The sequence below is a fragment of the Pantherophis guttatus genome, chromosome 1, assembly GCF_059756535.1.
Source record: "Pantherophis guttatus breed Tessera chromosome 1, ASM5975653v1, whole genome shotgun sequence".
In the NCBI taxonomy this organism is placed as follows: domain Eukaryota; kingdom Metazoa; phylum Chordata; class Lepidosauria; order Squamata; family Colubridae; genus Pantherophis; species Pantherophis guttatus.
Window position 1 is genome coordinate 277,540 of NC_142063.1, and position 133,724 is coordinate 411,263.

At 55.4% G+C, this 133,724-nt stretch overlaps 5 protein-coding genes and 1 long non-coding RNA gene across 9 annotated transcripts; 3 read left to right on the forward strand and 3 right to left on the reverse strand.

Annotated features, from left to right (window-relative positions):
* Nucleotides 1-4,404: 4,404 nt before the first annotated feature.
* On the reverse strand, nucleotides 4,405-8,078 carry GADD45B (growth arrest and DNA damage inducible beta). The gene is made up of 4 exons (XM_034425859.2): nucleotides 5,905-8,078; nucleotides 5,710-5,811; nucleotides 5,343-5,562; nucleotides 4,405-5,219 (listed from the first exon to the last, which is right to left on the reverse strand). Exons 1-4 carry the CDS (start codon nucleotides 5,946-5,948, stop codon nucleotides 5,106-5,108), a joined length of 480 nt encoding a protein of 159 aa, XP_034281750.1. The 5' UTR covers nucleotides 5,949-8,078; the 3' UTR covers nucleotides 4,405-5,105.
* Nucleotides 8,079-14,910: 6,832 nt separating this feature from the next.
* On the reverse strand, nucleotides 14,911-18,852 carry LOC117670562 (zona pellucida sperm-binding protein 4-like). The gene is made up of 8 exons (XM_087883439.1): nucleotides 18,721-18,852; nucleotides 18,370-18,591; nucleotides 17,543-17,643; nucleotides 16,978-17,105; nucleotides 16,690-16,879; nucleotides 16,051-16,198; nucleotides 15,353-15,707; nucleotides 14,911-15,092 (listed from the first exon to the last, which is right to left on the reverse strand). Exons 1-8 carry the CDS (start codon nucleotides 18,850-18,852, stop codon nucleotides 14,938-14,940), a joined length of 1,431 nt encoding a protein of 476 aa, XP_087739565.1. The 3' UTR covers nucleotides 14,911-14,937.
* Nucleotides 18,853-22,504: 3,652 nt separating this feature from the next.
* On the forward strand, nucleotides 22,505-49,368 carry MAP1S (microtubule associated protein 1S). Of its 2 annotated transcripts, none has more exons than XM_034425860.3 (7): nucleotides 22,505-22,725; nucleotides 32,468-32,569; nucleotides 40,879-40,961; nucleotides 41,613-41,753; nucleotides 42,740-45,917; nucleotides 46,439-46,653; nucleotides 47,786-49,368. In XM_034425860.3, exons 1-7 carry the CDS (start codon nucleotides 22,542-22,544, stop codon nucleotides 47,939-47,941), a joined length of 4,059 nt encoding a protein of 1,352 aa, XP_034281751.2. In that variant the 5' UTR covers nucleotides 22,505-22,541; the 3' UTR covers nucleotides 47,942-49,368. The 2 variants fall into 2 exon arrangements, with proteins under 2 accessions (XP_034281751.2, XP_034281752.2); XM_034425861.3 differs by lacking the exon at nucleotides 22,505-22,725 and adding an exon at nucleotides 31,778-32,016.
* Nucleotides 49,369-49,997: 629 nt separating this feature from the next.
* On the forward strand, nucleotides 49,998-84,147 carry FCHO1 (FCH and mu domain containing endocytic adaptor 1). 2 transcript variants are annotated; one of them, XM_087892970.1, is made up of 29 exons: nucleotides 49,998-50,127; nucleotides 57,001-57,056; nucleotides 57,826-57,894; nucleotides 62,053-62,144; nucleotides 65,280-65,354; nucleotides 65,590-65,731; nucleotides 65,957-66,109; nucleotides 66,290-66,394; nucleotides 66,829-66,927; nucleotides 67,385-67,481; nucleotides 67,859-67,906; nucleotides 68,209-68,281; nucleotides 69,178-69,202; nucleotides 69,378-69,432; nucleotides 69,725-69,909; nucleotides 70,050-70,074; nucleotides 70,424-70,498; nucleotides 70,600-70,651; nucleotides 71,023-71,114; nucleotides 74,927-75,538; nucleotides 76,349-76,461; nucleotides 76,860-76,974; nucleotides 77,087-77,198; nucleotides 77,541-77,696; nucleotides 78,134-78,266; nucleotides 79,100-79,299; nucleotides 80,178-80,242; nucleotides 80,334-80,498; nucleotides 83,799-84,147. In XM_087892970.1, exons 3-29 carry the CDS (start codon nucleotides 57,868-57,870, stop codon nucleotides 83,819-83,821), a joined length of 3,114 nt encoding a protein of 1,037 aa, XP_087749096.1. In that variant the 5' UTR covers nucleotides 49,998-50,127; nucleotides 57,001-57,056; nucleotides 57,826-57,867; the 3' UTR covers nucleotides 83,822-84,147. The 2 variants fall into 2 exon arrangements, with proteins under 2 accessions (XP_087749096.1, XP_087749091.1); XM_087892965.1 differs by lacking the exon at nucleotides 49,998-50,127 and adding an exon at nucleotides 50,790-50,868.
* A 1,868-nt stretch (nucleotides 84,148-86,015) lies between these two features.
* LOC132709019 (uncharacterized) lies at nucleotides 86,016-89,563 on the reverse strand. The gene is made up of 2 exons (XR_009620081.2): nucleotides 89,081-89,563; nucleotides 86,016-86,495 (listed from the first exon to the last, which is right to left on the reverse strand). It is a non-coding gene; the product is annotated as an uncharacterized LOC132709019 (long non-coding RNA).
* B3GNT3 (UDP-GlcNAc:betaGal beta-1,3-N-acetylglucosaminyltransferase 3) lies at nucleotides 88,520-99,903 on the forward strand. Of its 2 annotated transcripts, none has more exons than XM_087892981.1 (2): nucleotides 88,520-88,695; nucleotides 96,415-99,903. In XM_087892981.1, the coding sequence occupies exon 2, from the start codon at nucleotides 96,421-96,423 to the stop codon at nucleotides 97,552-97,554; it is 1,134 nt and encodes a 377-aa protein (XP_087749107.1). In that variant the 5' UTR covers nucleotides 88,520-88,695; nucleotides 96,415-96,420; the 3' UTR covers nucleotides 97,555-99,903. The 2 variants fall into 2 exon arrangements, with proteins under 2 accessions (XP_087749107.1, XP_034281754.2); XM_034425863.2 differs by lacking the exon at nucleotides 88,520-88,695 and adding an exon at nucleotides 89,864-89,924.
* Nucleotides 99,904-133,724: the final 33,821 nt, after the last annotated feature.

Here is a 133,724-nt window from a genome sequence, read left to right on the forward strand (position 1 = left end):
AAGAGCAGGGGCTGTCCTGGCCAAAGCAGAAAGAGGCGGCCCGGGCAGGAACGCCAAAGCCCCGGTGGCCCAGGGACACGGCGCCTCCTCCCCAAGGGGCTCCCCCGGTGCGCGGGACGGTTGCCCTCCAACAAGCGCGACAGACGCCTCTTTGGGCCGTTGCGCGTAAGACCGGACCTTTTGTTAAGCCTGTTGTGCAAGCGGAGTTCGAGTCCCGAGTTTCACCCCTCCGCGGCCCAGGCCAGGGGCTTCCAGCAGCCCGGGCGGGGCAGGGCGGGAGTGGCGTTTGCCTCTCAGCGCAGCGGGGCCAGACGAGGCCCGCGCCCTTCGCCTTCCCTCGGCTGGCCTGCAGCCCTTGGGCGGGCAGCGCCAAACCCTCTCCTAGAAGATGCGCCGGGGTGGGGGTGGGTGGGGGGCCAGCGCAGCCTTGTTCGAGCGAAGCGATGCTTCCGGCCGCCGCTCTTGCGTCGCCGCTTGTTTCTGGTTTCGCAAGGAATTCAACACGCACTACGAAGGAGGCCATGTGTGAATTGCTGAGGCTCTAAGGCGGCGGCTGAGAGGCAATTGGCTGTCGAGGTGAAGGCTCCGGCCTAGAACCCACAGACGGCGAATTCTGGTCCTGCATGAAGCACGAAGACGGCCGGGCAACCTTGGGCCAGTCCCTCTCTCTCAGCCCCGGGAAGGAGGCGATGGCGATCTGCTTCTGAAAAGAATTGCCAAAACTGGCAGGCTAGTTTGCGGCCCAGCCGTTCCCAGGCAACCACTCCTTGCCAAAGAGGGGTGAGGGTCTTTTCCGGAGGCCAGAGCAGCAGCCAGAATGCAGCAGCTTGGGCAACAGGAAGGGCTGTGTGACTCTCCCGCTCAGAAGGGCCCTGGCAACCCCCCAAGGCCATCCTGGGCCCTCCAGAGCCCCCCGAACTCCTGCCTAACCCCCATGAGCCACACTGGCTGGCACCCAAACCGCTGCAAAGCCAACCCGTGTGTGTGTGTGTGTGTGTGTGTGTGTGTGTGTGTGTGTGTGTGTGTGTGTGTGTTTTGCGGGTGGGGGATGGAAGGCCCTCTGCTCGGTTCCAGAAAAGGCAACAAACATCTTTATGTCCACAAGAACAAATCAGGGTAACAACAACAACACTTAAACTGCTTCGCAGGCCCACAGGATGTCGGTCACTCCCTCAGCAAAGGGAGACGGTGGCACCTGCTGCTTTTGGGAGCCGAAGGGCTGAGCCAGCCGCCAATTACTAACTTCCTTCAGCAAAACAGGTGAGAGAACCGGGCGGCGGCCACTGGGACTCATGCTTCACCCAGCCCTTCATGGAAGGCCACACGGCAGGGGCCACTCTTAGCAAAGTGGCATCCAGGAGAGCTGAGGCTCAGGGAGAGCGAGGGGCTGATTTGTACCAGGAGACCAAAGGGGCACAGCCAGGTCCCAAAGCTGTAATCCTGGAGGGGGCCTGGGAGGGAAAGAGCATCTGTTCCAGGTATCAAATCCTCCAGCTGAGACAATTAAAGAAAAAGGATTTGTTTTATGCTCCAAGTGGCTCCATTTAGGAGAAAAGTCTTTTTAAAAAGATTCCACCCCTTCCCCAGCAACAGAGAAGTGTGAAACCATTGGCCAAGTGAAGCATCACCTGCGGGAGAATCCTGTGACTAGATTCTGGGCCAGAATCATGATCTCCTGGGGCTTGTCTTCCAGCAGGTGGAAATCAGGATAGACTGGACCTGGTGGTACCATTTTACCCTCCAGTTTAAGGGGCTTTGGGTAGCCTCTCAAAAAGCAGCCTCTGCCAGACCACTGTGGCTTCCTTGGCTCCATCTTGGCTTTTGCACTCAGCTCCTCCTAGCCTCCCCCCCCAGTCTCTCAGGGAAAGTGGGGCTATTCCCCACATCTGGAGGAGGGGGATGCCAGAGGAGTCCTTGTAGATGGCCTAAGGAGGGTCTCTGCTCAGGGAACAGGCCAGCAATCTGCCCAAAGTTGACCTGGCTAGGGTGTGCTTGAGGCCCAGGGCTGATGCTGAGCCTTTCCAGGGAGGGAGGCAGAGCTGGCTGCAGAAGGAGGAAGGGCAACTGAGCCTTGCTCTCTAGGATGATGGGTATGGAATAACAGAATAATAGAGTTGGAACGGACCTTGGAGGTCTTCTATCTAGCCCATCCCCCTCCTCCTCAAACAGGAAACCCTATACCTGTGATAGCGAACCTAGGGCACGCGTGCCTGAATTGGCACATGGAGCCATGTAAACCTGGCATGCGTGGCATCACCCGTTCCTCTTCCAGGTTTCTGCCGTTCATGTGCACGTGACAATCAGCTAGCCTTTGTGCATACAGCAGTGCTGGAAACCGGAAGAGCTGGTCTTTCATTTCTGGCGTGAGCATGCGCACCGGCCAGCTGATCGGTGCGTGCACATGCGTCCGGGAACCAGAAGTATCCTATGCGGTGCACGCATGCCCCCTGGGCAGCTCCTCTTCCTGGTCGCAGCTCTGACGAGTGTGCATGTGAAGTGCCTCTTTTTCAGTACTTGGTGCCCCGCGCACAGGTGCATGCTCCCTTTTCAGCACTCCGTGCCGAAAAGGTTCACCATCCCTGCCTTATACCATTTCAGACAAGTGGTTGTCCTCTTCTTAAAAGCCTCCAGTGATGGAGAACCCACAACTTCTGGAGGCAACTTCTCTCCCACTGGTTAATCGCTCCCACTGTTAAAAAAATTCTCCTTAATCCCAGGTTGCTTCTCTCCTTGATTAGTTTCCATCTGTTGCTTGTCTTGCCTTCAGGTGCTTTGGAGAGTAGGTGGACCCCCCTCTTCTTTGTGGCAGCCCCTCAAATGTTGGAAGACTGCTATCATGTCACCTTCCTTAAACTAGCCACGCCCAGTTCCTCTAACCGGTCATGTTTTAGCCTTCAGTCCCCTAATCACCTTTGGCTGCTCTTCTCTGCACTCTTTCCAAAGTCTCAACAACTTTTTAAAACTGGATGCTGTATTCCAAGGTTGGACTTACCAGGGCATGGAGTCCACTTGGATGCCCCTCCCCCTCAAAAGGGACCCTCAGCCTTCCCCTCTATGGTGGCAGGCTCTCCCCTTTCCCCGCTGTGCCCCACATCTGATGAGGCTTTTCACTGAGGCATCCTCTGCTTGCAAGCAGACCCTCCCCCAGACCACTGCTGGGGGGAGTTGGTCACAAATAAGGAGGGGGGGCACAAGGCAACTATTTAAAAAACTCCCTCTCACAGGATGCTGTTGCTTGGGCAAAGTTCCTGCTCCGCAGAGCTCAGCTGGAGAAAGGCCAGCATGGACCTCAAGAGAGCACCTGGCCACAGACCGGCTCATTTCTGCCTCACTGAGCCTTTTGCCCCCCGGAAATTGGGGGGGGGGAACTTTGAGGGATCCTCAGCTCGGAGGAGCCCATGTGCCACGTGGCCCCACTGCATCTGGGGAGAATGTTCCCTCCACTTCAGGTAATAAGGAATTATGCATTTTACTGTTGTGAGCCGCCCTGAGTCCTTGGAGATAGGGCGGCATATAAATTGCATAAAATAAATAATAAATAAATAATCCCTTTGCCTGGGGTTGGGTGTCTTTTGGGAGAAGGCCTGGCCCAGCATCTGGCAACCTACCCAGCACACAGCCGGTTTTCTGGGAATCTGCACTTAAGAAACAGATTTGTGGCGGAATCACATTCCTGAGCAAGCCGGTCCCAGTTCCCAGCAGGGAAACTGCAGCCTGAGCCCCCCCTCCCCCCGCTGTTCCGGGAAGTGGGAGCACAGGGCAGGGCTGGCTGAAGGGGGGAGGCGTGGGAAGGAAGCTCCCCCCCAAACCTTGCAGAAGACAATTGCAGCAAGGCCCCCCACACACACCGGAGGCCATCCTTCAAGTCTTTGGGGCTTGGCAAGGAAAGGCTGGTGGGGACCATGCCAGCTCTGCTCTGTGGCAAGGGCAGCTGCCTGGCACTGCCGTGCTTGGCTTGCCGTTGGCTCCTCTGCCTCAGATCCAAGCGAAGGAATAAGTCTAGGAACATTTTGGAACATGCTTTTTTTTTTCCCCAAGAGGTGAAACTGCAAGAGGTCTGTTGCAATCTGGAACCTGCTCCAACCAACATCTGTTCTCACACACACACACACACACACACATACTTTCTGCTGAATGAGGCCCCGGACTAAGCAGTAAAATAAAGAGAATTTTTTCCCCAGAAGAGTGTTTGGGGCCTCCTTTGGGCCAAGATGCTCCAAGGGGAGCAGAATTAAGTGCACCCCCAAGTAGAGCAGGGAAATCCCCCCCCCAATGCCACAAGGCAACTCCAGCTGCAGATATTGGCACAACAGCTGGGCCAGATCCTGCACAAAAGGCACACCTTGACCCTTCCCCACCCCCCTTGAAGGCAAGACCAGCCCCCAAGAAATATTTGCTCATGTGTTACTTTCATAACATAACACCTGTTTATTATCCTTTTAATCAGAGAATAAATTTGCATTTGGCTCCTGCATCTCCTTTCATCTTCAGAGAAAAGTCGAAAACAAACATGCAAATCTTCCAAGATAAATAAAAACCCTCAGTATCAGGAACTTTTTAAAAAGTAGAACAATCCTCTGCAGCTGATGGTTGGAGCTCCATCCTCTTCGGACAAGCTGGCAATCCGGAGGGCTTTGGGCTGCCTCGCTATAATTCCTCGGGGGGAGTCCTGGGAGAGGAGCACGCAGGACCCCTTCCCCCCCCCCCAAGGCGGAACTTCCTCCGGGCGGCTTGGCTTTCCAGCTGATCCCGGCGTTTCTCCTGGGCAGGCAGCCCCCTTGGCACTCGTGGCAAGCCAGGCAGCAGGAACAGCGCCTCCACCCACGGGGAGCCTGGCGCCCACGCGTCCCCACAGCCGTCATCCCGCCGCCGCCGCCGCCTCCTCTTCCTCCTCCGGAGCAGACAGCTGATGGAGCAGCAAGCAGCGCAGTTCTCCTCCTCGGGACCAAGTCAGACCTCCTGCTGGCTCTGCTCCGCTCTCCCGCGTGACTCACCCTCCGCTGGCCTGCCGACAGTCAGGCGCTCGTGTGATTTGTACAGAAACAACATTCTTCCCTTCGGACTGTTGCACACGCGACGCTCCGCATCAGACACCGGCCAGGGCCTCAGCGCGCCTGCAGAGCCACGTAGGGCACCCACTGGTCGTTGCACCGGCTCTCCTGGCAGAATCTGGCCACCTCCGCCAAGCCCTGGCTGCCCCACGAGTCCGTATGCGGGGTCTGCGGGAGGAAGCCAAAGCCGCCCCTCAGTTCCAGGCCAGGGAGAGCCGCCCCGGAGTGTCTCCTCACAGCGAGAGCCGCGCAGTCGCCGCCGCCGCCGCCTCCCTCCGCCGCCCGGCTCACCGTCACCAGCAGGCAGTGCAGGTCCCGCGGCTCCGCGCCGCCGCCGCCGTCGTCCGGGGGGTTCTCGCCCAGCACGGCCGCCAAGCGCTCCAGGCCGGAGGCGCGCAGGATGTGGATGTCGTTGGCGCAGCAGAAGGCCTGGATGAGCGTGAAGTGGATTTGCAGCGCGATGTCCGCCTCGTCCGCCGCCAGCAGGCAAAGCACCACGCTGTCCGGGTCGCTGCGGGGAAGGGCGGCGGGGTCAGCGGCTCCCGGGCAGCCGAATCTCCCGGCGACGGGCAGCTGTGCCGGCGGCCCCGGGCCCGGCGGTCCCCCCTCCCTTCTCCCTCCCCCCGGCCGCGCTCCCGGCGGACGGAGAGGCACTCACGCGTTCATGAGCTTGGCGGCCTCGTAGACGCCCACCGTCAGGCAGCCCTGCCGCTGCGCCGCCACCAAGAGCCGCTCCAGCGCCGCGCCGACCGAGCTCATCCTTGAAAGCAAGCCAGGCGGGGGTCAGAGGCGCCCCGGGAGCCTTCGCCCACGCCGCCCCTCTCCCCCCCCGCGCCCCGGGGGCCGGACTCACCTCCCGGCCGCGTGGTCACCAGGCAGCAGCTCCTCCAGCGTCATGGCGAGGGCGGCTCCGATCCAGCCGCGGTCCGGAGCGGGAACCCGGCCAATAATCCAAAGGCTGGGAAGCGGAAGCAACCGCCGACCCAGACGGCGACTCCACGGCGGCGGCGACCGAAACTATGCGGGCCCCCGCGGTTGACAGCGACTGATATACCTTATCCGAGGGGCGGGTTCACTCCGTCCGTTCCCGCCAGCGATTGGCCTGCCAGGAACCCGCGAGCTTTGCCATTGGTCCGCTAAGGAATCCCACGGGGAAAGGCGAGCGTTTGCCTTTGGGGAGGAGAAGCGGCGGAGTTTCGGCTGAGTCTTCCCAGCAGCGGCATTTCCTGGCCGGGGAGCGCGGGGGTGGGGGCTGGTTTTGTAGAACTCGTGGAGTTCCTCGGAAGCGACGGCGAGGAAGGAGCGCAGCTCACCCTCCCCTCCCCCCCGCTCCCCGGGCGATCGAGTCTCTAGGCGGCTCTTCGTGGGGCTGCGAGTCAGCCAGGGGGATTTTACACTGGGGGGCGGCAGGACCCGGGTGATAAACCGCTAGAAACCCCCGGGGATCCCGTTCTTGGTAGGAGGGAAAAGCCTGCGCGGGGCGGGGCGGAGGGTTAAGGGAGATGCACGTGCAGACTCGGGCAAGCGGGGCTGGGGGGTGCTTCTCCTTACAGACCCCCCCTTCTTCGGCCTTTCTCCACTTTTGTCCGCCCGGTCCCCCTCCCACCCCCCGCAGAAATGTCCAGCTCGGCGAATCAGCCTCCCGCCCGCAGTGGGTGAGAGGTCGCGGCGGCCGGGCGACCCCGTTGCAGGGAAGCCGGTCACACGACGCGCGTTGCATCACCGCTTTCTTCGGTCTTGTGACTGCGCGCAGCCGGCAGGAAGGGAGAGCCGTTTCTTCCCAGCGCATCGCCTCCGGGCCTGGATGTCCCGACCTCCCGGCTGAGCCACGCTTGGAGACTCCGGCTCGCGCATAGAGGACATCCACTGAGTCACCGTGCCTGGAGCGCTGCGCATCGGCGGCCCGGCCTTTTCCCAGGGGGATCTGAGGGGGAGAAGCTGGAGAGAAGCCCTTAAAACCCACCCGAGCATTTGCAGACGGAGGGTGCACCGCAACTTGTGCTGGAAAACCAGGTGCAGAGAGGCCGGTGCTGCAGCCAGAGTGCCAGGAGACACCTCCCCCTCCCCCCCCCCGGCTCGGAACTTCACCGAGAAAGTGCCTGGTGAATTGAACCCCCCCCCCGCGCTTCCTTCAGCCCCACCTGGAGTTTGAAACCCCTCAGGGCTCTTGGGTGAAGTTTTCAGGGGGAGGGCTGAGAAAAGGTCACCAGAAACAGCTGTGGGTGGTACCTGCTGTTGTTGTGGCTCTTGCGCCTTTCCCAGCCTCTGGGTAGGCAAAAACAGCTCCTCCCTGCTGCAAACTTCTCTGCCCCCGAGTTGGCACAGGCCTTGGCCCCCTTTCATTGGGGCCCCCTCTCAAGAGAGCAAATTCACTTGGGGCAGTTTGCCTCCTTTGCTGACCTGGGTGATCAATGAGCCAAAAACCTGGCATTTCAGTGCCCCCCAACGCCTTTGCTTTCACACAGACTGGGTCAGTCAGGTGGCAGTGCCCACTTGTCCAGAGCCTTGGGGAGCCCGTTGCTCTGCTCCCCCCTTCCTATTAGCAGAGAGGAAGCAAAGGGGGGGGGAGGCTGTTGCCTTTGTCTTCTGGCTGCTCCTTGGCACAGCTCACCTCCCTTGAGCCCGTTGCAGTGTTTGCCTTGGGCCGTTGTTTGTGTGGGGGTTTTGGAGGCAGCTGCCCCAATTCCACAGAAATGGGACAAGGGAGCCAGAGCCGTCTGGGGAGAAAGCAGGCCAGCCAGATTCTGAAAGGTTGTTTACGTTCACAGTTGAGGAACAACGCAAAGAGAAGTTGGCTGCTGCCGCCTGCAGCCCAGATCTGAACTGCACCAGAGCGCTGGGGGTTTCCAAAGAAAACCGCTACGAAATGTCAAAGGAAACTCTGCATCACATGATGCTCTTGTGATTCCTACAAGCCCAGCTGATGCCCCTGAGCCCCTCCCCACCTCGCGCTTGGAGCTGAGACCCACACAGGTCTACTGCAATAAAGCACAACAGAGAATCCAGCATTCTGTTGGAAAACTAAATGAAGCAACCCTCCTGGGTACTTGCCTTACTCCTAGGAAAACCAGGTCTTCCCCCTGCCTGCTGCCAAATCTCTCCCCACCCCCCACACACCCAGTGTTGTGGCCCCCTCCAGCCTTCCCCCCCAGGGACCCCTGCTCTTGCGACTGCATCTGCCCTAGGAGAAAGAGCCGCTGAAAAGGAGCAACAGCAGGATTTCTCCACCACTGTCTGAAGGGTTGGGGGGGGTCCTCTTCAGCAGAACAAACCCACTGGCTCTCCTGACTCCACCTGTAGCCTCTTCCTCTGGAGAGCAAGACTGGGGGGGGCAGGGGAGGGAGAGGGGAGCACTAGCTGTCACCTGAGCAGCACAGGACAAAAGGCCTCCCCCCTCGGTCTCCAGCTGAGGGCTGAGGACCACAAGTCACAAGGGGCAGTTCCTCCTCTTGCTCTCCCTTGCCATTTGGGCAGCCCCTAATAACAGTTCCTGAATGGGCTGGCTGTGGAGGAAGGGGTGGAGGGTCACCTCTTCCTGGCTCAAACTATCCCTCTCCAGATCCTGAGTGAAAACAGACCATCCTCCAGGGGTCTTATCAATGAGTTTTCTGCTGAAATATCTTAAAAATATACAGATGTCATTTTTTTATGTGGAAGGACCAGTTTACCTTCATTTCTGGTCATGTGTGAGGACTTTGAACTCTACTAAAAAGAGGAGAGTAGCTGTGGCATCCAACTAGGCTGACCTTCAAGGTGGCACTTCACCTCCACGGCTGAGGAGCCCAGGGCCAGGACACCCAGCCAGGCCCCTGGCATGCCCCCTTGTTCTGAACTGGCCCCGGGCCCCTCGGAGCTCCTCAGGCCAGGGAGATGCAAAACAGCAGCTTTTCAAGTGGGGCCCTTCCTCTTTGAGGTCCTCCATTTGGGCAGGACCATCCTGAGAACAAATGGGCTTCCTTTGTCTCCGGCTCTGATTCACGTGGCATTTCCAGTGGGCTGAAGTCCCCACCCCCGAGGTCCCCGAGGAGTGGAGAATGAGGGTGCCAAGATGCCAGGTTGTGTCTGGTGCCAGCCCAGAAGGTTATCTTGGCTGTTGGCTGCAGCATTGCCCCCAGGGGAAAAGGGCAGAGTGAATCAAAGGCCACGGCCAGACCATCCCGCCCCGCCACCCAAAATTGGAGACAATCGGAGAGGGAGAAAAAGGGACGGTTCGGTTGCCATGGCAACCCCCCCCCTCCCCAAGCCCCGGAGCAAAGCCTCTCCAGCGAGGGGAGCAAAGCCTGCTGACTTCGACGCCTTCCGTGTCCGAGACTTTCGCGGCTGTGCAACGCCCTGTTCTTTCAGTTTTCCAATAGCTATAATGCCACTCCCTGCCTCTGGGCGGCAGTGCCAAAACCAGCTGTAGCTCTTCTGTCCGCTACTCTATCATTCTGGGGTGCTTGGCTTTCCTAGGCTTGAGGGACGGAGGAAGCTAAACTACGTTTCCCAGACTTCCATGGGACAGTCACAAGGGCGCTTCCTTCTCGCCCGCCCCACCTCGCTTGTTTTCCTTGGCCCGCCGGCCTGAAGTCGAGGGCTTGTGCGCGTGCGCTTGTAGGCTCGGGCAGTGTCATAAGCCGCCCTGGCTCTTTTTCGTTTCCCCCCCTCCCGTATTCCCCCCTCCCTCTCTTGTTGAAGCTTGGCCTAAGCGGGAGGCGGGGTGGGGGGGCTGCTTTCCGCTTAGGATGCTGACTTCACAGCTGCCCCCCCCCCCGAGCCATCTCCCTTTCATCTTCCGCGCGGGTGTGAGGCTTTGTAAGCCTAAAGCTGCAAGGGGGAAGGTGGGGGGGGGGGGCGGTATCCTACAAATCTTGGGTGCGGAGCGGCCATCGAGGGCAGCCTGTCTCTGCGCGTGGGTCCCGCGGCCTCACCCCGCTCACAGCCGCAGCTGCCCCCCTGCAGTCAGCCTGGCGGCTTCCGATAGGCGCTGGCCCCCCTCCTTGGAAAATTGGGGGGGGGGGGCTGGCCCCGGAGGGGAGAGGGCTGCCAGCGCGCGGGTTGGCGGCTTCAGCACCACGGCCAGCGCCCGTCCTCCTGGCGCGCGCCTCTCCTTCGGGCTCCGGAGGGGCAGCGCGGGGGGAGGGCGCAGGCAGGGCGGCCATCGGGGGCGCGCGAGGGAAGGGCCGGAGGGCTGCCCACGGAGCGTGGTTCGCGGGAGTGACCGGAAACGCCATGCGAAGATGGAAAGGGTTTTCCAGCCGCCTTTAACGCCGAACAGTTAACGGGCGGGGGGGGGGGGGCGCCGTCGCTTTCCCAGAACGGCCGCCCCACGCGCTTCGCTGGCGCCGGGAAGGCTCCGCTCGGTGGGTGGGCCCGTACCTGGAGGGCTTTCAACCCTTTGGGCGACGGAGCCGGCCTCTCGGGCTAGTTCGGGACCGCGAAAGTCGGCTGTGGCCCCTGCCCTTCGGAAGGACCCCTTCCCACTCCTCCAATGGACAGAGAGCCCCGGCGCTGCAGGCCTCTCGGAAAGCTGGCTCTCTTCTGGGGGGGGGAGCTGAAGAGAGCCCCAGGAGGACGGCTCTGTGCCTTTCGCTTCTGGTCGCCATTTTATTGATGTAGTTGCTGTGCATACCAGGCCTTGTTTCCCTTTTTCTTTTCTGTTGTTCATTCTTCTCTCATTCAGTTGGGTACATACAGCCACTTCAACCTGTTTCCTCTGCTGTGGAAGTGTGAATCATAAGATCAATTAATGCCAGAATAAAAACAGTTGGAATATGTGAACTGACCAAGGAGAGATCCAATCTAAAAATAAGGAGAAATTTTCTGATCCTGAGAACAATCAACCAATGGAACAGAAGTTACCTTCAGAAGTTGTGGGGGCTTCATCACTGGAAGCTTTCAAGAAGAGACTGGGCTGCCCTGTCAGAAACGGTGTAGGCAGGGTCTCCTGCTTGGGTGGGTGGGGGTTGGACTAGACCTACAAGGTCCCTTCCAGCTCTGTTAATCTGTAATCTCTGGTGAAGGAGCCTGCAGTCCAAGGAAGCCAGTTCTTGCCATTACGACATTCTTCTTGGCATCTTTCAATAAAATATTTCCCAATTTAAACTGCTTCTTGTCTGGCTCCTGGAACAAGTTGGAATAACTTTCAACTTTCTGGAGAAGTTACCTTCCCTCCTTGTAGTTTAAAGTACAACCAGTCCCCCTACTACCACCAATAGCCTCCCACCGGCCAGTACGCTCTCAGCCAAACAGTGTCGACTGGCGGCCCCTAGGGGGAGAGCCTTCTCTGTGGGGGCACCTACCATCTGGAATGAGCTCCCCCCAGAGATACGGAGGATCCCGGATCTGCGCTCCTTCCGCCGTGCTGTGAAGACCTTTTTATTCCATCAGGCGGGCTTGGCCTAATTTCTTCCCTTTTTAAATATGTAAATTTTAATCTGTTTTTAAATTATTGGGGAGTTTTAATCTGTCTGGGCCAAAATGATTTAATTTGATTTTATCTGGTTTTTAAATTTTTTGTATTTATGTATTTTATTGTTGGCTGTTCACCGCCCTGAGTCCTTCGGGAGTAGGGCGGTATATAAATCAAATAAACCTAAACCTAAACCTAAGAATTCCTTGTCTACGAGATTCTCTTTCGAGGCCTTCAGCTGCCCCACCTGGTTGTTCTCTGCATACGTTCAGGGGGTCCCTGTATCTGTTCCAGCTCAGAGCCCTGCAAAGCCCCAAGGTGGCTGCTCTTCATCAGCAATGACTGCCCCCACAAAGACACCCTGGTTGATCCTTGGGTGGGGATCCACTTCAGCAGTGGTGGGATTCAAATAATTTAACAACCGGTTCTCTGCCCTAACGACTGGCTGGGTAGGCATGGCCGGATGGGCATGCGACTGGGTGGCCACTTGCCTCAAAGGCAGAGGTGGGATTCAGCTGGTTCTGACCAGTTCAGGCTAATCCCACCACTGGTTGGCCCTGCCCCCAGCCTTTTTTCGGCCCTTTTTGAAGTCCACAAGTCTTAAAGTTGCCAAGGTTGGATACCCCTGAGCTACATGGTCTGATAGATCAGTGTTTTTCAGATTTGGCAATTTTGAAGATGTGTAGAATTCAACTTCCAGAATGCTGTCCGGGCAATTCTGGAAGTCCAAATTTTTTAGGATTACAAGTTTGAAAAACCCTGTCAAAAATGGGCAAATTAAGATCCTTTTTAGGGATTACATATTACAGATTATCCTGAGCAGCATATCTATGAAGGAAGACACTAATAGAAACATGCTTTATGCATAAAAATATAGAAAGGCATCTAAGGTTCACTAATCTCTCCACCTTTATGGACCATAATTTATGAGAAAAAGTTCGCAATGATCTCAACAGAAGTTTTCCTCAGCTCTGCTTTGCCTGAATATGCAATATCTATGCTCTGTCATTGAGCTGTGATCATTCTGGCCCTAAAAATAGACACAAAGTTCTCTCAATCACAAGAATTGTCCTCCATTCTCTTAATTTATAGTATGGGACCCTAAAAATAGACACAAAGTTCTCCCAATCATTAAACTGTCCTGTCTTTATTTATATTCTGGAATAGTCAGATAATGAGGAAAAGCTGAACAGGAGATATACATGGACAGACATTATTGATCCGATTGATACTTAAGATTCTTTCCCTACCCCACCCCATTACTGATGTACTGATATGAGGAAAAGGTCCAGGTGGGTGGAAGGATTTTTGATTTTTGACCCTCTTTCAAGCTTATTTTCTTAGAATCGGTTCTAAAACTGGACATAAAGTTTATTAGTACATAAATTGTAATTGGAGCAAAGAAGGAAGCAGAGGACTTTAGGAAGACAACATTATGGCAATTCAAGTTTTTGAGGAAGTTTTGTTTTCCTTATTTTCATATCTTGGCTTTAAATCAACCCAGACATTACATTTGTTCAACGTAATCTTATACAATTCCCGCCCCCAAGTTTTGCTATAGTCCAGGTGTTACTGTGCTTAGTAGTGCAATTTAATACTATTTCATACAGTTGTATAATAATCCAAATTCAGAAGGGGAAATATGCTTTGGGGTGAGACTCATGTTGTGTTTGTCAGCAAATGTTTAACAGATTTGTGCAGTGGGGCCCCAACTGGGCAAAATTTTAACCACCGGTTTGCCTAACCCAGTCCAAACCGGCTGAATCCCACCTCTGCACTTTTGTGACCCCAGGGCTTTTGGGATAAGAGACCGACAAGCTTTTTATCACCTTCAAGAAGTGGCTTTACTGGCTCACAGGGAGTTTCTCCAGTGCCTGGGCCTGGACCCTCTTCCGGCAGCATTTCTGCAGCAGCCGAAGTGCCAGCTGTGCTGCAGCAGGGCCCGTTATGCAACCCAGCAGGTTTCTCAAGGCTGCAGTCCGAGCAACGTGCAAAAGGAGCGGACGCTTATAGCTGATGCTCTCAGCTGGAAGGAAGGTCACTGCAGGTTTGTAACATGGTTCTGGGTGTTTGTGTGTGTGTGGTGTGAACACAGCCAATTGGGTTACCTCTGCTCTGGGGAAGAGGGAGACGGCCTTTCAGGCTGCCATCGCAAAGAAGCCCCCATGGCTCCCCTGGGAAGCAGCCCCCTCCCCTGCCTTTGTATAGGCCCTCTACGCCTCCTGCAGCACCCAAGAGGCCGTTTACAGGAGACGGGAGACAAAAGGAGACCACAGGGAGACTGGGCACAAAATGCAGGAGGCGGCCAAAGAGAAGCTCCACAGGCCCAGAGGGAGGTGGAGGGCCGGTTCAGGCATCAGGCTGTCTTGAGCTGCTCCTCTGCCCTTGGCCTGGCGTGCCAGGGAGCTCTCAAGCCACAGACTCACAGGTGCAGTTGTGAGGGCACCTTTGCTTGCTCTTCCCACTGCCTCTAGCTCTTCCCCTGTCCCTGGATTGCCACATTTGCAGGCGGAGCCGCTCTCTGCCCCATCCAGCTTCGCTTTTGCGAGGAGGCGGGCCTTGCCTGGGCACAGGGCCCGGGATGGCAGCCCCCCCCTTCAGGGGTAGCGCCTGAGGCAGGAGAGAAAGGAATGAGTGGAGCTCCCTGTGGAGGAACAAGCAGGCTTTCCAGGGCTGCAAAGGCTCCGTTACAGATGCACCCAGCAGGAGGTGCGGCACCTGCTGCCCCAGAGGGAACCAAACGAGCCAGCCGGAGACCCAGCCCCTCTCCCAGGCAGAGAGCCACCCTGGCCACATCACAAGGCCAGCCTCAGGCTCCCAAGAGTCAATTTATTTCTTTTTTTTTTTTATTGCAAAAGTTTTACAATTACATTTTCACCCCTTTCCCCCCCCGCCTCCCCCCCAAACTTCCCAACCTCCCTAACCCTCCCTAACCCTCCCCTCCCCCCAGACTTCCCTATAATATATTCATACTCATAAAAAACCCTTAATATAACACTTATATGTAAACTTGAACCCCTCCCTCCCCTATGTAATTTTTCTCTTTACCTCATTACATTAAAATATTTCCACTACATTACATTATTTTCAAATAAAAGCTATTTGATACTTTCTAGTTTGATATTTGTTCTGAACATATTCTATCCACCTTTTCCATTCCCACTCATAAGTCTCTTGTGAACAGTCTTTTAAATATGCTGAAATCTTCGCCATCTCTGCAAAACTGGCCATCTTCAAAGTCCATTCCTCGATAGTGGGCAAAGCTTCATTCTTCCAATATTTACCTATCAACAATCTTGCTGCTTTTATCATATACAATATCAATTTTGTTTCACCCAATGTAAAACCCTTAACTATACCCAATAAAAACAGTTGTGGAGAAAATTGAATTTTTTTCTTCAAAACATTCTGCATGACCCACCAAATTTTTATCCAAAAAGCCTTAACTTTCCTACAGGTCCACCAAACATGATAATATGTAATTTATTTCTTCTTTTAGGCGTGGGAAGGTACTGGCCCCTGCTGCCTCTCTCCTCTCCGCCTTCGGAGCAGCAGCAGCAATCCGAGGCCCAGCACCACGGCCAGCCCTGCCACCAGACAGAGCCCATCCTCCCATCGCAGGAAGCCCTCCGGGGCAAGCGCTCCGGACCCTACAGGGGAAAGAGAGTGCCGGCGGGGGGGTCTCAGCTAGCCGCAGGTGTGATGGGGGGGGGTCTTCACTCTGGGCAGTCTCACCTTCAAGGCGCAATCTGCAGCTAGGAGGAACTCAGGGCTGCTGCTGAAGGTCACCGGCCAGCAGCCCCCACATTCGAGGGTGGGAGGACATTGCCCAGGGCCCCCCCTCATGGTGCCCCATGTGGGGACATGTTCAGGAGACCATGTGACGCAGCCAAACACGCAGACCCCCCACCCCAAGGGGCTGTTCGGGGGAAGGTGACACCCCCAAGGCCTCTCCCCTTAGTACCTTCCAGCCGGGAGGCCTGCATGGGCTGGCTGAAGAAGTCCACAGGCCCAGCGGAAGCCAGCATCAGCGCCTGGCCTGCCTGCGAAGGAGCTCCTCCCCAGGCATCTCTCTGGCCTGGGGCAGAGAGGAAGGGCTGTGTTTGTGAGCACCACAGTGTGCTCCCCATAGCCCCCCACCCACCTGAGAAGGACCCTCTGCAGCCAACCAACTCACGTCTGCCCTGCAGGCCAGCCTCACAGCGGGTGCCGCATGGCTCCTGGGCGGAGGGCACGCAGGCTGAGGCGCTGCAGTGGAAGTAAATCTGTGGGGAAGGGGGCAGAGGTCAGGAGCAGTGGGAGGACGTTGCCCCACAAGCAAGGGCCACAGGTCAAGTGCTGGGGAAAAATGGTCCCCCGAAAGTCTGATCTCCCTCCCTTCAGGCAAAGGGGTTTATGGCTCCAGGAGGGAGACAGTGCCTCTGAGAATGTACAGAAAACCTCTTCCCTTCGCTCAGCGGCACTGAGTCCAGGATGGGCTGCTCAGAATCAGAACTCAGGACAGGAGGAGATCTCTCCTGCTCTGCTCTTGCCTTCCTGTGAGCAAAGGGATCGGGACCCTGCCGGGCTGCCACCCCCCCCCCCGCTCTGGACAGGCCCCAACCCTACCGGGCCGCTGAGCATCTGCCAAGTGTCTGTGTCCACAAAGGTGAAGGTCCTGACCACGAAACGCTGATGGTGAGAGGGAAAGGGCAGCCCCGAATCCCACTGGATGGGCACCAGCTGGGCCTGGTAGTTGTGTCCTTGGTAGGGGCACCTGGAGGGCAGAGGGGGCAGCCCTGTGTCACTGGCAGCTCATGCATAACTGGCCTCTGCCTCTAGGAGAGAACCGGGCTTTGAGTTATGACGGCTGCAGAGGGAGACCGGGCGGAGGTGCAGGGCTGGTGCCTCAGGCCAGGGAGGGGTGTGGGCTCCTGCCCACCACAAAACGCTTGGCAACCGGCCAATCCTGGCTCTGCGGGAAGCTGGGTTTCTAAACCAGGGGAAATTGGGAGCTCCGATTCCACCCCGTTAGGAAAGTCGCTTTGATCGTGAGACAGAGCCCCCCCCCATAAAAATGTAGAGAAATAAAGTCCTGGGCCCCACAGAATCGAGGGGGCTGGGCTGCATGGCAGTTCTCCCTGGTCAAGCTCTGGCCAGAGACTGGCGGAAGCAGCCAAGCCACCCCTGGGCACCAGGCAAACCTGTTAGTCAAGGCATGTCCCCCCCCGAGGCCTGCCCCCCTCCCCTCAGTCCCAAGTCACAGACCCATTCTGCAGGAGGGGCCAATGAGGTGCCCGGAGGGGGCTGGCGCTTGGGGTAGCCCAACAGTCATGGAGGAGCAGAAGGAGTGCCGGATCCCTCCTCCCGAGGAGGCGGACTTCCAGGGGAATGGGCTCATGCAGAAGCTTCACCACCGGGTAGTCCAGAGGGCTGTAGTAGGAGGAGTAGGTCTCGTCTGCAGAGAAAGGAGGCCCCTGAGATGGGGCTGCCCCAGAGGGACAGCAGCAGGCAGACCCCCCCTCTTGGGTGGGCTTGGGGGCTGACCCCACCTACCTCCAGCGATCCGCATGTCTAGAGCGAGGGGCCCCTGCTGGGCAATGGCGGCTGGGGGAGGAGGGGTGGCCACCAGGACACTCACCGGGAGGGGCTCCTGGGCGGAGTAGCTGCAGCGGATGGTCAGCCTGCAAGAGAGCCAGGGCTGTGTGTGCTTCTCCGGCTGGGGCTTGTGGTCACTGCTGCCTGGTCCCCTTAGGGGCACCAGTGAATCAGGGAGGCAGAAGGCACCTTGAGGTCATCAAGGCCCACCCTCACTCAGTGCAAGAAGGGGCCTGGGAAGACGCAGCAAGCAGAAGCAGCAGGAGGCCCAGGGCTGCCAAGCCCCCTGGCTGAAGCCTGGGTCTGCCTTCCGGGGAGGGGGCCGAGAGCCAGTCCAGTTCAAGGGCTCTGAGGGCCAGAGGGCAGGCAGGGGCCTCCGGAGAACAGAGGCTTGCTCCCCCTCTCTCTTGTGGGGACTTTCCCCGTCTCATCCTAGGGCTGGGATCCTGTCCCTGGCTCTCCGGCTCCTACCCTTCCTTTCCATCCCCAACCCCCTGCTGCCCAAGGACCTCCCAGCGGCCACCTGAAGAAGTCGCTGTCCCGGGTGATGGCGCCTGAAGAGGCCCGGAGGGTCCATCTCTCTGCCGAGAGCTCGTTCTCGTAAATCTGGTGGCCTCCGGCCTCCTGGCACAGAAAGAGCTGCCTGAGGGGATCCCTTTCTTCCCTCTTTAGCTTTTCCCTCCCTCCCTCCCTCCCTCCCTCCCTCTCCTTCCTTCTTTCTTCCCACCTTCCAGGGGTGAAATCCAGCAGGTTCTGGAGAACATTTTGAGCTGTCTGGAGAACCAGCAAATACCGCCTCTGGCTGGCCCCAGTGGGGTGGGAATGGAGATTTTGCAGTATCCTTCCCCTGCCCCGCCCACCAAGCCCCACCCACAGAACCGGTAGTAAAAAATTTTGGATTTCACCCCGCTCCCTCCCTCCCTCCTCTCTTTCTAGCAGAGCCTGTCTTGGAGCGAGGGGTCTTTCTCCAGAGCGGGCTCCTCTGCTTTGGTCCCTCAATGGGGCCAGTTTCTTCCACACCAGAGAACTGGGGAGCTTCAGGCAGACATTTGCACGTGTGGAAAATGGCCAAGCGTTTCTATAGCGTCTGAGCAAAGTTATTGGGGTGGGAGGTTCTCTGGCCGGCTAGAAAGCCAATCTAAGTACAATCCTTCTTCTTCTCTCTTTGACGCCGGCCATTGTAACGCTCACAGAGAAACTGGGCCTCAGCCCCCACGGAGAAGCTGCGAGAGCCCGGGGGCCCAGCCCCTTTCAGCCCCGGGAGCGGACTTGGTGACCTCCATCCAGTCAGCTTCTCCCAGGCCCGCCCACCTCACAGGGTTGTTGTTGTATCGCACCCTCCCCTCTGACCTTCAAGATCGTCCCACACGCAGAAAGAGGAAAGTTGAACACAACAAAGACTTTGTTCCTGGAACGGGGGCCACAGGCCCTCCCCCGAAGGCTCAGCAGGTGCAGGGAATCCAAGCTCAGGGCCGGCACAGCGGCGTCTCTCGAGACGGCCAGGGAGAAGGAGCCCTCTGGGGTGCAGCGAGCCGTCACTGTGCAGGAAAGGAGAGTGGGGGTGGGGGGCGTCTGTTGGGTCAAAGTTCAGGTGCCCCCTTTCCTCCCACCCCTGGCGCAGAAGGGCCTTGGGCAGGACAGGGGTCTGGCTGCAAGATCTCCTTCCTTAGGTGGGGGCAGGAGGATGGCTATCCAACTGACTATCATCGCCCAGCCCAGCCAGCTGGAGAAAGCCAGCTTCATGGTCCTGATATGGGTCTGCCCCGCTCGTCCCCTTTGTCTCTCTTGGCAGGGCTTCTGTGTTCCCTGGACCCTTTTCCCAATCCCGGACATGGGGGGGGCAGCAGAAGATGACTTCCCAGGAGGGTAGCAGCATTCCCACCCCCAGTGTGGAGAAAGGAGCCCCCCGAGCCCCTCCTCTACCTCCACAAGGACGGTCCATTCACCTCTGCTTTCCGTTTGCCAGCCGCCCTTCGGGGGCCCTCAGAATGGCTCAGGGACCCATGTAAACCCAGAAAACTGGGGCTGCCAACCCCCAGCCAGAGTCCCCTTTTCTTGGATCAGCCGTTTGGGGCAGCCGAGCCCACCGGGTGGGTCCAAAGGCACCAGATGGAAGAACCGGCAGAAACAGCTGAGCAGAAGGGTGCCCTAAGTTTCTCCAGATGAGACTTAGGGGTCCGTAAAGGGACTTGGGGGCACAGAAGGGAGGTGATTGGCTGCCTCTTGAGGGTCTGCTGCAGCTGCTGCCCCTCCAAGGGGGGGTGTCCCAGGATCTTCCAGGAGCCCCTCCCTGGCCTGGGGCCACGGTGATGCCCCCTCCCTCCGACCCCTGGGATCTGCCAGCTCACCTGTCTTGCCGTAGTAGCAGGGGGTCACCCTGTCCTGGGGATCGAAGCAGCAGCCCCAGTGGGAGCACTGGCCGTGGCTGAGCCAATGGGAGCTGCAGGGAAGTCGGTCCGCCAGCTGCACCGCTGAGCACCGGCTGGGGCTGGGGGGATCCAGGACTGGGGGTGGGGGAGAGGGCAGCCATGGGGCACCCGCAGCAGACTCACAACTGCTCAGGAGGACCCCACGGGCATCTCCCCTTGTCCTGCAGTAGCATCAGGAAGCTCTCATTTGGGGGCCACAGGGACCGGGGCCATCTCTCTGCAGAGGCAGTTGGCCCAGGAAGGCTGTGGGAATCCAAAGCCCCCCCCCTTTGGCACCCCACATCTGATGGTGCCAGTGGGCCTTTTGTAGCCTCTCCTTCTCCAGCAGACTCCAGAGCCCACCCTAATGGCTGCACCCCTTTGAGGAGGCTGTGCTGCTTGGGGTCCCCCTCCCAACTTCCCTGGGCCGCTGCATTGAGAAGTGCTCCTCGGGGTATTCTGCCGGGGGCTCCCCCAGAACCCTTCCTGCAAGGGGCTCCCTTGCTCAAAGCCAAAGAGGGTCCCTGGTTGAAGGGAACATAGAAGCTGGGGGCTGAGAGGCCCCACAGCGCTGCTCCATGGGCCCCGGGACAGAGAACCCACAGCGGAGACCGGCCGGGCCAGCAACCATCACATGTTGTTCTCTTGGGAGCCTCTTGGGAGCTGCCTCGTTTGTGCAAATGGCCCTCCCTGGAGACACCCTGAGCCAGCACCCTCATTTCCCTTGCTGGGGGTGAATTTGGGGCTCCCCTGTGGGGCAGCCGTGGGATCTTGGAAGTGGCTGATCTCCCCAGCCCTCCTTTGCTCCCGGCTGTCTCAGGACCTACCATCGGGCAGCACCACTGCAGCCTGAGGCTCCAACCCCATCCCAGCGGGGGCCACCTTGGCAGTAGCAGCCATCAGAAGCACTAGGAGCGTGAGGTAAGCCATGCCAGCTGGCATCTACCTGGCAGGAGGCAGGCAGGGGTCTGGGCCTCCTCCAGTTGCCAGGGCCAGGGTGGGCTTCTCCCACATCAACAGGCCCCCTTTGTGACCTCATCTCCCCCTCCTGGCCTGCAGCAGCTTTGGGCACAAGGGCAGCTGGACAGGAAGCCCCCCCAGGCCTGGCTGTGGCGGGGGAGGCGGATGATACTGGCAGGAATAGCTAACACCCTAGAAGATAGGCTCAAGATCTAGATGGATCTTGACAGACTTGAACATTGGGCCCTATCCAACAAAGTGAAATTTAATGTAGAGAAAAGTCTTACACTTAGATAAGAAAAACCAAAAGCACAGCTATAAACTGGGGGAAACCAGGCTTAATAGCAGTGACTGTGAGAGGGATCTGGGAGTCTTAGTGGACAACCAGCTAAATAGGAGCCAGCCGTGTGCAGCGGCAGCCAGAAAAGCCAAGGCAATCCTAAACTGCATTAACAGAGGGATACAATCAAGATCAAGGGAGGTACTAATACCACTCTATAAAAGCCTTAGTAAGGCCACACCTAGAGCACTGCATCCAGTTTTGGTCACCACACTATAAAAAAGATGTGGGGACTCTGGAAAGAGTGCAGAGAAGAGCAACCAGGATGATGAGGGGACTGGAGACTAAAACATATGAAGAACGGTTGCAGGAACTGGACCTGGCTAGTCTAGTGAAGAGAAGGACCAGGGGAGACAGGAGAGCAGTCTTCCAATATTTGAGAGGCTGCTACAGAGAGGAGGAAGGGGGCCAAGCTGTTTTCCAAAGAACCTGAAGGCCAGACAAGGACTAATGGATGGAAACTGACCTAGAAATGGGGAGGAACTTTCTGACAGTGAGAACAATTAACCCATGGAACAGCTTGCAACAGACATGCTCTAGGAACCCAGGCGACAGGGGCAGCGTCTGGAAAGCCCCATCTGTTTTCCCTGCCAGCCTCTTTTCCCAACCCTGGGAAACACCCCCCCCCATTGTTTAGAAGTGGGGAGAAGACCCCAGGCCTCTTCAGGCTGGCTGCCCTCAGAAAACCAGGCCCCCCACCCTGCCTTGCATGGGGCTCCCCAAGGCAGAAGCAGCCTCTCCTTGCCAGAACAGCTTCACGTGAAGGCAGTCTGCACAAACACCCTCTGGCTCCAATAGAGGAGAATCTTTGTGGCTCAGGGTTGAGCTGAGGGGTCCCTGGTGGTCTCTCCTCATGGTGGTTTTCTTGCAGACGTTTCATTGCCCAAACTAGGTAATGTCATCAGTGCTAGAAGGGACGGTTTTTTTTGTTTAGGTAAACCCACTCCTTACTAGCACTGAAGTTACCTAGTTTGAGTGATGAAACTGCAAGAAAACTTCACCTGCTCAAATATCACCAAAGACACCCCCTCCCCCTCCCCACCCCCGGACTTTCTGCCTCCCTCCCTCCCTCCCCACTGCTCAGGGGCAATCTTCATGCAAAACCAGACTATTAAAAATATCAGCAGAAAAAAATCAGAATATGCAAAAGCTGCCAGTTAAGTTTAAATTTGACGCCCCCAAAGGACACTCTGCACATGGCCAAGAACAACCTTTCTGCGAACGGTGTTTCCAGAGGACGCTTTCTTTTAAAAACCCCTTAGTTGTTCTGGGGAAAACACTCTGTGCGTGCTCGGAGGGAAGGCTCTCCCCAGCCCGGCCGGAGATTGAGAGGAGGGGTCTCTCCCTCAGGTCACAAGCAAACTTTCGGCCCAGGGGAGCCAAGGCGGGGCAGGGAGGTTTATTCCCCCAGCCTCAGGCAACCCTCCTGCAGGCCCCACGGGGAAACTCTGCACATGCACGGAGGGCGCCCTCGGGTTCGGATCCTCTTCGGGAGGCTGCTGTTGCTCCAGATGCGCGCCTTCTTTCAGACTCCGCAGCAAACCCTCAGGAACATCAACGCTTCCGTCCTTTTGCGCATTTCCTCCCGTCCCACTGGGTCTGGGCGGCATCAGCCCAGCACTCTGCCCACGCTCAGAGGCGCCCTTTCCTCCTCCGGAGCCTTCCCCGGCGCCCCCCCCCCGTGGCCACGCCCAGCCGCCCCTCTCGCTCGCTGACTGGCGGGCTGCAGCGCAGGGGGCGGGGCCCGCGCGAGGGCGCTGGCGGGGCCCGGCGGGTGGGCGTGGCCAACGGAGGCCTCGGAGGCGCCAACCAAGATGGCGGCGGCTGTGGCGGCCGGAGGAGCCGGAGGCGGCGTCCGGGGCAGCCTCTCCATGGCCCCCCTCGCGGCTGCTGCCCCTTCGCCGCCTCCCTCGGAGCGCTTCTCGCTGGTGGTGGTCTTCGGCGCCGGGGGCGGCCGGCCGGGGCTGCGCAGGGCGGTGCTGGCGGCCGTCAGAGCCGGTGAGGGGGCGCCGGAAGTGGGGGGAGGGGCGCGGGCGGGGGGCTTCGGAGTCGGGGCGCCCTTCCGCCGCCGCCTCCCTCCCCCCCAACGCCCCGCCAGGGAGGCCGGCGGAGAAGCGGCGGAGGGGAGGGGAGGGGAGCAGCGGGACCCCCGGCCTCCTTGCAGGGGGAGGGGCAGAGGCCGGCCGGAGCGGAGCGGCCCGGGTGGGGGGGGCTGATGGGCGGGGCAGCGGGGGAGGCTCCTTCCTGGGCGGCCAGGGGTTGGGGCTTCTCGGGGGGGGGAGGTGGGCATCCCCCCCCCGGAGGGCCTGGCGGACAAAGGGCCGAGCCTCCCTTCCGCCCTTGGGGCTGCTGGGGAGGCCCTTCGGCTTCGTCCAAGGCGGGCTCTGCAGGGGCTGGGGAAGGAGGGGGGGCGGCGGGTCTTCCTTGCAAGGGCTGCGGAGGGGGCTCCCAGGGGAGGGGAGGGGAGGGGAGGGGAGGGGGCTGCCTCCTCCCCTTGGAGGGGCTCTGGGTCATCTGCGGTTAGGGTGGGGGGGGGCGGTGGGCATCCCTTCTGCCCCTCCCCCTCTCCTGGGCCTGCCCCCCCCCAGGTGTGGCTTTCAGGAGGGGGCCGCATGGAGGAGAAGCTGCAGCAGCGTCTTCGAGGGCAACCGAGGCTGGGAAATTTCCAGATGTTGTGTTGCTTTTCTGGCATTTTTTTGTCCAGCTGGTCTGGATTTATGTTCCAGGCATTTTCATGAAAGCCTTTTGGTTTTGTTCACCACTTGGAGACCCTGAGAATTGGGTGCCTTTCACAGGTTTAAATAATAAACAGAAAAGAGCGCCGATTCCCTTAACTTCCCCCCAGGATTTGGGTTCTGTCTCCCCGATACTCCCCTATAGTTTGGCTGGAGGCAGAGCCCAGCCAGCATCTCCTGGGATAGAAGGAGCCCTTTTGAGGGTGCAAAGGATGCTGGAGGGCTTGAGGACGGAGGAGAGGCCGGGCTGGGCTTCCTGCAAGGAAACCAGCTGGACACAGAGAATAAAGAGCAGTTGGTGGAAGGAAGTTGAGGTCAGAACCGCCTTTGCCATTCCTGGCCCCGCTGCGTGATCTCATCTCTGTGTGATCTGTGGGTGTCACAACGCCCGGGTGCCCTGGAGGGGCAGAATGGAAAGGCTTGAGCTCCCTTGTGGCCTCCAAGCACCCCGTTTCCCTTTGAAAGGCCGCAGGAGTTGTCTTTCTCGGGCATTTGGGGTGCTGGAAAAGCAGCTGCTTTCTCTATTATTATTTCTTTTTTAAAGAAGAGCAAATCTTTGCAACCAGCATTTTTTGGGTGGGAAAAGGAGAGAGCATGTGTTGCTCAGGACTTCTCAAAGAGAAGGTCCTCTGGGGAATACGGGGCTCCCCCCACTCCAATTCCCAGCTCTTCTGTGTGTTGGGGGAGGCTGCTTCAGCTCTTGGGGCTGTCTTTGCCATTTGTTGGCTTTCCCAGTTGGTGGCAGCCCCACCGGTCCTCTCTGCTGCAATAGCGGTTGGGGAAGTGAGGTGGGGAAGAGGGCAGCACCAGGGCCTTGGCCTTTGTTGGGATGGTGACTTGTCCTTGAAGCAGTGGGTCTACTTGGACCTTGTCCTGGCCTCCTGCTGGGGCCGCATAAAGAATCCCTTTCCTCCAGGTGTCCCAGCCCAGCAGCAGAAATAGGGGGACGATCCCAGCCAAGCAAAACCAAAATTAGCGGCCGGGCGGTTCTTGGAGGAGAGCCTGGCAACACCTTTCCTTCTGGGATTGTTTTCAAGGCAGCAAATTGCTCCCAATTGCTGCTTCCCCGCCCCGAGGGGAGGGAGGTTCCCCCAAGCTGGAAGTCTGCTTTTGTTTTCCCAGTGCACCTGAGTCACCTTGGCAGGGTGCGAGCAGGCCAGGAGCCAGGGCCAGGTGCGCACCTGTTGGGATGCGCCTCTTCTGTGGAGGGGATGGGAGCCTTGCTCTCGCCTCTTGCCAGGAAGATGCCGCCGGTTGTGGCTTCAGCTTTTCGTTTGGATTTGGAGGGGCTTTTCATTTGCTGAAGAAACAGGAGACTTTCTCACAGGTGGAAGACATGTGGCCTGTTTGCTTTGCACAGGGTGGACTTTGTGCAGGTCCCCTGCAACTATTGTTAGAACCACCAATCCCTTGAGCCTTTTCTGAAAAGAAGAGCTCCCGAGGGCAGACAGTGGGAGGGTGGGTGGGTGAAGTAGAGGGGTGGGCCAGTGGAAGCCCCTTGCGAAAGGGAAGAATCCCTGACTGAGGAGGCCGGCATTCCTCTCCCTTGAAAGGCATCTGAAGCCGGGGTGGCTAGAAGGCTGCCGGGTTTGGGTTCCGGTCTTTAAGGCAACAGCTGCTCTTTGATCTCCATCCTGGGCAGCTGCTCATGCTGCCTTGGCGGCTGGGCCTCTCGCTCTGCTCCTAATCCCAAAGGCCTGTCTCTGTCCGGCTGCTTTCTGGTTGGTTTTATTGATGCTGGCATCAATCTCTGCGGGAATAGAAGTGGTTAAACTGCCTGCTGGATGCCTCAGGGGAGCCTCCTCTCTCTTCGTTCAGGGATGCTCTTAAGGCCCTGACTGAGCTCCCAGGTACCATTCCTGCTCTTTCCTCCCTTTAGCTGAGCCAGGGCGGCTTCTTGAAGGGAGGGGAGGGTCCCAAAGCTGGTGGGGCCTCTTGTAGTGGGGTGGATCGGGCAGGGAGATCCTCTTGAAGGGCTCCTCTCTGGCAGCTGCCCCAAGCAGGTTCCTTGGGGGCTGCATTTCCTTCCCAAAAGCAGCGGACATGGGGCTCCTTGTGGGAAACAGGCAGCCTGGTTGATGGTATCGGTCTCAGCTTGGAGGCCAGCATTGGGTGGGCATGTCAGCCACCTCTTGGCCTGTTACTCTGAATGCCTTTGGGCTCACCACCTTCATGCCCTGAACCAGCCACTGTGGGACTGGCCCCGTAGTGGAGGAGAAGGCCCAGAGCCTCTTGACGGGTAGGATGTATTCTGATGAATGGGGGCAGGCAAAAGACCTCAAGGCAAGGAACATTCTTTGGGCTTGGATAAGGAGGCCAAGCTCCCATGTGGAAAGTCCTTGGAAAGTAAGGCTGACTTGCCTTCTAGAGACGGAAGGGTCGGATTCTGCTCTCTTTGTGGAAGGCAGGGAAAGCGGCAGCTTCAGAGAGGGAGCGAGCATCATTGGCTCTGCCAAATACAGAGGACGGAGGCTCTGGTCACCCACAGAGAAGTACACGAGGATGGCCCTCACTGGACCCCACGCAGGCCGAGCAGAAGAGAAGGGATGCCCTCGGGAAAGGCCATTGTGGTTTGCGGGTGCTTGTTCCCGGGTGCCAGCAGCTGGATTCCTCCGCAGGCTGCCTGGAGCTCAGCAAGGAGATGATTCTGCACGGAAGCATGGGTTATATTTAGTAATCCTTGCTGGAGGAAATGAGGAAGGTAGGACTGCCTTGAAACTCAGGCTAGAAACCGGGAGACGGTGTTCTACTCCCACCTGAGGCACAAAGCTAGCTCGGTGATCTTGGGCCAGACAATCTCTCTCAGCTCCAGGAAGGAAGCAATGGCAGAGCCCTTCCAAAATCTTACCGAGAATACTGCCGGGACTAATCCAGGCAGTTGCCAGGAGACAAGACTGACTGGAAAGGGCAAAACGCACAAGCAGACAAGAACCCACCATGACAGTCCCAGGGAAGGAAGGGATCCAGTGCCCGAGCTGGTGAAGGTTGCTGTCCCCCATGGCAGCCGGGAGGCCTCAGCATAGTCCTTGAATGCTTCCCTCCCAGTTTCTGGAGCTCCTGGTGGGTGCTTTCAGCTGGAGCCTTTCAAGCCACGGTCTTGGTGGGCCAGCTCTCTTAAGCCGGGATACTGCCTTGAGCAGCGGGCATTGTGTAATTTGGAGATACAGAGCTAAGCTGCTCTATTCCTTCTCTTCAAGCTTGTTTTAGGAATTTCTCTCCAAGTCTTTTTTTTTTAGGACTTCTTTTGACTTGGGTTTATCGCTGAAATCCTCTCACAGTTCCCTTAAAGGAGGTGAAAAGCAGTCAGCCCTCTCCTCTCTGTCCCTGGGCAACCGTTGCTTCTGCCTATCCTGTGTTCAAGCCTTTGTTCCACGTTCCAGATTAATGTATAATCTGATCAAGAGAAGTCTTGGCAACCTAGCCAGGAAAGCTCAGATGACACACAAAGAACAGTGGGCCCATCCTCCCCAGCTCCTAAGGGTGCCCCCAAATACACAAGGACAGCATGGCTCATCATCAAAGAGTCGTGGTGGTGCAGTGGTTAGAGTGCAATACTGCAAGCTACTTCTGCTGACTGCCGGCTGCCTGCAATTTCAGCAGTTCAAATCTCACCAGGCTCAAGGTTGAGTCATCCTTCTGAGATCGATAAAATGAGGACCCAGATTGTTGGCAATAGGCTGACTCTCTGAACTGCTCAGAGAGGGGTGGAAAGCACTGTGAAGCGGTATATAAGTCTAAGTGCTATTGCTATCATTCAATTGAAAGGGTAGCAGGGACCCCAACATAGAGAAAGAAGTTGCAAAAAAGCTTGGACATCTCATGGGGGTGGGGGAATGTTCTCTCAACTACCCACTGCAATCCCTCCAGAAAACCAAAGAACTAAAAATAGAAGAAGAAATGATGGCTGCATTCGATGTCACAGCACTCTTTACGTCTCTAGATCCAGACGTACCACCACACCACACCCATGAGGTGAGCAAGTGTGTTAAGGCCGAAATCATGGCCCCCATCGGCCTCCCAGCCTCTACGTTTCCTATAAGCGCGCCCACAAATCGGAGGGACGCCCCTGGGGTTGCCACTCTCGGGACTCACAGCTGCGTCTGTAACGCATCACCTGGCAACCATAGCGTTCAAAAGCATGGGCCTGGGGTGTAGACCACACCTTTGTCATAACAAGAAAGACAGGGAGGACCCATCTAACAGTCAACAACCTCTTCAAAGGAATAAAATTGACAGGGGAAGAAGAAAGCGAGACGCTGCCTTCCTGGATATCCTTACCTGTAGAGGGAATAACAGCAAACTAAAAACCCAAGTTTATTGAAAAACAACCCACAAGTGCTCCATTGTCAAAGTAACAACTGAACTTCCCAGAGCACAAATGCACCACAGCAATCCAGAACACCAGAGAAAGGAAAGCACCTGAGACCAGGTCTATGACAATTTGCCATGGCCAACTCACCGCGGGACAATTCACTGCGGGACAAGAATTACGCTAATGTCAAAGAAATGGTGGAATAGAATAATTAAAGGATGCAAAAGGAGGGACAGAATGAAATGTGAATGGCAAAAGTTAAAATAATTTTTATTTATTTTAAATAATTAAATAGAATTGTTCAATTGTCCCGTAGCAACTGTGTCCTGCAGCAAGTTGGCCATGGCAAGTTGTCCCATTCTCTCCTAGACCAGCTAAATAAAAAAAACGCCGGGGAATTTCTGAAAGCTTGGCATTCAGACAAATTAGCCATCAACAAACACACAGAGATAAGTCATGCTTACAGACCTTTGACAAGAGAAAATAAAAAAAGCTAAGAAGGAAACAAAAAGACAAGAACCTGTCCTCTCCCACATTCAGAGAAGCAGGGATTTCCACCAGACAAACAAGCAGAAAACAATGACATAATCCAGGAGCTAAGATTCACAATGAGCCCAGATTCTTTCCTTAAAAGGCGACAAAACACTGGAACTTTCCTTCACCTCAGATTGGTAAACAAGTTTTCCAAATGCCTGGCTGTTACACATGAGGTTTGGCTTAAGAGGCAGAAGCTAGGGATAATGACTTGGAACAACAGAGCTCCTTTAAGTACTACCCCAGTTCCAGGTGGTATTTACCTTGGGTTAAGTGCAGAGTACAGGAAAAGCTAAGCGATAAATGGACTTGTTTCGTACGATGTATTCTGACAGCTTTGTTGAGAGGCAGGAGGCCGTGTGGTATTGCGGCAACATCATCCTGTTGTGTTGTCAACCTGCAGCTTTCTAAATATTCTATGACCTACATGCAAACGTCGTTTTCTTTGCTTTGTGGATTAGGAGTTCGGCTGGGTTTAAAGATAGTTATGTTAGCACTAGAATGGACAGCTCGTTTTTAGCCTCTCCTAAGTCCAGTTTCTAATAATGCCATAAACTGAGCTGAAGCTAAATCTCCCCTGTATTTTGTTTTGTTTTTGTTTGCTGCGTAGGCAGGACCCAGATCCTTTGTAGGCCCTGCTTTTCTAGGTAGGCTGCTGCTTGGTGGAGGCTGGCAGAATTGCGGGATCTTCTCAAACATCCCACTGGGAAAGAGGTCCCAGAAAGTGCTGCCTGGCACTTCCAGACTCTGCTGAACGATCGGGATCTTTGGCTGGGCTTCTGGCTGGGCTGTGGTCACGGTAGCCACCGGATATCAAGAGGGCTCTTCCTTTGTCCGGCTTGGCTATGTTTGACCACCCCAGGTCGGTCCCCTGCCAGGATCTGGCCCTGACGGTGCCAAATAAGTAGTTTCATTCTACCTCAGATCCAGGTGATGGTGCTTGGGGGGACCAGTCCTGTCCAGAAGTGGTCTTGACATGACTAATGTATTTAAAGGCTAGCCGTCTCAGGTTCTTGCCAGAATAAAAAAACAGGGAGTGAATTCATTAGATAAAAAATAAAAACTGGCTTTAGGTGTGCCTGAGGCTCTTTGTCCTTCCTTGACCACCCCAAGCCTTGGGGTTGAGGTGGCCTGAGGAGCTGATTCCTCTCCCAGCATGCGCCCTTGAATAAAGCTGCTCAGGCCACCTCAGCCCCAAGGCTTGGGGTGGTCAAGGAAGGACAAAGAGCCTCAGGCACACCTAAAGCCAGTTTTTATTTTTTATCTAATGAATTCACTCCCTGTTTTTTTATTCTGGCAAGCACCTGAGACAGCTGGCCTTCCCGGTGTTCCCAAAGCAGGGCTAGAGACGCAGGGAGGGGGCAGCCAGTGGTCATCCTGGCAACCTCCAGCATCTCCTCCCAGGCTTGGCTCGCCTCTGAGACAGGATTCGCCCCTTTGTCCTCTTCCGCTGGAATGACGTGGCTGGACTTGGGGGCTTCCGCTCCGATGGACACTTGGGGCAGTCCTGTCAGTGTTTCCACCCGCAGAGCTGCAGTGCAGAATCGGGTCATGTGTTCTGCAGCACTAAGATTAGTCCCCCCCCCCCGCCCGATCAGAGCCTGCAGCGAGTGGCTCCAGAACTGGCTGGGGGCTTCGCAGGGTCTGCGTTGCAATTTGGGGACGTCGGCTGCTTTTTCTGCACAGCTTCGCTTTTGAGAGGAGCTGATGTGCAGAGCAGAAAGGCTGGGCCTGCCGCCTCCCCCCCCCCCCCCGCCCCCAGCGTGTGGAGCCTTTGCGGACAGACCTTCCATGCGCAGGGTGAGGGGGGTTTCTTGGGGGCCTAGGCAGCAGCATGCACAATGCTCTGAAGTCCACACGCCCCGCCTGACCTTGCCAGAAATGTTCAAAAGCTGACACATAGTTGAAAAGACTCATTTTGAATTGGAAAATTTAAAAAGCTTTAAAGAGACTTAGAATTCCCCCCATTGGAATTAGAAAAAAAATATCTGGCTTTCCTTTTATCTCACTGTTTTTTTCAAATTCTGAGAGGTGATACTTTTCCTGTTGGACTGCAGCCCACACAGACTTTCTGGCCTCTCTGCAACTTCACACGGAGGCAGCCAGTGAAGAAAAAAATGAAGAGCGGCTGCTGTGTTGGAGCAGGCTTTCCCCCTCGGAGAGGAGGAGGAGAAATAGTTCCCTTTTTCTGCTCTGCTTCCTCCGTCCTGACTCCCAACAGGAAGCCACAGTCAGAAACCAGTTCCGGGCATCTTATGCTGGTCTGAGAACAGAGGTTGGAGCCCGTCTGGGATTTTGCCTCTGCACTTCCTCCATTCAAAAGAGGCCAAAGAAGCCTCAAGCCCCCGATCATAGTGGCAGCCTCAGCAATATTGCAAGTAGCTACAGCCGTGGTGGGAAGGCCACAGGCAGCATCTCCCCTTCCCCTCCCCAGCTTTTAAATCAACCCCACCTAGAAGGTGAGAAGGCCCTTTGCTGGGCAGCGGAGGGATGTCTGCTCCTCTTAGGAACCCTTTGCTTTTCATTGCAAGCGACACGGAACAATATTGAGATGGTTTCATCTGGAAGGAACCCCAGAGGCCTTCTAGTCCAACCCAAGGCAGGAGCCGTACGCCATCCCAGTCAAATGGTTCTCTGCTCTGAGGGCTCCTTGGTGCTCACTAAGCTTGCTTGTTTTCTTGCAGATGCTTCATTACCCAAACTAGGTTAACGTCATTGGTTGTCCCGGGAGCCAATGTGGGGTCTCAGCTCTTGAGTTTTTGGACTTCATTCCAGAGCAGATGTCCAAATTTGCCCCAAAGTGTGGCTGTAGGGTAGCCTGTAGGACGGAGGAGGAGAAGCCCCCGAGGATGCCCACGTGCTGGAGTTGCAAAGACTGTTAATTCTGGAGATCTGAATTTGTTTGCTTTTTTTTTTTTTTAATTTGGTCTTCCAAGTCACGCTAGATTTGAAGTAATCGTAGCCATCATCTTTAGTTGTTTAAAAGAATTGCAAATATCCTATTTTTTAGTTTTCATTCTTTTTTTTTTGTGAAACATCAAAAAAGATACTCTAGTGTCTATGCAGCAAAAAAACCTGCATATGTTATGGTGGTTAAACAGAATAAGCAAGAAAAAAAATAGCTCTCTAGTGTCATTATAAGATTCCAGTCCTGAAACTCACCATTATATCTGGCCTAAATCGACCCCATTGCTCTCTACTTATTTTAGAATGTAAAGCAGCAGTGGTAATGAACACATCTGATATCCTTTCCTTAGCTCCAAAAGAGCCATCACTTATATAAACTCATCCCATCGGCCAAAGCCCTTCGTAGCATCGCGGGTTCCGTGCTGCTTTGTCCTCTTCAACGGCTCCCCCGTTTCTCTGTGTTAACACGCTCAGAGGTGAAGCCAAAAGGGGACCAAACCACAGGAGACGAGAGAACCTTCCGGTCTCTTGCAATTCCAGCACGTGGGAAAAAGTCCTTGACTTACAGCCGTTCGTCTAGTGACTGTTCTCAGTTACAACAGCACTGAAGGAATTGACTTACGACTGCTTTTCACACAGCCAGCCGTTGCAGCTTGGCAACTGGCATGTATTTATGACGGATGCTGTGTCCCGGGATCATTGAGTCGAGGACTGCCTGTGTTTCCTGGTCTCGGTTCCATAGAAAACGGGATCCTTGGTATCTGCTCCAATGCAGCAACTCTTCCACTCCCAGAGTTCCAGGTGCCTCCGAAGGGGCCGTGGAGGCGCGTGGAGGGCCTTGTACGGTCAGTGCAGGTTTCGGTCGGACAGGCCGCCAAGTGGCCCAGAAACAGCCGGAGACACGGCTTGCTCCTTGGTCTGATGTGCTGGGCTTAGCATCCTGCCTGCCTGCCGGTCTTTGGGGTTCCTCTGATCCCTTCAGCTAACCTCATTTCTCTGGAATTGGGGATCGGGGGTTACAAAATACCTGACCCCCTAAGGCCCCCATTGGCTGCCTCCATCATTTCAGGGTGAGCTTGTGGGGAAGGGGAGCACAGTCCCAGCCGGAGGGGCCTGGGGGGCGGGCGCCTGCCTTGGGACTGCAGCAATCTCCACAGACGCCCTCTTGGTCCCCAGGTTGGAGCACCAGGTGGGGAATGCTTCGTGTGCTCCAGGGTGATTCTTACACAGCTCTCTCATTTCTTTCTGGCAGGGATCCGTTCTTGGGATATCGACCTGACCGCCTGCAACCTTGATCAGCAGCTCAAGCTCTTCGTCTCCCGCCACTCTGCGACTTTTTCAGATATAGTGAAAGGTAAGGAAATGGCTGAGCAGCTGCTCCCCCTCGGGGCTTCCTACCAAGCAGCCTCCAGGGCCCTGCCAGAGGTCGCCTTGACCGGGGAATTCAGAATAACAGAGTTGGAAGGGACCTTGGAGGTCTTCTAGTCCAACTCCCTGCTTAGGCAGGAGTCCTTATTCCATCCCCGAAAAATGGATGCCCAGTCTCTGCATAAAACATATAAAGAACAGTTGCAGGAACTGGGTATGTCTAGTCTGATGAAAAGAAGGAGTGACATGATAGCAGGGTTCCGATATCTCAGGGGCTGCCCCAAAGAAGAGGGAGTCAAGCTATTCTCCAAAGCACCTCAGGGCAGGATAAGAAGCAATGGGTGGAAACTAATCCAGGAGAGAAGCAACCTAGAATTAAGGAGAAATTTCCTGACAGAACAATTAATCAGTGGAACAACTTTCCTCCAGAAGTTGTGAATGCTCCAACACTGGAAGTTTTTAAGAAGATATTGGATAACCATTTGTCTGAAGTGATGTAGGGTATCCTGCATAAGCAGGAGGTTGGACTAGAAGACCTCTAAGGTCCCTTCCAACTGTTGTTCTAAAAGCCTCCAGGGATGGAGCGCACACAACTTCTGGAGGGAAGCCGTTCCACCAGTTAATCGTTCTTGCTGTCAGGAAATTTCTCCTTAGTTCTAGGTTGCTTCTCCTTGATTAGTTCCCATCCATTGTTTCTTGTCCTGCCCTCTTCTGCCTTGATACTGGCATGGGCAGATGGGGGGAGTGGCACTGGTGCAAGCTGGGTATGGGGCAGGGCTTGAAAACCTTCGCCTGGACTATGCCTGGGGCCTCGTCTGTCCTTTCCGCCCTGGCATTGCCGCCCCCCCCCCATGGCCCTCTCAATCATGTCTTTTTGAGTTTGGGTGTGTCCGAGCCAGCTGTCCGACATGGTGTCCATCAAGGCGGGCAGAGATAGAAGGGAATGTGCTGTAGCTGTTTCTCTAGAGAGTCTTTGTCTATGTTTTCATCTCTTTTAAAAATAAATGTTGAAAAATTTAAAAATAATCAAAGATACTAAAGTTGACATTCAGAAGAAAATTCAGAGAAAACAAATGGAAGAAGGAGATAGAAAGGCAAGGAAAGAAATAAAAGATTAAAGGAAAGAGTAATAGTTAAGGAGGTGACTTCCTCCTTAACACAATTCCTTCCTCACAATAATTCATCACAGGCAAACTTAATATTTCTCCTCCCCCCCCCTTTATAAGGTGGTCTGCATATATTTCTTTTTTCCTTAGAGCCCACCCCTCGTCCATTTGCAAAGCCAAGCATCAATAATAGCGGGTTGCTAGCAAAAAAACCTGTAAAGGCCAGAAGCCTTGAGTTAGGTCTTGTTTTAACCCTGTTAATTTGATTTCTCCCCAAAGCTTTTACCAAAAGCCTTTAAGGGTCCAAATTTTTCTGGCCCCTTTGTCTATTTTTTTTTTTCTTTCTTAAATTCTTTCTTAGTATTTTTTTCTCTTTGTTTCTGTTTCTTAAAGTTATAGTTAACTTTATTTTTGTTCGAGACCAGAGGGAAACTCACCAGGGGGCTTTTCAAACTTCACCTTTTGAAAATCTCTAATATCCTTAATATAGTTAAATAGGGGAATTCCAGAAGTGATTAGAAAGTGTGGTTAGTGAACTCGGGGTCCTTTAAAAGACTCCGCCAGAATTGAGAGTATGAAGATTCCCTTCATTTCTCCATGCTCAGATCTGTGGGAAACCACCATCCTGCTGCCTCATTGTGAGGAACTGCCTTTGGGCACATAAGTGGTCGACCTCCTGTCCTCTCTTCACCCAGAGAAGTCCTGCAGGACAGGGCGACTCTCTGGCCCTTTGGTGCTTGCTGTGCGCGTCTCCGCTTGATTGAAGATGGGCCTGGAAGCACCCAATGCTGCTTGTATCGCTGTGTTAGGAACACAGAGTGTCTATCTGTACTTGTGAAATCTTTCTTTTTTTTTTATTGCAAACGTTTTACAATTACATTTTCACCCCTTTTTCCCCCCCCACCTCCCCCCCAGACTTCCCAACCTCCCTAACCCTCCCCTCCCCCCAGACTTCCCTATAATATACTCATACTCATAAAAAACCCTTAATATAACACTTATATGTAAACTTGAACCCCTCCCTCCCCTGTATAATTTTTCTCTTTACCTCATTACATTAAAATATTTCTAATACATTATTTTCAAATAAAAGCTATTTGATACTTTCTAGTTTGATATTTGTTCTCAACATATTCTATCCACCTTTTCCATTCCCATTCATAAGTCTCTTGTGAACAATCTTTTAAATATGCTGAAATCTTCGCCATCTCTGCAAAACTGGCCATCTTCAAAGTCCATTCCTCGATAGTGGGCAAAGCTTCATTCTTCCAGTATTTACCTATCAACAATCTTGCCGCTGTTATCATATACAATATCAATTTTGTTTCACCCAATGTAAAACCCTTAACTATACCCAATAAAAACAGTTGTGGAGAAAATTGAATTTTTTTCTTCAAAACATTCTGCATGACCCACCAAATTTTTATCCAAAAAGCCTTAACTTTCCTACAGGTCCACCAAACATGATAATACGTAGCATCCAAACATTCACATCTCCAACATTTTGGCTGAACATTAGGGTACATACATGACAACTTTTTGGGATCTAAATGCCATCTATAAAACATTTTATAGAAATTTTCCCTCAGGTTCTGCGACTGTGTAAATTTAACATTCTGAACCCAAATTTTTTCCCATGTTTCCAACATCACTGGTTCTTCAAAATTTTGTGCCCACAACTAATTCAGTTTCTGAGTCCCTTTCTAGCAAAACATTATAAAGCCTTTTAATATGCATTGGACCTTTCTCTCTTATATGTCTAACCAATTCTTCCTCGTGCAACATAATACCACTTTTTTGGTCCTCTTTCCATCTCAATTGTAATTGATTATATTGTAACCAAGTTAAATTAATCCCTTCGTCCAACAGTGTCTGCAATGTCTTCAGCTGCCATCTGCCCGCATCTGTAAAAAGAACCTCTTTGTATAAACCGCCCCCGAGTGACATTATATTTGTATTCCACAAAGTATGACCAAGATCCAGCCATAGCGGTATTTTATAATCCCATTTGAGTCGGTGCTTCTTCCAAACTCTCATCAAAGAGTCTCTAAGTATATGACTTTTAAATACTTTATCAACTTTGTCATCATAAAATAAGTAAGCATGCCATCCAAATTCAAGATCAAAACTTTCTGCATTCAATATTCCAGCCTTTTTACTTCCAAACCAATCACTTGTTAAAGTTAAAGCTGCTGCATCATAATATAACTGTAGGTTTGGAAGTTTAAGACCTCCTCTTTCTGGAACATCTTGCATAATTTTCAATTTCACTCTCGGCTTTTTCTCGTTCCAAACAAACTTATTGAGTCCAGTTTGCCAAACTTTCAATTGTTTATCGCTTTTAAGCACCGGAATCATTTGAAACAAAAAAAAGAAATCTTGGCAAAATATTCATCTTAACTGCCGCTATTCTTCCAAGTAAAGACAGCTGCAGTTTTTTCCAAGTCTCCATGTCTTTCTGCACCTCTCGCCACAACACCTCATAGTTATTTTGAAACAATTTCATGTTTGATTCTGCAACCTGAACTCCTAGATATTTTACCTTAGGTACAGTCTCAAAACCTGCCCTTCTTTCAAGCTCATGTTTGCGATCTTGTGTCATGTTTTTAGCTATCATTTTGGTCTTTTTTGGAGTCAGTCTAAAACCTGAAACTTTACCATAGTCTTGTATAATGTCCTTCATCAGGATTATTGATTCCATTGGTTGTGATAGGGTAACAACCAGATCATCTGCAAATGCCTTTATTCTGTAATCCTCTTGCCTAATCATTATACCTTTCAAGATATTAGAGTCCCGTATTGTGTTTAGCAAGACTTCTAGTGTTAGAATAAATAAAAGTGGGGACAACGGACATCCCTGTCTTGTTCCTTTTTCAATTTTGAACTCTGTTGTCAAACTTCCATTAATAATGATCTGTGCCTTTTGCTCTTGATAAATTGCCGAAATCGCCTGTATAAATTGATCCCCAAAATCCATCTTTTTAAAAGTCTTTAATAGAAAATTCCAATCCACTCTATCAAAGGCCTTCTCTGCATCCAGAAAGACCAGCACTGCAGGAATCTGTTTATTCTTCTCAAGATATTCCAATAAATCTATTACTTGCCTTACATTATCCTTCATGTGTCTGCCCTCGATAAATCCCGCTTGATCATCATGAATCACCTTTTGGATTACTGGCATCAACCTGTTGGCTAATACTTTCGCATAGATTTTATAATCTGTATTCAAAAGAGATATTGGTCTATAATTCTCTGGTTTTTTAGGACCGACTTGTTCTTTTGGTATCAAGGATATATAAGCAGTTGTCCATGATGGGGGTATTTTACCCCCTTGTTGAATATTACAAAATAAATCTCTTGAGTTGTCCCACCATTTCAGCTTGCAAAGTTTTATAATACACTGCGGTCAAACCATCCGTGCCAGGAGCTTTGGCTATTTTTAACTGTTTAATTGCTACTATTATCTCCTCCTCTGTTATAGGATAATTCATTCTTTCCTTTTGTTGATCAGTAATTTTTGTAACTCTTTTATCATTTAAATATTTTTCTATAAGTCCATTCTGCACCTCCTCTTTGGCATATAGTTTGGTATAATAGTCCACAAAAGCTTCTTTAATTAATTTTTGTTGAAAAATTTCTTTCCCTCCAATATCAATACTATCAATAGTCCGTATACTTTGTTTTTTCCTCAATGTCTAAGCCAACCATCTGCCCGGTTTATTAGCGTTACAAAATGTGTTATGCTTCGCATATTGTAAGTTTGTTGCAACTTGTTCCGCCATAAGCATTTGAAATTGGTCTTTCAAAAGTTTTATAGCACTACGTATTCTTTCATCTGTTGGATTTTTAATAAGTAACTGTTCTTTATTCTTTATTTCTATTTCCAGTTCAGATCTTTTTTTTTGTCGGAACAATCTATGTTTAGAGTTCATGTAGATAAGTACCCCTCTCATATAAGCTTTACTTGCGTCCCACACAATTTCGATTGGGGTACCTTTATTCAAATTTATTTCAAAAAATTCTTTCAAATGCTTTTTAAGTTCTGTTGTATTTTTTTCATATCTAAACAAATTCTCATTTAATCTCCAAGAACGTCTCTCAACCTTATCCATCTCAATTTCTATCCATACTGGGCTATGGTCAGTCAAAGTTCTTGGAAAAATCTTTGTTCTTTTTGTCTTAACAAGTAAGTCATCTGTCAACAAAATGAAGTCAATCCTAGAGAAGTGAAATCTTTCAATGGTTCCCTCTGCCTGCCTCTCTTTGGGGCTGCCTCTTCTCTCCCTCCCTTCCTTCCTTCTAGCGAAGGATCCGGTTCCATCTCGGCCCAACCTGCCTCTCAAGGGGGCTGCGGAGAGGAAGGAGGGAGGGAGAGGGTGAAGGAAGGGCTCCCTTCCTCCTCCTCCTCGGAACAACTGGCCCAGTTGTCCTGCGTTGGGGGTGGTCTGGTGGGGGTCCCATGGGTCAAAGGAAGAACAGCATTCGGTGTTGTGTACCTGCTGTGCAGCTGTGGCTTGGATGGCGTTGCCTGCTCACCTTCCACACTGATAACTTTTGTGGGTTTGGACTGTTTTGGTTCTTGTTTAACAAGTTAGCTTTTTGCATCGTAGCTCTGAACCTCTTCTCCCCACCCCAAATTCCGCCTAGGGTGCCCCTCTCTTCCCTTCCCGTCAGCCGATCTCTGAGTGCAGGGAGGAGGGCTTTCTACGTCAGCTGGCTTCGTTTAGCCTCCCACGTTACTTGGGGAGAGCCCTGGCTTGTCTCCCCGGCAGGGCACCTGATCAGCAGAAAGGGGTCTGGAGTGGGTCCCATCTGTTCTCTGGACCCTCTTTATTTTGGGCAGGCAGCCAGGGTGGTGCTGGTGGAAGTGCCCGTCAGCTCTTCTCCCCTATCTTACCTGGGCCTGTGCCTCGCCGAGCAGCCAGGTCACTTCCTCCCGGAGGCCGAGCACCCTTCCCAGAGCCCGGGATCTTGGCAGGGGCAACCAGGGTGGGGCGCCTGGGGCAGTGCATTGGGGTTGTGGGCCAGCCAGTGTGGCTGTCCTGTCCCTGCCATTGGCCCGTGGGTTGGTCCCATGACTTTGCCCTTTCACGGGTTGGGTCATGTTTGGGCCCTCCTGGGTCCGGCATCTCGAAGGCCTTCCTTGAGATGGGGTCCCCCTCTCCTGCCCCCTCCCCTGTCTCGGATCTGCTGCTTTCTGGAGGAGCAGCTGCCCGTCTGGAAGGGAGGAAACCTTGGCCGCTGGGGGTCTGCTGTAGCCAGAAGGCCAGCGCAGCCCCTGGCGGCCTCCGTGTGATGGGGGGGGGGGTCCTTTCCTTGGCTGTAGTGCTGGTAGCGCCTGCTTTCTCTGAATAGTCCACCCAGCCCCTGTGGCCCAGACTAGCCTGGGCAGAGGGCGCTGACCGCAGACTAGCCTCTGCTAGCAGAATGCTCGCTCTAGTGCAGGCCCCACTCTGCTGGATGGCTGCTTTTTCATTCACGGCCTTGAAATCGTGGCCTTGCCTGGCTTTGGCCTGGCAGTGGCCACGTGCTCAAAAGAGCAACTGAAGAATAGCTTCCTTGACTTAACCTCAGGCCCCCCCAGGGCATGGCTGGATTTTGCCCCAGAAAGCAAACTTTTCTTTAACGGAGAAACAAAACTGCTCTGTTGAGAGCTTTCAGCCATACCCTGGTCAGCTGCTTACATAGAACAGCCAGCTGTTCTTTCTGGGACCCCCCTCCCTTCCTTCCTTTCTTTCTTTCTTTCTTTCTTTCTTTCTTTCTTTCTTTCTTTCTTTCTTTCTTTCTTTCTTTCTTTCTTTCTTTCTTTCTTTCTTTCTTTCTTTCTTTCCTTCCTCCCTCCCTCCCTCCCTCCCTCCCTCCCTCCCTCCCTCCCTCCCTCCAATACTCTGTTCTGAGTCTTTTGCTGATCAATTTCACTGGATAAGCTTGAATTCAAGTAATGGAATAATACTTACTTTCATAAATGTTTAGCATGTTCTTCTAGTTAACCAAACTGTGTTTTCAGACTTTCTGTCCTAGGAATATGCTCTGAATATCAGCAGAGTGTGTGATGAGCCAAGCAGTTGAAATTAAATGTTCCATCTGGGTTTGAAACAGACCAGCTTGGCCATTCCAGAAGGGTTGTGAACTTAATAATGGAATAGTTGTTTTGAGCTCCACAGACTCACAGAGTGACTGAAATGGTTCCCCCCCCCCCAAAAAAAAACTTTCAATGGTTGCATCAGAGACTAATGTGGAATGCTTTTTCCCCCCGCCTCCCCCTTCCACTTGGAGCTTTATCTGGGAGGTGCCGGTCTCCTTTTGGGTCAGGGGCTTAGAGTCAGTCACTCCCTCAGACAGTTAAGTACAAACATTCCTTGTTTAGTGGCCACATTTGGGGCTGGTCACTGCTCTGGTGCCCCTTGTTGGCAGATTCTCAGGGTGCATCAGACTGGCTGCTGCTGCTTGGAGGTCAGATGCTGGGTGAACCTCTTTGAGCTGAATGTCAGGGTTCCAAGTAACACCCCCAACAAAGAATAAAAGAGCCTCCCCCCCCCGTCTCTCTCCAAGCTGCTTTGCAGTTTCCCAGCCATCCCTTTTCCGTCTCCTTGCAGGCTGGGGGCTTCCTGTCCCTCTGGAACTTGACTCTGTGCTCCGTACCCTGACTTTTTTTTTTTTTTAAATTTGATTTATATGCCGCCTTTCGCCGGAGACTCAGGGCGGCTTACAGTGCGTTAAGCAATAGCCTTCATACTATACTATACCCAGTTTGTGGGGGCAATAAGCTGACTTTGTATAAATATATGTATATTTATACAAAGTCAGCTTATTGCCCCCACAAACTGGGTCCTCAATTTACCTACCTTAGAAAGGATGGAAGGCTGAGTCAACCTTGACCCTGGCGAGATTCGATCTTACTTTAATTGCAGACAGCTGGTGTTAAATTACAGTGCTTTAGTCTGCAGAGCTATCCAGGCTCCTGAGGCTTTCTGGGGTTCCTCCTCGCCAGCTGCCCAGGCGGCCTCTCCCTCTCAGGATGGCTCATCCAACCAGGAATAAATCTCTCTAGTGCTTGCCCGGCTGCCGGTCTTCTTGCTTTTGGATGTGGGGGGGACGGACGGGGACTCTCCTGGGCCAGGGGAAGGCTGGGGTTCTGCCTCGTGTCCTCCCAGCCTTTCAAGCCCCTGCCTTCTGTCCTCCTCCACAGGCCAGCGTGCCCTCCACCATCGTGGCGATGTGCTGGAAACCTTAGTGTTGCTGAACCCTTCAGACAAATCCATCTGTGACGAGGTGAGCAGCAGGCCGAAGTCTTCCTGGGGCAGAACTCAGGCCGGACCCAGAGCTGCCGCTTCTTTGCGGTGGTCCCCGTCTTGGCAGAGGGTTGGAGACGGAGGGCAGGGCGTGAAAGGAGGTCTGAGCAATTCAGGAGGGCTCCGTGGCTGCCAAAGGAGAAGCAGGGAAGCTCCCCAGAAGGGGCTTTGGGGAGGACCACCCGCATGGCCCCCCCTTGGGCCATTTCCCCATGCCCTCATCTTGGACAAAAGCTGCTCTCTCTCTCTCTCTCTCTGCCCAGGCAGTTGGTGCCTCTAGCCTGGCAGAGGGGGGATGAGAAGGATGGGGCCCACCCTCCCCACAGCCTGGCCCCTCTAGGTGTGAGGAGGAGCCTTGCAACTCCCCCCCCCTCCCGGCAAGGCTGGCATCCCCCACCACTATGGACGGAGCGCTTGCCCGAGGCACCCCATTCAGCCCAGACCACTGAATTGGGGCAGTAAATTAAGTGGCCAAAGCCAAACTCTGCCAAGGTTGCCCTGGGGCCTCTTTTTGATGAGCGGCTGCCAGGAAGAGCCAGGCTGCTCTGGTTGAGGCCTGGTGCTTCAGGGCTATGGAGGGAGGGGGCTTCTCCACTTGCCCCATTTCCCCTTCCTTTCTCTCCCTCTGCAGCTCCGTAACCTGATCACTGACCCTTCGCGCCACAAGCTGCTGATCTTTGCCGGGCCCTGCATTGAGGAGACGGGAGAGCTGGTGCTGCAGATGGGCTCCTTCTCCTTGCGAGACTTCATCCAGGTCTTTGCGGACAAAGAGGTGAGGCTTGGCCTCACCTGGTCGCTGAACGGGGCAGCCAGGAGGGCAGGGAGGGGTTTGGCTGGTTCCCGATCAGGATGCCAGAAAGTGGGGCTGGTAGGGAAGGCATACTGGGCCAGGGAAGGCAGCGGCTGACGGGCGCTCTGCTGCTCAGCGCCTCAATATTTTATCTCTTGGATGAAAATGCCAAAGCAAAGCAAACGGAACCTGCAGATGGCAGCAAGGGCCTGGGGCAGCTAGGAGACCAAAGGCAGAGTTTAAAATGAAGGTGGGCCAAAACTAAAAGAATAAACGTTGGCAAAAACAAACATGCAGTTCTTAGTTTAGAGAGCAGAAATCCGATTCGGAAGTGCAGGGTGGGGCCCAGGTGCCTGGCCGGGTCACAGGACTTGTGGAAAGATGGGAATGCCCGCTGACTGCAGGCTCGCTCTCAGCTGCTTCTGCAAAGACACACGGCCCACAATCGACTTTTGCTAGCAGCAAAAATGAAGCTTCCGAATAACGGGAAGTGAGGCTTCCAGCTGACAACCCTTAAGGATCACACAGTCCCAGCTTTTAAAGACGTTTTGAACAAGCTGGGAAGCATTTAGAAATGGGCAACACGGAAGATGGTGAATATTGAGGCGAAGCCCCCTGAAGACCGATGTTTAGCCTCGAGAAGAGAAAATGGGGGGTGGGGGTGTATCGCCTCCACCCTCTTCCGTCCCCAGGCGGCCTGATACCACGAGGTCCCCAAGCGCCCGCCCCAGACCACTGCCCTGTGTCCCAAAGCAGAACAGAGCACCCCAAAGTGTGTGTAGGTTTGAAGTGGGGGGGAAGGGGGGAGAATCAGGCTCCAGTGGCCCCTGAGCTGTAAATGCAACCTTTGGTTTCCCTTGTGTGAGGAAGGGGCTCCCCACGAAGTAGGCACTGTTCAGAGAGAGGCCTCTTTGGGGAGGGGGTTTAAACTCCCTTCTCCCCTGACTCCCCCCCTCCTCCTCTTCCAGGTTGGGGAGCTGCTCAGCTCAGCCGACCCCTCTGCTAAAGCCAGCTTGACCGTGATCTGCCCAGACTTCGGGGAATGGAAGGACCCTCGCCTCAGCCAGCACAACCTCTTGGACTTCATAGACCTGCACTTCAACCCTGGCTGCGTGCTGCCCCAGATGGAAGGCTTGCAGGAGTTCATGGAGTACCTATCGGAGTCCCTGGAGCCCCTGTCCCCCTTTGACCTCCTGGAGCCCCCTAGCACGGTCGGCTTCCTGAAGCTCTCCAAGCCCTGCTGCTATATCTTCCCTGGGGGGCGAGGTGACTCAGCCTTCTTCGCAGTCAACGGCTTCAACCTCCTAGTGAATGGGGGGTCCAACCCTCGGTCCTCCTTCTGGAAACTGGTGCGCCACCTGGACCGTATCGACTCCATCTTGGTGACCCACGTGGGGACCGACAGTCTGCCTGGAGTGAACAGCCTGCTCCAGCGGAAGCTGGCCGAAATGGAGGAGGACCCTTCCTCCCAGTGTCCCCAGGTGGACGACTGGGTGAAGAACCTCATCTCGCCAGAGCTGGGGGTGGTCTTCCTCAACGCCTCGGAGAAGCTGAAGGACATCGAAGGGGATTCCGGCGTCTTGAAGAGCTGCGACGAGGCCAGTCTGACTCTGCAGTACCTGCACAAACTGGGCATTCGGCCCAAGCCGCTTTCCAGGGAAGCCGCTCCCAGGACGGAGCCCACCATCCTCTTTCAGAAGATGGGTGTAGGGCGCCTGGAGATGTATGTGCTGCACCCGGTGAAGGGCAGCCGGGAGCTGGAGTTCCTGATGCAGCAGTGGCATGGGAATGGACACCCCAAGGGGCTGGAGCTGCCCCTGCAGTGCGTGACCTCCATCTGCGCGCTCCTTATCTGGCACCCGGTGAGCCCCACCGAAAAAATCGTCCGGGTCTTGTTCCCAGGCTGCACTCCCCAGGCCAGGATCTTAGAAGGGCTGGAGAAGGTCAAGCATTTGGAGTTCCTCAAGCACCCTGTGGTCACTCAGAAGGACATGGACTCTTTCTCCATCTCCCAAGCCAAGCACAAGAGGGCAGAGAGTCAGGAGAGTCTCAAGTCCAGCTCTCGGCTCAGCCTGACCGAATCCAAGGAGAAGAAGGAGACAAAGCTGACCGGTGCCAGGGACCGGCCCAGGGCGCCTAGCGAGGCCTCCAAGGGCAGTGTTGAGGAGGAAAAGGCCAGGGGGGCCCAGCTGAAGACGGAGCCCTCGGTGGAGAAGAGCAGGCAGGATGCGAGGCCCAAGCAGCAGAAGGAGAAGCCGGGGGCCAAGAAAGAGGGGAAGAAGGCGCTGCCGAAGGAAGAGGCTCCTCAGGAGAAGGAGGTGGCCAGGAAAGAGGGGAGGCTGCCCAGGAGGGAGCCAGCCAAGAGAGAGGAGACCAAGAAGGAGGGGAAGCTGGAGGACAAGGCAGCCAAACTGCCCACAAGAGAGCTGCGGAGGATGCCAAGTGCAGAGGTGAAAAGGCCGGCCACCAAAGCGGGCACTTTCAAAAAGATGATTCCTGCTCCGAAAAAGGAGCTGGAGAGGCCAAAGAGCAAGTTGCTGAAGGAGACCCCCGGGAAGCCCCCGAGTGGCACCAAAGGCGGCCTCTCGGAGGGGTCTAAGCCCTCATCCTCAGAGAAGGACACGCAGGAGAAGCTGCGCAGGGGCTCCCGCCAGGCGGGGATGGCAGAGCAGGTGCCGGGTCAGCCCGGCGCCCTGGGCAACAGCCAGCTGAGGCCTTCCCCGTTAGGCAGCGTGGACTGCCAAGGGAACGGCCCGGAGCCCGCCCAAAACGGCCTGGGCACAGAGGGGGGCCCAGAGAGCCCTCAGCCTTTCCGGCATCTGGAAGCCGGCTCGCCTTTGAAATGGATTGGGCCCCCCTCCCCACTGGTCAAGACTCCCAAGAGCGACCAGAGCATCAACCTGGAACTGTCCCCCACTGACCTTCAGCCCCGGCTCAACCACTGCCCGGACATGGAGGATGCTGGCGGCAGCTCTGAAGAAAAGACCCTGGAGATGATGTCCCCGGCCAGCGCGGGGCGCACCCCTTCCCACCACTCCCCCATGGAGGACATGGCCATGGAGGAGGAGCCCGTGGCCCTCGGCAATCCCTGGAGGCCCGATGGCACCATCCCTGGTCCCCGAGCCTCGCACGACAACTCTAGCTCTTCCCAGGAGAAGCCCTCCAGCTGCCTCTCCCCGAGCCTCTTTCGGGACGACCTCCACGATGTGTCCCCCACGCTCACTACACCCTCGCTGCCAGCCGAAGTGGGCTCCCCCCACTCCACCGAGGTAGACGAATCGCTCTCGATCTCCTTTGAGCAGCTCCTGCCGCCTGTGAGTGAGTTCCCCCAGGAGGAAGGAGAGGGCATGCAGGCTGGGGGGCTCACCCCAGACCCCGAGCCCACATTAGGGAAGAGCGGGATGTCCTTGCCCATCCTCTCCTGTCACCCCCAGCGCCTGGATGGCCGGGTCCTGCCCAGATCCGGCCGGCGGTCGGATTCCCCCCACGACGTGGATCTCTGCCTGGTGTCCCCTTGTGAGTTTGAGCACCCCAAGTCGGACAGGTCCCCCTCGGCCAACTTCAGCCCCCGGGACATGTCCAACAGCAGTGACTTCTCCCAGGAACTGGCTAAGCCCCCATCGCACAGGAAGGGCCCCCGAGCCCGCCGGTCCCACCCTCTGCTAGACGAGACCCCGCCGACGTCCTTCAGCGAATCTCTCCCCACCCTCTCCGACTCAGACGCCCCACCTGCCATGGAAGAATGCCTTTCTCTCACGGCCGACGGCGGACTGGATTCGGACGATGACCCAGAGAGCCTAGCCCAGGCCCGTGACCCGCTCCCGGCTGTCCTGAAAGACCCCTGCCCTCTCCCTGCCCAGCCGGGCATCTGCATGGTGGATCCCGAGAGAGAAGGGGCCGCCAAAGCCAAGCGAGCCTCATCGCGGGGGGGTTCGGCCCCTCCCAAAGCAGATGCCCTCAAAGCCGCTGCTCCCAATGCCCGGGCGAAGCCTTCCTCAGCCAGCGTGGGGGAGAGAGCCCGGCTGCCGGCCCCCGGCAGAAGCGACCCCCCAAACTCTCGTGCTAGCGGGGACAACCGGTTGGCCTTCACCCAACGGAACGCAAATGCCTGGCCTCTCCCGGGGGGAGGAAGAGCCACCCCAGCAGGTAAGTGTTGCCCTTCCCGACTCAGAGTAGGTGCCCGAAGCCAGCCCTGCCAGGCAGGCCAGCCAGGAATCTGGGCTCTGCGGGGCTCAGGCTGCTTTTCTGCCGAGAGCCCCTCTGAGAACTGAGTTGTGCCCTGCCCTTTTAGGAGAATTAGGAGGCGCCTGAGCTGTTCTGGCCTCTTCCCGCTGGCCTTGGCCTTAGGCTCCCCTCCTCGCTTAGGACCTGGAGCTGGAGCCAGCAGTCTTGGCCAGGGCCATTTCTCTAGACTTTGGCCTTCCTTTTGGTCTTCACGACCGGTCAGCTGAGGCCGGGCATTGCTTGCTTGCTTGCCTGCTGTGAAAGCCAGTTTTGGGGTTTATCCTTACAGCTGCTCAGAGGGGAGGTGGGCTAAGGAGGTCAATGGCCCAAAGTGGGGGGGGGTCCCAGGTGGGGGGTCTGAGGCTCAGCTGGAGGCATTTTGTGGCATCCCTGGCGCTTGGGCCTCTGCTCCCCGTCCGCCTCTTGCTCTTCTTCCTCTGCAGGGGCCCGTCCCGGCCTGCCACGCTGCCCAGTCTACCTGGAGCTGGCCTACCTGCCAGGCTCGGCCAGCGCCCAGAAGGTGGACGAGGACTTTTTCCGCTGCGTCCGCTCCCAGTGCTACGTCATCAGCGGGGAGGACCACCTGAAGGAGAGCGTCCTGCGGGGCATCCTGGACGCCCTGCTCTCGGGGAAGCAGCACTGGGCCCACGACACCCAGGTAGTGCCCGGGAGGGAGCTTCTTCTCTGCCACCTGCACGGGGCCTCAGCTGGCACACCTGCTGCCAAGGGATTGTGAGGGGCGCAGGCTGAGGAAAACTATCTAATCAGGAGGGTCCGTTCCCACAGCTGGGAGGAGGGGGGGCTGAGGTCAGGCCTGAGCCGTTTCCTCCTCTTTTTAATCCCTTGCCCTGGTCCTGCCTCTGGGGCAAGAGGAAGAAGCCCGCTGTCTCGCTCTCCTGTGGGGCAACCCTCCGGATATCAGAAGGGGCTGGCCTTTCCCTCTTCTACAGGCTGAAGGTCCCAAGTCTTTCTCCCTCCCCAGGCCCTCCACCCCAATGGCCGTCCTTGGCACCTGGTCCCCCCCCCCGGCCCCTCTTTCCTCTGAGTGGGGTTCTCAGAAGGGAACAAGGACGTCAAATGGGGGTCTGACCGAGGCAGCCCAGGGCCCGGACTGGCTTCTCCTCTTAATGGACCTTTGGGGTCCAGCTGGTGGTCACCCAAGAGACCCGGATCCCTTCCCCCTATCCAAAGTCGGAGCTGCACGTTTCCCTGCCCCCCTCATTCCCGTTGAATTCCTACCCTGGGGTGGTGGGGGGGAGGCAGTCCAATATTTGATCGCTGGGATTTAGAAGACCCACCCCCAAACTCCAGAAGACTCTGATCTCATAGAAGACAGAATAATTTGTCTCCTCCCCAGTGGGAAACCCGAGACGGTCGGTCGGTCGGTCGGTCGGAGGCCAGAGGGGAGGGCTCTGGTGACAAAGGAGGAGAGCTGGGCTGGAAGGGGGGAGGATGAAGTGACTGGTCCCTGCCCTCCATTCCGAGGCTTTCTAGCCACCTGGGGTCAGATTAGGAGGCAGCTGACCGCTGAGCTGTGTTCCTCCATTTCTGCCCAAGGTGAGCGTTGTTAAAGGGAACCCATACAGAGAGGAGGGGTGCTCTGCAGGGGACTCTAGCAGTTCGGAAGAGGAGGAGGGGGCGTCCAGACTTTCCCGCTGGGTCTCCCAGTGGCCAGGATGGGCCCCCTTCGCGTCAGAGCGCCTTAAATGGAGGGGGGGGCGCAGGGCGACCAGGGCCTGGGCCCTCAAGGGGTGGAAAGTAAAGCCTCTTCCTGTCTCCCCCCTGCTCAGGTGACCCTCATCCCGACCTTTGACTCGCTGGTCATGCACGAGTGGTACATGGAGACGCTGGAGCGGCGGCAGGAGCTGGGCGTGACTGTCCTGGGCAGTAACAGCACCGTGGCCATGCAGGACGAGACCTTCCCTGCCTGCAAAGTGGAGTTCTGAGCAGGACCGGAACTGAGGCGGGGGGGGGGGGTCTCCTGCTCCCTCCACCTTGATGGGCCAGTTGGTGCGGGAAGAGGCGCCCCCTTCCAAAGCTGTGCTTCATTCCAAAAGAGCCCTCTGCCTTCTGGGGCTTGTGGGTGGGGAGGGGGGGCACCAGAGGCGCTTTGCGTGCCCCTTGGAGAATTGCATCCCGCCTCCCCATTTGTCTGGTTTGTTTGCATGTTCACCACCACAGCTTCTCCCCAGCCCAGGGAGGGAGGGATGTGGGGGGGAACAAGAGAGGCCGGGCTGTGACTCCCCCCTCCCCCCGTGGCGTGGTTGGGGGGCTGCTTCTCCTCTCTCCCCACCCCCACCCCCTTTGATGTGGGACTAGGTGCCTCCCCGCCTGGAGCAGCCCTTCCTTTGTCTCTGGGAAGAGTCCAGTTGTTCAGGCGGCCGGACAGCACAGGGTCCAGTGAGAGTATCTTGTGCTGGCCCTTCCTCCCCCCTCCCCCCCCCCCCCCGCTGGCTCTGCCTCCCTCCGCCCACAGAGAGCTGTGGGGTGGCAGGTGATCCTTTTGGGCCTCCCCTGAGGAGAAGCGAGTGCGATTTTGGGGGTCTCCGGCCCTCCTGAAGCTTGCAGAGGAGCGGCTTTGCGTCTGGCTCTTTCCTGGGGAGGCTGGGTGTGTGTGTGTCAAACAGTCCCAGTTCACCCCCCCTCCCCCCCCTTCAGCCTCCCACTCCAGACCTCTTCTACCTCTTTATGTTCAAAACCTTGGAGGGTTGGGCAGTTTTTCTGGAGGCTTCAGCCACAAAGGCCCAAATCCAGCACATGGCGCCTCCTCCGGGGCCTTTGTGCAGCTCTGGAAAGACCCCCCCTCCTTTTAACGTTTGAAGGAAAGTTGGGGGAAATAAGCCCCTTGCAATGTGACACTAAATCTTTCGTTTTCTAAGGAAGGAAATGTGGTTTTTTTAATGCGTTTTTATATTTTTTTTCTAAAAAAAACCCCACCCAAACTTACCATATGGAAGGTTTATAATTTATAGGATGGTCCCCTGTGTGGGAGGTTGGGTGGGCCTGCCCTTTTGCTTGTCCTCTCCCCCACCCCCATATTTCCTCCTGCCTCTGGGGTCAGCCCTGTCTTTTGTATCAGCATGATGTGTGTCTAGAAGTATTTGGGGGTGGGGGTGGGGAACGTTTTCACCACTTTTGTATGGAAGCCTGGCAGAGGAGGGCGGGGGAAGGGGAGGGCTGGCTGGCCACCTGGGGGTCCCCCTCTCCCTGGCCTCAGCCGACCTCTCCTCTCCCAGCTGTAGGGAAAAAAGGATGTGGTTGTTGTAGCCATTACACAGTTAACCCCGTGATACACAAATGTTATGTTTGTACACACACAAATGCACACCTGTGTTGAACTCTATTAAACCATTAAAAGAAGTACATAGCTCAACATGTCTCTCGTGAATCTCCGGGCCTCTTCAGGCGCTGCCAAGCCATCAGGGCCCACGGCTTCTCTGCAGGGAAGGGAAGTCTGGGCTCGCGGCCCTCCTGTGGGGTCCAGCACCTGCACCCCCTGAGCCTTCACTTTGGACCCGGCAGGTGGCTGTAAATGGCTTGGAATGCGGCCCCCTCACCGAAGGCATGGCTGGCCGGGTGACACGGGGGGCGTTTGGGATCCTGCCCGAGGGATCTGGGGAAGGAGCTCCCTTCCTGCCCTGCAGGGGTGCAGACAGGTCACTGTGGGGAGGGGGGCTGTACATGTGGGTGGCCCTGCGGAGGTCAAGCTTCGGTGTGGGCCACCAGCAGAGCACCCAGAGATGGAGGGAAGCTGTGTGCAGCCTGGTGGAGTTGTGGGGGGGGGAACTGGAGGCCTGGCAGTGGGTGGGGGTCGGGGGCTCCCATTGGGACTTCCAGCTGAGACTGGCCTCATTTTCAAGGGGTGGAGGTCGCCTTCTCTTCCCCCCCCCATCCCTGCTGGAGACGCTGCCTTGTTCCGGCCTGCACCCCCTCCCCAAATCAGCTGGCTCCGTTGCCATTGGTTGCACAACGGGGAGGATGGAGGGATGGAGTAGACGTGTTGTCATGGCAACTGCCTGGAAAAGATACGGTTTGGGAAGCATCTCTGGTGCACTAAACCAAGGCCTATGGGACCCCCGGGGGAGGGGCTGCATCGGAGTGGCGGTTTGGGAGGACTCGGATGTCCCGTAAGGTGAGGGAGCAACGGGAACGGCGGCCCGGATGGGGAGGGGGGACCAGGGGGGCCCGGTGGATGGAGCAAGCCCCCCCCCCATGAGCCCCGGCCTGTTTCTCTCCCGGGACCCGCCGCAAACCGATGCCGGGTGGGTGGCGCGAGGAGACTCCCGGCATCCCGCGGGTGGGGCCAGCCAGGACGATCGCTGGGGTCCCCACGGAGGAGCCCCTCGGCAGGGGCGGCGTCCGGGCTCCCCTATCCCGACCCCCGCCGAGGGCGGCCCCGTCCCGTCTCGGGACAAGAGGGGCCGGAGGCGGGCGCGATGCTCGCGGGGGTCTCGGGCGGGCCGCCGGGATAGATTCGCCGGAGAGCCGCTCCGCCCGGCCCGACCTCGGGGCTTTCCGGAGCCGCGCCTTCAGGGAACGGGCCAGGCCGGGCAGGCTCTCGGGGGGCAGCGCCCCTTCCCTCCTCTAGGGAGGAGCCGCCGGGAGGGGCGCCCCATCCGTGCCGGCTCGGCGCCCGCGAGAATGGCGCTGCGCAGCGGCTGCCCGGGGAAACGCGGACGCTGCCGCTTTAAACATGCAAATGAGCCCGGGGGAGGGAGAAGAGCCGGAGCTCGGCGGCGCGCGCGGCAGCCAATCCGGGTCGAGCCTCCCTTCCGCGTAGGCCCCGCCCCGCGCCCGCCCCTCCTCGGCGGGGGGGGGTCCTTGGGCGGCGGAGGCGGGCGAGGCAGGTGCGCGATGCGAAGGAGCGCGGAAGGTCAGTGCGCCCCCCCCACGGCCCCCCCTCGCGCCCGGCCTCTCCCGGACAGAGGGGGAGGGGGATCCTGCGGCCCCCACAGGTGGGGGGGGAGGAAGCAAGGTGGGGGATCCACGCGCGGCCGCCCCTGGCCGCCTGTTTATTGCGGCGCCAATGCGGGGAGCGGCGGGAGGGGCGGCTGGTCCCGGCGCTCCCGGATCCCCCGCAGAGGCTTCCCTGGCTGCGCTGCGGGGGGCGGGGTGGGGCTGGATCTGGCGCCCCCGGAGCCTTTCCGGGGGGGCTGCCGCTTCCCCCCCCCGGGCGCCGCTTTCCTGCTGGGGGCGCCCGAGACCCCCCTGGGCGGACCTGCCGCCAGCCAGCCTCGCCCTGCGGGGGGCCCCACATCGCGGCCCCCGTTCCCGGATCGGGCTTGGTGGGAGGGCGCGGTAGGCCCGAGCGGGGGGGCTGCGGGGGCTGCTTCGGAGTACCGGGAAGCCCGGCGCGGCTGCGGGGAGGCCTTCCACTGCAGGTGCCTCGGCAGGAATGGGGCGGGGGTCCTGCGCAGAGCTTCCCGGCCACCTGTGGGAGAGCCCCGTGGGCCTCTAGGCGGGGGGTGGGCGGGCTGCCGCGTGTCCAGCCAAAGGTCCGGCGCGAGAGATAAGAGGGGACTTTAGACGCCGGGTCGGCCTGCGGAGGCGCCGCGAGCAGGGGGGCTCCCTCGGAGGGGCCGGGGCGGCACTTGGCCCCCTCAACTTTGGGGCGCGCGCCTTCCTCTCCAGCCCCCCCCCCGGCCCGGGGGTCGGGCTCTGCTGAGGGTCCCAGGGCTGCTGGCGGCGGATCGGGCAGAGAAGGGCCCTTCTCGGCTGCGTGGGAAAGGCCGATGAAAAGCACCGGTGCCGCCTTGAAGATGTTTGCTTTGGGGAAGTGGAGGCTTTTTGTGCTGGAAACGGAGTTGTGTGTTGTGGGTGCGTAACGTGCCACATGTTGGAAACAGGCGGGAGGGCGGGAGCTCCATGCCGGCCCCACAGGCCCTGCCAGCCAGTGCCCTTTGCACCCTCAAGGACACGTAGGGCTTAGCAAGGGGGGCTGATAGCAGAGCCTCCATGTGCAAGGGCAGTCTGCTCTGAGCAGCTGCCCTACAAAAAACCCGGCCTTCCTCTCCTGAAGCCGCCCCCCCTCCTCTGGGGAGCTTTGGGGTAGATACCTGGGGAAAAGCTCTCCCCATCTGAGAGGGCTCTGAAACTGAGGAGCACTGCCCCTCCCCCCCGAATTGTCTCGGGGTCCTGCCTGCCCCAGAGCTCGCAGGTGGGGCGAGGGGAACTCCTGCTTGGCCCCCTAGATGGAGCGGGGAGGAGGGCAGTCCTGCTTCTGCTTTGGGGCATTACTTTACTGTCTTCCAGCTGTGTGAAGAAGGTCCCCTTCCCCACTGCGGAGTGGGGGGGGGAAGGGCTGTGCGGTTGCAAGGGCTGGGCCAGGGTTTTGCCCTTCTCTGCCCCCTGGCAGCTCTGCCCTCCAAGCAGCGAGTCCGATGCCACCCTGGAAGAAGCTGTTGCTTAGAGAGTCTGAGGCAAGGGGGAGGGGAAGTCCGGCTGCACCCAGAGCCTCCCTTCGGTCCCAGCCTCTGCCTGGTGGCAGGAAGAGATACCCGCTGAAAGGGAGCTGCTGGTCAGCAGGACAGGCAGACTGTGGCCCCTGAGCTCCAGTGGAAAAGACCCAGCCCAGTCTAGGGAAAACGGGAGGAGGAGGAGAGTAGCCATGGCATCCAACTAGGCTGACCTTCCAGATTTCGTGGCACTTCACCTCCTGGCTGAGGAGCCCAGGGCGTGGAAGGAGGCGGGGCGCCCAGGCAGGCACCCTTGTTCTGAACAGGCCCCGGGGCCCCTTGGAACTCCTCCAGGCCAGGGAGATGCAAAACGGCAGCTTTTCAAGTGGGGCCCTTCCTCTTAGAGGTCCTCTGTTTGGGCAGGACCGTCCCAGGAACAAATGGGTCTCTTTTGTCTGCGGCTCTGATTCACGTGGCATTTCCGGTGGTCTGAAGGCCCTCCTCCCCCCCCAGTCCCTGCTGGAGGGAGAGCCGTCCCAGTGGAGAATGAGGGTGCTGCAGTGCCGGGCTGTGTCCGGTGCAGCCCAGAGGGGCATCTTGGCTGTTGGCTGCAGAATTGCCCCAGGGGAGATGGGCAACGTGGCCCAAAGGCCATAGCCAGACCCTCCACTCAATTGGGGGGTCCGGTTCCTCTTTGTTTGAAGCAGAAAACCCACCAAATCTGGTGAGGAAATGTAAAATAATTGCATAGCAGTTTTAGCACATTAACATTTGTCAGGCTGAAGACTGCACAACCTCCCCTGAAGACTGCCCAGGGAAGGGGGACGCACCCCTCTGCCCAAGAGCTCTTCTCCTCCAGAGGATTTCTCCAGCATTCAACTGAGGGCCCCCCAAGACTGAAACCCAGGCGCTGGGCTCTCCCCTCCAGAAGGAGAAAAGGGGGGTTGTGCCCCTGTGGCATCCAGAGAGCCTGGCATGGTCCCCTCGGTCACCATGGTCCTTCTCCGGTCCTTCATTTAGTCCACCCCTATTCAGTGCCCGTCTCTCTGAATTCCTCTTGAGTTCCCAGAATGTAAACACAGGCCTTGTGGCTTGGCAATGCCATCCCTGGGGCCTTTTCTGCCCCCCCCCCCAGCTGCCCTAACCCTAACTGATGGCAGGACAAGAAGCAATGGACGGACACTAGCCAAAGAGAGAAGCAACCTAAAACTAAGGAATTTTCTGACGGTGAGAACCATCAACTGGTGGAACTGCTTCCCCCGAGAGGCTGTGGGTGCTCCATCACTGGAGGCTTTTAAGAAGAGGAAGGAGAGAGAGGGGCCGTTTGTCCAGAATGACATAGGGGCTCCTGCTTGGACTAGAAGGCCTCCAAGGCCCCTTCCCATTCTGTGGCTCTGTTTTCATGCTCCAGACGTTGGGCCATGTGGTGGTATGTGGCCGGCCAGTTGGGTGCCCAGCAAGCAGGCTTAGGGGTTCCTCGACTTGGACTCCATCCTCCCCACAGGGCACTTCTGTGAGGCTGCTCCCAAAGTGCTGTGGGAGCTGCATGCCACCGGCTGCCTGCCTGAAAGGGGGAGGGGTAAGAGCTGCTACAGCCTGGACTTCCTCCCCCCCCCCCCGTCCCCCGCAGGTCCTGCTTTCACCCCAGGAGGCTTTCGGGCACAACTCTTGAGTCTGCTCTGGGCAGCCTGGCAGAGAGAGCTACATGGATCTTCCTGTGGGCATCGCTTCACCTGCTTTGCCAGTGTGGGCATGCTTTGTGGGGGGGGTATGTTTCCAAGAGAGGGGGCTGGGATATTTATTTATTTATTTATTTATTTATTTATTTATTTATTTATTTATTTATTTAAATTTGTATACCGCCCTTCTCCTAGTGGACTCAAGGGGGTGAACAGCCAGAGCTAAAACACATGCAGATACAAAATTTAAAATTGTTAAAAGAATTATATAACTGGCCCAATTTAAAACAGTTCAATTTAAAACCCCATGACAATTTAAAACTAAAAAATTAAAAAGACTAAAAAAGGGGGAGGGGTTCACGCCAGCCCTGCTTGATGGAAAAGAAAAGTTTTCAGGGCACGGCGAAAGACCCGGAGATCCAATATCCTTCGTATCTCCGGGGGCAAATCGTTCCAGAGGGCAGGAGCTGCCACAGAGAAGGCCCTCCCCCTGGGGGTCGCCAGCTGACATTGCCTGACTGGCTGCACCCTGAGGAGTCCCTCTCTGTGGGAGCGTACTGGTCAGTGGGAGGCTATCGGCGGCAGAAGGCGGTCGTGCAAATACCCAGGTCCTATGCCATGGAGCGCTTTAAAGGTGGTAACCAACACCTTGAAGCGCACCTGGAAGACAACTGGAAGCCAATGCAGCTCACGCAGGAGAGGTGTCACATGGGAGCGCCCCCTGGCTCCCATAATCCCCCGCGCGGCCGCATTCTGCATCAGTTGGAGCCTCCGGGTACTCCTCAAGGGGAGCCCCATGTAGAGAGCATTGCAGTAGTCCAGTCGGGAAGTGACGAGTGCCTGAGTGACCGTGCGTAAGGAGTCCCGATCCAGAAAGGGACGCAACTGGCGAATCAGGCAGACCTGATGAAAAGCCCCCCTGGCCACGGCTGTCCTATGCTCTTCTAAAGACAGCCGTGTTTCCAGGAGGACGGCCAAGTTACGAGCCCTATCCGTGGGGGCCAATAACTCGCCCCCAATAGCCAGCGATGGCACCAGCTGGCTATATCGGGACGCCAGAAGCCACAGCCACTCGGTCCTGGAAGGGTTGAGACGAAGCCTGTTACTCCCCATCCAGATCCGCACGGCCTCCAGGGATATCCCCCTGTGCCCCACGGAGCCTGTGCTCCAAGCAGCCAATGGTTTGCTTCTCCCTTGGGGGCAAAAGGAAGAGGCCAAGACCATTTGTAGCTCTGCTTTTTGGGGGGTTCCCAAACAACTGGGGGGTCCCCTGCAGTGTGAAGTGGGGGGGCGGCTCTCCTGCTTTCTGGCCAAAGGAATCTGGCTCTGGAGCGTCAACCAGTGACCGCCATGGAAAGACCCCCCCCTTCCCTCGATGAACCAAGCTGCCTTCCCTCCGTCCATCTGTCCCTCCACATTGATTGGGGAGTGGGGCTTTCTGGTGCCAGCTGACCAGCAGCCTCTGCATTGGTATTCTTAGAAGGGGCCCCTGAACCACCTTTCCGCTCCCTCCCCGGCATCCAATGGTGGGGGGTGGGGGTGGGGGTTGAAGCTCAGAGGGGGAAAAGAGAGTTTAAAAATCAAGGAATGTAATAATCAAAATCCAGGGGGAGACCTGTGGAGTAAACGCTGAGGATGGATCGATGCCAGGGATCATCTCCCCTCCCCCCAGGCTTTCCCTAAAATGCCCCTTCCCCTAAAATGCCCCCCTCCTCAATCCTGGAATTTGCTCGGCCGCTGCTGCTAATGGCCTCCCGGCCTTTGGGGAGACTGCCGGCATCCTCCACTGCCAGGTGGTCCCACCCCCAGTTTGGCCAGCTTGAACCAGTGAATGAGCCTCCTCCCCATGGGAGACGTGGGGAGAAAGGGAGGTCTCGTCCCCCAGCCCAGTGGTCCAGCATCGCCCTCCCAGAGAGAGACCAAGAGTCTGGCCAGTCGGTGGCCATCGGGTGCTGCCTGTGACATGAACGCAGCTGGTGTGCAAATCCAGCCTGGGTGAAGGGCGAGGTCTGTTCAGGCACTGCTTCCTGTCCAGCAGATGGGCAGAGGCCGAGCCCAGCATCCGGTCTGATTGATTGATTGATTGGAGCATTTATATGGCCACCCATCCCCCTCCTGGGTGGCGAAGAAAGGAATAAAAGCAGCGAAGAACAAAACACTCAAAGGAACAAATCTTCCATCTCTTGGTGGGGCCCCTGGGTCTCTCTCGGATTGGGCCACTTTGCACCCAGTAAGAAACAGCTGCCAACCAACACGTAGCCCAAATGCCCACCCCCCCCTTCATCACCAGGGCAGGATGGCAGGAGGGACTGTGAGGTGGCACCGCTGAGTGGGGAGGGCCCAAACCCGGCACCCTCTTGGAACTGGTGGGGCGGATGAGGAACATCTTCCGGGCATGGGGTTTAGGCTCCCCCCCCCTGAGCTTCCGGGAGCCCATCGCAGAGCAGGCATGAAGAGAATGCCAGGAAGAGCAGCACAATGCCCATGCACCACTACCTCCAGCTTCCAAATGCTACTCAAGGGCAGCCCCTCTGCAGAGCCCCTCCTAGAGTGGGAGGCTGAGGGTTCTAGGCACGAAAGCTAGGCCCCTCAATCTTAGTCCATCCCACCTCACAGGGTGGTTGTGGGGGAAGCTGGAGGTGGAGGAAGGTGTATCAGATGCCTTCGCTGCCTTGAGGTATTCATAAACATAATGAAAATGGGATTAAAAAATCTAAAATAATAAAAGTTTTTGAAAGAGTGACACCCACAGCCACTCCCAGGGTTGAGGAAATCCCCCTCTTCCCCGTCCAGGGGCAGATGGGGGGGGGGAGCCCATCGTGGCAGCCGCAAAGCCAAAGGAGGAAACACCTCTCTCAGGAAGTGGCTTTTCAGTCCCTGCCTGGCTGCCCCCCCTCAAACTTTTCCTCTCTGCCCCCCCCCCCACTCCAGGGAGACGGTCCAGTCAGTTTCCACCAGCTGCCAGGGAGAGCATGACCCAGACACAGGTGAGTAGCCAAGGCTGGGGGGAGGGGCAGAGGGGCCTGAGCCAGGATGCCACTGCCAAGCATTATTGGAAGATGCGGGATGGGGGTGGGGCAGTGGAGGGGCACAAAGATCCCCCCTCCCATTTGAAGTGGAAAGAACAAGATGGCGGCCTCTGAAATAACTTCCTGTTTTTGCTCCCGCCTGCATTGCCGGATGGGGGTGCAACCCCAGAAACGGCCCCCCCCAGCTGCAGGCAGCGGCCTGCTGGGGTGCAGAGGGGAAGTGAGGGAAGGATCATCCATGATGCCCAGCCTCTGCCACCTTTCCTGTGGCAGGAAGTGGGCAGTGGAGCTCCTGTCTTTGAGGCAGGGAGGCCAGGCCAGGCCCTTCCCCCCTGCCCATCCACCTGCTTCCCCCTGGCCCCCTGAAGGCAGGGGCTCCTTGGAGGCCACCCTGGGAGAAGGGGGCCACCGGAGGAGCATGGATGGGTGCAGGAGGGTGGGCGAGGAGGGGGAGGGGCAGAGCTGTGGGGCTGGGATGAGGCAGCCCCCTTGATGCAGAGGAGCCTCTTCTGCAGCGGTCCCCCTACCCCTTCAGCAGGGGCCCCTTCCTCATGGGGCCCCCTGGGCAAGGGGAGCAAGAGATGTCGGGGTGATCCTGCAACATCCCAGGAGCAATCATCTGGGCCTCCCTGGCCTAGCCGCTTTGCTTTGGGCTCCAAGGGTCCCCCAGAGCGCTTCTGGGCTCTCTTTGGAGACCCCCTGCCTCACCTGAGTCTTCCTCCCCCAGGTTTCCAGGAGCTGAAAGAGGCCTGACCGCCCTGCCCCCGCCATGTCTTACTTTGCGGAGCACTTCTGGGTAAGGAGAACCCCTTGTCTCTTGTCCTCCCCCCCCCCGGCTTTTCTGCCTTCCAGCAGCAGCTAGTGCCCCAGGCTGGCAGTGCCAAGGCCTTAGCGAGCTTGGAGGCTCCTCCAAGGAATGGGGGTGGCAAAAGGAGCTGGGGAGACCGTTGGGACTAAGCTGCCCCCCCCCCGACAAACCCAAAACCCTTGTGAGGCTGCTCTCCTGCATTTCAGCAAGTGGGGCTTGGCATGGAGGGGCATTGAGCTGCGCCCCCCTCCCGCCCCCCCGGCCTTTTGCAGGGCTCGAATTCTCTCTGGGGATCTACGCATGGCTGCCCAGAAGGATCCCTCCCCTCTGGAAGGGAAAGGGGGGCCCTCGTGGGGCCACAGCAGGGTGGCCCCACAGTCCAACCCAGTCAGGGCGGCCTCCAGATCTAGGAAGGCAGGTGTGGGTAGCCCTCGTCCCCACCGAGGGAGGTGCCCTCCATTGCCACGTGGGACGCCACGCCAGCTCTCTTCAAAACGAAAGTGGCACCCTGAGGCCGCCTCGGCTCTGAAACTCCCCACATCCTGTGTCCCACTGAGCCTTGCACAGAGGCCTCAGGCAAGTTTCTAGTTCTCACTGATGGGAAGAAACCCAGTTTTAAAGAGTCCCTGTGGCCAAAAAGGGAATGCGAAGAGGGCCCAGAGAAAGGGGGCCAAGGGGGAGGGGGAGGAACGTCTTCCCGTTCTCCCTTTGGGTGGAGGAAGAAGCAAAGGCAGGCGGGGAGGGCAGGTGGGGGGTGGGAGACAGCTGGACTGGCAAAACTGTCTGGTTGATCCGCAGCCAGTGCAGTCCTGGGCTGCAGTCGGGCAGGAGGGCTCCCCTCCTGCTCTGCTGTGCGCTGGCCGGGCTCCCCGGTTGAGGAAGGATGCTGATCAACTGGACAGTGTCCGAGGAAAGCCGAGGGGATAGGGATTGTGGAAGGGGCTGAACAGAGTCCGTGTGGGCTGATTTGCACCCAGAGCCTCGTCCTTGGAGCCCCTGCCATCAAAAGTGGCTGAAAGGGAAGGTGGAGGGAGGGGGGCAGGCCAGTTGGGGTGGGGCATTGCTTGCATGCCTTTGGGCCCTGGCCCTGAGCGCCCCCCCGCCCCACATTGGAGGGGCTAGCCACCCTCAGCTGCACAGCGTCAGGTGGAGGAGGCAGGGGGCTTCCTTGCCGTGTCCTCCCCAGGCGTGTGTAGCTGTTGAGGCTGGGTGGGTGGGGGACTGGATTCACTGGGGTGCGAGGCCCCTGCCTGCCAGTGTGGGGTGGCCAAAGCCCCTTCCTTTCCCGCTTGCAGAGAAGGTCTCTGCCGGGAAGCCTTTTCAATATTCGGAAGCAGCGTTTTGGCTCTGGATTTCCTTGGGATTCGGGGAATTCGGTGCTTCTCTCCAGATTGGGAATTCCTCTGCTCTTCCCAAATGAAATCTTCCCAAAAGATCCCGGAAAGATCCTTTCAGCCCTGACGCCAAGCAGAAAGGATCTGTTCTCGCCTCCCGGTTACCTTCATTTTATCCTTAACTGGCCCAAACAGATTCAGTGGTCAGCCCTGAAACTTCCTTGGGGGTTTGCTGTGCCCACCTCCTGCGCCCAGCCCACCCACCCACTCCCCAGCGGGTGCCGGGGTGGGCTCCCTGTCCTGGTCTTGTCCCGGCTGTCATGGCGGTGACGCTTGTTTGCTCAGTGGCTGGCACTGGCTGGCATGGGAGGCCCCAGTCCGGCTGCTGGGAGGGGCCCTCCACTCGGGGGCCGGGAAGGCGGGGCCAGAGCTGTGGGGCAGGCCTCCCTGGGTACAGAAGACTCACCCAGTCCCTCCAGCTCTCCCCCCACAGCCTCTTTCATTTTTCATTTCATTTCATTTATTGGATTTGTATATCGCCCTACTCCCGAAGGACTCAGGGTGGTGAACAGCCACAGAATAAAACACATAAATACAGAATTTGAAAACAGAATAAAACCGAATTAAACAATTTAGCCGAGACAAATTAAAAACACCCAATAATTTTAAAAACAAATTAAAATTTACATTTTAAAGGGGAAAGATTTAGGCCAGGCCGGCTTGATGGAATAAAAAAGTCTTGAGAGCGCGACGGAAGGTGCGCAGATCCGGGATCCTCCGTATCTCCGGGGGGAGCTCATTCCAGATAGTAGGTGCCCCCACAAAGAAGGCTCTCCCCCTGGGGGCCGCCAGTCAACATTGTTTGGCCGACGGCCCCCGGAGGAGCCCCCCTCTGTGAGAGCGTACCGGCCGGTGGGAGGCTATTGGTGGTAGCAGGCGGTCCCGTAAATAACCAGGTCCTAAGCCATGGAACGCTCTAAAGGTGATAACCAAAACCTTGAAGCGCACCTGGAAGACCACCGGGAGCCAGTGCAGCTCGCGCAGGAGAGGTGTTACATGGGAATGCCATGTCGCTCCCATAACCACCCGCGCGGCCGCACTCTGCGCCAGTTGGAGCCTCCGGGTGCTCCTCAAGGGGAGCCCCATGTAGAGAGCGTTACAGTAGTCCAGGGGGGAGGTGACGAGAGCATGAGTGACTGTGCGTAGAGAGTCCCGATCTAGAAAGGGACGCAACTGGCGAATCAGACGGACCTGATGAAAAATCCTCCCGGTCACGGCCGTCAAGTGCTCTTCTAGAGACAGCCGTGAATCCAGGAGGATGCCCAAGTTGTGAGCCCTCTCCGTGGGGGCCAGTGATTCGCCCCCAATAGTCAGTGATGGCTCCAACTGACTATATCGGGACGTTGGAAACCACAGCCACTCGGTCTTGGATGGGTTGAGCCTGAGCCTGTTTCCCCATCCAGATCCGCACGGCCTCCAGGCACCAGGACATCACTTCAAGGGCATCATTGGGGTGGTCCGGGGTGGAGATGCACAGCTGAGTATCATCAGCGTACTGGTGGTACTTCACCCTGAAACCACGGATGATCTCGCCCAGCGGCTTTACATAAATGTTGAACAAAAGGGGTGAGCGGACCGACCCTTGTGGCACCCCACATATGAGGGGCCTCGGGGTCGACCTCTGCCCCCCTGCCAACACAGACTGCGACCGGTCGGAGAGAAAGGAGGAGAACCACCGCAACATGGTGCCTCCCACCCCTAACTCTTCCAGCCGGTGCAGCATGATACCATGATCGATGGTATCAAAAGCTGCTGAGAGATCTAATAGGACCAGGACAGAGGAGCAACCCCTGTCCCGAGCCCTCCAGAGATCATCAATTAACGCGACCAATGCCGTTTCCGTGCTGTACCCAGGCCTGAAGCCCGACTGGAACGGATCCAGATACGTCGTTTCATCCAGGTGCTGGGGGTGCTGTCGCGCAACCACACTCTCAACAACCTTCGCCATGAAGCGAAGGTTGGAGACCGGACGATAATTAGCCAATATTGCCGGGTCCAGGGAAGGCTTCTTGAGGAGAGGCCTCACCACCGCCTCTTTCAGGGCGGCAGGAAGTCACCCTCACCCAATGAAGCATTTATAATCCCCTGGAGCCAGCCTCGCGTCACCTCCCGAGAAGCCAGCACTAACCAGGAGGGACACGGCTCCAACAAACATGTGGTTGCATTCAGTCCACCCAGAATCCTGTCCACGTCCTCGGGAGTCACAGGATCAAACTCATCCCAGATAACATTCTCAGGACCTGCCTCAGTCATCCCCCCTGGATCTACCCAGTCAGAGTCCAGATCTTCCCGAATCTGAGTGATTTTGTCATACAGACACCGAACAAAATCCTCGGCTCTTCCCTCCAAGGGGTCCTCCGTGCTCCCTGGTGGAGCAGGGAGCGGGTCACCCTAAACAGGGCGGCCAGGCGATTATCTGATGACGCCCTGGGGAAGAGGGGACTTGTAGTCCGACACAGCCCGGGGACAGGCGGCTCAGCCTCTCAGCCTTGGCAGCTGAAAGGTGTGCAGACTTCAACTCCCAGGATTCCCCAGCCAGCCTTGCTCCCATCTGTGGGTGGGGGGGGCTTTCCTTTGCTCCCCCTGCAGCCCTTGGGCAGCTGCCTCTCTGGCTTGTCTGCAAGTTGGTGGAGAGCTCCGCCTTGGGAGGGGCCGGGGGGGGGCATCAGGACTGCTTGGGAAGACCCTCTCCCCGGATCCCAGTGTGGCCCCTGACTTTCCTGTCTTGCTTCCCCCCCCCCATCCCCCATAGGGAGAGAAGAACCAGGGATTCGATGTCCTTTATCACAACATGAAACATGGGCAAATCTCGGCCAAGGAGCTGGCGGACTTTGTGCGGGAAAGGTATGCCAGGCTGTGCCCCTTCCCCCCTTTGCCCCGCCCCTTCCCCACCCTGGGAGGGCCCTGCCTCTCTCCCTGCCCTCTGGGCTTTGGACTACATCCCCCAGAATGCTGTTGTCCTGCAGACCTGGGGGCTGTTAGCTTATTGCTTTTCCCTGGAGGATGTAACTGACTGGCGGGGTGGGGGGAGGGGTTAGTCCCCAGAGAACGTCTCCCTTGCCTGGTTTTCACCCCCTTCCCAGACCCCAGAAACACCTCTCCCCCCCCCCCCCCCCGTTTATTGTTAAGAGCCACTCCAGAAAGCCCGGGCTCGCTCTCTGCTGCCCCCAGGTGGCCTCTCAGAGTTTTCAAGCTTTATACTGCTTTATAAAACCCTAGTAAGGCCACATCTGGAATGCCACAACCAATTTTGTTCACCATACTACAAAAAAAATGTTGAGACTTTGGAAAAATTTCAGAGAAGGGCAACAAAGATGATCAGAGGCCTGGAGACTAAAATATATGCAGGGTTTGGGTTTGGCTAGCCTAAAGAAAAGAAGAATTGGGGGGACATGATAGCAGGATTCCAATATTTGAGGGGCTGTCACAAGAGGAGGAGGTCAGATTATTCTCCAAGGCACCTGAACGCAGGAGAAGAAACAATGGTTGGAAACTAATGAATGAGAGAAGCGACCTGGCATTGAGGAGAAACTTCCTAACTGAGGACAATTAACCAGTGGAACAGCTTGCCTCCAGAAATTGTGGGAGCTCCATCACAGGAAGTTTTCAAGAAGAGACTGGACAGTCACTTATCTGAAATGGCGTGGGTTCTCCTGCTTGAGCAGGGAGCTGGACTAGAAGACCTCCAAGGTCCCTTCCAGCTCTGTTCTATTCTAAAGCTTTGGAGATCGCAAAGGGGCCTTTTCAAAAGGCAGCTGGACTTCGTTTTCCAAGGAAAAATAGGAATCACGGCTGAGTGACTAAGAACCTCCAAATACTTCTCAGCTAAATGGCAGAGTGGGGGCTAAATCTGCATTGGAGCCTTAGGGGGCCCAAGTCAAAGTCCTGAACCTTTGAAGCCGAATTCAAGGCCAGCCGGCATGGACCATACCTGCTTTTCAGCCACTGACTTCCTGGCAGCTCCCCAAATCCCAATGAAAGACATCCAGAAGAAAGCGGCTGAAAGAAATCAGAAGCGAAATTAGATGAATCCAGAAGAAATGGGGAGCTGAACTGTTAAGACACTTTTTGGGGCGGGGGAGGAACCCCGGGTCTGCTTTCTCAAGGTCTCAAGGGAGGCAGCTTTGAACGTGTGGGGCTGTGTGTTTTTCCAGCCTCGGGGGCTGCAGGGCTCAGCAGGGGGGAATGGCAACCACAGGTGTTGGGAAGGGAAGTCTTTCAGTGCTGCCTTTCCTCTTTGGGAGAGTTTCCTTGGTTTAAAGGGAAGTTGGGTTTTTTCTAACCTGGTGGGGCTGATTACGGGCATTTCTCCACTTACCAGCCCCATTGGGACCAGAATTTCTGTCACTAAACGAGGCAGTCGTTAATTGCCTGATTTTACAACCTTGGTTATTGAGACACTAGTCGTTAAGGAGCTCCCCCCACTGACTCTGCTGGTCCGAAGTCGCTTGGGAAGGTCAACACACGACACACACACACCATAAATACACGCTGGTTGCTGAGCTCCCACATTTTGATCACGTGACCCTCAGCAACCGTTGTAAGTGCAAGGACCAGCGGTAGATCACTGCTTTTAATGCTGCTGTATCTTCAGCTGATAGTTAAATGAATGGCTTTAAGTCAAGAATTGGCTGTAGGCCTTTTGGGCTTATTTCTGGAATAAGGATAAAAAACGAGTAGCAGAATCCAGTTGCGAAACCAGAGCCCGGGGGTCCTAGGCAGCCCCCAACTCATGTGCTTCTACCCCCTTTGCTAGAGTCTGTAGCTGCGGTTGCAAAACGGGAAAAAACCCCACCCTGGCCCAGCTGGCAGCCCAAGGAAGGCAGCAGAACTCGCTTCTGGGCCCCGGAGAAAGCCGCCGGGGGTCTCTGGTAGCCTTCGGGGCAGCCCAGTTACCTTGCCCTGGGCCCCTCTGAAGCGTGACCCATGGCCAAGGGCAGGGGACCCAGGATGTGCCGCCCTGGACCCCTCCAGAAACCCGGGGATCTGGTGGCCCATGGGGCTGAGGGCCTCGGAGGGGCCTATGTGTAGCCCCCCCCCTAATTTTGCCCAGCTGGTTTCCCCGCTCCCCTCCTGAGAGCCAGGCCTTACTGAGTGCTGAGTTCCTCTCCTTGCCCACCAGAGGGAGCTGTGGCTCTTTGCTGACCCCATCAGGCCTGGCAGCTTGGGTGCAAATGTTGGCAACTGTGGAGGGCTGGACGTGGGTTCAAGTCTCCTGCTGGGAATTCCTGCTCCTTGCCCACCCCTGAACTGGAGGAAGGCTGCCCTGGAGGTTTCTTGGCTGAAATCAGAACGGAGTAACTTTCCCTCGGGATGTGGGAGCTGACCAGAGCGTGTGCAGAGTGCAAATCTGCTTGTACGCTGCTTCAAAACAGCAGGAGTCTCCAAGCGTGGCAGCTTTAGGATTTGTGGACTTCAACTCCCAGAATTCCCCAACCGGTGTTTTTCCTTCGAAAGTGGAGGAATAAAAATGGGCCCTTTTTATTCTAATGCGCCTTTCCTTCGTCAGTGCCAGAGTTCAGACTCCCGCAAATAATACCCGTTTTTTGGCCCCTGCGACGGAATTGGCAGGCTTGGCCATGCTTAGTCAAAGGGGGCCCAGCCCCAAAGGCCGAGCTTCAGCATGGCTCCAGGAGAAACCTGCAGAGATGGGGAGGCTAATGGAACCCATGGGGCTGGGCGGCTGGGCAGGCAGAACAGACAGAGGCGGGTTCAAGTCCTACGTCCATAGACTCTGGCCAGCCGCTCTCTGTGCCAACCTACCTCGCAAGGATATCATCTGAAAGGGGGGTGGGGTGCCCGGCAGGGGATCCCCCAAGTGGTTGGTCCAAGGAAGGCCTTGCCCCATCTGCCAATGAGAGCAGGGAAGCATGGGCTCTGTGGTGCCTGGAAGATGGGCCTGTCCTCCAGGTCGCAGCCTGTTCCAGGGACACAGGGGTGACGGTGGCCTCTCGCTCTCTCTCTCTCCCTCCTGCCAAGGGCGGCTGTGGAGGAGGCCTATGCCAAGTCCATGGTCAAGATGTCCAAGATGGCCGGCAACAGCACGCAGCTGGGGTGAGGAGGGCCTGTGGCATTCTGGGGTGGGGGGGCTGCTCCACCCTCATTTGCGATGGTGTGTGGGGAAAGGGCCTGTGGCCATGGTTGCCAGTTATGTGCCCCCCTGGGCAGCCAGCAGGGCGAGGGTCCTGGCAGGTGGGCCCTATGGGGGTGGGGGGTGGGAGGCAGGGCGGAAGACCCCTCTGGAGGATGTCGGAGCAGAGATTCAGGCGCTTCCCATGTGCCCCCACAGGACTTTTGCTCCCCTCTGGGAAGTCTTCCGCATCTCCTCGGACAAGCTGGCACTGTGCCACGCTGAGCTGGTGAAGAAGCTGCAGGATCTCATCAAGGAGATTGGCCGCTATGGGGAGGAGCAGCTACGAGCCCACAGAAAGGTGACCCCCACCCCCGCCAAGTTGTCCAGGGACCATGGGGGGGGGGACATCCCTTTGCGAGCCTCCTCCTCCCCCCCCCGAGGCTGGCCAAGGGATCGGGCCCTGGGCTCTCTGACTAACGCTGCCAGGTCCTCTGGGGCCCCAGTGGGGGCCGGGGGGGCCCTCCCCCAAGCCAGAAGCATGAAGAAGGGCCACAAGTTCTGCTCCTCTTCCTCCCCCGGTCAGTCGAAGGACGAGGTGGCTGGGACCCTGGAGGCCGTCCAGCAGCTTCAGGGGGCTGCCCAGCACCTGCCAAAGGCCAAGGAGGCCTTCCACAGCCGATGCCAGGAGCTGGAGAGGCTACGCAGGGAGGGGGCCAGCCAGAAGGAGATGGACAAGGTGAGGGGGGGTCCAGTCCTGCAACCCTCCTCCTGGGACCCCGGGGGGGGGGCAGTTGCCGAGGTCAATGGCCACGATCACCAGCCTTGGTTTGGTTCTCTGGTTCCCTGGCTGGAGGGAGGGGAAGTGGCGGGGGGGCTTGCCCTGACTTTGCCCCTCCCCCGTGTGTCCCCCACCAAGGCAGAGCTGAAGTCCCGAAAGGCCGTGGACGCTCTGCGGCGCACCGTGGAGAAGTACAACGTGGCCCGGGCTGACTTTGAGCAGAAGATGCTGGACTCGGCCATGGTAAGGAGGGAGCGCAGAATGGGCCCAGCTGGGTGGGATTCGCACCAAGGCCAGTCCACTGTTGGCAGAGGGGGCTGACCGGTGCCCTCTCCCGTGCAAGGGGGGGACTTTGTTGGGCCTCCCCGAGTCTGCTCCGCTTATGCTGATGAGGAAAGGCCCTGGGGGGGGGGGAGGTCCGGGTTGGTCTCTAGGCCCCCACCCTTGTGGGTCACAGAAGAGGAGGGGAAAGCTCCAGCCTGAGGGAACGGGGCCTCCGAGGAACTTAGGGGTGCAGAGCAGCCCAGCATAGACTTTGTCTGGGGGGGGGTCGGTTTGCAGCCCATCTGCCCCGTGCCCCCCCCGCCCCCGTGATGCAGGCATGAGGTCTGTCCAAGCAATATTCGGAGGGCTCTGCTCCCCGGCCAGACCCACAGCCCGTCTCCTGCCTCCCCCAGCGGTTCCAGGAGGTGGAGGAGTCGCACCTGCAGCACCTGAAGTCCCTGGTCGGCTCCTACATCCACTCAGTGGAGGACACCCACGTCCAGATTGGGCAGGTGGGTAGCCCAGGGCGTGGCCGGGTTCCGAGGGGCTCCTGGGTCACAGGGGAGGGCAGGTCTGGGCTGCACTGCGTTAGGCGACCCCCGGCCTTCCAATGCTCTGCAGACCCCCATCGGGTAGGGGGTTATGGAATGACAGCCCAAGCCTGCAGAGGGCCCCTGCCTGCCCCACCCCCGGCTGGTGCCACTCTGCTTTCTTGCCCACTCCTCCCTCCCAGTGGTGGCAGGAGGCAGGCAGCCGGAAGGACCCTCTCATTGGAGGGGTGGGGGGTGTCTTCCCAGGACGAGGGAACCAGTAGGGGAAGGGAGGCTGTGGGGGAGACTGGCTGCCTTCTCCCAAGGGCTCTCTGAATGCAGGAGCCAGTAGTGGTGGGGCCGAAGGATGGACAGGTGCAGCGGGCACCTGGAATCCTTCTGGGGGCCTCAGGAGGGTCCCCCTCCCTCCCCCGCTCAGGTGCAGGAGGAATTCAAGCAGAACATGGAGAACATCGGGGTGGAGACGCTGCTACGCAACTTTGCCGAGAGCAAGGGCACCGGCTGCCACCCGCCAGGTGAGAGGCCCTGGCACCCCTGGGCAGCCTTCGGGTGCTGTGCAGCCGCCCCAGAGCCCTGCTGGTTGGGCCCTCGGAGCCTCGGGGGCCTCTGCAGTAGAGGCAGGTGGAAAGGGAGGGGGTGGGTGGAGGCTGGGTGAGCAGGCAGACATTTCCATCAGTGACCACGTCCAGGAGACTAAGGACCCCAAGGGGAAGGGCCTCTGGGGCCCCCAGGCACCCCATCTCTTTCTCAGAACGATGGACATGGAAGCCTCTGTGATGAAGGAGGGGCTGCTGGACCACATGCCTTGAAGTAGTTCTTGGGGTGGGGGAGCGACTTGGGGGGGTCTGCCCCCCTGCCTCACCTCAGGCTTCTCTCTGCCCCCCACCCCCAGGGCCCCTGGACCTGGAGGAACTGAGCATGATGTCCTCCTCGCAGGAAGGCAAGTACGTCTGGCTCGGATTTTGGGGGTGGACCTGGCAGAGGCCTCCCCACCCCTTCCACCCTCCTGCCACTGGATTTCAGGCACCTGGCCCTTGGGCCGCCCGGGGGCCCCTCCCTCCCCCTCACCAAGTGGCTTCTGGGGCCCCCCTGGATTCAGCTGTGGTCCTGGGGCCCCCAGGGGTGTGAGGCCCCCTTGCCTGTCTCCCAGCCAAGCAGTTCCGCCCCTGGTAGGCTCCCCCTGGTCAAGGGTCCCCCATTTGTTCTCCTGCCCCTGAAAAGCCCCCCCCTGCGTCCCCCCAGGGCCCAAGCGCAGCCGCAGCAAAGCCTTCCGCATTCCCGGACTCGGGCGCAAGGAGCGCGGGCGGGACTTGGGGTGAGTATTATTATTATTATTATTATTATTATTATTATTATTATTATTATTATTATTATTCTTATTCTTATTCTTATTCTTATTCTTATTCTTCTTATTCTTATTCTTATTCTTATTATTATTATTATTATTATTATTATTATTATTATTATTATTATTTCAATTTATATACCGCCCTTCTCCTATTGCACTCAGGGCAGTGCACAGCCAAGGATAAAAACATACCAATACAAAATTTAAAATCAATTAAAAGAATTATACAGCTTTGGCCCAAAATTTAAAACAATCCAATTAAAACCCAATTTACACTTAAAAAGCTAAAAAGAGCTTAAAGGGGGGGGGGGTTTCACGCCAGCCCTGCTTGATGGAAAAGAGAAGTTTTCAGGGCACGGCGAAAGGCCCGGAGATCCGATATCCTTCATATCTCCAGGGGCAAATCGTTCCAGAGGGCGGGGGCTGCCACAGAGAAGGCCCTCCCCCTGGGGGTCGCCAGTCGACATTGCCTGACTGGCTGCACCCTGAGGAGTCCCTCTCTGTGGGAGCGTACTGGTCAGTGGGAGGCTATCGGCGGCAGAAGGCGGTCCTGCAAATACCCAGGTCCTATGCCATGGAGCGCTTTAAAGGTGGTCACCAACACCTTGAAGCGCACCCGGAAGACCACCAGAAACCAATGCAGCTCACGCAGGAGAGGTGTCACATGGGAGCGCCCCCTGGCTCCCATTATCTCCCGCGCAGCCGCATTCTGCATCAGTTGGAGCCTCCGGGTACTCCTCAAGGGGAGCCCCATGTAGAGAGCATTGCAGTAGTCCTTGGCTGCCCCCCCTCCCCCGTCTGCCTCGGTCCTGGCTGTACAGCCCCCCCCCGCCCCACTCACCCTTTTCCCCCTTTCTCCCCAGGGAGTCTCCGGAGGCGGATTCGGGGGTGAGGACGCGCCCTCCAAGGCGGTGCAGCTGAGTGGTGGGCTTTGCTGAGGCGGGGGTCCCAGAGCTGCCTGGACCCCTGTTCCCAAGAGCTTGCTGCCCACTCCTCCCTGTGTCATTTGGGGGGGTGGTGTGTGTCACATTCCACCCTCCCCAGCCATGTTCTCTCTCCACAGCCCCCCGAGGTGGACGAGGAAGGCTTCACCGTCCGGCCCGAAATGAACCAGAACGATATCCTTGGGGGGGCTTGGGGGAGTGGGAGTGGCTCTAGGGAAGGTGGGTCTGGGGGTCTGGATGTGGGGCTTGATTGGGGGGGAGAGCCCCAGAAGGCGCAGGGGCCACTGTACAAGTGGGCAGAGGGACCCCCATTGCCTGCCTGTCTCAGAGTGGGCCACTGAAGCTGACCTCGGGGGAAGCCCCTTGTGGAAGGAAGCCCCCCCAGCCATTTCCCAAAGATGCCAGTCTTCCCTCCCCCCAGGCCCAGACCCTCCCCCAACCATCACTTTCCTTGACTCGGCTCCACGCGAACACAGCAGCCGCTTCTGCTCGTCCAGCGACTCGGATTATGACGATGAGGACCCCCCCAAATTCTATATCCGGATCAAGCCCATCCAGCCGCCCGAGCGAGTGGGCAGTGCCGCCACCTCGGCCGCCACAGAGCAGCTGAAGGCCTCAGTGGGCAGCCTCATCCTGCCGCCCTGCGTGGGGGTGAGCGGGACCAGGGATACGAGGGGGGCCCCCATTGCCTCCCCCTTCCCTGCTTATCCTGGAGGAGGGCCCAGAAGCAGCCCCCCCACAGTGGCAGGCGTGGCCTTGCACTCCTGACCCGCTCCCCTTCTCGTCTGCAGGGCACCATGAAGAGACACTCCTCCAGTAAGTGGCCCTCCCGCTCTGGGCCCCTGCCGTGGGTGGGGTCGGTCCATCTGGGCACCGAGGGTCATGGAGGGCTGCTCTGGGGAGCCGGTCTGCCAGGCTTGCAGGACAGACCGAGGCACAAGCCACACAACGAACCACACGACTGGGAAGGGCGAGCCCGGCGTCGGTGCGAAGGGAGTTCTTGGGTGCCTCCTCCAAGCCTCGGCCAATCAGGACTTTCCTGACCTTGGCCGGGCTCCAGCCTCCCCAAAGATGGGGCTCCTTCTGGGGCCTGGGAAGGTGCTGACCCCTCTCCGGACCTGCTGACCTGCAGCCCAGGCTTGGGGGTGCCTCTCTCTGCTTTCAGGGCACTTGAAAACCTTCCCTTCGGCTGCTGCGGTGCCCACCGACTCTGGCCCGGCCCCAGGCGCAGGAGAGCGAGGTGAGGCCGCAAGAGCAGGGGGAGGGGGAGGACCCGTGGGGTGGGGGCCCTCCACCCTCTGACCTTTGTGTTCCTGCCCCATCCTCACCCTCCTTCGGCAGGTGGTAGACCAGGGAGTGCTGCGACCCCCAACCTGGTGCCCCGGATGAGCAGGTATGCCCGCATCTCAGATAGCCACCTCTGCGCTGGTACCTGGCGTGGCACCCGGGAGGCTGGCTGCAGGTGGGCCGGCTTGGTGCCAGCTTGCTTGTTTGCTCTGGGGGTTAGGGAGTTGTCATTGGGGGGGGGCACAGGGGGGCCGGCCAGGAGAGATCTTACCAGGAGGCCTGTTTGCAGCAGAAGCCCCAACAGGAAGAAACCTTGGAGTTAACCTGGCTTCCCGGGGGGGGGGGGGGAGGGGAGGGAGGGGGGGATGAGGCGGGGAGGGTCAGTGGAGTTTCCTCTTGCCCCTCCACCCTCATCTCCTTTTTCCTAGGAGAGGCTAGAATGACCCCCCTCCCCCTCCCCGCCTTCTCTTTTCCCAGCTGTGACGGGCAAAGCAAGCCAGAGGCCCTTCCTGCCAGCGCCTTGTTTGGGCCCCCCCTGGAGTCGGCCTTTGAAAATGAAGCCTTCGCAGGTGAGTCCCCCTTTGCGGGGGGGGGGTCTTTGCAGAGGGGGGAGGGGGCTGGGTCAAGCAGCTGCAGCTTCCCCAAAGCCCAGCGGGGCCTCCGGCCAGGAGAGGTGGGGGAAGACGGACAGACACACCCAACCGGCCCAGGTGGGGCTTCTGTGCTCACCCAGCTCACCTCTTCAGCCTGGAGAAGCAAGGCTGCCGGTGGGCGCCCGAGGGAAGGAGGTGGGGGGGCTCCTGAGTGGCCTGGCAGAGGTCAGAGGAGGGACCTGAGGCGTCCGAAGGAGGAGGAGGATGGGTCATGGGGGCCTCCAAGGGTTGCTCGTTCAAGGGCCCTTTGGTCTGCTTGGCCGTCCCTGGGATTCTGGGGCTGCTGTCCAACCCCAGTGTCCAGAGGCCTCCATCCTCTTCCTCTCCTCCAAAGCCCAGCCTTCCTCTCTAGGGAGGGCCGGGGGGAACTTCCCCAATTCGGGTCTTTGTAGGGAGGGAGGCACCTGAGCCTCTTTCCGAGGCCTCGGCGGCTGTTTTATCTGCCGTCTGTGGTGGGTCTCTTGACGGCCGATTCCTCCACTGTCCGTGGTTGACCCCAAGAGGCAGGAACTCTGTGCCCCTTGGGTAACTTCACGGAGGCTCCCGAGGCTGCTTGCTCTGCCTGTGGACCTTCGGGGGGGGCCTTCTCGGTCCTTCTTTGGCCCTTTCTCTTCCCTCTCTGCTCTTGGACTTCCCTTCTTGCGTATCCGGTGCGTCTTCGGCCATTAGAGTCAGGAGAGCCCAGCGCAGGTTGCAGGTGTCCCTTCCTCCAGTTCCCAAGCTCTGCTCGTCTTCTCCCAGTCCAGCTTCCTTGACAGCTATTCCACGGAGAGGCTGATTCAGAATCAGAATAGAGCTGGGAGGGACCTTGGAGGTCTTCTAGTCCAACCCTCTGCTCAAGCAGGAGACCCTAGACCATTTCAGGCAAGTGACTGTCCAGTCTCTTCTTGAAAACTTCCAGTGTCGGAGCACCCACGGCTTCTGGTGGCAAGCTGTTCCACGGGTTAATTGTCCTCACTGTTAGGAAATTTCTCCTTAATTCCAGATTGCTTCTCTCCTTGATCAGTTTCCATTCATTGTTTCTTGTTCTGCTTTTTGGTGCTTTGGAGGATAGCTTGACCCCCCCCCTTTGTTGGGGCAGCCCCTGAGATATTGGTACACCGCCATCGTGTCCCGCCACGCCTCCTTTCCTCTATGTCCCAGTTCTTCCAACCCTTCTTTAATCATCCCAGTTGCTCTTCTCTGCACTTTTTCCAGCGTCATCTCCGTAATGTGACCAAAACTGGATGCAGGATTCCAGGTGTGGCCTTACGAAGGCTTTGCAAAGAGCTCCTAATGCTTCTCTCGACCTTGATTGGATGCCTCTGTTTAGGCAACCCAGGACTGCATTACAGGAGCTTGTTTGGTGGCGGCTGCACACGCCCATTCAAGGGGTCGTCCAAGGCCCCCACGGCCCCTCCCCCAGGGGCTCTCTTGGAGCCGGCTTTCGCCTAGTCCCAGGATGGGGAACCTACGGCACGCGTGGCAGAGGTGGCACCCAGAGCCCTTTCTGTGGGCATGCGGCCCGTCGCCAGCTGGTCCTCGGGTATCCGGCGCTCTGGCGCACGCATGTTCCGGTTTGGGCACTCGGTGCCGAAAAGTTTGGCCATCCCTGGCCTAGTCTGTCCTTGCCCCTTTGGCGTCTCCTGCCTGAGCGTAAAACTTGGCTTTTCTCCATGGAATTAAATTTCCCAGTGCCGGGTGGGGCCCGTCAAGACCCTTTTGAACGCGTAAGGGGAGGGGATGCAGCCCAGCCACCCGCCCCCTTGCCAGCCTGCTTCTCCGTCTTCTGGCCACCCGGGGGCTGCCTGGCCTGCAGGTGGGGTCCTTCCCTCCTCCTCCTCCCAGGAGCTTCCCCCCCCCCGCCCAACACGGTCAAAGCCTGCTTTTATCACGGCTGAAGAACCGATCGGCTTCCTTCTAGCATTTCTTGGCCTTCCAGGGCTGGGGGGGGGGGGAGGGGGGATATAACAGGACCAACCCGTTTTGGCCTGCGATGACTCACGTGGGGAAGGAGGCCTTTTCTGACAGCAGGAAAGCAGAGGCTTTTACGCAGGCGAAAGGGGTGCGGTGTTCCCCGCGTGTGTCTTGCGTGTCTCCTCCATGGGGAGAAATCTGGCTTGCCTCTGGCAAGTATGCGGAAGAGGATTTGAAAGCAGGGAGAGGCCGGGAGGGCCCCCCACCCTGCAGCCATCCCTTCAGGGGACCCACCCTCGCTGCTTTTTTTATTTTATTTTTTTAATTTGATTTACAATGCGCTAAGCAATAGCCTTCATACTTTTGTATATTTATACAAAGTCAGCTTATTGCCCCCACAATCTGGGTCCTCATTTCACCTCCCTTAGAAAGGATGGAAGGCTGAGTCGACCTTGAGCCTTGGAGAGATTCGAACTCGCAGTAATTGCAGGCAGCTGGTGTTAATCCCAATGCTATCAGTCTGCTGAGCTATCCAGGCCCTGCTTGTCACCAGGAAGAGGAAACGGCTGCTGTCCATGGAGGTTCTCCGTCCAACGATGACAGTGAAAGTGGGCTGGGGGACTCTGCCAGCCGAGGGGAGCTTTGCCCCTGTGTCTGCTGAGGTCTGGACGCCCCTCAGCCTGGGAGCGAACGGCAGGCAGTGCCTTATGGTAGCAGGGCCCTTCCCCAAGCGGGTCCTGGGCGGTCCCCGTCCCCCTGAGGTGACCAGGGCCAGAAGTCTTTGATGCCCAGGCCTCCCCCTGGGGAACAGGCTCTTGCTTCCCTCGCTGGCCTTCCCTGGCATTAGGCACTGGCTTGGCGTGGTGCCCGCTCTCCCGCTCGGTGCCAGCTGCCAGCTCAGCCCTTGAGCTGCACTGCTCCTGGCCCAGCTGAGCTGCAGGAGGAATCTGCCCCCATGGCCGGAGCTGCTGGCCTGGAGCCGCCTATGTACCTGGGATGGGTGTGGATGCTCAGCTGGCACCCTCCTCTTCTGCCTCAAGCCCACCCCCCTCGATGCCACCTTCCTTTAGTGAAAGGCCGGGCAGGTGGGGTGAGGTGCCAGCTGAGCTCCGGCCTGAGGAAGGCTGTGGCCCCCTGAGGGATCCCTGGGAGCGAGTCCGGTTTCCGAGGCTGGAGAATTCAAGGCTTTTGGGGAAAGGAGTCAGCTGGGCCCAGCAAGGGGGGGAGGGGCAAGCGTTTGTGCCAGCGATTCCTTCCAGCTGCAGTCTCAGCTTCCTGCCCTATGGACTCCCCCCCCCAGCCCCTTTTCACAGCAGCCGGCTGGGCCAGAGAGAACCGGCAGAGCGGCAGCGCCTCCTGGATCTGGGCACGGGGGCATCCTGGTGCCCAGACTGCCACGCTGGGGAGCAGGTCTGCCCTGGCGCTGGGCAAAGGAGCCGCAGTGGGGGAGGCAGGAGGGGGACCTAATTTGATGGATAGATCCCTTGGTTGTGGCTGGTCCTCACTCCAGAGCCGGCTGTGGGGGGTGCCCGTGCCTGATGCCCACTGCAGAGGCACCCTGGCAGAGGAGCTTTAGGGCTGCAAGGGAGCCAGATCAGTGGATTTGAGGAGGAGGTCCAACCTTGGGCCACCCCTGCAGGTGGGGCATGGGGAACTGGTGTGGTGAGGCTGCTCCGCGTTGGCCTCCTTGTTCCTGGGGGGGGGGCAGTGGGCACAGCAGCCCCATCAGCCTCTCTACCCCAACATCGCTACTCTTTCGGCTGCTGGGGTGGGCACTGCAGCCCCCAACTCTGTATTAACTCTCTGCTCTCTCTCCTTCTGTCTCCCCACAGCCCCCAGAGCCTACCTGCTGGCCTCCAGCCCCTCCCCCTTCTCCTCCTCCTCCCCCGAGAACGTGGAAGACTCTGGCCTGGACTCCCCCCCCCACCTGGCCATGGGACCCTCCCCGGATTCCCGCCTGTGGAGCTCCCGGCCGGCCACGCCCCTGAGCCCCCCGGGCCAAAGGACCCCCAAGGGGGCCATCGTGTTCCGGGGCAGCCGTGGGACCCTTCTGCCCGAGGACAGACCCAACCCCTGGCTGCCTCAGCCCTCAGCCCCCCAGGATGCCCGTTTCGGGGCAGAGCCAGACTGGGCGGGATCCGGGGCCTCGTGGCCCCCTGCAGGGGCCCGGGCCTTCTCCACTTGCTCCCCTGACTTCTCCTCGGAGGCTGGGTTGGGGGGCCGGCGGCTCTGGGTGTCCCGGCCTCGGAGCCCGGCAGCCTCGGACGGGGCCCCTCGGACCGGGGAACGCGACAGCTGCCTCTCCTCCAACTCGGCCTCCTCCTCCTCCTCCTCTCCGGCCCCTCTCAGCAGCGGGGACTCCACCAGCCCCTCTCCCTGGGCCCCCCGGGGCCGCGACCTGGACAGCCGGGGCCCCTCTGCCTCCGATGCCTCCTCTGAGCACGGTAAGTAGGGGGCCGGCATGCCCTGGGGCTGGGGCTTCCGGTGGCAGCAAGAGAGACAGAAGGGGGGGGAGTTACGCTCAGCCAAAGGCCCCTCTGCCAACTTTGCACCCCCCAGAGCCCCTCCCACTGCAGTGCCTGCCCCCTTCTGCCTGGGGGCCACAAGAGAGCCTCTCAGGATTGGCCATTCCGTCTTTTTTTTTTTTTTTTTTAATTTGATTTATATGCCGCCCTTCTCCGGAGACTCAGGGCGGCTTACAATGTGCTCAGCAATAGCCTTCATTCTTTTGTATATTTATACAAAGTCAGCTTATTGCCCCCACAAACTGGGTCCTCATTTTACCTACCTTAGAAAGGATGGAAGGCTGAGTCAACCTTGAGCCTTGGCGAGATTCGAACCAGCAGTAAATTGCAGGCAGCTGGTCTTTAATAAGCTTAATAACAGGGTGCCTTAAACCCCTGTAGTACCAAGGCTCTTGGGGGGGGGGCTGTCCCTTGGAGGGCGCTGCTCCCCACAACCTGGGTCCAGGCCCTGTGCAGAGGGCAAAGAGGAGCAACAGCAGCAGCTCTCAGCCCCTTCGTGCTCTGGGTGCAAATCCTGGCATTTGTGGAAAGAGGAACAGCATTCACGAACACGATTGGCCAGCGGAACTGCCTTCCACTGGGGGAGCCTGGTGGATGTTGGCACTGCTGCTTGTGGGAGGGGGCATGGGAGGCTTTCTCAGGCTGCGAGGAAGCTGCTTCCACTTTGGGTGGGGAGGGGGCAGCCCGTCTGCGGTTCCCCTTCAGTTACCCCCTTCCTTTGACCCGCAGCTGCCTTTCCCCCTTCGGCCCCACATGCCTGGCCCCCCACGGCAGCTCCTGTTCGGCGAACCCTCTCCAAGAGACCCTCGGCCATGTCGGCCAGCAGCCTTGGGGGCGAGACGGTGAGTGCTGCGGCCTCCTGCCGGGTGTGCAGGTGGGGTCTTCAGGCGGCCCTGCCCAACACGGACACAGCTGGGAATCCAAGAAGGGGCAGCCATGCCAGTCCTGGCCGTGGCACCACCTGTGCCCGCTGAGCCCAAATGCCCAGCCCTGCGCGCTCTGCAGGCCCTCCTGGCGCCCCTTTGCTCCCTGGTGCCAGCGGGGAGCATCTTGGCTGCAGGGGTCCGTTGAGAGAGGCCCAGCTGTTATGGGGCTAGGCACTGGGACCCCCCTGCTAAGCCCCAATGCTGAGGGTTCCCCACCAGCGAGGTCTGGGGGCTGGATGGACTCCTGCCCTGCAGAGGAGGGGGGGCAGGATGCTCTCGGTGCCCCCTGTGTCTGACCTCTCTTTCTCCCCCAGCCGCGCTCCTTCAGCCCTGCCCCACTGACCGCTCTGACCTCCTCCCAAAGCACCTCCGCCCTGACTGAGCGCGGCCTCTTCACGGCAGGCCAGCCGCAGCAGCCACCAGCCCTAGGTAGGTCCTCTCCGGCTGAGGGGGGGGCGTGGCGGGACCCTCCGCCTGGGCTGAGGGCCGGGTGGCTGCCAGAAGCAGCTGTGGGACTCTGCTCTCCTTCCTTCCGTGCCAGGCGTCTCCCGTGGGCCCTCCCCTGTGGTCCTGGGCTCCCAGGGCGCCCTGCCCGTGGCCACAGCCTTCACGGAGTACATCCACGCCTACTTCAAGGGGCAGAACGCAGACAGGTACTGGGCGGCAGAGGGTCAGGAAGTGGGGGGCCCATGGGGCTCTGGAGTGCCTCCAGGCATGCTGGGGTGCCCCTTCCCTGGCCTTGCACAGGTTCCACCTGCTGGACCAGCCAGCCGTTCAGCTGATTGAGTGACCCACTGAGACTCCCAGTCCTCCCTCCATCCCCAAATTCTTCCTGGAGGCCCCCAATTCTTCCACCTTGCTTGCGGGCCCCTGGGCAGGAGAGGCCCCTTTCCTGCCTTGCTCGGCACCCTTGCAACCGGCCGCAGTCTCTGCCCTCTTCAGTGCTGGGGGGGTTGAAGATGCAGCTCCCCATGGGCCCCTCCCTGTCTCCGCAGCTGCCTCGTCAAGGTGACCGGGGAGCTGACCATGTCCTTCCCGGCGGGCATCATCCGGGTTTTCAGCAGCGCCCCGGCCCCCCCGGTCCTCAGCTTCCGCTTGCTGCACACGGCGCCCATCGAGCAGTTCCTGCCCAACGCCAGCCTGCTCTTCAGGTGCCTGCAGGGAGGAGGGGCTGGCCGCGGTTGGGCTGGGGAGGACCGGGGGGAACGACGGAGGAAGCTCCGGAAGCCCCTGGCAGGCGTAGAGGTCGGAGGGGGCTGGGGAGATTTATTTTATTTTTTATTTTTATTTTTCAATTTATATACCGCCCTTCTCCCTGAGGACTCAGGGCGGTGCACAGCCAGAATTAAAAACATGAAATACAAATATTAAAAACAATTAAAATCTATATAAATTTGGCCCAAAATTTAAAAAACCACAAACCAATTAAACATTTAAAAATTTTAAAAAATTTCTTCCTAAGCCAGCCCGGTTTGCTGGAAAAAGTGGGTTTTAAGGGCACGGCGCAGATGGGAGGGGGGCTGCTGCAGTCGGAATCTGGCTGGTCAAACCGACCCCCCCTCCCGGTCTCTCCTCTCCCCCCCCCCAGTGACTCCTCGCAGAGCGACCCCAGCAGCAGGGACTTCTGGCTTAACATGGCCGCCCTGACTGGGCACCTCCAGAAGCAAGCTGAGCAGTCAGGGGCCGCCCCATATTACAACGTGACCCTGCTCAGATACCAGGTGAGGCTGCGCTGGTGGGGTGGGGGGGCCGGTCAGCTGGGCATCCAAAGCCTTTGGCACCCAGAGCTGCAAGGGCCGGGGTGGCTCTCTGTCCAATGACCTCCCCAGGCTGACCGTGGAGAGAGGCCAGAGCAACCAGGAAGATGCTTGACCCCCAGTTGAGGGGTGTGCGGACCCCTCCCTGAACTGAACTCTGTGCAGTGGGGGCAAAGGGGAGGCCCTGGTGGTCCTTCCAGGAAGTAACATGGGGAGGGGGGCTGGGCCACTTGGGGTGTTTCTCAACTTCCCAGTCTCCTGGGATCTCCTGGTGGTCTCCCATTCAAGGACTAGCCACGTCCGACCTCACTTAACGTCAGAGCTGGGACGTGGTCAGCCAGGAGCTTCCACCCTCGGAAGACAACCTTGTTTTTTAATTGAGTGTACTGTGTGTGTGTCTGATTGTGGGTGGAGTGTTCTTAATAACGTTCCCTGGTTAAGATGATGGGGGGGGGATTCTTGGGGGTTTCTAGCTGGTGCATTAAGGCCGGGGGTTGCCTGTGGCCCCTGGGGGACCCTTCCCTCCCCATGGACATCTGGGGCTCTGACAGGGGGGATCTCCTGTCCTTTTGGACTACAGTTCCAAGAACTCCCAGCCGTTCCCCCTGCTTGCTTGGCACTTGGGAGGGTTGTGGCCCTTGCCCTCCCGGAGGCTGGGTGAGTTGGCCGGGGGAGGGGGCAGCCCTCTTCGGTTCCCCTCGGAAACAGACGGGGGGTGGGAGGGGGCAGGGGTGTGATGCACAGACGCACAGGTGTCCCTGACCCACTGGGCCTCCCCCCCTCCTTGCCACCCGCAGTACTCCCGGCAGGGGCAGGAGTGGGCCCCGCTGCAGCTGTCGGTCAGCTGGGAGTGTGGCTCGGAGGCCACCCGGGTGAGCGTGGACTACCGCTACAACGCCTCCGCCTTGGCCTCGGCCGTGGCCCTCACCAACGTACAGGTGCTGCTGCCCATCGAGGAGCCCGTGGCCAACGTCCAGCCCCAGCCCAAGGCCTGCTGGTAAGTGGGGGAGGGGCGCAAGGGGAGGGCATTAAGAGTTAGGGTTAAGGGGGCGGTGAAGGCGGCACCTGGGCGAGACTTGGCAGCTGGTACCGGAAGGGCTTCAAGAGGCCCCGAGGGGTTCATTACCAGCCCGGCAAATCCCCAGGTTTCCTGCCAGAGAGCCGCTGCCCCTGGCAACCGAGGTGGAGGCAGGTTGGCATGGCTGGCATCTGCAGCTGCGGGCATCTCAGGCGGCCCTCAGGCTGGGCAAAGGGGCGCCCTTCCCCCTTGGTCGGATCCAGGGCAGGAGCCCTGCCAGCTGTCTCATATTGCCTCCCCCACCCCCACCCCCACCCCCGGGGCTGCCAAGGCCAGGCCGGCGCTGGCTTTTCCTGAAGATGGCAGAGGGGCCCTTTCTGGGCTTTCCTTCTGGGCCCCTGGTGAAGGGGAGGGCTGGGCTTTGGACCCTCTGCCGCTGTCCTGGGCTCCCGTGCCTCTCCTCCACCAGGACTCCCCTCTTTGCGGCAGGGACCCTGGCCTTGTTCTACTGTTCGTTTCATTTTACTGATCTGCCCCAGAGAAAGTTAACTTTTGGCCTCTTCAGGCCCAGAGTGGAGTTTGGGGGGGAATTTTGATCCTCGGTTATGAAGCTGGCCTCAGACAGGACAAAACTGGAACGGGGTGGGGGGGTGGGGGGTGATGCCTCACTGTGTCTCCTGTCCCCCTCCTCTAACTGAGGGGAGGCCAAAGACCTCAGCCCCTCCCAGTCCGAGTCCCGGGCACCCTGAGGCCAGCGTGAGAAGCCCAGTCAGTGGACCAGGATTGCAGTGGGGGGGGGAGGGGTTTCACATCCCTGGCGGCTGCATCCAGAGCACCCCCTGTGTCGCCCCCTGCAGGAATCTGGAGGAGAAGCGCCTGCTCTGGCGGCTCCTGGATGTGCCCAGCACCCAGGGCCAAGGAGGTGAGCGGGGGAGGGGGGGCGCGCAGGCCTTCCTCAACTGTGGGGAGGGGGGAGCAAGCACGCCTTCACCTTCCTCTCTCCCCACCCTCAGGGTCCGGCCGCCTCCTGGCCAGCTGGGAGCCCCTGGACGGCCCCAGCAGGCCCAGCCCAGTGGCCGCCCAGTTCACCAGTGAAGGCAGCACCGTCTCGGGAGCCGACGTAGAGCTGGTGGGCAGCGGCTACCGGATGTCACTGGTGAAGAAGAGGTTTGCCACAGGTGAGGGGGCCGGGCTGCCACCGAGGGTCCCTCTCACCCAAACAGGCTCCTGCCGTGCTCTCTCGGCTGGCAGGTGGGCATCCTGGGCCTGGGGGTATCTCTCTCCAGTCTACAACCCAGTCCTTTCAGCTGTCCCAAGAAGGCCCCGCCCCCATTTGCACCACTCAGGTGACCCTGAGGACACAGGTAAACCTCCAGGTGGCCTCAGGGACCGTCCAAAAGGATGCAAAGGACCACTCTGTCTGCAAAGAGTATCAGTCCTTCCATCCCCCACCATCCAGTCAGAATTGAAGAAGCTTCTCAGATGAGAAGTGAAACATCTTCAAAGAAAAATTGGAAAGTCCAGTTGCCTCCTGAAAAAAGCACCTTTGGGGCAGCCGTGACCTGGAGGACTGAGCATCTCCACAGACATTTAGAATAACAGAGGAGGAGGTCATAGTACAGTACAGTGTAGGTGGTACCTTGCTCAACGGTGGAGACTGTGAGATCTTGGAGTCCTACTGGACAACCATTTAGATAGGAGCCAGCCGTGTGCAGCAGTTGCCAAAAAAGCCAACACAGTTCTGGGCTGCATCAACAGAGGGATAGAAGCAAGAGCACGTGAAGGGTTAATGCCACTTTATAAGGCCTTGGAAAGGCCACACTTGGAATCCTGCATCCAGTTTTGGTCGCCACGATGTAAAAAAGATGTGGAGACTCTAGAAAGAGTGCAGAGAAGAGCCACCAAGAGGATTAGGGGACTGGAGGCTAAAACATGAAGAACGCTTGCAGGGACTGGGGAGGTCTAGTCTGATGAAAAGAAGGACCAGGGGAGACATGATAGCAGCCTTCCAATATCTCAGGGGCTGCCCCAAAGAAGAGGGAGAGTCAAGCTATTCTCCAGAGCCCCTGAGGGCAGGACAAGAAGCAACGGGTGGAAACTCATCAAGGAGAGAAGCAACCTAGAACTAAGGAGAAAATTCCTGACAGAACAATTAACCAGTGGAACCACTGGCCTCCAGAAATTGTGAATGCTCCAACGCTGGAAGTTTTTAAGATGATGTTGGATAACCCTTTGTTTGAAGTGGTGTAGGGTATCCTGCCTAAGCAGGGGGTTGGACTAGAAGACCTCCAAAGTCCCTTCCAACTCTGTTACTCTACTCATCTAGTCCAACCCCCTGTTCAAGCAGGAGACCCTATAACCTGGGCAGGATCCAGCCATTAGGGGTGACAACCCTTTGCAGGGTCACCTGCAAAGATCCTTCCAGCGTGCCCATTGCAATTTGAGATACATCACTGTCCTTTCCCCCCCCTCCAGCTAGTAATCCCAGACACACACAAACACACACCAGTCCCTGGGTGCTCTTTGCACACGGCCCTGCAGCTCCTTTGCCAGTGGGGTGCCCCGGCCTCCGTGTGTCCCCCAGTCCTAGCCAGGCTTTGCTCCATGCCGGTCCAGGTGCAGCCCCTCCCCCAGGAACTCAGACCGGGCAGCTGTTTCTAGCCTTCTTGGAAGCTTCACTGGTTTTCTTGTTGGAGTTTGGGGGGGGGGGGCAGAAATGTGGTTCTTGAGATTACCTGCAGTGCTAGAGCAGAAGGAGCCTTGGGTGGGATTCTCATCCTTACAGGAAGAAGTAAACCTTTCATAAAGCAGAGCTGCTCAACTTCGGCCAGCCTAGCTTTGAGCTGCTTGCGTGGCTGCCTGGGGGATTCTAGGAGTTGAAGTCCACAAGTCTTAGGGACGCCGAGGTTGGGCAGCCCTGCTTTAAAGCGAGGGAGTGAAACCCCTAAGAATGGGGGGTTTGGCTGATTTTACTGTTTTTCCTTTGACCCATTGAGTATGTGGCGGCTCCTGGCAACCGCCGGCACAAGTCTCTGCAGGCTTCCTGGCAAAGTGTCAGAATTGTCCTCCTTCCTAAGGCTGAGAGAGGGAGAAAGAAGCCAAGGCTGCCCAGCTGGCATGCTGCCCTCCCCGTCTCTAGCCTGGAGCCTGAACCGGGCGCCCAGCGGGCTCTCCTGGGTGCTTGTGGTATCCACAACAGCCTCGCCTCGGAGTCTCCAAGGCCTCCTCCGGGCCTGATGGCATCTCGCCCGGCCCCCTCCAGCCTCTCTGCAGCTCTGCCCAGGCGGGGGGGGGGGAAGGGGGGATGCCCATGCAGGAATCTAGGACCCCGGGGTGGGCAGAACCTCAAACCGACAGGAGGGACGTTCAGAAGCCGTTTTAGAAAATAGGATTTCCTATATAAAAAGAGCCGTGGAAGGTTGAGGCCAACTCCCAGTGGAGAGGGTGGGTGGGGGGTTTCAATTGTCAGTGCAGGTAGTCCTCAACTTACGACCGCAACGGAGGCCAAAATTTCCATTGCTAAGCAAGGCAGCGGTTGAGCAAGTTTTGCCCCATTTTACAACTTTTCTTGCCACAGTTCCTAAGTGAATCACTGCAGTTAAGTTAGTAGCACAGTCGTTAAATTAATCCCTCTCCCCTCATGGACTTTGCTTGTCAGAAGGTCGCGAAAGGGGATCGCGTGACCCCCCTGCGACCGTCATAAATGTGAGCCAGTTGCCAAGCCTCTGAATCTTGATCAGGTGACCCTGGGGAGGCTGCAGCGGTCATAAGTCACTTTTTTCGGTGGCCTCGTAGCTTTGAACGGTCACTAAACAAGCTGTTGTAAGTCGACGACTCCCTGTAACTGAGTTTAAACGTGCTCGAGATAAACACGTGTCCATCATCCGACCAAAATAAAATGAAATAAAAATTAAAATAAGCTTGAAAGGGCAGACTTGACGGACCCCTAAGTCTTTTCCTGTGCTTCCCCCTTGCAGAGTCTGCTCCCCCCCTCTCCCGTCTGATGGGACGTGGCCCCTTAGCCTGAACCCCTCCCTCCAAAGGACACCCCCCTCCCCCCCAGGTCTTTCGATTCTTCGTCAGGCCAGGCCTGCCAGATCCTCCCTCCTCTCGCATGAGCTCGGTTCCCCAGTCCCTGCCCATCTGGGTAGCCCTTCTCTGACCCTGGGCCAGCTTGACTGGGCCTTTTTAAGGGGACGCCCAGAACTGGGCACCAAGCCTTGTGAGGTGCCAGCCGGGCAGAGTAGAAGGAGACACTATTGAGATGGCGTTGACCACTCCGTTGGCCAGGGCCGCCTCCTATTGCGGTCAAGAAAAGACCCCCAGATCCTCAGGGGTGGGGAGGGGTCTGCTACAAGCCAGGTCTCCCTGCTGGGCAGCAGCCTTGGCCAGAGAGGAAGGGAGTTGGGGGTGGGGACCCCACCTCTTGAGGACTGTTTTGACTGTGACACCCCCTTCTTTTCTCCTCCCCCCATCAGGAATTTATCTCGCCGGCTCCTGAACATCTGCGGCCCTGGGAACTTTTCTCTCGAAGTCTTCTGGGAGACAAAAATAATATATTTGTGTGTTTTAAATTATTTTTCGCCTGGATTTTAAACATTGGGGCGGGGGTGGGGGTGGCAGCCCCGCTGGAGGCCGGGAGGTCAGAAGAGGACGTGACTTGGACAGCCTGGAAGCCGCCCCCGGTCAGCCGTTCTCCATCCCTCCGCTTTGGCTCCGATTCTCCGTCCGTCTTTCGAAATGTGGCCGGTGGGCCCTGCCCCACTTGGGAAGCAGCCGAAGGGAAGCTTTGTCTTTTAATAAACAGGTTTGCTTTTTTAAGGAAAACGGATCCTCTGCGGTGATTCACAAGTGCAGGTGGGACTCCACTGGCAGGCATTCGTTGTAAGCGGTCCTCACACATACGACCGTCACAGCATTCCCCACGGTCACGTGATCAAAGCGGGGGTGCTTGGTGACCGACGTGTCCTTGGGACAGCTGCAGCTCCTCGGGGTCGCCCCTTAGGCCCGCTTCCAACAAGCCAAGTCAATGGGGGATCTGCTTAATGACTGCTTGGTTCATGTAACGGCTGAAGTGGTTCACTTGGCAAACAAAGGTCATAAAATCAGGCACAGTTCACTTAATGACCACCTTGCTTACCAATGGAAATTCGGTTCCCAGTTGTGGTCGTAAGTGTAATTGAATGGAAGGCGATGTACGCTTAGAAACAAAAGATGGGCCCAATGTGATGCAGGCGTACTTGGGGGGGGGAGGGTGGGGGGGCAGTTTTTAAGAAGACCCCCGAGGGTTGTTTGGTGAAAGAACCGGAGCAGCAGAAATCGGCCCTTCGGCTTCAGCGGTGCTGCTGGCATCCTGCCAGGCTTGACCAGGAAACGCACAGCGCTCTGAGGCGGAAGAAACCACCGAGGCCCCCGAGAACGGCCAAGACCCGAAGCCAGCCGGCCTGCCAAGGTGCAAGAGGAGGTTTCCCAGTGGGGGGGGAGGGAGGGAGGGAGGGAGGTTGGGCCCGGAGAGCAGCTGAGGGCACTGCCAGGCACCCACCCCAGCCGGCCACAGGGAGAAATTCAAACAATGCAGGTCCAGATCTTGTTTTCCTCGTCGCTTTCCTAAAAAGGCCACCTGCCTTTTCCCAGGCTGAGGAGTAGCTTCTCAGGGAAAGCGGAGGCTCCGCGGAGAAATGCCACAGGCTGCCCTGGTCCCGAGTCAAGGGGCAGCGCCAGCCACGCTTGGATCCAGCCCAGCACCCGGCAGAGGTTGCGGGAAGGGTTAGTACCGCTTTAGGAGGCCTCGGAATAGACGGCCCCATGTCTTGGTCGGCACCATGCCAAAAAAGGAGACCTCGAGGCCCTAGGAAGAGTTCAGAGAAGAGCAGCGAAGAGGCTTAGGGAGCCGGAGGCTGAAAGGTGTGAAGAACGGTTGCAGGATTGGGCAGGCCTGGTTTAATGAAAAGAAGGCCCAGGGGTCACATGATAGCAGCCTTCCAATATCTCAGGGGCTGCCCCAAAGAAGAGGGGGTCAACCTCTGCCCCAAAGCATTTCAGGGCAGGGCAAGAAGCAGCGGATGGAAACTGACCAAGGAGAGAAGCAACCTAGAACTAAGGAGGGATTTCCTAATGCGGAGAACGATTCATCAGATGGAGGGGCTGCCCTCCAGAAATTGTGGGTGATCCAAGATTTTTGAGGCTTCCCTGCTTGAGCAGGGGGCTGGACTAGAAGACCTCCAAGGTCTCTTCCAACTCTCTTACTGTGTTTGAAGACACACACACACACATCCCCGGGCCCTTCCAGGGAGCGCTTGGAAGTGGCCTCCTGGGTGGGGGAACAAACTTCCCCTGGAGAAGCCCACGGAACAGGGACTGGTGGTGGTGGTGGTGGTGGTGGGCTCCCAAGAAGGAAGCACAGCCTGACTCCCCTGGGGTGCTCTAAGTGGGGAGGCGGTTACACTTGTTACTGTTTTATTGGGGTGCAAGTAACTTGGAGACATTAAGACCTGGAATCAGTTAGGATGGGGGAATCAAGCATGATAATAACTTTGTCATTGTACATGTATACACAGTATACCCATGCAACGAAATTCACTTAACACCCAAAGACCAGGTCCAACACACGTAACAATCCCCAAACACCCCCCCACCCACCCACCACAATTCCCCACCCCTAAACCACCCAAACATCCACACAACAGACCAAGTAATGCTGTCCAACAGCTCACTGATGGAGGCCCTTTAGTTCCTGGTTGAGTGGAATTATAGCTCCGGGATAAAAACTATTCAGAAGACGTGTGGTCCGAGTTTTAATTGTTCTGTATCTTCTTCCAGAAGGCAACGGTCCAAAAAGATTATAAGCAGGATGGGAAGAGCGTCTGAGAATGTTATGCAACTTTTTGAAACAGCAACATTCGAAGATGTCGTCCCAGGGCTGGTTGCTGGAGTCCGATGATATTCTGGGCAGTTTTAATGATTCTCTGTAGAGCCTTCTTTGTCCGCTACAGAGCTGATCCCATACCATGCAAGAATGCCGTATGTCAGGACACTCAATGGTGCTGCGATAGTAGGACAGGAGGAGATGCTGAGATAGATTTATCTTCCTGAATCAAGGCTTGTTTAGGACTGCGCTGTGCCTTCTATTCAATTTATAGGTTCCCCCATCACACCAAAAAGGCAACTCTAGGTGGCTTGCAGAAGATAAAAAGATAAATACGAAGCCATTAAAATTAAGGGGATTTGCTATGCGGCTCCTCCTGAAGTTTTCCTTGCAGGAGGCTCAGCTGCCTCTTCACCCCGAGAGGCAAGTAGGGCCCACTCCCACAAAAATCATTTCCTGAAGCAATTTCTCACAGGACCCCCTGTTTCTGAGCCCCCCCACTCCCAAGAGTGGAGGTTAAGGAAAGGAGTGTGGCCGGTCCTTTTAATCTGCTCTTGAATCTGAACAGTGGGGGGTTCACTCTTTTCTAGAATTGCCCTTTTTCTGAGGACAGCAAATGTTAACAACTTCAGAAAATTTGCCCCAAGAAGTCTAAATAAAGGCAAAAAGTCAGCAAAACGGTTCAGAAACGAAGGAGTAGATTGTCAATCCAAGGCGGATTCACTTCCCCAAAGCCTTAGAAAGGTGCAATTCTGCAAAACAGGAATAAGTATTCACTGTTGTACATGAACCCACAAAAAGCCCCTCTTGCTCAAGGGAAGAGACCCCCTAACCAAGCCAGGAAAGACTCAGCAAGAGCCAGGATGAGGGGGCAGACACTGGGAGGCGGATAGCCCCCCACCCCCCACCCCTAGTCAGGAGACCGACATGGCGAAAACGCCTGAAATGAAGGCAAATGGACCTGGTCCCAAGATAATGCGGCAGGATCCGCTCTGGGTGGGCCACCTGGACCAGAGTTTGGTCTTCCGAACTCTCAGACTCATGCTGGAGCCCAAAGGCTCTGAAGCTCAGAAGAATAAATCTGGTCCCGGTGATGCATCCAGAGTGGTTCCTGCAATACTTAATCTTTAATCACTGAACATGACTGCCTCCAGCCACGGTTCGAGCTGTGAAAATACTAATCTTCTGATCAAGGAAATCCAGAATAGCCGAGTGTTCCCGGAAGTTTGGCATTCAGCCATCCACAGATAGGCAGAGAGCCAAGAACAGATCTCGAAGGGTTTGGTTGACACCCAGATCAGCAGGAAACCCCTGGGGAAGAAGCCGGACCCCCGTGAAAGGGCTCCAGGGGAGGCCACCTGCCCCCAAAGCAAGGCTGGCAGGGCGGGCTGCTACTATCAATGCTGTTTGCCCTCCTTGCCCCTCATCCCCCGATGAGGTCACCTCGCCAGGTGAGTCTGGCTCTGCGGTTACCAAAACGCCACAGGAGTTTTTTCTTCTTCCCTTGGGATCTCTAACAGAATAACAGAGTTGGAAGGGACCTTGAGGTCATCTAGTCCAATCCCCTGCTCGAGCAGAAGAGAATCCATCCCATTCAGACAAGTGCCAGTCCAGTCTCATCTTCAAACCCTCCAGGGATGGAGCAGCCACAACTTCTGAAGGTAATCGCTGGCTAATTGTTCTCAAGACAGGAAGTTTCTCCTTAATTCTAGGTCGTTTCTCTCCTTGTTCTAGGTTGGTTCTCCCCTCTGCACAGCCCACCCAGAGAGTCAAGCTTCCCCCCACATTAAGATGGGGAGAGGAGGGTAGCTTTCCCTCCTCAATTGCTGCTTAGCAGAGTTGCATGGTTTGGTTTGGTTTAGTTTAGTTTAGTCTGATTTGTATACCGCCCTCCTCCCGAAGGACTCAGGGCAGTGAACAGCCACAAGATAAAAACACATGAATACAAAATTTAAAAACAGAATAAAACCGAATTAAACAATTTGGCCGAAGACAGATTTAAAAACACCCCAATAAATTAAAAACAAATTAAAATTTGCATTTTAAAAGGGAAAAATTAGGCCAGGCCAGCATGGAATCTTAGAGGTCATCTAGTCTAGCCCACCTCTGGGGAAGGAGGCCATGTCATGTGGCAGCCTGTTCCCCTGGCTGCCAGCTGCCACTTTATTACTTCCCCTTTCTTCTACCTTTCACCTCCTGGTTCTGGCCCTGCCTTCTGGAGTGACAAAGACTGAACCTTTCCAGCTATTGGCAGTCTGATCCTTTCCCCCCACCCCTCACTTCCATCCCCTTCAGCCTTCCACATGGGGCCTGGTCCCACTTCCTTCCAGTCCCGTTTCGGGCCGGACTGTCGTGGCCAGAACGACTCCAGCTTCTCTTTTGTCTTTGCCTTCCTGCTCCCCCAACCCCCGTTACCCCTCTCCTTTCACAGAATCTCCCACCCTTCCTGGATTCCCAGCGGCTGCATCAGTCTGGCTTCCCTTCCTGGTTGAGGTTGGGTTCCCACGCAGGTGAGTTTTGGTGTCAGAGCAAAGGCAAAGACTAAATCCAGAGGAGGGGGGCTTTTGTCAGTATTCCCGGGGCCAAGACCCCCTTCCTGACCTCTCAGGGTGACCGGCCAGAGAATGGAAGAGCCTGCCTGCCTGTCAAGGGAGCCTGTTAGCTGACCCATTGCTGAGGTCATGAGGAACCTCCAGCCGGCAGGGGTTGGACTAGGCGGCCTCCCTTGACCCTTCCAACCCTAGGATGCTAGGATTCTTGCTGGACCCAACCTAGCAACCCTTTTATCCAAAGTCCAGGACGGAGGGAACAGCCACGTCCTTTCCGAACTTTACTTTTCATGGTCACAGGGCACCACTCCCCAAATTTGTGCCTGCTTACCCAATCAATAGTCACCTGTGGTTTGTGGGTACCCCCACTCAGCGCTGGCCAAGTCTTCTGGACCAGGTAAAGTTCCAGCAGCTACTTCCGTCCACCGGTACTTCTCTCCCTCAAATATTTTGGGAACCCCCAACCTGCCAGCTGTAAAGAATCTTCTCCCGCTTTGGAGGCCCTCTGGGTCTTTCCTGGCTCTGACGCTCAGCCCGTCCAGAGCCACCTCCCAGCACCTGCCTGGGGGCAAAGATGACACAAAACGCAGGTGACATGAGCCACCTTCAAGGGTTGTATCACAAGTGAGAAAATGGCCACCCCTGGACGGGCCTGAAGGACTGCGGGGGAGGCGGAGGTGGGGCCGGGCAGAGGCCGGGTCTGCGGGGCTCCTGGCGGTCCCTCCTGAGAGCCCCTCGGGATGCGAAAGGCTGGTCGGGCGGCTGCTGCCCCCTCAGGGCTGACTCAGGGCCGGGAGGGAGGCGCAGAACCTCCGGAGCCAAAGCCCTCCGGCGCCGTCCAAGCGAGGGCCGCCCCGCCCGTTCCGAGGCCCCGCGGGAGAGCAGAGCGCAGGGCAGGCCGGGGGGCTTCAGCGGCCCCCAAGAAGGGGCGGCCCCGGCTCCCCCTCGGGCTGCCTGTCCCGCGCGGAGGGCCGGCGAGGGGGCGGCTTCCTGCCCGCGGGACCCCAGCCTGGCCGGCTCCCCCGGCGCCCCCTCCGCCGCCCCTGGGCCCCGGGGCCCGGGTGGGGTCGACGCCTCCGGGGCGGAGCCAGCCGAGGGAACCTGCGAGCCCCTCCCCGGCCTCGGCCCCGCCCCCTCTTGCCAGGTGGGAGCAGCTGCGGCGCCGGAGGGAGCGAGCGCGGCGCCTCCAGGTAAGGCGGCCACTCCAGCCCCCCTCAGCCCTCGGCGGTCCGGGCGCGGTTTTGGCCGGGGAGGCGGCGGGCGCGGCCAGGCAAGCAGCCGCGGAAGCCCCCGCGGGCCGACCGGCTCTACCGGCCGATTGGGCGACCCGGGGCAGGTTGCGGGGCGCCGACTCCCCCGGCGGGACGGACCCGGCTCAATCCCCCCGTTGGTGGCTGGAGGGGAGGGGGCTTTTGCTAGCCAAGCCGCGCTTCCCTTGGGGGGGGGAGGGAGGGGGCTGGCCGCGATGCCCTCAAAGGCGGGGAGGGATGGCGGAGTTGTGGCTTGTGAGCGCCAAGGGTTGGTGGGCTGGTTGGTTGTATCCAGGCTTCATTATTTTTACAAATAAGTCAAGGGGGCCAACCCTCCGACGCTCTTTCGTGCTCCTATTTTCCCGCAACAACAACCCTGTGAGGTGGGAGGGTCTGAGCGTATGGACTGAAAAACTGGTCCCCTCTAATGAAGGAGACTGACTTTATTGGAACGGGCGCTTGCACCCCCCTCCCCCAGGATTGTTTAACTCCAGCCCCCCCCCCACTTTGGCCATGCTGCTTGATGGGCTTTGAGATCCAATGTCTGGGAGGGTCCGGCTCCCCCCAGATGGGAAGGAAGACAGGTCGCCAGCCAGGCAGGACCACCCCCTGTCCCCACCCCCACCGCTGGGGCCAGGCAGGAACCTCCAGGGCCACCGGCTGCCTGCTAAGACCTGGCATCAGGAGCAGATAATCCTGTTGGTCCCTTTCTCTGTATATTGGCAGGAAGAGGGCATTCAGCCTGGCCTCACCCCCCCCTTCGAACCTCCGAAAAAGTGAGTTTGCCTTGTTTTAAGTCCCCGAGGAATGACAAAAAGCTCAAATTACTTTTGTTTTGTTCTTTAAGAACATAGAACAACTGATGGTTTTGTTCCAGAGGAAAAGGTTATCGTGCCTGTGGTTGGTCGCGACCGTTTGTTTTACTAAGAAAAACTAGATTTGGAGGTTTGCAACACTTCCTCTGGCAATCAGGTTTCGGCTGCTTTGCATCATTGCACGTTTATTCCGCTGAGAAGAGTGAAGGGGGCGGGGGGGCTGCCCCACTATCAGTTTCTGAGACTCCACTTTGCGAGGCAGGGCCCCCTCCTCTCTGCTGCCATCAGGAAGGTCCCTTCCCCAGAGTCCCTGCAGCCATCAGCGCTTGCCCAGGTGGCATTGCCCGCTTCTGGGAGCAGAAAGGGGGGGAGCCTGGCAAAATGGCCAAGGAGAACTCCCCGATGCCTGTTCCCTCTCTCAGCTGCTGACCAATTTCCCCTTCTGCTACTTTCTTCAAATACAGAAGTGTTTTAAAAAGTAAATGTGCAATTTTCTTTAAATAGGAAGTGGCTTTACATTTGAATCTTTGCATTCAAATAGCTGATTTGAAAATAAAGGAAGGTCTGCAAACTAATTGACAAGACAGGTTATGTGTTTGGAGTTGCACTCTCCAACTCCCTTCAGTGCCATCACCTCTAAAATAAATAGCTCAAGGATGGGACAATGGCAGCCAGATTGGCAAGATGCCCGTGCCAGGGCCTCGGCCTTCACACCTGAAGGGGCTCAACGCTCCCCCAGACTCCAGATGCAGCCCCTCCCATTGATTCCAAGAAGGGAGGTGTGCTGCTGTGCTTTAGAACGGGTGGGGGTGGGGGTGTCCAACTCTGGCAACCTTAAGACTTATGGACTTCAGCTCCCAGAATTCCCCAGGCAGCTGAAGTCCACAAGTCATAACTTTGCCAAAGTTGGACACCCCTAAAGCAGAGCTTTAGAAATTGCTTCCTTTGGGGTGGGGGGAAGCAGTCCCAAAGGCCCCCTCCCCTCTGCAGAGAAGACCTGGGTTCCTCAGATGCCCCCCCCCCTCTGCAGAGTGATGTCTGCTCCTTTGAAGGAAGTGAGAAGCGGTTGCAAAGTGGTTTGGTTTGGAGAAGGGAGACAAGGACGGTCTTTGATCCTGGGAGGAAACACAAATCCCAGAGTGGGCCGTGCAGAACTGGTTTTCTTTTCTCCCTGCTGCCACAGGAAGGGGCCTGCTTTGGGTTGTAACTCCCCCCCCCCGGGGCCCGTTTCAGCAGGAAGCAGATCTTTGCCTTCCCAAGACATCCCCCACCCCCTCCTGGACCTGACTGCCTTGGGGCCACCGGCCTTCAGAGACTCCCAAAGGTCTTGGAGATCAGCTGCAAAGGGTCTGGGAGCTTTGGGGGAGGAGGCTAACCCTACCCCCCCTGCTCTTCCTTGGGCCACTCCCTGCGGCAGAGGCTGCCTGTTTCAGGGGCTGTTGCTTTTTACGGGGGGGGGGGGGAGGGCTGAGTGGCAGCTGGGGGCTTCTGCCCTTGGAGGGTGTGAAGGGGGGCGGAAAGCAGAGGAGAGCCAGGAAATCCCCAGGAGGAGGCTGGCTGGTGCACCATTCGGCCTTCAAGGTGCACAGAGAAGTTGCTACAACAGTGAGGAATGAGGCCCCTTCGGCCCATCAGAATGCTGGAGGGACAGGGGGCCTCCTGAGGCCATGGAGCCCATCCCATGCAAAGGCTCGGTGTCAGCACATCAGCCAAAGGGAGACATTTGTAGCCCTCCCTCTTATTTTTGAAAAATGTTCAGGTGGAATCTGCAACCTGGGTGGCTCTGTGTGTGTGTGCACAAAATCTCAAAGGGGGTAAAGAGGTCAACACCTTTCACACACCCCTCTTTCTCCTTCTCTTTCTCCCTCTCCTCTCCTCTCCCCCCTCCAATGCATTGATGGTTTGGCTTTAAAATGAGAACAAAACATCAGAAGAGAAGCTGGGTGGGACCCCTGGACCACGTAGCCCATCGGCCTCTCCTCCCCGTGGCCCACCTTCCACTGCCCACCGGTCTTCACGGCCATCCAAGCCAAGAGCCGCCCCACCTCCATGAGTCCCACCCTTGTTGGAGGCCCTCCCCCACGGGGGGGAGGGAAACGCCACAACGGAATTACGGCTCCCTTTGGCCTCTCTGGATCCTCCCCAGGACGCTGGGCAACTGACTCCTACTTATGACGGTCGCAGTGTCCTGGGGTCGCGTGATCTCCTTTTGCGACCTTCTGACAAGCAAAGTCCATGGGGAAGCCGGATTCACTTAACAACCGTGGCAAGAAAGGTTGTAAAATGGGCCGAAAACTCCCTTAAGATAGATTTGGGGCTGGGTTGTGGTCGGAAGCTGAGGATGCGTCTGCCTTGTGCCTGAGGGCCATGCGAGGGGACGTGCGCAGGGCTTCCCTTGCATCAGGCTGGAAACTCATCCGGTGGGGGGGGGGGCAGGGCCGGCAGGTGGAAAGTTTTCTGGGCTCTGCCTGAGGCTCCCTCGGCTGCGGCTGCGGCTGCCCGTCTGCCTACCTGGCCAGACCGGCTTGGAGGAGCCCTCTGCGCATGGCGCCGTTGCTCTGTGTGGTGACACACAGAGCAATCGCAGCATTTGTCCAGGGTGAGGCCAGGGCACCACGCCAGAGACGGAGAGCTCCTGAAGCCTCTCCTGGCACGGCTGCAGCCGGCCCTGAAAAGGTCAAATGCCCGCCCTGGGGGAGTGGGTGCGGGTGGAGAGATGTATGCACACACACACACACGCACACACACACACACACACACACACACACACACACACACACAGAGTGGGTTGCACCTGCTTTCCCACTCCCTGCCCTGCCCTCCTGTTGCTGCTGCTGGTCTCCCTCCCTGGGTTGCTCTGGGCCTCTTTGGCAGCGGGGCGGGGGGTTCCTTCTCTTCAGAGCCCCCCCAAGCCTCCTCCTTCCACTTCACTGCCCTGTCCTTCAGCTCCCCCCCCACATGTGATTTCAGGTCACTCATTCGGGGGTCTTGCAGGGATAAAGTCCTGGAGAATCCAAGCCCCCCCTGAAGACCCTCAAGGGGAGGGGGCCGCAGCCCTCTGCCCATGAGCTCTTCTCCTCCAGAGGTTTCCTCCAGCATTCAACTGAATCCTCCCCCCCCCGGATTGAAACCCAGGCAATGGGCCCTCCCCTCCAGAAGGAGAGAAAGAGGGCCGTGCCCTCATGGGCATCCAGAGACCTCGGCTTTCTCCTCGTCGTCCAACCTCACGGGAGGAAGGCCTGGAGGGCGTCCGAGAGATCATCTAGTCCCACCCCCACCCAGGCCCTGTCCCTCTGAATTCCTCTTGACTTCCCAGAAGGTAAACCCAGGCCTTGTGGCTTGGCAGAGCCAGCCTGCTGCCCTTCTGCCCAGGATCGGGGTCTTCCCCTCTGCTGGGGGTCCCTGTCACTGGTGGGTGGGGGCAGGCAGAAGCGGAGGGGCCGGGGTGAACCTCCCTGGTGGGCCTTCTTCCTTCGGCCCTTCCAGGCTTGTGTTTGTGTGTGTGTAGTCCTCAATTTATGACCACATTTGACCCCAAAATTCATGTTGCTAAGTGAAACATTTGTTAAGTGAGCTTTGCCCTTTTTACGATCTTTCTTGCCCCCGCCATTAAATGAATCGCTGCAGTTGTTAAGTTAGCAACATGGTTGTTAAGTGAATCTGGCTTTCCCAGGGACTTTGCTTGTCAGAAGGTCGCAAAAGGGGGTCACGTGACCCACACGGGCACTGCGACCAGCGTAAGGTGGGTTGGTTCCCAAGCGTCTCCATTTTGATTGTGTGACCATCGTGGAGGATGCTGCAATGGTCGTAAGCGTGAAAAATGGTCATAACTCACTTTTTTCAGTGCTGTTGCAACCTTGAACGGTCACTACGTGAACCATCGTAAATCGAGGAGTGCCTGTGCACACCCCCCCCCCAACGCGCACACTCTCGGCAGGCCTTCCTTCAGAGCAGGCCCCGGAGGGGAGGGGAGGGGAGGGGAAGGGGTCCGGCTGGCAGGGAGGGGCTGTTGTGACTCTGGCTCTCCTGCCAGGCGATGGAGCCCGAAACATGTCAGGAGGGGAAGGGGAGCCTGGGTGCAAACCCCCTTTCGCTCTTTGGCAGCAGCCCAACCTCATCCCATCCGCTAATTGGCAATAAAGGCTTCCAATTATCCGAGTTCTTGCAAAACGGCTCCTGCGTGGTGGCAAGGACACCTTTTGCCTCCAGGGTCTGGTCCAGGGGCGCCAGCGGCGTCTCATTGAGCCTCCCCTTGTGAAGGGGGTTAGTCTAGAAGACCTCGAAGGCCCCTTCCAGCTCTATCACGATTCCCATTAGCGGCCTCACCAATTTCTTTTGGCACCGAGGTGGGTCTGGGACGGTGCTGAAGCTGCAGTGTAACTTTTTTTTACAGACTCCTTTCGTTTTCTCAAAAAAAAAAAGAAAAAAGAGCCCAATGCTCCTTTACTATCATATGCAGGCAATCCTCAACTTACGTATGAAATTGGAAGCAGAATTTCCGTTGCTAAGCAAGCGGTTGTTAAGTGAATCATGGGGTCCTTAAATGAAGCCAGCTAGGAAGGTCACAAATCACGGGCACCCTCGGGGACGCTGCATTTATCGTAAGCGCAGGCTGGTGCCAAACACCCAAATTTTGATCATGTGATTGTCAGGGGAGGAGTGCTCTGATGGTCACAAATACGAGGACTTGTCGTAAGTCACGTTTTTCAAAGTTGTAATGTTGAACCGTTGCTAAAGAAATAGGTTGTAACCCGAGGGCTGTTTCTTTTGCTCTAAGCGCGAGACGAATCTGACATTTATTCCCCCAGGGGATTTGAGTGGTTTAAAATTAAATTAAAATGTATTACATTTCAGAAATTACATTTCAAAATTAAATTAAAAAAATTTTTTTTTAAAATTACTTCAATCGGAATAGAGCTGGAAGGGACCTTGGAGGTCTTCTAGTCCAACCCAAAGTATTACTTTTTAAGGACTGCATGCCAGCTGCTCTTCCCTTCTCCCCATCTGCTCCCCTCTCTCTCTGGGCCGCCTCTGTCTCCCCAAACGTTGCTCCCGTCCCCCACGCAGGTGAGAGCCCCAGCCGGGCCCCCCTCCTCCCCCATGCCCCCCCTTCCCACAGCCAATTCTGCCCTCTTTCCTTTCCAGGAAACCTCCGGGGAGCAAAAGGCAGAACTGCTGAGGGGAACCCCGGTTTGGGCTCAGGAGAGTCCCTGGAAGGAGGAGAAAGCAGCACCCGCTGGGGTGGCTCTCCCCCCCCCTCCTCTCTGGGGCTGCACCTGGTTCCCGTGGGGGGGGTGAGAGAGGCCCCTGGGCAGAGGAGAGGCGCTCCTGGGAGACGCCCCGGGTGTGGCTGGGTCTCTCTCTCTCTCTCTGCGCACAATAAATCCTGTGGGTGGAGAGAATCTGTCAGCTCCCCTAAGCTTCTGGGTTGTTTTCATCGAGACAATGATAATTTGGTGTCTTAGCAGCTTAAAGACATCTTAATTGCATATATGTGAACTTTTCCGGATGCTTTTACTCTTCCGACCGTGTCCTGCAGTCTCCGACTCACAGCCGGGTGATGCAACGCGCCTGGCAGTGGGTTCAACCTCCCTCCTCCCTGGCTTCTTTTCCAGGTCACGATGTCACGACGCTGGTGCTATAAAGTGGAAACCCTCGTCCTCAGCGTGGTCGGGTTTAGCTGCCTGCTCTTCCTCCTCCAGTCGCACAAGAGCAGCCCCCTCCTGGAAGTGGCAGAAACCCCGGTGTCTCCCACGGCCACCACCCCCAGAGCCCCAGAGCCTCTTCCCGAGTGCCGGCAGAACGCCTCCGTGGCTAACATCTCCGGCTTCACTGAGCTGCCCGACCACATCAAGGACTTCCTGCGTTACCGCCACTGCAGGGCCTTCCCGCTGCTGCTCGACCTGCCCGAGAAGTGCGGTGCCCCGGAGGCCTCCCACCAGGTCTTCCTGCTGCTGGCCATCAAGTCCTCCCCAGCCAACTACGAGCGCCGCGAGATCATCCGCAAGACCTGGGGGCAGGAGCGCACCTTTGCCGGCGTCCACATCCGGCGCATCTTCCTGTCTGGCGTGGCAGCCAACGCCCGGGAGGCGCGCAAGCTCAACCAGCTGCTGCTCCTGGAGCACGCGGAGCACGGCGACGTCCTGCAGTGGAGCTTTGTGGACAGCTTCTTCAACCTCACCCTCAAGCAGCTGCTCTTCCACGCCTGGCTGGAAAGCCACTGCCCGGGCGTCCGCTTCGTCTTCAATGGGGATGATGACGTCTTCGCCAACACTGACAACATGGTCCACTACCTGCTGGGGGTGCCCGGCGCTGGGGACCAGCACCTTTTCGTAGGCCAACTCATCACCAACGTGGGCCCCATCCGTGAGAAGTGGAGCAAGTACTACGTGCCGGAGCAGGTCACCTCCTCCAAGTCCTACCCACCCTACTGTGGGGGTGGGGGGCTGTTGATGTCCGGCTACACCTGCCACGCCATCTACCAGCAGGCGCTGGGCATCCAGCTGTTCCCCATCGACGACGTCTACCTGGGCATGTGCCTGGAGAAGGCAGGGCTGGCACCTGCCTCCCACATAGGCATGCGGACGGTGGGCGTGAGGGTGCCCTCCTCCAAGCTGGAGTCCTTTGACCCCTGCTACTATAAGGAGCTGCTCCTGGTACACCGGTTTTTGCCCTACGAGATGCTGGTGATGTGGGAAGCCATCCACCAGCCGGACTTGGTCTGCGGGAAGAAGGTGGAGATTTACCAGAGTTAGTGAGGTGTCATGAGGAAGGGGTGCTCTGCCTGCTGGGGGAGGGGGTTGCCCTGGTCTAGAAGGGCCCCAAACACTCTTGCTGCAGGGGCTGTCGCAAGGAGTTGTGACCAGGGGTTTGGCTTGGACAATCTGCCCCATGCACTCCCTTCCTCAGAAATGCAAGAGAGGCTTTGGGAGTGCTGGCATCAAGCTGGCATGAAACCCGGGGCTGCCGATGTCTTGGGAATTGGGCAACCCTGCCTCATTACTCGCTGGCCACAGGATCCATGGAGGGTGGCCGATTCCTGTTGCCCAAATCCATCCTGCAATGACAAAGTCCCCCCAGATCCCTTTCTGGACGGTGGATGAGCCTGGCCCTGGGGGGGGGGGTCATGGGTCAGTGTTCTCATGGGGGAGGGGGCATGACCACCTTCTGGGTTCCACCCCTTTTCTAGAAGACAAGCTGCAAATGGGGGTGAGCATCACAGCCTCCCAAGTCAGACTGATGTACACTGATTGTAGTGCCTAGTTTGTCCCTCTTCCTCAAGGGAATTATAGCTCCAGTCTTGTTTCCTCCTGAGGCAGGCTGAGGGGCCACCCAGGCCAACTCTGCTCAGGTGTAAGGCAAGCCCCCCCTCCCTTCGCAATTGGATAGCAGAGAGGCCAGCCCACAAGGCCCCTCTGGGTGGGTGGCCGGACCCCGCTGGGGGGCTTTGTCCCCACTTGCTGTCTCCAATCTCTCAGGTGCCAGAATGTGCCTCTGGTGCTCACCTTTCTGCCTGGGGGGCAGCTCAGGTGGCCCCCCTCCCCTTTGGAGAACAAGCAAAGGCTCTTCAGCTGCCAGGAAAGGCCAGGAGGAGCTGTGGGGAGGGGCTCAGTTCCTGACTTAGGTGGACCAGAGTTGTGGGAGGATGTTGGGGGGTCGCATCCTGGCCTAGGCTCAGCCCCCACCCGCAGCTGCAGGGCCACTGCCCCTTCCCCACAGAGCTTCTCCACCTGGTTCTAGCCTACCTCCCTGGGTCTCTTGCCTTCTGTGAGGTGTGGGGCAGTCCTTTCGGTCCCCCACCCCCTTTTGAGCCAGAAAGGCTGAACCTCAACCGCAGGGTCTTTGCCCATCCACCCACGGATGGAAAGGGCCTCTCCAGAGCCTTTGCGTTGTTGCCTTCGTGGCCGGTGGGGGGAGGTGCAGGCCATCTTGGGCAGGGGTCCCCCTGGGCGGGGTGGGGCGTGTCCCCCATCCCGGAGCAAGGCCGGGCCCCGGTGCTGCGTTGCTCGACCAACCTGGCTGGATTTCTCCCCCAGTGCAGGGAGCCTCTTGACCCTCAGGGAACCGCTTTTCCGGAGGGGTGACCCTCGAGTGGGGGGTGCCCTCCCCTCTTTTGCGGACTGATGAAAGAATAAAAATGCCTGGAGAGTTCTTAAAATCGTTTCTTATCGGCAAAGGGAAGTTGAAAGCAGCCGCCACTCCTTTGGTCTCTAGCCAGCTGCAAAGCCTTCGGACTGAGCTCAGGGTGCAGGTGAAGCGGCCAGGGGTCAAAAAACACTCTGTGCAAGACACCCCTGTGAAGTTGCTCAGCAGGCCTGTCTACTATCGGTGCTACCGACCTGGTCTTGCTCTGGAGATCATGGGGCCATCTGGGCGTTTCCCTGTTTGCACACTGTCTTCCACTCTCACTCCTTGCCCAGTTACTGGGGCCCTGAAGAAGTTGTGCAACTGAACCGGCTGCTTTCTGGTCGCCCTTTAAGGGCCCGGCTGAAGCGAAGGGCCGGAGCAACAGTGGCAGGTGGGCCCCGTTGGCCACGGCTCCCTGGACCCGCTCTGGAGCCTCCTTAAGCAAGCCAGATGTCAAGTGGCAGGTCGGCCCCCTGGAACCTTTTCTCTGCTTTCATTGCACCTTTTATGACTTCGTCCTTATGTACTGTTCCAGTAAAAGGTAGTTATTTATTTTACGATCTTCCTGGCTTTGGAGGTGAAATGGCACTGAAATGTAATAAACAGGCTGATGAAAGGAGAAGTTTCACCTTGGGTTGCCTCTCTGAACCTAGAGGATGGCAGCCTGCGTCCTGGAAAGGAGGTGGAGGTGCTCAGCTGTTACCCGCGGGCGGGCGGGCGGGCGAGGCGCAGCACCACACCCAGATCCCACTGTTGACACTCCAGGACTCCGTCTGAGGTGGACTTTAGTCCCCATTCACGGGAGGGCTGGGCATTGCGGAAGCCGACCTCTAAGAGCCTCTGGGAAGGTAAGCCTGGCAGGTACTTCGGGTTCCACCCTGAGAAGCGCTTCAGACCTCTGGACAATCTTATTTGGCACCCACTTTGATGACAACAAAAATAAAAATAAACATCCTCCCCTCCAAAAGGCTATAAATGCAACCGTAAATTTATTTATTTTATTTTATTTATTGTCATATTTATATGCCGCCCTTCTCCCGAGGGACTCAGGACGGCTCACAGAATAAAACAACCCAACAATAAATAGAATTAAAATGTTAAAATCTGATTTAAAAACCCCAAATCCCCCAAATTAAAATGCACGGCAGATCAGGGAATTTGCTGAAAGAGCCATGTCTTTAGGTTGGCGCGGAAGGTGCAGAGGTCGGGGGCCGTCCGGAGCCCAGTGGGTAAACCATTCCAGAGGGTCGGTGCGACCACAGAAAACGCCCTCATCCTGGGGGCCACCAGCCGACACTGTCTGGCCGATGGGACCCAGAGGAGGGCAGTCCTATGTGAGCGCACTGGGCGGTGGGAGGCCGGTAGGAGGTAGTCCTGCAAGTATCCCGGGCCCATGCCATGAAGGGCTTTATAGGTGAGCACCAGCACCTTGAAGCGGATCCAGAGGACCACCGGCAACCAGTGCAGCTCGCACAACAATGTTTTTATATGGGAGTAACGGGAAGCACCCGTAACTACCCGCGCGGCCGCATTCTGGACCAGTTGGAGCCTCCGGGTGCACCCCAAGGGCAGCCCCATGTAGAGGGCATTGCAGTAATCCAGCCGAGAAATAATGAGAGCATGAGTGACCGTACAGAGGGCATCCCTGTCTAGGAAAGGGCGCAACTGGCACACCAGGCGAACCTGTGCAAAAGCCCCCCTTGTCACGGCCGTCAGATGGTCCACCAAGGACAGCCGTGAATCAAGGAGGATGCCAAGATTGCGAGCCCTTTCAGAGGGAGTAAGCAACTCCCCTCCCATCAAAAGTGATGGGGTGACTAGATCAGGAGATGCCGAGCTACACAGCCACTCGGTCTTGGAGGGGTTGAGTCTGAGCCTGTTCCTACCCATCCAGATCCGCACCGCCTCTAGGCACTTAGACATCACGGAAAGGGCATTCCTGGGTTGATCCGGGGTGGAGATGTAAAGTTGGGTATCATCAGCATACCGATGATACCTCACCCCGAAACTATGAATGATCTCACCCAGTGGCTTAATGTAGATATAAAAGAGCAGGGGGGAGAGAACCGACCCCTGCAGCACCCCACAAGTGAGGGGCCTCGGGGAGGATCTCTGACCCCCCGCCCAGACAAACTGTGTACGGCCCGAGAGGTAGGAGGAAAACCACTGTAAAACAGTGCCCCCCACCCCTAACCCCCCGAGTTATCACAGTAAGATACCATGGTCGATGGTATCAAAAGCTGCTGAGAGGTTAAGTAGCACCAGGATAGAGGAATCACCCCCATCCCGGGCCCGCCAGAGATCATTCACCAGGGCGACCAATGCTGTTTCCGTGCTGTGTCCGCGCATGAAGCTTGATTGTTATGGGTCTAGATAATCAGTTTCCTCCAGGAATTGCGGGAGTTGGTACGCCACCACAGACTCAACAACCTTCGCTATAAAGCGAAGGTTGGAGACAGGACGAAAGTTGTTCAGGGAGGCCGGATCCAGGGCAGGCTTCTTGAGGAGGGGATGAACCACCACCTCCTTAAGTAGGGTGGGGAAGACCCCATTTCTCAATGAAGCGTTGATAATCGCCCGGATCCAGTCTCCAGTCACCTCTCTGGTTGCCGCAACAATCCAGGAGGGACAAGGGTCCAGTAAACATGTGGAGGCCCCAAGTCTACTAATAATCCTGTCCACTTCCTCCATAGAAACAGGATCAAAGTCAACCCAGATGTTACCTCCAAGATCTGCTCCCATCTCCTCGTCAGATCCTGCCCAGTCAGAGTCTAAACCCGTCCGGATCTGAGCAATTTTGTCTTGCAGAAATTGAGCAAAATTCTCAGCACTGCCTTGCAAGGGCTCCTCCCTCGCTCCCTGATGAAGAAGGGAGCGGGTCACTCGGAACAAGGCTGCTGGGTGATTTTCTGCAGAAGCAATGAGAGCAGCGAAATAATCACGTTTCGCCGCTTCCATCGCCACAAGATAAGACCTAATATGGGTTCTTAGCTGTGTTCAATCAGATTCGGAATGGGAAGACCTCCAACGGCCCTTTAGGCGTCTCTTCCGACGCTTCATTTCCCTAAGGTCCACGGAGAACCATGGAGCTGGCCGGGATCCCTGTCGGAAGGCAAGCCGCAAGGGGGAGATTCGATCCAGTGCCCTGGTGGCCGCCCGTTCCCAGGCATCCACCAGGGCCTCTGGCGAACCACGGGATAGGTCAGTGGGAAATATCCCAAGCTCCGTCAGGAACCTATCAGGCGCCTGGGGCAGAACCAACGAGTCGGTTCTGTCTCCCAGCGGTGGGGGTTGGCGGACGGAAAGTCTAGCTGAAGGAGGGAATGGTTGGTCCATGACGGGTAGCACAGAAAGTTCACCCCTACCCTGAGCATTTATACACTGCCCAGAGATGAAAATCAGGTCGAGTGTGTGTCCACCACTGTGAGTTGGGCCCTGTACAACTTGAGTCAGGTCCATAGCGGTCATGGAGGCCATAAACTCCCAAACCAACTCAGATGTCTCACCAGTTGACAGGAGATTAAAATCTCCCACGGGAGCTCAACCGTCAGTTTGGCTAAGACGTCGAGTAGCACGGGCAGGACTGAAGACATGCAGCTGGGAGACAGGTACGTAATCAACAGAGCTGACTGCACTCCAGGGTTCCATTTCAACAGAAGGGACTCACACCCGCCAATCTGAGGGACAGTGACCTCCCTAGGTCTAAGACCTTCCCTAATGACAACCGCCACCCCGCCACCCCTCCCGTGGAGTCGTGGCTGGTGTACTACACGGAAACCTGGTGGACATAAATCAGAGAAAGGAACCCCTCCCTCCGTGCCCAAGCCAGGTCCGCACCCCCCTTGGCAATCAAATCACAGACAAGGGGGGCCTTATTAACAACGGACCTGGCATTAACATACACCATCCGGAGTCCCGGGTTCCGCACTCCCATCCCCCCTGGGGCGCAGGTAGAGCTATGAGGGCCGGAGTGCTGAACCCGCTGCAAGCGGGTTATGTTACGTTCATGTTATGTGTTCAATATAATAGTAAATTCAGACAGATCTGAAAAGCAGCAACTGTGCTTTCAGGGTCTTGCAAATGACAATAGTGCCCCCTTTTGAACACATGTAGAAGTACCAAATGCAGCTGAGCCAGGACAAAAGTTGCATTTAAGGTCTCTCTGTGATGTTGGTTCAATTTAAGATACGCAATTTGTATCTTAATCAAGATATGCAATTCAATTAAGATATGAACATAGCTGAAATAATTAAATGCCCCATCTGTTGATCATTTTCCTGCCTGCAATGCACAAATTAATATCTGGTAGCAACTCCTGGGGGAAGAGGGTCCGGGGTGGGGGTGGGGGGCGAAGGCTGTCCTGGCTGCAGGGGAGGAAAAAGGTCCGATGTCCGGCAGGGGCTGAGCCAGGCTGGAAACTCCCAGGGTCAGGCAAGCTCCCCTCCTCCAGAGCACCAAGAACCAAGCCTGTGCTTCACCTTTAGGGTACGGGGCCACCCTGGGGGAGCCCCTCCTTTGCCCGCAGCCCATCACTCCCTCCCAGGATTGTGGGGAGCGGGGGGGGGAAAACGAGTGCAGGAAGCAGCCCTTCATTCAGACCTCAATTGCTTTGGCGGGAGGGGGGGGATGGTGTCAGAGTGTTGCAGTGAAGCTGGGCGCTGGAGCCCTCTGTTGGTACCTTTTGGTACTTCCTGAACCCTGACATGATCGTGTCCCCATAGCTGAGGGGCTTCCACAAAGAGGACGGGGGTCAACAGCTACTCTCTGAAGCACCCGAAGGCAGGACAAAGATTGCAACGGATGGAAACTCATCAAGGAGAGAGACGACCTAGAAGGAGGGAGAAATTTCCTAACAATTAACCAGTGGAACGGCTTGCCACCAGAGGTTGTGGGGGCTCCATCCCTGGAGGTTTTTAAGAAGAGCCTGGACAGCCATTTGTCTGGAATGGTAGAGGGCCTCCTGCCTGAGCAGGGGGGAGTGGACTAGAAGACCTCCAAGGGCCCTTCCAACTCTGATATTCTGTTATTCCGGCATCACTGAATGGAGTCTCCGGGACCCTTTCAGGACCAGGAGTGGAAGTGGGGCAGACCTGTCCACCTGCTCTTGCTCTTCTTCAGGACCCAGAGGGGGCAACCCAGCCCTGCTGTCCTCTTGACCTCCCCACGTCCTGTGATGCCCACCACCATGTTTATCTGCAAGAATGAGGGGCAGGAGGGACGGTTTTAGGGTGGTTCTACCTCTTCTTGGAAATTGGGGGAGAACTTCCTGTGGGCTCAGTTGGGGAAAAGATGGCCTGGCCAGATGAAGAAGACCCAGCAGGGCCTCTTGACCAAGGACCTTGTTGGAGACACCTGGTTACCCTTCCCCACTTATAGATGAGGGCATGGGGGGGGAGGAGGAGGAGGAGGCTGATACCCAGCAAGAGAGAGGCTGTGCCTAGCTCCTTGCCAGCTCTGCCCAGGCTCAGATTCGAGCAACAGGCCCTCCAGGGCTCCAGGCTGGCATGCCAGCTGCCCTCCAGGCCCTGGTGTTTGCACTGGGAGATCTCTTTGAATGCTGTTGTGGAGACTTTTAATCTAATCCTTCAATGTCTTAGTGTGGTTACAGAGTCTGGCAAGCTGCCCGGAGTCTACTGATCAGGTGGGGCAGACGGGATGCCATAAATAAACAAAATATGGGCCAGATCCCGGGATGGATACAAATCAGCCCTCTGGGCCTCCCCTCAGCCCCCAAAGCCCCCCTGGCAGAACGCCATCTTGTAATCCCTACCCATACCCAGAGGAGACCCGGAAACCTTTCTTGGTGGGGGGGTGGGGGTGTTTCTTAAAGATTCAGAATTCATCTTAAACCTTAAAGCAGGGCTGTCCGACCTTGGCCCCTTTAAGACTTGCGGACATGGTGGCTGGGGAATTCTGGGAGATGAAGTCTACCAGTCTTTTCCCCCCCTGTTTTATTTATCTTATTTATATAACACATAACATTCAATTTTCATCAAACTGTGTGTTGTCTGGGTAAAATTGTTTTTAGGCAGTCATAATCCAAATGTTTACAATAGTATTCATCACACTAACATCAATAGTATAATAACCATAATATTTAATTTATCTACTTTAACAAATCTCCATTTTAGCATTTATTCTTTTTATGTCCCCCCCCCCATTGTCTAACCATTGATAAAATAGGTCCCATATAAAAAAATATTCAGTTTCTTCTTTGTCCTTAATAGTAAGCGTTGGTCTATCCATTTCTGCACATTCCAATATTTTCATCTGTCGGGATCTCACGTTCTTCCTCTGCTGTGCCAATACAATTCTGGCTGCAGTTAGTATATCACTACCTCAGAATTACAGGGTCCTATCTGACATTTTTGTCGAAAATGAGTTAAGAGTGTGACAAGGTTCTGTCTACCATGACTTAATTTTTTTAACAACTTATTTAGTAAAATTTCTAAATAGATTTGCCGCAAATAGCAAAATTAGAAGGTTCTATCTACACTTTCGCACGAAAACTCAGAACTGCAGGGTTCTATTTGCAGCAGCCAATTGTCGTGCTTGGCTGCTCCCATGTGACGGAGCAAGGATGGCGCCTGCAGCGCCTAGTGTTGCCTCCGTTTCTGGACACGTGAATATCGAAATAATGTCTCTTTTCCACGATATGGAAGCAAGTTCAGACTTACATGAACCGGGTGGATCTGAGTATGTTCCAGAAACTGAAGATGACCAAACGGATATGGAACTTTTAATTGAAAACAAGTGAGTATTCTGTGCTTTAAGTCTGTACCATTCACAAAGGCTATTGCAGTGCAGGCCCAGAATTTTGATCCTAGTAATAATTGTGGCTATGAGTCACACTTGAATAGGCATGTTTCAGAGCACTGAATTCTGGATTCAGTGAATCAGGGCAATTCGTGCTTGCAAGGATTTTTATCTAGGAACACTGGCAATCAGACAAAAGCCAGTGTACACATAGAACCCTAAATGTAGAACCTTACTTTTTTGACCGTTGAATTTCATTTTGTTAGATAGCGCCCAATGTTCAAGTCTGCCCAGATCCTTCTGTATCTTGAGCCTTTGTCTTCTGGAGTGTTGGCTATTCCTGCCAGCTTGGTGTCATCTGCAAATTTGATGAGTTCCCCATCCATCCCCTCGTCCAAGTCATTGATGAAGATGTTGAAGAGCTCTGGGCCTAAAACAGAGCCCTGGCGTACTCCACTGCATACTTCCCTCCATGGAGATGCAGTTCCACTGAGGACATTGAGTTCATCGGCCCTCTCTTCCACCAAGACCCCACAGGAGGAGGGCAGTGAGGACCAGGGTGGGATCTGGCAGAGTGAGAGCGGCAGGTCATAAACAGGATGCTTTTGGACTGTCCCTGCATAATAGATACAAGGCCCCTAGAATCATAGAACCTAGGGCAGAAGGGGACCTCAGAGGTCATCTAGTCCAACCTTCTATCCAAGGCAGGAGGCCTTATACCGTCCCAATAGAATGGATGTCAGAGAGACACTGAGCTCGTCGATCAGAAAGGTCAGTGGTTTGAATCCCTAGTATAGATCTCCTGTGTGAGCAGGGGGTTGGACTAGATGACCTTCAAGGTCCCAACTTGTTACTGTTGCATAGCAACCTGAACTTAATAGGGATACCGAGGGTGGCAGGTTCAGCTGTTTGCAATGACGGTGGTACAGGTGCTCTTTGACGTACTTAAGCCCAAAATTTATGTTGTTAACTGAGAAATTTGTTAAGTGAATTTTGTCCCATTTTATGACCTTTCTTGCCACAGTTATTAAGTGAATCACTGCAGTTGTTTAGTTAATAACATGGTTGTTAAGTGAATCTGGCTTCCCCATGGAAGCATAAGATGACACTGTGACCGTCATAAATGTGAGTCAGTTGCCAGGCTTCTGAATTTTGATCACGTGACCAAGGGGATGTTACAATGGTCGTAAGTCTGAAAAACAGTCACAAGCCACTGTTTTCAATGCTGCTGTGACTTTGAACGGTCACTAAATGAACTGTTGCAAGTCGAGGACTCCCTGTGCTCGACTGAGCAAGAAACTATGGGAGGAAGAAGCTACCTTGGACAAGGGAAGGTGTGAACCAGGTGTGGCAAATCAGCCAGGCGAGAGCAGGCCCCCTCTGGCTGGGGGCTCCACTGCAAGAGAGGCCAATTCAGGAAAGGAGGTTTTGGGAGAAGGGTTGTGGCGGGGGGGTGGGGGTTCTGCCAGGTGCCTCCGCCGGCAGAGACAAGAGTCAAGAATGCCAGCAGGGACCGTGATTACAGATGAAGAGAGTTGGAAGGGACCTTGGAGGTCATCTAGTCCAACAGGCGACCCACCACCATTTCTGACAAGTGGCAGCCCAGTCTCTTCTTGAAAGCTTCCAGGGATGAAGCTCCCACAACTTCTGAAGGCAGCTTCTGTTCCATCGGTTGATTGTTCTCACTGTCAGAAAATTCCTCCTTATTTCTAGGTTGAATCTCTCCTTGATCAATTTTCCATCCATTCTTCCTTGTCTGGCCTTCCCCTCCACCCCCCCACACCAATATATACTACATATGACTAAATAAACAAATAAGTACATTCAAAATAATGCATCGACCCACATATATTATATGACACGGAGAAAGAGCACAGTCTAGTTCGGAGGTATACATGGTACCAGGCGAGAGAAACAAATCTAGCAAGTTAGCCAGGATCCCCAGAGCAGGAGCTTTGGCAGGACAGGCTGCGGGCTCAGTCTTGCCACCTGCGTATAAGGAGCAAAAAGGAAAAGGCCGTCTTGTAGCAGAGTTCATGGGGTGGCTAAAGGAGCGGTGTAAAGGGGAAGGTTTTGGTTATATTAGTCACGATGTTTGCATCCCTCAAAGAAAGAGACTCAGTTGCTCAATATTAAATTCAGGGGTTTCCTGGAGAAACACTTAAACTGAATAACAGAGTCAGAGAGTTGATTGGTTCAGATCGTTTCTGTCCCTGGCAATTTGAAACTACAATCTGGTTATCAGCACTTCTACCACAAATGTTTGTGCGGTTAAGAATATCAACTTTGCTCTCAAGGAAGGCCAGGCTTTTGATCGTGTCCGCTGTACCACGTGCCCTAATCAAACATGGGGTAAGGAAGTAGGGAATCTCAGACACAAAGCAGATTACGTAGAGCGCAAACACAGGGCCAGGCACAAAGGACTCGGGTGACTGCACACCAACACGCAAAGTATGAGGAACAAACAGCGTGAACTTGAAATCCAAGAACATGATATGATATCATTGCCATTACAGAAACTTGGTGGGATGAAACGCATGAATGGAATATACAGCTAGAGGAATTTAGATTGTTTAAACAAACCTAGACCTAATAAAAGAGGAGGTGGCGTTGCGGTATATATGAGAAATAATTATATTTTTACAGAAATACAGCAGAACAATGATGAAAACCATCTTGAGTGGATTTGAGTCAATATAAAAGGGAGAAAAATATTACCATAGGGGTATATCATAAGTCACCCAAACAAACAGAGGAAATAGATGAAATTTTGCTAGTCAGTAAACTAAGGTATGTAGGAAAAACACCACAATAGGGGATTTTAACTACCCTGACAGCAACCGGGAGACAAACTTTGCACGAAGTGGAAGATCAAACAGGTTCCTGAAAAACCTAGCAAATAAATTTTGTCTCCCAAAAGGTAGAGAAGAGAACTAGAGGGTTAATCATACTGGACTTAATTCTCACTAATAGACTTAATTCTCACCAAGTTCTCTCTAACAAGTGTTGAAGTCACAGGAATGTTGGGGGGGAGGGGAGGGGCCATGCAATATTGGAATTCAACAGTATGCAAGCACAAGGAATGGTGGGGGAGAATCAAACTAGAGCCTTGGGACTTTAAGATTGGATGAGAAACCATGGATGAGAATCCTCGGATGAGAATCCTCAAGGGGAAAACAACCCAAGAAAGCTTGGGGAACTTTGAAAAGTGAGATTATAAAAGCCCAGTCTAGCACAATTCCAATGAAGAAGAAAAATAACCTCTTTCAAAAGAAACCAGCATGGCTGCACAAAGAACTCTCCGATAAATCGAAAGAAAAAAGGACAAGTATAAAAAGTGGAAAGAGGGGCAAGTAACTAAGGCAGAATATTTGCAAATAGCCTAAGGTGACCAGATTTTAACATTGGTAAAGAGGGACATTGTGGGCGTGGCTTATTTTGTGGGCGTGGCTAGCTGGTCATGTGACTGGGTGGGCGTGGCTAGCTGGTCATGTGACCGGGTGGCCATGGCTATGTCTATAGGGTAAGGTGAACAGATTTTAACATTGGTAAGAAGGACACCATTGTGGGTGTGGCTTATTGTGTGGGCGTGGCTTGGAGGCCATGTGACTGGGTGGGTGTGGCTACCTGGTCATGTGACCGGGTGGCCATGGCTATGTGTATAGGGACTACTCAGAGGGCTGAAAAGTCATTTCTGACAGGTCCTCACACTTTTGACTGGTCCTCACACTTATGACCATCCTCACATTTATGCCCGTGCAGCATTCTTAACAACCATGTCACTCATTTCACAACTGCTTCTCTTCACCATGATGACAAGATAGGGCAAAAATGTAAAATGTGAGGACAGTCATAAGTTCGAGGACTGGTCAAAAGTGTGAGGACCAGTCAAAAATAACTTTTTCAGCACTCTGAGTAGTCCATATGCATTAAAGGATTACAGCAATAGAGAGGGATGAAGGAATGGAAATTAGAGTAGGAGTGAGGGTAAGAGAGGGAGGAAGAGAGGAGGAGAAGGAGAAAGAAAGAGGAAGTAGGGAGGAGAAAAAGAGGGTGGGGGGAAGAGAAAGTAAGAAGGAAAGAAAAGAGAGAGGTGGTAGGTTTGAGGAGAAAGATTGCTGTACAATAAAAAAGATGAAAGGGAAGAAAGCCAACCCCAAGCAAATATAAAGATATTAAGATAAAGAATGAATTGTTAAACTTTAAAGAATAAAAGAGAACAAATATGAATAAATAGCAATAATTAGAAACACACATACAAACATACAATGTATTTTCTTTGAACAGAATATTTGGCTGGTTCACAAATTTAAACAGCGTTTAGTCATTTCAATTAAATTTACAATTTCTATATTTCCTTTTTGCCATATTTATTCCTCATCTATTTTTTTAAAAAACCAATATTACCCTTTGTTGGAAGAAACATCCTTCTGGGTTCTGCTCCAAGTGGGGAAAACAGACACTGGAAACATGGAGACTGCTTGGAAAGATGGTTTAATGGTGGACAGGATCACATGGCTTGAGTTCCTGAACAGAAAAGGGGCAGATACAGTAAATCCTCGGGTTTTTATGCTCTCTCTGGCTCTGCATTTCTTGGGGCCCAGAAAGAGTATCCTGATTGGTTGTCAGACTCCCAGGGGGTGGGGGTCTTGCTGGCTGATGCAATCTTCCCAGGTGCCATGTGGTGAGCCTCGTCTAGATGGGTCCCATTGTGTTAGTTTCTGTTGCTATTGTGTAGAGGGCTAATCCTATCTTTCGCAATTCCTACTATGGCTCTGCCTGAAGGAGGTAGATCTTTGTTATGTAGAATAGACTGGCCCAAGCCTTAATGGCCCATTGACAAAGGGTGGGGGGGCAGGAAGATGGGAGCTGCTTCAAAACATGCTTATCCCAGGGAAATATAATATTCTGCCTTTTTCATATTTCCTAAAATATTTCACTCTTCCAGGAGAGGGGTGGGTGCTAACTTCCTACACCTTCATCCTCATCTCTAATCTTAATCAAATTCAATTTTTCCCTTCTATTCTATATTATACCCCTTCCCATTGTCATCTATTTTTATATCCATCCTCACATTGGTTAATTATGTAATTATGTAATACAGTTGTTTAATACAAATTCAACATTTTAATATAAATCAATTAGTTATAAAACTATCTTTTTTGTATATTAATCAATATGAACATGAATATTCCAATTATTTCCATGCAATCCAATTTCTTACAAATCAATTAATTATATTTACCAATAATAATAAACCAAATAATTTCTCCCATATATTCCTCCGAACCACAACTTAACCATTTCTGCTTTCAACACAATATACAATTAATAGTATCTCAATTATTACAATTCCCTAGTTAAATACAGCTTTTTTTCCTTTGTGTTTTAAAATCTTGAACTCTCCTCCTAAATTTCCCATTGTTTGCAGTTTTTCACCTACCTTTTTTGGGGAGGAAAAATAAAAATAAAAATAAATCTCTCTCTGCCTCATTTTGTCACGCTGCACCAAAGACCCTGGTTTCGGTTTCGTTTCTGAAGCTTAGCTAGGGGGAAAAAAAACTGCTTTACACTGATTGCCTGTAGGGCGGCCCTTTGAAGCCCCGGGCAAGAGTTTAAACAGTTTTTTTTTCTTCTAGCCATCAGCTGGGGCTCAAGAAAAATCGGGACTTTTTTGAAACGCCGCGGGACGCGGGACAAATTGCTCAAAAGCGGGACTGTCCCGCCAAAAGCGGGACGTCTGGTCACCTTAAAATAGCCTGAACCTATAGGAAAACTAAGGCTCAAAATGAACTATGGCAAAAAATATCAGAAATGACAGCAAAAATAAAAGCTTCTTTCAATGTAAAAAAACAAGGAAAAAATCAAGGAAACGATTGGTCTGTTAGTGGGAGAAAATGACAAGAAGGTGACAAGCAACAGGGAGGAAGCATCCATCTTTACGCAAAAGAAAAAATAAATAGTCCACCTTATTTAAAAAAAAAACCCATAAAATGTAGATTAGGAATGCAAGTCAAAATAAACAAGAAAATGGTAAGACAATCTCCGAGAACCCCTGAGTTCAAATCACCAGGACCAGATGGATTACACCCCAAATTAAGTGATGCCATGTCCTCCCTCTCGCAGTGCCTGGAGGCTGTTAGGGGTTGTATGGGGAGCAATGGGTTGAAACTAAACCTTGGCAAGAATGAGTGGCTCTGGGTTTGGGGTTCATTGGCTCAGGGAGAATTGCCATCTTTGGTCCTGATGGGGTGGCAGTACCCCAAACAGACCTTGTGCATAATCTGGGGGTTCTCCTGGACTCACGACTCCTGCTCGAAGAGCAGGTGACGGTTGCGGCCAGGAGGGCCTTCACACAACTGCGAGTTGTGCGCCAGTTATGCTCTTTCCTGGACCGGCAATCCCTACTCACAGTCACTTACGCCTTAGTCACTTCCCGTCTTGACTATTGCAACATGCTTTACATGGGGCTGCCCTTGAAGAGCATCCGGAAGCTCCAGTTGATGCAAAATGCAGTGGCCCACACGGTTTTGTGTAGACCCCAGCGTGCACATATATCACTTCTTCTGCGGGAGCTGCATTGGTTGCCGATTTGCTTCCAGGTACAATTCAAGGTGCTGGCTGTCACCATTAAAGCCCTCCATGGCTTGGGACCAGGTTATCTGAGGGACCGTCTCTTGCCGGTCACATCTACCCGACCCATCAGAGTGGGGAGGCAGGGAATGCTGCAGGTCCCATCCCCGATGGAGATACACCTGGTGGGGCCCAGAAGAAGGGCCTTCTCTGTCGTGGGTCCCTCCCTCTGGAATATCTTCCAGGTGCGCTTCAAGGTGTTGGTGACCACCTTTAAAGCGCTCCATGGCTTAGGGCCGGGGTACTTACGAGACCGCCTTCTGCCACCAATAGCCTCCCACCGGCCAGTACGCTCGCACAGAGTGGGCCTCCTCAGGGTGCCGTCCGCCAGACAATGTCGGCTGGCGACCCCCAGGGGGAGAGCCTTCTCTGTGACGGCGCCCACCCTCTGGAACAACCTCCCCCCAGAGTTACGTACAATAACAGACCTCTGGATTTTTCGTCGGGCCCTGAAAACCTATTTATTTCAACTAGCTGGGCTGGTTTGAGTTTAATTTTAAATTGATTTTAAATTGGGTTGTTTTAATTTACAGCCAAAATATTTAATTATTTTAATACTGTTTTTAAATTTTGTATGCTCTGTTTTTACTTTGGCTGTGCACCGCCCTGAGTCCTTTTTGGAGAAGGGCGGTATAGAAATTTAATAAATAAATAAATAAATAAATAAATAAATAAATAAATAAATAATTCCCCCAGAGATTAGAACGGCCCCCATCCTAATTCTCTTTTGTAAGGCGCTGAAGACCTGGTTCTGCCAGCGGGCCTGGGGAACCCTGAGTGGGATGGAGCCCATTAAATGGCTTGTGTGATCGGCTGTTGCTGGAGTGGGAGATGGGGGTCAGGGGTGATTTTATTACATTAATTTAGTTGATTTTTTTATGAGTTTTACTGTTTTTTAAATGTGGTTTTTTATATTCTGTAAGACGCCTTGAGTCGCCATAGGCGAATAGGCGGCAATATAAATCTAATAAATACTGTATTTTTTGGAGTATAAGACGCACCTTAGTTTTTGGGGAGGAAAATAAGAGAAAAGCTGATTGGCAGGTGGATCGGCCTCCCAGAATACCTCCAATCAGCTGTTCCCAGAGGTGAATTTTAGCAACAGGTTCCTTGGTTGTGAGCTCTGTGCCTTGCTTTTTTTTTGCTTTCTTTCCTGCCTCTGAAAGCCTCTGAAACAGCTTCAGAAAAAAAGCCTCTGAAGCTCTGTTTGGGGGCTTCTTTTCTGAAGCTTCTTTTCTGATGCTTTTTTCAGCCTTTGAAACCTCAGTTTGAGAAGCTGGGCGGGGCTACATAAAGGTTCTGAAGGAACTGGCAGACGTATCTCAGAACCACTGAACTTTGTCTTTCAAAGATTCTGGAGCATCCCAGGAACTGCCAGAGGACTAGAAAAGAACTGATGTAGTTCCTGTCTTCAAAAAAGGAAAAAAACAGACCCAGAAAACTACAGTCCTCAGCCTGACCTCAATACTTGGGAAGATTCTGGAAAAGATTATGAAGCAACGAATCAGTTAACACCTAGAAGTAAACAAAGTCATAACCAGAAGCTAACAAGGGTTTGTCAAAAACAGATCATGCCAGACAAATCTTATTGCATTCTTTGACAAAGTGACAAAATTAGTGGACCAGCCTTCTCTGTGGGGGCACCCGCCATCAGGAACGAGCTCCCCCCGGAGATACGGAGGATCCCGGACCTGCGCGCTTTCCACCGTGCCATCAAAACATTTCTTTTCCAGCAGGCCGGCCTGGCCTAACCTCTCTTTTAAACTTTTTAAAAAATTTTAAAATTTTTAAAATTTAAATTTCTCTTATGAATTTGGGGTGTTTTAAATTTCGTTTTCCAGGCCAATTATTTATTTGTATTTTAATGGTTTTTTAACATTTGTATTATATGTATTTTATTTGGCTGTTCACCGCCCTGAGTCCTTCGGGAGTAGGACGGTATACAAATTCAATAAATAATAAATAATAATAATAATAAAATGCTGTGGACATAATTTACTTCGATTTCAGTAAGGCATTTGATTAAGTAGACCACATTCTACAACTTGATAAGATAGAAAAATGTGGGTTAAACAGCATCACCACCGGATGGATTAGTAACTGGACAAGAAGCAACAGATGGAAACTAATCAAGGGGAGAAGCAACCTGCAATGAAGGAGAAATTTCCTGACAGTTAGAACAATTAATCAGTGGAACAACTTGCCTCCAGAAGTTGTAAATGCTCCAACATTGGAAGTTTTTAAGAAGAGATTGGATAACCATTTGTCTGTAATGGTACAGGGCCATGATGGCGAACCTATGGCACAAGTGCCGGAAGTGGCACGCAGAACCATGTCGCCTGGCACGCGTGGCATAGCCCATTTCACTTCCGGGTTTCCAGGGCATGCATGTGCACCAGCCAGCTAGTTACTGCTGGTTACTGGTGCGCATGCGCGAACGATGAACAGTTAGCCTTAATTTCTTAGCGTGTGTGCGCATCGCCCATGCCATCATCACCTGCATGCTTCCCCAGGACATCCACCCCTTGCCAGCCAGGAGTGTTGTTGCCAGTCGCTCCCCTGCGTCTGGCTGCCTGCCTGCCTCGTCACCTCCACTGCCACTGTGAGGAAAGGCCCCAAAGCTGCGCTGCCTGGGATCCACGTGGGCTGCCACAGAGGAAGGCCAGGTATGGTTGGCTGGACACTGCCCGGAGCACGAGCCTGGCAGGAGGAGGAGCCGCCACTGACTCTTAGCTGGCGTGAACGGCCTGCTGTCACAGCCTGCCGCTGCCCTCTCTCCCCCACCAGCTGCTCCTGCCACTGCCAGGGAAGCCGCTGTGCAAGAACTGCTGCCACCAGGGGCGACGGGTGGCGGTGGCAAGGATGGGCAGTCCGGGGCTTCCTTGTTTCCCCTCCAGAATGTGCTTCTGGTGTGGCTTCTGGTGTGGCTCCGTTACCTGAGCCTGTGTCATCGGCAGGAGAGGACTCCGAGAGTGAAGGAGAGGATTGGCAAGGCCTCCCTCTCCAGGACCCTCCTCTCTGGCAATGCCTTCGGTGTCCGCTGAAGTGCAAGAGATAGGGCCGGGGCCAAGCAAGTCCACGCAGTCACAGGTGGACAGTGATGAGGTGGACAGTGATGAGGGAAATGAGTCTTGGCTGGATCCCTGGCAGCGTCGCAGAGATAAGCGCGCGCAACAGAAGAAAAGGCGTGCCAGAGATTAAGCTGAGTCACTGGACCACACCCCACAGGGTGTAAAAATGGGTGAGGTGGCCATTCAGACTCTGTGACGGACAAAACTAACTACTATCGAGTCACATTGCATCTTTGGAAACAACATTATTGGCCTTGGATTTATTTTACGAACTGGACAATTCTTGACTGTGTGTATTTTGTTTATTGAGTAAAGTTCTTGGCAAGCAGCTACTGGGTTGCTGCCAAGCTTCTTATCGGAAGAATTGGTTGTCTGCCAGTTTATTTAACCCCTGGCTGTCTGTTTGTGTGCGTGTGTGAGACGGGGACAGAACAGTTTCAGGCCTCCCGGAGGGAAGGATTGAAGCCCCGGCCTGCTGCTCCTGGCGCCATCCCCCCTCGCCTCGGCAACAGCAGTTCTCGCGCTTCCGCTTCCCCAGCAGCACCAGGAGCAGGACTTCCTGCGTTTTGATCACCTGAATGAAAACCTTGAATGCATTGTCCTCTGTTGAGTTGGGCAATTGAGGAGGCAAAAGCAAGGTAGTGACAACAGCTCTTTAATATGAGTGAGACTTCAGCAAAAGTTACAGGCAAACAGCCCTCCTTATATACCTGGCCAGCCGGGCAGCTGACCAATCACAAGTGACCTATTGTTGTTTAAATCTCCCACCAAAACTATATACATAACACCCTTCCCCTCCCAGAAGGCACTTAGTCTATACATTTGCATACAAAATCACGCAGGTGACCAGGGCGTGTCCGGGCCCTAGTTGACCTGCGCAGTTCAGTCTGAGGTGTGGTGTCGAGCTTTTGTTTCTCCTGGCTTTGCCAATGGAACCTCCTGGATTTCATCGGGGGCGTTGGAGTTTTTGGCTGGGAGTGGCGTCTCGCTGGGGCGGCGCTGGATCCCGGAGTCCGCAGCTAAGTCTTCTGACCTTCTCGGGCTTGAGTTAGCTGTTGTAGGAAAACTTTGGTAGTCAGGGCCTGGTATTTCTGAGTACATTTCTGGCTGTCTGGCCAACCTCTTCCTAAGTTGATCTATGTGCCTATGCCAGATCCTTCCATCCCCCACGTCCACTGTGTATGATTTGGGCCCCTTTATGTCAGAGATCACCCCGGCCACCCACAGGGAACCCTCTGAGTAATTCCTAGCGAACACCGGTGTTCCTATCTGAAAACCACGTTACTTCTGGTCTGCCCCTCTAAACCCGTCCAGGGAATAGTTGGGGTGCAATTGGTCCAAGGTACACCTGAGCTTTCTACCCATGAGGAGTTCGGCTGGACTGCACCCCATGGCCGTACACGGGGTGGCGTGTTGGACTGCTAAGAATTTGTCTACTTGGGCTTGCCAGTTTCCCGCGTCCAGCTGTGCCAGTGCCTCTTTGGCCGTTCTTACAAATCTCTCAGCCAATCCATTACTAGCCGGATGAAACCGAGCCGAGAGTGTTTGTCGGATGCCTAATTCTGCCAAGTACCCCTTGAACTGGGTGGCAGTGAATTGGGGCCCGTTATCCGACACTAGGGTGTCGGGCAGCCCGTGGGTGGCAAAGAGTTTACGGAGTGCCTTTATGACTGCTTCGGCAGTCATGGATGGCATGAGAATGATCTCGAGCCACTTTGAAAAGGCGTCGACGATCACCATAAAAGTTTGGCCGTGGAAAGGCCCTGCAAAATCTACGTGAATCCTCGACCAGGGCCCCTGGGGATGCTCCCATTCCTTGAAAGGTGCTGTGGGGGGGATCTGGCCTGGACTCTTGACATGTGTTACACTTCCCTACCCACTTGGTGATGTCGTTATCCATTTGAGGCCACCATACATAGCTCCTAGCTAGACCCTTCATCCATACGATTTCCGGATGCCCTTCATGTAACATTTTAAAAACTTTTTCCCTTAAGCATAAGGGTACAATGACGCGGTCACCCCATAGCAAACAACCCCCTTGCATAGACACCCCATAGCAAACAACCCCCTTGCATAGACAGTTTTTTAGTAGCGAATGCTTTGAATTCCCCGCCCTCAGTCTTTGCTGGCCACCCCGTCATGACCCAAATCATGGGAGTTCTCAGTGCATGCTCTTTAGCCGAGGCTCTCGCTACTTCTGTTGAAGTAAGAGGCCCTGAGTCCAAAACATCAATAAGGAGAACTGTGCCTCTGGGGTTGGGTCTTCTAAGATGTCCGGTAGCGGGCAGCGGCTGAGGGCATCATCATGTCCCAAACTCAGTCCCGGTCGGTGGACAAGCTGGTAGGAGTAAGCTGCCAGGAATATGGTCCACCGTGTCATGCGTGGAGACAAGGCAGTGGGGATGGGCCGATCCCCAGCCAGGAGGACCAGAAGTGGACGATGGTCCGTGACCAGTTTGAAATGTCGACCGAATAGGTATTCGTGAAATTTCTTGACCCCCGACACTGCTGCGAGGGCTTCCCTGTCCAGCTGGCTGTAGTTCCGCTCCACGCTGGACAGGGTTCGCGAGTAGTAGGCGATGGGTGCCTCTAGCCCGTTCAGTAGTCTATGGCTCAAGACGGCTCCCACGCCAAAAGGGGACACATCGCAGACTAGAACAAGTGGTAGCGTCGCATTATACTGAATTAGAAAACTGTCCGCGGATAGGATTTTTTTCATTGCGTTAAGTGCGGCAGCTTCAGCCTTCCCCCAGACCCAAGGTGCATTTTTGGCCAGTAACCGGTGTAGGGCTCAGCGACCGTTGCCTTTTCTCTTAGGAATATGGCGTAAAAGTTGAGGAGACCCAAGAAAGCCTGTAGCTCCGATTTGTTTTTTGGTGTGGGCGCATTCTGGATGGCCCTTATTTTGCTCTCGGTGGGGTGTATTCCCGATCCATCCACCTGGTACCCCAAGAATTCTACAGAGGGGACTGCAATCATGCACTTAGTCCGTTTTACATGCAATCCAGCCTCCCTGAATTTGGCCAACACCCGCCTTAGCCTGTCCCTTAGTTGTTTCTCATCTGTTGCGCTAATGACTACATCATCAAAGTAGGGCATGACCCCTGGTAGTCCTTGCAACAGGCGCTCCATGGTACTTTGGAAAAGTCCGGGGGCTATGCTGACTCCAAATTGCAGTCTGGTGCATTTGAATGTACCTCTATGGGTGACTATAGTCTGTGCTTCCATGGTAGTGCCATCTACCAGTAGCTGCTGGTATGCTTGCGCAAGATCGAGTTTTGCAAAGATCCTGCCAGGGCCCAGCGAATGGAGCAAATGATGCACAATTGGGACAGGATATGCGCTCTGCTGAAGAGCCTTGTTTAATGTGCATTTGTAGTCCGCGCAGATGTGCACAGACCCGTCTGATTTGACCGGGGTCACTATTGGGGTCTCCCACTTGGCATGATCTACTGGGACTAACACCCCTTGCTTGATTAACTTATCCAGTTCCAAGTCAATTTTGGGCTTGACTGCAAACGGCACTCATCTAGCCTTCAGTCTGATCGGAGCTACGTTAGGGTCTAAGTTAAAAGAGATAGGTGTCCCCACGTACTTGCCCAGCCGGTCGTCAAAGACATCCTGGAACTCCTTCATGAGGTCCTTCTTCAGGGTGCTGCCGCTGGTGCTGTGGACACTGGTGAATCCCATTCCTAGGGCCTTGAACCAGTCCAGCCCTAGGAGGCTCGGAAGTGTCTCGCTGACCACGGTGAGGGGTAGCTCCTTCCGGTAGTCGCCATAGGTGACCTGGAATGTGCCAACTCCTGCCACAGGGATGTTGTTCCCCTGGTAGTCTCGCAGCTGGATTCGTTGGATCTGCAGCCGGCTCTTCTTGATGTTGGGAAGGGCGGCCTTCAGAGTAGCCTAGGACATTATGGACAGGGACGACCTGTGTCGATTTCCATCTCGCAGGGTTGGCCTTCGATCTCGACCATTGTGTGGACCTTTTTCTCGATGGTCGTGCTGGCCTGTCTGATCAAGGTGCTGCAGGTCTCGTGGCTTTGAAATTTGCGCTGTTTCCTCTGGTCACCATTTTTACTGGCCCACTTGTGCCGTGCCAGCTCTGATTGGTTGAAGTTGTTCTGGGGCTTGTGGTGGACTGGTAGGCTTGCCCTGCAGACTCTCGCCAGATGCCCCTTCTTCTTGCAACGCCTGCAGATGGCATTCCTGAATTTACAGGTTTGCCTCTGGTATGCTCCTCCGCAGCTTGAGCAGCTTCCCCATCGTTCTGCCTGCTCCCATGTCTGTCTCTCCGTTTGGAAGACGTCCTCCGCTGACTCTTCCTCACTGCTGGTCTGGGTGGATTCTCGGTGCACTGGCGCCGATCTCGGGGTTTCCTTCGGGTTAGCTGATCGTTGCAGCGTCTCCGCAGCCTTGGTTGATGACTCGTGTGCCCTGGCCTCGTCAAGAGCGATGGGTAGAGTCAGATTTTGTCTCGCGAGCAACCTTCTCTATAAGCGTATATCTCGCATTCCACAGATTAGTTGCTCTAGGAGAGCGTCATCGAGATCCCGGTATTCGCAGTGCATCGCAGCCTTACGCAGGGCGGCCATGTACGCGCTGATTGGTTCTCCTTCACGCTGTACTCGTTGCCGGAGCTCGTAGCGTTGCACAAACTTTGATGGGACCGGGACATAGTGTGCCTTGAGCGTGGCTTGTAGCACTTCCCATGAGACAGTCTGGACCAGTGTCGGCTCCGAGAGTGACTCCGCCATGTCAAAAACCTCTGGCCCGCAGTGGCTCAGGAACAGGGCCCTCTTTCGGTTTCCGGGGAGGCCCTACATGTCACTGGCTTCCAGGCTGCACTCAAATCGGATCATGTACAACCCCCACTTCTCTCTGGCCGAGTCGAAAGGCTTTGGCGGTACGAATGCAGACATCGTAGTCCTGTTGTGTACGGCTCATCAGCCTGGCTGAATCCGCTGTAGGTAGCTCTTTTTCGGCTTGCTTTTCAATGCCTCAATCCCACCTTCGTCGCCAATGTTGAGTTGGGCGATTGAGGAGGCAGAAGCAAGGTAGTGACAACAGCTCTTAAATATAGAGTGAGACTTCAGCAAAAGTTACAGGCAAACAGCTCTCCTTATATACCCGGCCAGCCGGGCAGTTGACCAATCACAAGTGACCTATTGTTGTTTAAATGTCCCGCCAAAACTATATACATAACATCCTCATTCTCTCTCCTTGCAAAATGCCTTGAAGAGGCATTCAAGACCTCGACAAACAATATTTTTAATGATATCCAGCCTCCAAAAGAGCACAAGGTGGCCAAGAAGGCTTCCCAACCTGTGTCACCTAAGATGGTGCTGGCCAAAAGAAAACTCTCACTTTACTTGCTGCTGCGGTTGCAACTACACTGCCAGCCTCATCCCACCCCACATCCTCATCATCTGCCTACGCAGCAAAGTTGCAGCTGTCTTTTGCTTCTCTACCCCTCGGTCACCTAATTGCCCACCTGCTCAGAGCATGCCAGGCTGCAGCAGTTTTTTTTCCCCTTCGCCCCGCGATGCATGGAGAATGGGGGCAGTGGGAGCAACCCGCTTAGCCCTTTTCTGGAGGAGGTGGAAAGACCCCAGGCAGTGGCGGTGGCATTGTCGTCATTATTGTGAGGCAGGGCTGTTTGGCCCAACTGAGTCTTGCTGTGTCTGTATGCGGTGGGCTTTCTGGTGAGCTGGCGAGGCTGCGTGGTTACCGCAGCAGCTTGTAAAGCTGGAGCTGAGCCTGTGGGCCTGGAGCTGGCAGCAGCTTCTTCCTGTCACTCAGTCCTTGCCTTGGGGTGACTTTTTCCACATTCAGCCCTGAAGTGTAGCGGACTCTTCACACTGAGCATGGGCTCAGGCAGTCTGCAGTCCTCTGGACCCAAGTCTTGGCACTGGAAGAAAAGCAAATTTCCGAAAGGAGCAGATTGATAGGTTGCGAGGGGGCAGCGGCAGCAAGGATGGGCGGGTCAGGGCTTCCCTGTCTCCCCACCTGAGCGGGCTTCTGGCATAGCCCCAGGCCTCCGGGGGAGAGAGGGAGGGAAGCCCCAGCCTGTCGCTCCTGCCGTAGCCACCGCCTAGCCCCGGCAACAGCGGTTCTTGTGCTGCCATTTCTCCAGCAGCACCAGGAGAAGCTGGCGGGGCAGAGAGGGCGGTGGAAGGCTGTGGTGGCAGGTCATTCACACCAGCTAAGAGGCAGAGGCTGCTCCTGGAGCAGCCAGGAGAAGGAGAAGACCCTGGCAGGGAGGCGAGCTGCCCCAGTAGGACCAGAGGCTGGCATGGCCGGACTTTGGCCGGAGCAGGAGGTGGGCAGGCTGTTCATAATAGCAAAGGTTGGTGCAACCCTCTCCCACCAGGGAGCATGACCACTTCTTGGTCCTCTGGTCTCCTATGAAGAGACAGAGACAGAGGAGAAGGAGAAGCTGCTGGCGGGGAGGCGAGGTGCCCTGGTAGGACCGGGGCCATTCACTCCAGCAAAGGTTGGTGCAACCCTCTCCTCCTGGGGCAGCTCGCCTCCCCACCAGCCGCTTCTCCTTCTCCTGGCTGCTCCAAGAGCAGCCTCTGTCTCTTAGCAGGAGACCGGAGGATGGAGGACCGGAGGAGAGTGCAGCTCCTCACTCATGGAGATCCACTGGCGGGAGAGTGGTTGCAGTAAGCGGTAAGAGGCGCACCGGCCAGGAAGCGGTCATGCTCCCCGGCGGGCAGGAGTGAAATCAGGGGTGAAATGCTCACGGTTTGGACCGGATCGCCCGATCCGGTAGCAATGGCGGCGGGTGGTTTGGAGAACCAATAGCAAAAATCCCTGCACCGCCCGCCCCCCCCATGCCCAGCTGAGCCGCACAATCATCAGAGGCTTTTTTTTTTTACTTTTAAAAGCATTTTTTCTACAACTTCTGCCGAAAAAAATGCTTTTAAAAGTAAAAAAAAAAGCCCCTCATGATCATGCGGCTCAGCTGGGATCGTCAGAGAGGCTTTTCAAAGCATTTTTTTCTGCAACCTCTTCAGCGGAAGAGGTTGTTAAAAAAAATGCTTTGAAAAGGCTCTGCCGATCAGGCAACACAGCTGGGATCGTCAGAGAGACTTTTAAAGAATTTTTTTCTGCAACCTCTTGGGGGAAGAGGTGGTTAAAAAATGCTTTGAAAAGCTCTGACGATCCCAGCTGTGTTGTCTGATGGCAGAGCCTTTTCAAAGCATTTTTTTGCATTTGCAGAAAAAATGTTTTGAAAAGTTAAAAGAAACAAACAACTTGGCCACACCCACCAAGTCAAATTACCCCCCCAAGCCACGCCCACTGAACCGGTAGTAACCAATTTTACATTTCACCCCCGGGTGAAATGCTCCTGGTTAAGATCGGATCAGGCAATCCGGTAGCGATTATGGCAGGTGGTTCGGAGAACTGGTAGCGATGGTGGCGCGAGGCTCCACCCACCCACCCACCCACCCAGGTGTCATTACTTCCTGGTTTTAACCAGGAAGTAATGTGTTTTTTACCCTCTGCACATGCGCAGAAGGTTTTGCATGCAGAGCATACACTTCCGAACCGGTAAGGGAGGTTTCACCCCTGCTGGTGGGAGAGGGTTGCACCAACCTTTGCTGGCATGAACGGCTTGCCCGCCTCGCGCTCCGGCCACTGTACAGCCATGCCAGCCGCCGGTCATACTGGGGCAGGCCGCTTCCCCGCTAGCGGCTTCTCCTCCTGGCTGCTCCAGGAGCAGCCTCTGCCTCTTAGCCGGCATGAACGGCCTGCCACCGCAGCCTTCCATGCCCTCCCTGCCCTGCCAGCTGCTCCTGGTGCTGCCAGCGAAACGGCAGCACGAGAACCACTGTTGCCAGGGGCGAGGCAAGGTTGCTCCCTCTGCCCCCATTCTCCATGCACCGTGGGGCAAGGGCTGAGTGACAGGACGAAGCTGCCACCGGCTCCGGACCTGGCGGCCCACAGGCTCAGCCCCAGCTTTACAAGCCGCTGCGGTAACCACGCAGCCTCGCCAGCTCACCAGAAAGCCCACCGCATACAGACACAGCAAGAATCAATTGGGCCAAACAGCCCTGCCTCGCAATAACGACGTTCCAGGCCCAAAACGGGGCACAGGGGGGTGGGAAGTGCAGGTTTGATTTTGATTTTGATTTTATTTTATTTCTATACCGCCCTACTCCCGAAGGACTCAGGGCAGTGAACAGGTGCTGGGCACACATGCGCAATGCGGGGCGCATGCATGAGGAGGAGTGGGGGGGGGTCATGTGAGCATGCACATGGGGGGGTCGCGTTGCATTATGGGTGCTTGCACGCGCACACGCTGTCGCGCAAGCACACACACACTTCCGACATGCAACAAGAAAAAGGTTCGCCGTCACTGGTATAAAGTCTCCTGCTTGAGCAAGGGGTTGGACTAGAAGACCTCCAAGGTCCCTTCCATGTCTTTTATTCTGTTATTCTGACTTATTATCCAGAACACCAAAAGGCAGGAGAAGAAGTAACGGATGGAGGAGCATTAAAGAGAGATCCAGCTTAAAAATAAGAAGGGATTTCCTGAGAGAGAGCAATTCATCAGTGGCCTAGCTTGCCTCCAGGAATTGTGGGTTTCCAGCAGAGGAGGTTTTCAAAAAATAGACTGGACGACCATTTGACCTTGGACAGGCGGTTGGACTAGAAGACCTCCGAGGTCCCTTCCAGCCCTAGGATTCTGTATTCTAAAATGGGTCATATTGGAGTTAAATAATATTATTTATTATGCAAGCTGTAGAGAACCGTTTGGTGTTGTAAAGGCCCTGGATTAGAAATCCAGAGGTGGTGAGTTCCAGTTCTGTCTTGGGCACGAAGCCAGCTGCCCTTCTCAGAAGAAGGAAATGGCAAACCGCTTCTGAAAAGATTGTTGAGAAAACCTTGAAGGAATTCTCCAGAAAGACTCCAGGAATATGCATGTTAGGTTCAGCTTGTAGCTTACTCCTAACTTGTTGGTCAGGCAATATATCTGTTTCTTTAAGAAACAACTGAGCCACGTAATCAGGGTTTGCTGAGCCCTGTAATTAGGCTACAGTGCATAAATAAGCAGCGCAGAGAAGCGTTCTTTGTTCCTGATTGTTCCTGTTGCTTCCTGCGTCTTTCTGCTGATTGGTGTTAGACTGAATTGTTATATGGTACTGTATACCAAGAGTTACTAAAGTCTGTTTGCTTTGGTAAGGGAAGATACTTACTGGACTGATATTACTGTTTATGACCTTGGACTGTTTTACCTACACCGAGACTGCTTATTATCTTGTATATAAAGTATTTTTCTCACACGAGCTGCACGTTTATCTCCTTCCCTGTGTGTTTCTGCTCTGCTCGTTGCACAAGCAACAAATACTTTTTACACACACCCTAACAATGCAAATAAACCTCAGGTTGGGAAATAAAAGGAAAGATCACAGCAGAGGGCTCTGAAACAATGACAGTCCTGCACCTCCCTTGGCTTTTTGATAGGAAAGACAAAGATCCTGGGTTAGGAGTAATCCATTAAGGCAGGAAGACAGGATGCTGGGCAATGGCTTCAATCAAAGATACACATCAAAAACCCATCAAACTGTAGGAGCTTCAAAGGAGAATCAAGTATAGGAAGGCATGAGTTTGCCTCCCCAGTCGGCTTGCAAGCCAGAAATGCTCAAGCTGTGGCACTACTTTTCCCGCCTCCCTTAATTAAAGAAATTCCACTTTCCTGCAGCTGGCTTCCATGTCAATTCCTCCTCAGTGCCAGTGACGGCTTCCCAGCTGGGGAACGAACTCAGGAAATTTTGTTCCAACAGAAGTCTACCCCACACGAGAGAGCAAAAGCCACAGAGAGCCTTCCCAGCTGGCAGATGGCTTCCCAGCTCTCTGGGGTTGCAAGGAAAGGCTGAGAAGAGGGCAGAAGTATGGTCTGCAAATAGTTCTCCCATGTTCAGGAGCAGTCTACCTCTGAACTGCTTGGAGATAATTGGCAGGACAGGAGAGAGGGTGGCTTTCCTGGAGAGAGTCCCATGGCTTCAGGGAGGGTGGTATATTTAAATACATCTGACTAGTATTTCTCAACCTGGCTTAACTTGAAGATGGCTGGACTTCAACTCCCAGAATTCCCCAGACAGCAACGCTGGCTGGGGAATTCTGGGAGTTGAAGTCCACTCATCTTTTTTAAAGTTAAGCCAGGTTGCAAAACTGGCTCAAGGAAAACCACCAGGTAGACAGCACTCTATCCCATAGATGGGAGCCCACCTGCCCTCTCTCCCCTTCCTTGAGAGAGATTCTCAGGGACCCAGGCACCGCTTCTCTGCAGGAAAAGCCTTGGGGCTCCAGATCAGAACTCCACACTGAAGACCTCAGGAATCCTGTGTGTGTACGCGCGCACACACACACACACACACACAGAGAGCTTACAATGAGAGTTGGAGACCCAGAAATAGGGCAGAGACCAGGCCTGCCACTTCCTTGGAGTGCAATCCATCTAGTCCTGGTGATTTGAATCTGTCTAGAGCAGATAAGCGTTCTCTTACTATTTTCTTGATTACATTGACTTGTATTCCTAATCTGCATTTTATGGAATTATTTTTTTGATAGGTTGGACCAGTTGTTTTTTTCCTTTTGTGTGAAGACGGATGAAAGAAATGAGTTAAGCAGCTTCACCTTCTCTCTAATTGTCAACTGCCACCTAATGCTTGTTTGTGGTTTCGCTACCTTGTGATGACTGTCTGCACTGAACTCCGGGGAGGGTGGATGGGAGGGGGGAATGCTTGGGGGAAAGCGAAAGTCACCTCTGTTTCTCCCTGAGACGCTGCTTCAAGGCTAGCCCGGCTGTGAGAAGAAGGCAGCTGCATACCAGCCTATGCTTGAAGGGACCATTCTGAAAACATCTTGCTTCAACCTGATTTGACACGGGTGGGGGTAACAGATAACAGATTAATAGAGTTGGAAGGGACCTTGTAGGTCATTTAGTCCAACCCACTGCCCAAGCAGGAGACCCTACACCGTTTCTGACAAATGGTAGTCTAATCTCTTCTTGAAAGCCTCCAGGGATGAAGCTCCCACAACTTCTGAAGGCAACTTCTCTTCCATCAGTTGATTGGTCTCCCTGTCAGGAAATTTCTCCTTATTTCCCGGTTGAATCTCTCCTTGATCAGTTTCCATCCATTATTCCTTGCCTGGCCTTCAGCTGCCTTGGAAAATAGCTTGATCCCCTCCTCTCTGTGGCAGCTCCTCAAATATTAGAACAGTGCTCTCATGTCTCCCCTGGTCCTTCTCTTCACTAGACTAGCCATGACCAGTTCCTGCAACCGTTCATTGTATGTTTTAGTCTCCGGTCCCCTCATCATCCTGGTTGCTCTCCTCTGCACTTTTTCTAATGTCTCAACATTTTTTTTTACAGTGTGGTGATCAAAACTGGATGCAGTATTCTAGGTGTGGCCTTACTAAGGCTTTGTAGAGTGGTCTTAGTACCTCCCTTGATCTTGATTGAATCCCTCGGTTAATGCAATTTAGGATTGCCTTGGCTTTTCTGGCTGCCGCCACACACGGCTGGCTCCTATTTATGTCAAGGTTCCAAATAACACCCCCAACGAAGGCTAGAAGTTCCCCAAAGTTCCATTTTATTAGAGATGTCATATTGGCACCCCTGGGAAAACCCAAATCCGAAAACTTCCAGGTTTTCCCCACCCAAAAGAAAGTCCAAATCCCTTCCCTCTGCACCCACATGTCCATCACATGGTCCAATCAATGCCCCGTCCCAACTGGAGATGCCTCCCAGTCACACCACGCCAGGTGCAGGGCAAGATGTCCTTGACTCCCAGAGAAAAGAATATTATGGCTAGATATCTCTATAACTCCATGCAATCCCCCCTCCCAGGTTCCCACCGCTCTAAATGTGGCAGCCCTGAAGATCCAAAGAAAAAGATGGCTGACAATTTAGCTGGTTGTCCACTAAGACTCCAAGATCCCTCTGACAGTCACTGCTATTGAGCCTGGTTTCCCCCAGTCTGTAGGTGCACTTTCGGTATTTCTGGCCAAAGGGCAAGACTTCGGGTGTGTCTCGCCTAAGGGTGTCAGCGATGGGAGGAAATTAAGGGTGGGGGGAAAGTAGAATTTAGGGATTTTGGCAGGCAAATCTCAGTTCTGGCTCTGCATCCCTGCAAGACACTTGATCTCTAATAAAACTATAACTTTCTCGGAGCCAAGGACGGCTTCTCTTTAGAGGTTTAAGCACTGGCAGGTCTGACCCTTCTTCCCATTTCCTCCCATTAATGGGCCAAGAGTTTCCTTGGTTTTTCCCTTGTTTTTTATATATTTCTGCCAAGAGCTGAAGAAGCTTCTTGGATGAGAAGTGAAACGTCTTCAAAGAAAAACCAGAAAGTCCAGTTGCCTCTTGAAAAAAAAAAAAAAAGCACCTTTGGGACAACCGGAGAATCTCCAGAGACCTTTGATTTCTGCCGTTATTTCTGACGTTTGTTGCAAGCCTTAGTTGAGTGTGTACCTGTGTGCCTACCCGGAAGGTGCCCCTGGTGAAACGCCCCTTGGCTGGGACCACCGGAGACACTCTCTCTCTCTCTCTCTCTCTCTCTCTCTCTCTCTCTCTCTCTCTCTCTCTCTCTCTCTCTCTCTCTCTCTCTCTGCCCCCAGGACTGCAACCCATAGCGGGGCCAGCCTCTCCTTCAGTGGCCGGCCGCCTGAAGCCTGCCCTGCAGCTCTGGCCTGGCCTGGTGGGCACGGGCTCACTCAGTGCCCGGGTGGCCTTCTTCAAGGAAGGCTTTGATGTAGGCAGGAAGGCTTTCTGCTCGGCTGGCCGGTGTGCAGCACACAAGGCCCGCAGTGTGTTGTTTCTTTATCCTCAGGTGCTTCCCGCAGGGTTTTCACCCTTGGGTCACGGATTTCCACAGAGACGTCGACACTGTGTACGTGCAACACAAGCCTCCCCTCTTGCTTCTTTTGGGAACAAACCACAACCTTCCAGGATTGTCTTCCAATTGCCAGTTTGGTCCCAGAGGCTTCCAGGAGCGCCAGCCATGTCCTGCCATCCCCTGTGCCCTGGGGGGCAGGCATGGGACAGCCCCCCCCCAATTCTGCCTGCTGCCTCTCCTTTTTCCAGGGCAGCCCTTCCTGTTCAAAAACCCTCCCGAGACTTATTGCCCGGTGAAGGTGCTCCTAGACGGTCCTTCCTCCCGCTCCTCTGAACCAAGATGCCTTAAGGAAGCCAGTCTTGGGGGAGTCAGCCCCTCTCCCCAGAGGCTCTTCCCATGGCTAGCCCAGACCACAAAGTCCCCAGCTTTCCCCCAAGGTGCCCTCTCTCCAGCCAGCAGCTGACCCCTGAAACCTTCCCCTTCGCCTCCCTGCCTGGAGTTCTGCAGCCCCCTCCTCTGGCACTCCCGTTTCTTCCAAGGAGTGGCAGTCAGTGGCCTCACCCTCTCCACTCCTCCCTGGAACCTGACCATCACGGGCACTCTTGGCATCATGTCCCACCTGCAGATGGCCAGTTTTGTTCCTCTCAGCAGGGAGTCAGCCTTCAGACCTCACTTCCACGCCAGTGGTGGGTTTCAAAATTTTTTACCACAGGGTCTGTGGGTGTGGCTTGATGGGCGTGGCTTGGTGGGCATGGCAGGGAAAGGATGCTGTAAAATCTCCATTCCCCCCCACTCCAGGAAAAGATTACTGCAAAATCCCCATTCCCTCCTGATCAGCTGGGACTCAGGAGGCAGAGAATAGATGCGGGTGGGGGCGGTCAGATGTGGTATTTACCGGTTCTACGAACTGCTCAAAATTTCTGCTACTGGTTCTCCAGAACTGGTCAGAACCTGCTGAAACCCACCTCTGTTCCATGCCCTTTCCCTCTTGGGCACACCCAGGGGATTCCTGGGAAGTCCAAAAGTCCCCACCCCAGGAACGCTGCGCCCCACCAGCGGAAGGCCCTGAATCACCTCCGCGGGAAGCCCCGAAAGGGATTGCAGAGGGACCGGCTCCGGCTCCTCTCGTCCTCTTTCTCCGCAGCCCCTCCTTGCTGCTCCTTCTTTCCCCAAATCCTTCTGGACAGAATGGCACAACTGGCTGCGAGACAATTCAACACTTCAATTTAATTACTTAAAATATTTTAAACAAATATTGTAATGTTTGTCATTCACATTTCATGTTGTCCCTCCTCTGGCATCCTTCCTTTCATGATTCTGTTCCACTATTTCTTCAATATTAGTGCAACTCTCGTCCTGTGGCGCCCTTCTCCCCTGAGGGGTCTCAAGGTGGACAGACCCTCTCTCTCTGTTTCCTCCAGCAGAGTCATCATGGAGCAGAGAGTCTCCTGGCATGATTAGGCAGAGCGCCTGAACTGGACTCTGCCTTCAAAGGCCATCGGCCTCCCGATTGTCACCTGGGGAACCCAGGTGCAGGCCACGCTCTGTGGAAGTGGCATTGCCCTCGTGGTTGTGGACTTCAAGAAGCAGGATGAGACCCTGCAAAAGGCCCTGCTTCCTCAGTTCCAGGTGGATTAAGAAGGCAATCAGCCCTCCCTTTCTTGAGGACCCTTGCCCCACACGGCTCCTCCCGCCTCACAGGAATCCTGACCCACTCCCCAATTAAAAGGAAGTGGTGGCAGGCTGGGCATTCCCCCAATGCACAAGCCTTCCTGATCTGGTGTGAAAGGGAGGGAGTCTCAGCCAGGGAGGTGAGGCTCCAAGGCCATGGAAAGTTGGAAGCACTGTGGCTGAAAGAGAAAGAGGACAGGCAGGGATGACTCAGGGAAAAGAGAGCCCTGGATCAGGAAATCCACAGGCTTCCCAGAAAGGAGTCAGCCTCCCCACTGCTCTCCCACAAAGACGAGGGTCCTGGGCAAAGAACTACGAAGAAGCTGAGGGGTCACCCCTCCTGCCTCCTGGGCCTCACAGCAGCCCCCAAGCAGGGAATAACAGAATTGGAAGGACCCAGTCCTAGTCCAACCCCCTACTCAAGTAGGAGACCTTCTACCGTCCCAGACAAATGGCTGCCCAGTCTCTTCTGGGGGGAGGGACATGATAGCAGTCTTCCGATATCTGAGTTGCTGCCACAAAGAAAAGGGGGACCGTCAACCTAGTCTGCAAAGCATCAGAAGGCAAGACAAGAAACAAGGAGAGAAGAGAGAAGGAGAGAAGCAACCTAGAACTAAGGAGAAATTTCCTGACAGTGAGGACAATTAGCCAGTGGAACAGAAGTTGCCTCCAGAAGTTGTGGATGCTCCCATCACTGGAGATTTTTAAGAAGAGACTGGACAGCCACTCCTACGGAATGGCATCAGTTCTCCTGCTTGAGCAGAGGGCTGGACTAGAAGACCTCCAAGGTCCCTCCCAGCTCTGTCCTTCTGTCTTCTATTTTAAAGTCTAAGGGGGAGCCCAAGAGAGGAAGATCTCTTTGGCATTCGTCTGTTGTGAAGGAGAGAGCGTCTCCTTCAGGCTCCCCAAATCCAGAGCCACTGTCTTTCCTCAGTTCTCTCTTTCCACCGGCCAGAGCCCCTTCCCCTGAGGGGCTTCATCTGCCCCCCATTCCTGGCTTCCTAGCAGGGCTCTGCTCTAGGACAGCTGCATCTGACCCCCCCCCCTAATCTCCACCCCAGGATCTCAGCTCAGGCACAGAATTCTCTGCATGCTGGACTTGTGTTTCAGGGGGCTTTCCAGGAGGCCCCAAGACCCCTCCTCGGATTGGTCCACCACCAAGCCAAGAGGCCAGGAGACCAATGAATGTACAAAGCTGAGTTGAGTCTTAAGGAGAATTAATAACAAGTGTTTCCGTAGAAAGGAATTACTAGTCAAACATGGGCTCCTGGCCAGGCCCATATCGCATTTCCTTGTGGCGTATTTATCATCTTGACTCAGCACAGAGCAAGAGGGGAGACAGATCAGGTGAAGTGTTAATACCACTTTATAATGCCTTGGTAAGGCCACACTTGGAATCCTGCATTCAGTTTTGGTCGCCACGATGTAAAAAAAGATGTGGAGACTCTAGAAAGAGTGCAGAGAAGAGCCACAAAGAGGATTAGGGAACTGAAGAACGGTTGCAGGAACTGGGTATGTCTAGTTTAATGAAAAGAAGGACCAAGGCTGACATGATAGCAGTGCTCCAATAGCTCAGAGGCTGCCACAAAGAAGAAGGAGTCAAGCTATTCTCCAAAGCGCCTGAGGGCAGGACAAGAAGCAATGGGCAGAAAGTAATCAAGGAGAGAAGCAACCTAGAACTAAGGAGAAATTTCCTGACAGGGAGAACGATTCATCAGTGGAACCACTTGCCTCCAAAAGTTGTGACTTCTCCAACATTGGAAGTTTTTAAGAAGATGTTGGAAAACCCTTTGTCTGAAGTGGTCTAGGGTTTCCTGCCTAGGCAGGGGGTTGGACTAGAAGACCTCCAAGGTCCCTTCCAACTCTGTTATTCTATTCTATTCTAAGTATATACTTGGTCCCCCTGATTGAGTGCAGGATCCAGTGAAGCCCTTTGCACCAAGAACCATCCAGCCTCTCTTGGAAGACCTCTGGGGGTGGGGAGGGACGATCAAGCTCCTTCGCAGCAGGCCCATTCTTGGGGGGCGGAAGACAACTCTGATCTCAGCAGTTTGAGCAGCGGGGAGGGGTTCCTGCCTTCTTCAGCTTGCAACATTCTGGAGTAGCCCTGCTGTCATGGATGGGGAGCTAAGAGCACACCGATTTCTGCAGTCCTCCCCCCCCCATGCAGGTTCCTTGGGTGCTCCCCCTGAATCTGGGGGTGGGGGGTGGGGGCTGTTGTTCAGCAGTCAGAACAAAAAAAAAACCAGTGGGATGTATTTATTCAAATTAGGACACTGGACACAACATACAGACAGATTTAACCATAATTTCAAGTGGGAAAATGTGACCATCCAGGCCAAGTCCAAAAATGCCAGGGAATTTCTAGAAGCCTGCTGGCATTCTTGACAAATCAGCCATCAACAGACACATAGACGTCAACAACACCTGCAGACTATGCAAAAGAGACAATCGACCAGCCCAAAAGAGAGAAAGTCTCTAACACCACCAATCGGCACCCAGATCAGCAGAGATTAACTCCAAATAGACCAACAATCAAGCAAGCGATTCCCCAATGAAGAAAACTGGCAAAGAGCCATCAGCAAGCAACCCAATCAAAGAATCTCACCACACCAGAATATAAACTGACAGCAAATCCCACTCCTTACTAGCACTGATGATGTTACCTAGTTGGGTCATGAAATGTCTGCAAGAGAACAAGCAAGCTCAGAGAGCCCCAAGGACCCCCTCCGTTCAACCCTGAGCTAGAAATATTCTCCATTATTGGTAGGACACTAGTCCTCAAGATTTCATCTTTCCTTGCTTCCGTTCCAACACCAAGAACTCCAGAAGTCAGCAACCAAGAGGATTAGGGGGTGATTGGAGGCTAAAACATACGAAGAACGGTTGCAGGAACTGGGCACGGCTAGTCTAGTGAACAGAAGGACCAGGGGAGACACGATAGCCGTCTTCCAATATTTGAGGAGCTGCCACTTGACAGGAGGCTATTTTCCAAGGCACCCAAAGGCCAGACAAGGAACAATGGATGGAAGCTGAACAAGGAGAGATTCAACCTAGAAATGGGGAGGAACTTTCTGACAGGGAGAACAATCAACCAATGGAACAGAAGTTGCCTTTGGAAGTTGTGGGAGCTTCATAAATATGAATCCATTGCCAAGTGAATTTTTATCACGTGACTATGGACGATCTGCAATGGTCGTAAGTGTGAAAAACGGTCATAAGTCACTTTTTTCAGTGCCGTTGTAACTTTGAACAGTCACTAAATAGATGGTTGTAAGTAGAGGGCTACCTCTAGTATAAAAAAATACATTTTCCTTTCTTCAGACACCCCCCTCACTTGCCTCACAGGGGCCCCCCAATCAGCTGCTTCAGATTTCTGCCTCTCCACCCCAAAAGGTCTCAAGAGCTCTGCCTCTCCATTGTTCAGGCAGCCCCCAAAGACCCCCGCAGAAAGTTTGGCCTCAGCGCCGCGCCCCACATTTCTCTTCCAGCCCGTCCTCGCCGCGAAGCTCCGGGGCTCCCCGTCCTTGATCCAGGCGGGCGGACCACAAAGCCCATCTGGCCGGTGGGAGCTGCGGGACCCGAATGGCTCTCGGGGCACCTGGGGCGGGGCGCGGAGCAACCGCAGGAGCCCAGCGCTGCCCTCCGGCGGAGCTGCCCCTTGGGGGCTCTATGCCAATCCACCCCACCCCCCCGGGTCAACTCGCCGCGGGACCAGAGGGAGAAAGAACGGGCGGCATCGAATCATGGAAGAGAGGCTGCAAAAGGAGGCACAGAACGAAACCGGGAGGGCAAAAGTGAAAAGAGCGCTTATTT

Bases quoted from the DNA above. Each gene is read 5' to 3' on its own strand.
- GADD45B (XM_034425859.2), bottom strand. From the start codon at position 5,948: ATGACGCTGGAGGAGCTGCTGCCTGGTGACCACGCGGCCGGGAG. The intron at 5,812-5,904 runs GTGAGTCCGGCC...CTTGCTTTCAAG, and splicing joins GGTGACCACGCGGCCGGGAG to GATGAGCTCGGTCGGCGCGG. The intron at 5,220-5,342 runs GTGAGCCGGGCG...TTCCTCCCGCAG, and splicing joins TGCACTGCCTGCTGGTGACG to ACCCCGCATACGGACTCGTG.
- LOC117670562 (XM_087883439.1), bottom strand. From the start codon at position 18,852: ATGTCCGGGATTGGGAAAAGGGTCCAGGGAACACAGAAGCCCTGCCAA. The intron at 17,644-18,369 runs GTCAGAGGGGAG...TTTCTGTGCCAG, and splicing joins CGTGTGGGACGATCTTGAAG to GAGGCCGGAGGCCACCAGAT. The intron at 15,708-16,050 runs GTAGGGTTGGGG...CCTTCCCCACAG, and splicing joins GGCAGATGCTCAGCGGCCCG to ATTTACTTCCACTGCAGCGC.
- MAP1S (XM_034425860.3), top strand. From the start codon at position 22,542: ATGGCGGCGGCTGTGGCGGCCGGAGGAGCCGGAGGCGGCGTCCGGGGC. The intron at 45,918-46,438 runs GTAAGTGTTGCC...CTTCCTCTGCAG, and splicing joins AGGAAGAGCCACCCCAGCAG to GGGCCCGTCCCGGCCTGCCA. The intron at 46,654-47,785 runs GTAGTGCCCGGG...CCCCCTGCTCAG, and splicing joins ACTGGGCCCACGACACCCAG to GTGACCCTCATCCCGACCTT.
- FCHO1 (XM_087892970.1), top strand. From the start codon at position 57,868: ATGTCTTACTTTGCGGAGCACTTCTGG. The intron at 66,110-66,289 runs GTGAGGGGGGGT...TCCCCCACCAAG, and splicing joins GCCAGAAGGAGATGGACAAG to GCAGAGCTGAAGTCCCGAAA. The intron at 69,433-69,724 runs ATATCCTTGGGG...ACTCGGCTCCAC, and splicing joins GCCCGAAATGAACCAGAACG to GCGAACACAGCAGCCGCTTC.
- B3GNT3 (XM_087892981.1), top strand. From the start codon at position 96,421: ATGTCACGACGCTGGTGCTATAAAGTGGAAACCCTCGTCCTCAGCGTG.